The sequence below is a fragment of the Rhyacophila brunnea genome, unplaced genomic scaffold (genome assembly GCF_057557595.1).
Source record: "Rhyacophila brunnea isolate RB1 unplaced genomic scaffold, BYU_Rbru_1.0 scaffold_24, whole genome shotgun sequence".
NCBI lineage: Eukaryota > Metazoa > Arthropoda > Insecta > Trichoptera > Rhyacophilidae > Rhyacophila > Rhyacophila brunnea.
In genome coordinates, this window is record NW_028232904.1 from 211,348 (window position 1) to 333,350 (window position 122,003).

The following is a 122,003-nucleotide window of genomic DNA, read 5'->3' on the forward strand; positions in this document are numbered from 1 at the left end:
ATTTCTTTAACGGTATTACCTCACAGTGAAGCCTTGATGAAAAGACAGTACCTATATTAAATAATAAAATAAAATAAACACAATATTATGCAGTGCTAAGCAAAATTGATAAATAAAACGACAATTATAATAATACATTTATTTTCAATGACAACCTATTTTAGACAATACATTTTAATAATATAAAAATAAAATGCAGTTCATAAATACACATCGTATGGGTATTTTATAATCATACTTATGATATTTAAATAACATAATATACGTACATATTCATCTCAAAAAACCTCATAAAATGCTTAACAAAATAACATACGAAAACTACACAAAATATTTATTACTTTCCATAAAAATAAAGGAATAAATGGAGCAACCTAATAATACAATATTAGGTACCTTCCTAATAATACACTCGATATGAGTATTAATCGTCAAAACATAATAATAGATCATTAGTAAATATAATCAATAAAAATACTTACTACACTCAAGAGGTGTAAAATTGTCAATTCTGGGAACATAGCAACGTATTGGGAATTTAACGGAGGTTACTAATGAGATACCTATATCAATGATATCAATCTTGTGAAACAAATATTCGATATTATTCTTACATGATACTTTTTTTCCACTTTACTTCAAATACTTTAACTATTCATAATTTATTTGTTAATTTTTTATTATTATTTATTGTTATATTTTTTATTGTGATCATTGACTTAATAGGTAGGTGATAAAGTTTTTACCTACTTTATTGTATGAATTTGTTATATAAGTTAAAATTGACTGCATTCGTTGTCAGTGTGTGTTTACCATTGGTGAGTGCGCATAGTGCATGAAGATGCCGAAAGGTGAAATTAGGGTCGCAAAAACGACTCTCTTGATACGTATCCTCGATTTATGATATTAATATTATAAAGGGATAAAGCACAAAGATTAATCTTGAATAACAAATGAATCAAACAAAACTAAAGTTCAAATCTCAGAATTATCGACTTAAGTTTATTGCAGAATCAAAGAAATAATATTATCTGTCCTATGTAATATTACTAACAACAGAACCATACTATAGGAAAAAGCGTATGACACAAAATAATTTTAATAATAGAAAAATGGTAGGTACATAATAAAAGTTGAGATATAATATGCCTGCACATAGTGGAATGATGGAAGTTGTCTTATACATTTTTTTTACGAATAATGAATTGTGTTTTCAAAGCTGGTTTGGTTCTAAAAGAACATAATATAATAACTTAGATGCAATTTTAATGTATTTTTTAATTTAGTTGACGTAACAATCAAACTTTAATGTAAATGTAGATAAATGAAAATGCATGTATAGATTTAGACTACCTTCATTTTTACATTAACAATATTATTTAAAATAAATTAATTGGATAACAATAAATGGTTGTTTTACTTTGAAGCTAATTATTACAAATATACAATTTTAATACCACAAAGATATACTTAATAAGTAATCAAGTTATTACACAAATAAGGAAGTCAATTTTATTTATTAGCTATCTATGACATCATACCTATCCCTTTTAAATCAATACAGACTATAAATCGGTTTAACGAAGTACCACTGTAAATACAGAATTTGAAAAATATACCTAGCAATAACTAAAAATCTTGGAACGAGTAGCGTTTAAATCATAAATATATTAAATGTTTAAACACACGTCTTTCGCCCAGCAAGCGTAGTAGGATTTTTCAATACTATATTTTTGATTAAGTACTTCTTCTTGAATTATTTACTGAATTGGCCAAAATATTTAAAATTAAAAATATTGTAAAAAATATGCTTACATATATTTTCATTTGCTGCGTCCAACGCAACTGGTGCGTTACCCATCAGGTGGCCATTATATATAATTAGCATGTTATTAAAATGTGGTAATTAATTATTAATTAAAAGGTCCACAGCGAATGGGTTCTTAAAAAACAGTACAACTAAGAACTAAAATTTCATAATATAATCAATACCTATGTAATCTTATCATAATTTATATTAACATTTATAGCAACAATGCATAGGGACCTACTGAAAATACTTAAAAATGTGAAACTTTGGATTTTCATCGTTGCTCGTTTTAGATTAAATGTATAGCATTTAACATAATAATGTACAGTGATAATCATAACTATTTAATAAAGAATTTCAAAAGATATTATGGTACTTAGGTATTAAAGGATTAATCTCACATTTTATCAATATTAAGAAAAGTATGTCGAAAATAGTCAACATAATATATAATAATGTAGGTACAGAATACATGTAGGTACTGAATACGGTATAGTTTGTTAATTGTTATAGACTTATTTTATTTATTACGTAAACGCCTTGATTAATATAAATTGTACCTAATTATTAAAGATCGATTGACCAACACATTTCAAACAATAATATAATATATAATGTAATATGTAGGTACCTTTCAAGTAGTTTACCTACTTATATTGTTTGTAATTTCATAAACTTCAAAATACTTATTTACGGATGATGTACAAACAGTGGCGGCCGGTGATCATAAAATTAGGGAGTGCATGCAAAGACATGCATTTTCCTTTTTGTGGTATTGAAAAAAATCGGCAATAGCCTTCAGAGTGGAGGTAGGCTTATGCTTAAATATATAATACATCTTGGGGGGGGGGGGTTGAGAAACGAAACGACGATCACATTCACCGACAGCATTTATTTATTGTCAAAGTTATAAAGTCCAAGCTTCTGGATATGATAGGTATGATGCAAAAGACATACAAACTCTTTTCGATTTTTATTGTAATACATTTCATATGTGCCAACGTAGTTTCCACGTTTGACACTCCTAACTTCCATAAATTATAAATGATGCAAGTATTTTAGACAATATGTCATTGGTACAAAGCCGTAAACTCCTCATTTGTGTAGCTCCGATAGGTAGTACGCGGGTTATGGTTGGTTGAAGTTCACATAGTGACGCAATTCGGGCATATCTTATACTCCCCTTTCGGTTATTTGCATCCCACATTCTCCGCATATACCTACGCGCTGTATCATTTTGATAAATACTATGGATCGGTGATTTTTAAACGGGATATAGTTATTATCTGTTAAAAAATTGCTAATACTTTGTACACTTCAACTCCAGAATTGCACTCCAAATCGGACTGATTTGAAAGACGTATTCAAAATGAAAAATACTTCGGTAACACGAATACTGTATTTGATAGAATAATTTATATTTCTTTTCTTCAATAATTGACATTGGAAAATTGCTTTGTTCATCTTCTTAAAAAATATTTTATCCTCTTTTACGTTCAAAATAACGCTCATACTCCACATACACTATTGAAATACCTAATATTGTAGAAATTGTTACAATGTAACGCTTTTGTTAAATAACTACTTCTCTTAGAGTAGTATAAGTAGGTACGTAAAAAATTGTAGTATGTATATTATATTATGTAAAGGTTATTAATAGTTTATCAATTACTTACTTACAAGTTTACTTTGCTCTAGGCATAATAAAATTATTTAATTTTTAAAGGTAAAATAATTATAAAATTCGTATTTGTATGTTGAGATTGCTACACCTAACTTAATGAACACAATATCACTCTAATCGATATTTTGATCGATTCAATATTATATGGCAAACAACGTAGCATTTACCTCATACCGTACGAAATAATAATAAAATAATTTGAAATATTACGCGGGAATCTTGTACCGACTTCAAAAGCGTTTGTGAGTTGTTATTATTCGCGCCAGTCAAACACAGCATTGTCGTGAAATGTCGTCTGCGCTCGTAAGCTCAGATTGGGAGGCACAGTGTCCCAAGTGAGGTAAATATTGCACGTTCGGAAATAAAAAAAGATCACAACTGAGCCCACATTATCGGCAGCGTGAAAAAAAAATCATCGCCAGGCGGTTCGATTTCTCTCCTGCACAATTAATACTACGAAGGACGTACCTACGCATACATGCAGGCCGCCAGAAATTACGCGCATTTTATGCGTGCAGACGGGCGACAAATTAAAGATATTTTACAATAATTAATTCATACAATATGTAGGTATTTGAATACGTACTTATTATTACATAGTTACGTAATAATTTGGGAGATCAGTGCACCTTTGCTCCTATACAAGAGCCGTCCCTGTGTACAAATATAAAGTTTAATTATAATAACATGAAATCGAGAAAACGCCGAAAGATATTATTTTCACTAACCAATTCATTATTAATATATATATATATATATTTTAATATGGATAGGTAGGTATACACAATAAGTTACTTACTTAATTATGCACATATTCAAGTTCTGATGAGGAAAGAATTCTTCTCTTTTTATAAACAGCATAAAGCATAAGTAATAATTATTATCAATCGTAAGCGAAAAATGTATAAGGTACAACCACTAAGTAGATAGAAGCATATTAAAGTGTCGTGTCTACTTTTTCTACCAAGTCGTTATGTAGGTCTTTTCCTTTGCGCATTTAATTCAGCCGTGCGGCGTCCAATCTCCCGGCGGCCAGTTGGGCCGGTGTCCAATTGGGTCGGCGCCCGATTGTACCGGCGTCCGATCGTCCCGGAGGCCAATTGGGTCGGCGTCCGATTGTACCGGCGGCCAATAACCGGAGGCCAATCGCCGGAGGCCAGTTCGCGGTGCCAAATCGTCCCATTCCCAATAGGTGCTTACGTAATTTATCTATGTTATTATAACTACCTACTCTATTGTATGTAAATAAAAGTATTATGAAGTGTAGCTGCAAGCTAAAATGAGAATCATGGTCGGTAAGAATGGGGAGAGGGGGAAAACTAGTTTATATTATCTTATCCTTAGGCAAACCTATTCGGTACTTCCATAGCTCATATGAAATACGCAACGGATAATATACCTACTCATTCGCAATACAATAATTCATTGAGATCCAGTGTTTTATAAAAGTTTTGTTGAATTTTGGCCAACTTGGAGTCTATAATAGGTCTGTGAAGGGTGGCAATCATTAATCATTGAATATTTTGCGAATTTGCCGGTTTTTTTTCACCGCCTTCGTGCAATGCACATTTTGCACACTTGTATGAGGTGGGCCTGCCACTGAATATAGTAATTAGTGGGTGCGGCAGTCTAAAAAAATCAAGAATTTTTATAAGATTCTAAATCTTTGTAGAATAAAGTTGGCAGTGATTTATTCGAGTTGCCTGATGCGTTACGGTAGACTCATTTCCCATTTCATTCCCATTGACGGACTCATTTCCCATGACTAGTAAGTAGGTAGCTACCTATTATATTTACCATTTATTTTTGTCTCGTTGTTTACGAAATCCATACAATCTTTTATGACATCATTTCACTGTTCACGAAGTTCAATAAGTGTTTACAAGGAGATTAATCAATAGTATCAGTGATCTCTTATCAAAATGAGACACGCTTGTGAGATTGAGATGGAATGCCATAACCAAAGTTTGTGGAACAAGATTTCTAGATTTCTTATGACGAGTCCTTTTGGCGTCCTGCCGAGCCGATGTCTTCACATTAAATTTAGTATTTGAATGAAAGGATGGACCTTTTAAGTTGACAGGTTAATGGCATAACTCGAGACACGCATAACGAACTTGACAGCGTTTTATGAAAATTCTTTCTGCTACGGTGCGGATACTACATCACATTAGTTTTTATGACGAATTTTCGAAATTCTTGCAACCCCTTCGGACCGCACTTTTCCTGAGTGCTTTTATATTAAAGTAGAGGAAAAAGTTAAATAATATTATTTTATAAGTACTTATTTCATTTTATAGTGGTATTTTAAAAATGTAAATGCGTCAGGCACAGATTGACTGTTATCAACTTCGAGACACGAGGTAAAAAGATTAGTTAAGGGGTGACGTGCGCCGCGTAGGTCAAAATGGAGCTTTTATTCTATTTTCAAAGCATGATCCTGGACATTCCTTATACGTTGTAGATAATCTATATATATATAATTTCGAAACCGTATTATCCTATATATTTATTTTAAACATTTGATGACTGCATAAAGTATTTTTATTACATAAAATAGTATTCTTTTAAACCTCTCGCTCTAATGTTTTAGAATATAGTCATATTTCGGTACATCCATGTGCAGTGGTGTTAATATTTTTTACATTTATTAATTTTTAAACGCATTTATAAAATCATCAGTATACTTTATATCGACATTATTATAGTGAAATATTTACGATAAAAAATTATATTGATAATCTCTGTGATCCCAAATTTGACAAGAATTAAGCATTTTATTATTCAAAAAATCGGCAAGATTTACACATTTGAAGATAATTCTAAAGATAGTGATTATAAGCTATGTCTTTGACCATTCAAATGTTATAAACATTCTACGAATAATGTTTGCTTTATAATAATTATAGATCTGAGAATAAGGTAGTATTTTTTTGAAATAAGCCATTTCTATTGGCAAATTTACTAACGATAAATGAAGTAGGGAGTAAGACCATGTTAACGCGCGTGTTTGAACGTGTTCCTAACCGATTTTTTTTTAAACGGTTTTTCCATTTTGACCAACGCTGAGCATGTGGGCCATTAAGTACCTACCTAAATTCATTGTTTATGTTATGTTTAAGATTTTTTTATGAATATTCAATAAATATTCATAGAACCATCGACGTGCACACTATATTTTATGCAATACTTGTTCGTAGTTTCCGACAGGTGTGGATGCCCCATTGCAAAATTCCATAAATTCCCGAAACCGTAAATAGTTCACACTAAACTTTGTTAGTTCTACGTATTTGTTTTCATTGAAATATGGCTACAAGTTATAGATGGTGTTAGTTAGTTTTTAAAATCCAATTAAAACCTGCGATAACCAGACAAGTATAGGTTTTTGGTTTTTTTTACGAAAGAAACACCTTCTCCACTTTTAGGAAAGCCGCCATATTTTTATGTACTTGAGTGAGTATTTAAAAAAATAGTTGTGTAGCCTTAGATAATATTTTTGAAATTCTAGAAACAGTACCTACGCTAGAGAAGGAATTACCAAATCTTATCCCACAAAAAATATCAGACACCCTCGTGTCATTAAAAAACAACAAATTTTAAGGATAGTTTAGGAATACTTAGTGGCGTTAAGTAATAGTAAAAGTGTGATAAATATTCAAGTAACTTCAGGTGCCATATTCTATGAAACAAAAGGTTGTATTAACAGATTTTTGTTTTTACGAGAAGTGGGTGTTAGCCACTTGCTCAACTTTTTAGGTCCATACTCTGACTCTAAAAACACATTGTAAACATGTGATGTTTTTGCCAGACCCAGGATTCAAATCAGGGACATCATAAGCCGACGCGTTATCCGCTCGGTCATCGTGTCATATTGACGACATCAAAAACTTAAATTGCGTTTTCCCTAAAGTGTTCTTTTTGAATATCTATAATACGTAAAGTAGCTAAGCTCTCAGCTACTTAACTTTAATATTAATATCTAATTATATTTTAATAATGAGTGTCTTTATATATTGATGATCAATACCCCGTATCTGACCTATATGACGAAAATGACTTTTCGATGTAGTAAAAACAACAAAAATACTGCCCATCGACATGCGAAATTCCCATAGGTACCTACCTGTAGTTATTTTAGCAAAAATGATACAGACATTTTAGTAATTTCCCGTATCTGAAAATTGCAGGTATACCTCTAATAGCCCGTATCTTACCTCTAAGCTGTCAAGCGTATTGCATGATGTGTGTTGAGTTCAGCTTCAATATGTCACTTTAGAATTATTTAAAAGGTAAAACAGTAAGTAATACAACAAATTTGGATATGTATCTTTGTATCTATACTTTTATCACATTTTATTGGATATCATTATATTAGGCGATAATTATGTGCTTTGCTTTACGGCTTTTTACGTTACGGGTTATTGGCATGCTATGTAGTTACAACATGTGTGAACTAAGTCAGATACGGGATATTAAATATTTAGTTTTCTTAGCTTCCTGCATAATTTGTATAACGTCACTTACGGGAAATTAACATTAGGCCATCGATATATTTTTTAGAAAATAACTACGTATTATTTGGTTGTAACTATTATTGGCCTCAATCAGGTTCAATCTATATTTTATCCATCTCATCTATATCTTGTGCATATTCACATGGTATTTTCACGTGACTACTAAAGAACTCTAAAAGAATATGTTATCGAAGTTAATCAAATGAGAATGTTAAGTGGCGGTGGCAAACGGTTAAAATCGGCGCATAAAAAAAGCTCTTTTATGTGGGGTGGGCCCTTGAAAATTCTATGAAATAGTATTTAAAGAGCTTGTGGCGCACAGTGGGAACTTGTATGGGAGAGGGGCGGGGTGAGGTCAAAGGAAGCCGATATAACATTAAATTTTTAAAACAAACAAACTCAAATGAATTCACTTTTATCGCCTTTCGGTATCGCTCAGAACAGGGGTCCTCAACAGCGGGTAGCGTTCATACGTACAAAGTAGTTAATTCATCCTAACACGTTTCAGTCTCGGAGCACAAGCATTTTCTTGCAATGTCAGCCATTCAGTGTGTGAATCACTCTTGTGGCGTCATTGGAATGTAATATTTGCAACATTAATAAGAAATGAACCCGCCCCAAAAATTGAGTTAGCAAGGAGTACCTTTTTTCAAAAAGAGACGCCTCTTTAGAAGTTAAAACCTTATCTATTATACCTAACAGTGAGTATGGTTTGCTGTTACGTTCTCCCAACCGTTTTCAATGGCACATAGTTATAGACGCTAAATTAGGAGATTCCTCGGATAGGTCAGATTAGCTATATAAATGTATCCTTAAAATTCTTTGGACTGTCAGTTGACAAAATATGTTGAAGTCTTAGGTGAAGACACACGGCACTCCAATTAGCCGATAGCGAATAGACTGAGTAAAGATTGCCTTGGCTCTTGATGGTGGTTGACTTGCAATAGCGAATAGAAGATGATACGAGAAGAAGAAAATCATTATTAATTTTCAAACAAATATTTTCTTAGAACTGAACAACATGAAATAAAGCCTCAGTTATAAGCCAAGCAAAACTGTTTTCATTGAATCTAGGTACTAGTATTTCATACCATTACTGACATTAATTTTTGCATTGTATGTATTTATTAACAACATAGCTAACTTTGGTTTTCGCAAATAGGTGCACATTGCCATATTAGAATATTACTATTAAAAATGAATTATGCTATGCGCACATGAAAACTTATTATCGGTGCGACAGGTTGTACGTCAGGTGTTCATTGCACAAACTGTGGACACGAAGCTTTGTTGCGGGGGTCCTGCACGCGCGACCTTTGCAATCTGTCGCAATGACAAGTCGTTGTAATGTGTGGCGAGTCTTAATGCAAGACTATTACCCTTTAATTAATTATACTTAGATCATAGACACCAACAAGATTTTTACTTAACATGATTGGTACAATTTTGTTTTGAGTTGTGATTGTATTGTATTAAAAATTCTTGAGTCTATGGATGTATGGATGCGTAACTAAGTGCGTGAAGCGTACGAAACCGGCCAATACCACTTAAATTGTGTGGAAAAGGTAATACTTACATAATATTGTGTTTTCTTCAGTTTTAATACAATTAATCCTCAAAGAATTAACAATGTGTATATATAATACGGTTATACTATTTATTACCAATTAATGCAAACGTCGAACCTAATTAAAATAACAGTATTTATCAATCACTTCAAAGTTCACTCAAAAGTTTTAAATTATGGACTCCACTCATGCGAATAGTAAAATAATATAGTAGTTCGAATCCCATTTAGCCTAATTATATTTTAGTATTTTTTTTAAAACTGTATGTTTCTGAGGCATTAAAATTTTTAAATATGTATGTTGATTAATGATAATATACTTAGCATTGTTAAGCTTTGTGTATATTCAGTATTGAATAGAAGATAATAATGTAATTAAAAATAAATGGTTAATTCTTTCAGTTGCCATGTATATTTATTTATCAAAAATTACTAGTAAATAATATGAACAATATTATATATTTATATATAAGCATGGGGCCTATTAAAATGTATCAAGGTTACATTATGTTATTGTGATTTAAACATACCTGGCTCTCTGCAATGTTTGCAATGATGGAGTGGCCTGAGACGCTCACCTGAGTTTGACAGATACTCTTCTGCGATGAAGTGCGTCGTAAATTGAATGTAAAAAAGTGAGCGGTACAATACCGACCCCCCGTCGCTTCTGAGATGGCAGGTGGATTCAGGTCGCCACAGTTAACTAAAGTGATAATACGTCGGCAGGTCTACAAAGTGATACCTGAAAATATATTAAACCACAATTTCCAAGTAATTGTTACCTTAATATATAAGTAGGTACAAATTTTACCGGTTAGCAAATCCATTAATTTGATGATATGTACTTAATATAATAAGTTACACGTTCACATAATATGTTTTACTAAGGTTGTACAGATAGGCTACTCATCGAGCATTTAAATATAATACTCGTAATAACTCTAATCAGTAATCAGTCCGCTTAGTTTCTGTGTAAATTTGGCTTTGAATCAGCAGGTGGAATTCATAAATAAGTACGATTAGTAGAGATTAGTAGGCTAAGACCAAATCCATGTGCAATGCTGCATGCATTGACGTCGACACTCCTCTGCCGGTTTCCGGTTTGCCCGTCGATCTGGTGTCCAGGTTCAAATACTTGGGTGTCACGGTTGCCGACGATGGTGGTATTTCTAGTGAGCTTGGAATCCGCATGGGTATGGCGGAATCTGCATTCAGTCAACTTGGAGTCGCACTGAGGTCAAAGTTGTATTATGTGAGGACCAAATGCCGTTTGTTCAACGCGTGCGTGCTACCTGTGCTCCTGTATGGCTGTGAGACATGGCATCTTACTAAGCTTCATAGGTCTCCGTTTTTGAGCTTTGAGAATTGATGTCGCCGCCGAATCTTAGGGGTACATTGGAAAGACCGCATTACAAACACCCGAGTTCGTGAGCAGACACAACAGCCTTCGATGATTCACGTAATCACTAAGAGACGTTTTACATGGCTGGGACATGTGTTCCGGATGCCGCAATGCGACACTTTATACCCTTGTGGTACAGCCTCGAGGGTTCCGTCATCGTGGCGGGCCCTCCATCAGCCTACAGCGGTGTTACGAAAGCGATCTACGCGCTGCAGGTCTGGAATGGCGGGAGGCGCAAGAGTTGGTGATGGATCGAGGGAAGTGGCGTGAACTTGTGCTTGCCCTACGCCCCAGCGCTGGGTCGTGACAGGGTGAAAGAAAAAGTAAAGTAGATAATTTATAACATATTTTTCCCCGCACACATGATTATTATTCGAAGGACTCGTATTGTTACCCTTGTGCCCGTAGTCCGTATAATATACCTATAGCAAAGCGACCGCAATATTACATGCCCAACATTTAATACTTAGTCGATTTTTTAGTTTGCTGCATGTAAAATTCCACAATTAGTGTAATTTATTTAAATTACGTTACGCGGGCCGCAAGTTTGCGTTATCTAACTTGTGCAACGTGCTGGGTCGGAAGAAATCAAGAAGGCCCGTACAGTGGTGGTTTATTGCGCCCCTCTGCATGTCGCCGGCTGATCTGATTGATCGATCAACTTTTCCACTTTGGAATGCCGCCAAAGACTCTCGCCGCAACTTATCTCTGATGAACTATTATTGACAAAACTGTCGACAATAAATTTAATTTAAAATAGAGAGGTTGAAAAATTATAACATAGGGACCTTAGATTATAGAAAAATAAATAGACATTCAAGGAATAAGAAATTATAGCCCTTGGTTGTGGATTAGTTTTTTTTTTTTTAAATTGTCGTTTTGTATACAAGTTTTTCAACAAACTCTGACGTTTCGAAATATAGTGTGGTACTTACTTATGGTGATACGAATCCGATAAATAAGTGATAAATGATATTTAAAAACACCGCTATATTTTATACACCAGCAGCCGTAGCTGATTTATTCATACAACAGATAAGCTTGAATAAGAAATATTAAAATATGTGTATAATATCGTAAAATGAGCAATATTATTTTAAAACAGATGAAATCAAAAATCACAAATCTGGCAACATTTTTACCCACACTTGCAGAATTCTGGCGTGTACGCAACGAAATGTAAGCTAAGCAAGAAATGATTTCAGATTACAGAATAATATAGAATCATCACTGTTTATGAAGTACTTATAAGTGGAAAGTAATCCCATGTTCCTTTTTTTGGTTCCTAGACGTGTTTTGACATCGTTTTATAGAACAAGACGGCATATTTTCCGATTTTCGTGTAGATGTTGACGGCACAATGTCAGTTTATCGACTGACTGCCGTTTTCGTGGCGTGTTGCCTATGCACTTGCTAAAACATGACTCACTAAAATCGGCTATTGCGGAGGGCTTGATAGGGACTAAAATAACTATTTTTATATACCTAACACTTTTGATAGTGAGTTCATAATGTTTTTAGTGTGATTGAACAACACAAATATAGCCAACCGCCCCGCAGCACACTCGGTCTTAATCGAGCGTATCACGAGCCGTTACGTTTGTTTGTGAAGCATAAGAAGCATTTTTTTACCCCAGGGGATGTTTCAGGAGCAGATACCCAAGACTGAGGTCACCACGCAACTCAACGTGGTTTGATTGATTTTACAGAGAAGTTGTAATGAAATATTAAAACAGTGCCCACGGGAGAGAGGGCACGGTGACTATTAAAAAAAAACGATTATACTTAATAAATATTAAGTATACAAAAACAAAGTTAAAACAATACGGACATACAAATTACAAAGTGAAGAGATCTTATGTCCGCAATATGACGACATACTTTTTTTAAACGCAATGAAATTGGTCTCTGTTGTGACTAGGTCAGGCGGTAGATGGAGTTGGTTGGATCGACTTGAGCATCTCTTTCCTCTCGGAGCTCATTCTCGGATACTGATGTGGTTTGCATCCTGTAGTTCTTCGCCACGTAGACATGCTGGTCGGTTGAGAAGTCTGGTTACCTCCAATCGCCATCGCACATTTGGAAAAAACAAATATGTGTGCCTGCCCTTGGAGGATTCCTCACTTTCGCTGCTAGGTCTTCAACGCCGCATCCAGCGTCATTTGACGTGCTGTCCTCTTCCTTAAAGATTCTTTTCAGCATCAAGGTTTGGAGGCAGGGCAAGGTGAAAGTCACCAACAGCGGTCTTCTCGCCTTGAGGATGCACCTCTTACAGATGAACAGTTAAGTTTCCGATGTACCTAATAAATTAATTCCCGGAGTAGCAGCATTGAACGCATTATAATAATATAAAAAAGATTGAGGCCAACTACTATTTACATGCCGAGTTGGTTATTAACTTTATTGTACTGTTATTTGCATAGAAAGCTATTTGCAATTTAACGTGATTGTTCATGTAAATAATGACATTCATTCTATGATTCATAAAAACCTATTTTACAACGTTTTTATTAGGTCGTATTCTTATTTGTCCGGTGGTTGTTTATTCAGTACAAATCTTGCAATCGATTTTTAACCAACTTCCCGACTAGCCAGACATTTGAAACTTTTAGAATATATTAGAACACGATGCCGATGCATTTTTTAAAAATACTTTTAGCCATCTTTAAGTAGAATTGAATTCATTTTCAGTTAATTTTGTTTTGTATGAAAGTTATTTCGGAAGGAATCCGTAATCCAATCCACTATTATTGGTTGCTAGGGGTCTGGGGTCCTAGCAACTAAATTATTAATATATACTTGCGTTACTATAGAAATCAATAATGGAAGTCAAAATGACATTTCAGTATTATTTCTATCAAGTACAATTTTTTTGATCGTTTAAGCCGTATTTTAGGTCGTATTCTTATTTGTCTTGTGGTTGTTTATTCAGTACAAATCTTGCAACCGATTTAACTAACTTCCCGACTAGCTAGACATTTGATACTTTTAGAATATATCAGAACATGAGGTCAATGCATTTTTTAAATACTTTTAGCCATCTTTAAGTAGAATTGAATTCATTTTCAGTTCATTTTGTTTTGTATGAAAAGTTATTTCGACACCATTATTGGTTGCTAAGCGGATGCACCTAGCAACTAAATTATTAATATATACGTGCGTTACTATGGAAATCATTATGAATGTCAAAATGACATTTCAGTATTATTTCTATCAAGTACAATTTTTTTTGATCGTTTAAGCTAGTCAAGTCAAGTTTATATGATTCAACAGAAAATTTAAAAACATTATATATAAAAAGTTCTTTTTATCTTGTAATTATTTTATACTTAGAACACTGATACGGGGCGATAATATATCAGCAGGGTATTAGGTCAGTGATTTCCAACGTGGGGAAATTTGAATGTTTTGGGGGGCAAAAATGTCATCTTGAAAATCATTTGAAGACGAAGCATAGCACAAGGGTCGCACTAATTTTTTTCCAAGTTGTACATGTAACATTGTAACGTAATATACACATTTACTTACAAAAGTTAAATTAAAAATAGTATCGCCTATGTGCATTTTTTTATTTGAAGCAATTCATTTTTTTTCAGAATTAATTAGGTAACTATAAAATTTTGATAGGGGGGGAGGGGGCATGGAAATTTTTGAAGCGTTGAAGTGGGGCTTGGCAGAAATAAGGTTGGGAAACCTTATGTAACCTATTGGAAACCTAAATATATTACCTACCTAATGATGAGGTGATATAATCTGCGAAATCATTTGCAGCTAATTCAATAACTATTTGTCTTTATCAACAATTTAAGAAAATATTAAATTAATAATACGATAACATTATCCAGAGGTGGGATTAGTGAGAAGGACATGTTGCTCATAAGTCAGTTTGTCAAATCTAGTGGACATAATATGTGTCATACTGAAATTTTAGAACATTAGAAGATATTATATTTTTGATTGGAGTTTTTGACTATCTACCAGAAATTTAGTAGAGCTGTCACCATAAAGTGATTTTTTTAACTGTCAAAAATAAATATAATTCGTCTCTCGATCTTTAAAATGAATTGATTTATTTTTATTAACTGGTTTTAAGGTGTTTGGTAACACGAATTTCTTTTTAAATTTGAGACATCTAACGACGTTGTGATAAGACATACATTTGAATTAAATTAGCTTAAAAATAATTTTGCCAAAACATAACTAGATGTCGCTACAGAACAGTAAAACATTGAATGTAAATATTAAATTCATAATGTAAAAGTCAAAAAACCAATAAAAGCTTAATAATAATTAAGTATAAATAATTTGGAACACCTCGGAAATATATATATTAGAAAAATTCATTAATGTACATATGAAAAAATAAAAAAAACATAGTTTACCAGAATGTTGAATTGTGTAGGTAGTTAGGTGAAGTCTTTACTAAGCCTTTCTACCAGAGGCACCTAGCGGAGAAATATGAAGATTGCAATTTGAGACGTTTTTTTGATAATTTATACTTTCAACTGTATTAATTAATAAATATGTAGGTATCTGAAAACAATATTTTTTTTTATTTTAAGTCAAAGATAAACCTAAAATTTAAGAAAAATTTTATAAAATGTGAATTTTGTTTACGTCCTCATCTTATTAAAACATATATTTTATGGTTATATTTAATATTAAAATTTAGTTTATTAAGTTTTCTAAGCATCGTCTAAGAGATTTTTGACTAATTTACTTATAGTTTTAATATGTTTTATATTAATTTAAAAAACATCGATTTTTATTTAAATATAAATGTGTATAACTTGAAATTATTTTTATGTACTTATATCAAATCGAGCATCAATATTGTGACTATACTCAAATAAGATTTGATAATCGTAGGTTAATCTTCGACTTAGATTTAAAAAAAATCTTTTTAATGTTTTACCTACTTTACCTACATAACATTTATTAATTAATACAGTTTAAATTGTAAATTATCAAAAAAATGTCTCAATTTGCAAGCTTCATATTTCTCCGCTAGGTGCCTCTGGTAGAAAGGCTGAGTAAAGACATCACCTTAATAAACGCCTCCATACTATACATTGGTGGATGCCCGTAAAAAGATAGTTTCCGTGTCGAAGTTAAGTGGACAAAACAAGTCAAGATAATAAAATTTGAACTACTAAGTGTTATAATTATATTATTGTTTTATTTTAATTAGGTGACACAATGTCTCAATTAAGAATCAAAACTTCATGCTACCGAAGTATTGCAACACGATAACCTAACAATCTAATTCTGGTGTTAATTGTATACAAGCCCTCCGCATGAGCAGATTTTAGTGAGTAATGTTTTACCAAGTGCATAGCCAACACGCCAGTGTTGCCATAATATAATTTATAAAAACATCGCTTGTAAAATTATAACATTTTAATAAATATTCAATATCTGGCAACACTACGACACGCAACTGTCACACATATTTTCGAATAACCCAGGAAATGGTCGCGGAGAAAGCGTGAAGGGGGCGAAGCAAGTGCGTGAAAAAGTTCGTCATGTTTTGAAGGACAAACACATGCAATAGCTCTATCTATATTTTTCTATAATCTAAGATTGTATAATAAAATTACATTTATTAATGTTTGAAATAATTAATATTAGGTTGTATGGTGTTCAAAAGCAGCCCAATATCCACTGCCTTTTCACATACCTACGTAGATAGCTACCTTGTTTATTTTGATGGAAGAGAAACGAGAATAATATGAGTATGATTAGTGGAAATGGAAACCTCGGTTTATCCACTGCTAATACAGCATTCTCGCTAATAACTCAAACTAAAGTATGGATTGTGGCTCAACATTGAACCAATACGATACTCACCTCTAGATAAAATATCCGTTGCCGGGACTGAAGGAATGTTACATTCTCCGTATACATCTAATACCAGTGGCGTAAGTACCGATAAATATAAATAAAAACAATTTCAGAATGCTTAGTTAAATAATGTGTTTATTTATTCAATAAAAATGTCTCATGAATATAGTTTTAACTAATTTAATGATAGAATAATTACAAGATAAAAAGAAATTTTTATATAAGTAGGTACAACGTTTTTAAATTTTGTGTTGAATTATTATGCTCAATATGCTCAAACTTGTACTTGAAATGAAGTAAATAAAAAAACAAACAAACAATTAATATAGAATACTGAAATATCATTTTGATTTCCATAGTAACGCACGTATATATTAATAATTTAGTTGCTAGGACCACCACCTTAGCAACCAATAATAGTCTTTTACTTTTTACGGATTTTTCTGAAATAAATTACCATACAAAACAGATTTAACTCAAAATGAATTCAATTCTGCTTAAAGATGGCTAACATATAAAAAATAACTATTAAAAGAATGCATTGGCATCGTGTTCTGATATATTCTAAAAGTTTCAAATTTCTAGCTATTCGGGAAGTTAGTTAAAAATCGATTGCAAGATTTGTACTGGATAAACAACCACCCGACAAACAAGAATACGAGCTAAGAAAAACGTGGTAAAAATACAAAAGACAATGTATCAACGTGTAAAGAATATATTATTTTCAATATTTAAGTCTTTATCATAATAATATATGTAGTAAAGTTAGTTTGTCAAGTAAATGAAATGCGATTTAAATATTACTGGAATATTTGTGGACATTCAGGACGCAAGAAATTGCGTTTAACGTTACTAAAAACTGCACATTTCATATTTATATCTTATTAATCTGTTGTGTTCGGTACCTACCTATAGAAAGATTTTTGTCCGCTGGAGTTTTAAAAAAAACGATGTGGATTTATCACAAACTGAATGTATTTATATTTTATACATAATATATATAATATAATAAATATATTTTATATATAATAATAATATATATTTTTGTGATTTTACCGAGGCATTGACTGCGACTCGCTGTCATATCGCCTCTTCGAATGTAAATTATTACCCAAAGCATAACAACCGAACTAGTAATATTTAAAAGACCAAGGAGATCCAATTAAACCATGGTATAATTAATATAAAATTAAAATGATTAATAGTTTGAATTCATGGATTTATTTGGAAAATTAAAATTAGATTGTTATTCTATCAGGCCTCTACGTCGCTAAGCACGCCACTGCAGTGACATCGACCAGAAAAAGAAACGCTTGCCTTCACTTGAAATAAATTAGAAATCATAGTAGTTGTAATGACGCCTCTATTTTGGAACTCTCGGATAAGGCATGAAGCATGAGGCATGCGGCATGAAGCATGGGGCACGAGGCAAGTGGCAGACGCAGCATAAATATTTGATTGTGTTTTGAATTATTGAGCTCGCGCCAAAAGCCTTTTGCTCTCGGGTCCTCTCGGGGACTTTTAGGCTTATTAACCGCAGCTCTGTCAAAGGACTCCCGTTCCGAATCCTTACTACATCCACTACCACTACATCGACCTACACGCAATACTATGCCAAACTTCACTTCCAGATTACTAGCACTTCCCAATTAATTAACCAACGAAAGGATCACGCAGACTACATAGATATGCGATGCAACATTATCTAATCGACACATCATTCATAATATTCTGTCGTTTCAAGGTTTGTTTAGTTACAGCGTTACACAACTTTTTGTAAAATAAATCGATTCAATCAGTTTGCTTTGTAATCATATTGTTCTTTGTTTGGAGTAGGGGTTACAATTAGGGTTGCCAACTTCACATAATTCGGGGAACTTTTCCGAAATCACTGTCGGTGTTTAAAGCTTTTTTTTAACTCTTCCAGCCAATTTTTTTTCCGGAATATTTAAAGTATTGCGTCAAAAAAATATATGGAATATTTAAATTTAGTTTAGATTGACAGTCGAGAGTTTAAGGGTTTACGTTCATTTCCCGTTTCGTTTCCGGAAAATTATAGAATTTACCTTTATTGTTTTTTTTTTAAATCCGGGATATTGTGAATCCCCGGTAAGCTCCAACCGGGATCCTGGACTACGGCTTTAATTACGGGACGGTCCCGACCAAACCGGTGCAGTTGACAATCCTAGTTTCAATCCTGGACATTTTTTTAAATTTCGGAATTAACATTATTTTTAAACCCGGGATTGGACAATATTTTGTACGGACGAAGATATGTTTTCATACATGGTAACTTCAAAATATGTAACATTTATGACTTAGGTACTTATTTAAATAATATTAGACATTTTACAATTGATTTATATTATATCTATGTCGGTATGTACCTATATTTTTGTAGATCCCAAAACCCGAAATAATAGGTGATAAATTTTATGGATTTTGTATGGAAAATGTTTACATTAATATGTACAATTAATAGTAAAAACATATAGGTAGAATGGTGTCAAATTCTTCTAGCAGTATAGGGGACTCATTTAAGTATTGATATCGTTACTTCCAATTAATGACAGTAACACCGTTCCAAAGTGATTTCGTCGTAACCGTTATGCCTGGTCCACACCGGCAACAAGTCGCGCGACAACTCGTTAAATTTTACGATAATTATCATAATTGCTTAAGAAATTTTACGATAATTATCATGCTTATCGTAAAATTTAACGAGTTGTCGCGCGACTTGTTTTCGGTGTGGACCCGGCATAATGCGAGAAGAATCTGTCTTTCCTCTATCAGTTATTAAACAGAATTAAGAACCTACCTATCTGCTTCTTGTTGCGTCATCCCCCATATATACCTTGTTGCTTGGTACTTATTACCTATATACATATAATTCACCTAAATATGTTGTAATATTATAATATATCATAATATCATCGCCTTGTTTCTTATTTGATGTAACGGATTTTTTTTTTGAATTTTCAGCATTTATCTCTTTAAGTATTTTATAAATCGGCTTAAGTTTTCCATACCCGGAATTTTACTTTGCCATTTTGCCAAACTAAGTTAATCAAAAACTAATAAATTCACGTTAAAACTGGGGTGAGCATTTGTTGTCTTCTTCTTTCAAAATTTTGCACTGAGCTTCTGAAATTACCACCGTCAGCAGTCTCTGAATACTCCTGCACGCCAAGAGCTCCAACGCGTCAGCCCTAGGTTAAAGTGCGTTTCTGGAAAATTGTAGTTACGTATGCAGTTCAAAGTGTCACAGTTTATCATGACTTGTTGTATCGGAAACAGGTTTCCGTGTAGCATTACGATAAAAATATGACACGTTGTTCATGGAGCATTCCACCGCAAAGTAAGTTGTACGCACCTATGTGTTTTTTAAACCATGTCAGTTAATAGTAAGACCATATGGGCCTCCACAGCGTGGACGTTGTAGTCACATTTTTATGATTTTACGAGAACCACTTGCTCAACCTCACACACTAAAAATAACATGTACCCACGACATTACATGCTGACACTTACTTGACTAGCCTGGTCATTGTGGGCATTAAATATTTCAAACCAGACACCTAGATACCGTGGATATGTCCTGTGCATTACATTATATGTATAAAATAAAGTTATTGGAAGCAATGGCTACACGATTTTACTATTTTTTCAACTCTCATATAGGATATTATTAACTAAAATTTTGATATATAATTATCTACATTGTGTATTCGGTGATTACCTATATCTTTTTATGAATTTGATAATAATATTATTTGTAGTTATAATTGATTAACGAATTCAGATTGCTATGCTTATCTTCTTCTTGGTCGTGCACTCATGGCTGAGGATCGTGACCACATTTAAATTTCGCCATCCTTTGAGCGACCAAGACTTTCCATCCTTCTCGATCTTCCGCTTCTCTCAGGGCAGAATGGATGGTGCCCCCAGTCAGCTCTTTCACTTGGTCGCTCCATCGTGCAGACGCTCTTCCTCTGCTTCGCCTTCCCTGGAGGCTACCCAAAACTACCAGTCTCTCCAGGTTGTCCGGTCCGCGCCTGACAATATGTCCAAAAAACTGCAGAATTCTTCTCAGACATATCGTCGAGAGCCGTTCCTTTATCTCCAGTTTCTGGATGATTGACTGGTTCGTCCTGTGCTCCGTCCAAGAAATGCGAAGCATTCGGCGCCAACACAACATCTCAAAGGCATCAATTGCCTTCCGTTCTCTTGCCTTCAGGGTCCACGACTCGACTCCGTATAGAAATATCGAGAACACTAATGTTTGCACAAGCATCATTTTTGTGGCAATCGAAATTCCCCGATCCTTCCATGAAGTGGTAAGGCGTGTCATCGCATTTTTTGCAATCTGTGTGCGCCTTCTTATTTCCGCTTATTACTTATTTCCATTCTTCTTATTCTTATTTCCAATATTACTACTTACCGCCGACGCGAGGCGACTGTTTTTGTGTGCTCTCCTCTTATCCTTAAAATTGACTGAATTTAATTCATTTAAATTTAGAAATGTCGACTGTAAGCAAAGCAGTTCAGTGTAATGGTGAAGATCTGCAAGATGGCTGCACCAAATCGTGTGTTAGTGATTGTGGAATTATTGCTAAAAAAGTTGAAGAATTAGAAGAACGGTTGAATAAAACGTGTACCTGTCAGTTGGTGTGCCCCCCTCCGGCCCCGCGCGATGCACCGCCCGCCGCTTACCGAGCAATCCGAAATCCAACAAATCGGTAATTAGCGGTAAAACAGAAATCAACAACAACTGCGACTCTATCTAATACGATGACGTCCCGAATAACCAGGTCACACAAGGTTTTAGATAACATCAGTAAAAAGTCTACGACCGAGATCTCAAAAACGTGGGAAAGTACTTCAGATCCAGAGCGTGACGTCATAGACATTTCGGCTGTTGGACGATCTACTGAAGACGGAAAATGGTCTACAGTAGTGAAGAAGAAGCGACCAGCGGCTGTCCGTGGCATCTTAGGCGGAGGAGTGAAGGGGAGCGATGTAGTTAAAAACTACCACTTCTACCCCTTTCACCCAGAGACGTCTGCTGCGGATATGTCTGATTATTTAAAAATACTTGCAAATTGTAACGCCCAATTTACAATTGCAAAGCTAAAGTCAAAAGGGGACTATGCATCTTTTAAGATAGGGATCCCTGTTAAACTGAGTACGTTGATTCTAAAGCCTGATAATTGGCCACGTTACTCATTCATTAAAGAATGGGTGTTAAAAATTGAAACACCACGGCTGCCAACCAGCTGACTTAACAATGAAAATAATAATTGCCCAAGGCAATTATTGTTCTACTACCAAAATGTACGTGGCTTAAAGACAAAAGCTGTCGATTTTTTGAGAAATGTTTTGGCTGACGACTATGATGTCATAGGGTTAACTGAAACATGGCTCAATGACAGTGTTTTTAATCGCGAATATTTTGGAAGTGAGTACTTAGTCTTTAGGAGGGATCGAGATTCCGGCGCAGGCCACAGGCAGGGTGGAGGCTGTCTTTTGGGGGTTAGAAGCATGGAGGGGTTGAAGGCCTAACGTGTCCATGCTTTAGAGACTCCAAATGAGGACCTTTGGGTCAAACTAAACTGTGATGGAGTCACTATTTACGTTTGTGTTGTATATTTTCCTCCAGCCAGTGACGTGGAGGTGTATAAATGTTTTGTTGAGAATATGCTATCTAGTGTCAACTTGATTGACAGAAGTATTATTGTGATGGGAGACTTTAATCTAACTTCAGCGCGCAACGGTGAAAGGGTCAATAGTGACCTGGAATTTATGTGCGCTGTTTTTGGATTTTCTCAGTACAATAATATTTCTAACTCTAATAATGGGCTTCTGGATAGGGTATTCAGCAACATCAATTTGTCAGTTTCCCGATGCATGTCCCCTCTTGTACGGGAGGATGACTATCATCCTACTTTGGTTTTTTTGCTCAGGTTTTGGTCGATTCCCCCTCTACGAACTGAAATACCCTCACATGAAACCGATCGGTGCAGGAGATGGAAGTTTGAAGGTGGAAACTTCAAGTTGCTTTACTCATTAATGAGTGAAGTGGATTGGAGTGAGTTGCTCGGGATTTGTGATGTAAATGAGGCGGCACAATTCTTTTATAATACTGTATATAATGTGTTTATGTTTATGTTTTGTGTGATAATACTCTTACAAGACCCGAAAGATCTCCAAGGTAGAATGCAAGAACTCGCGGATGTCAGTCAAACGGTCGGTCTAAAGATAAATGTCTCAAAGACAAAAGTGATAAGGACCTGTTTTTCGGACCCAGCGATTATCTGTATTTCTGGCACCCAACTCGAGCAAGTCAGCAGCTAAATCTATCTCGGACAGCAGGTGTCCATAGACGGAAGCATGCACGATGAAATTGCTCGAAGAACAAAGCTGGGATGGAGTGCTTTCGGACGTCTGAATAGTATCTTCAAGAGTGACCTACCATTATGTCTTAAGCGTAGGGTGTTCAACCATTGTGTGCTACCCGTGCTCACGTATGGCTGCGAGACGTGGACCCTCAACACGAGAGATGTCCAAAGGCTAAGAGTCACACAGCGAGGCATGGAGAGGTGCATGTTGGGCATCACGCGAAAGGACCGTAAGAGAAACGAATGGGTTAGGAAGCAGACAAGAGTACGCGATGTAATAGACGTTGCCAAACAGCTGAAATGGAGATGGGCGGGGCACATTGCTCGCCGAAAAGATGGCCGCTGGACAAATGCCGTCATTCAATGGTACCCAAGGGGTACAAAACGGCCACAGGGTTGCCCTGGATTGACGAACTGGTAAAGTTCGGTGGAAATACGTGGCAGCAAACGACACAGGACCGAGAGAGTTGGAGAAAGCTTGGGGAGGCCTTCATCCAGCAGTGGATTGACCCCGGCTGATGATGATGATATAATGTGTTTGATGAATGTTTTTCAAGGAGGTCGCCATGTCGTGGTGGAAGGCGATACCCAAGGTGGTTTTCTCGAGAGATTATTGGGGACCGATTAAGAGGTGACCGGACATGGAGTGGCAGAAGCATTTGCTGGTCACTTCAGGTCTGTCTACGCAAGTAGTATTTATTATTTGGATGTTGCCTCCACGTCGAGAGAGCCATCATGCGGTGCCCAGTCCATTGATATTTTTCCAGTTGATGAGAGTGATGTGTTAAAATTTATTAAAAAACTAAAAAATACTCACTCTTTGGGACTGATAACGTCCCTACATTTTTTTTAAAGGGGTGTGTTGATTTGGTCAAAGGCCCACTTGCATATATATAATCTTATAATGGAGACAGGTATCTTTCCGGAAACGTGGAAGATGTCGAAGGTTATTCCAATCCATAAGAGTGGTACAGAGTCATCAGTAAAAAATTACAGGCCGGTAGCTGTTCTCTCTTCACCAGCAAAAGTTCTTGAGATGATCATGCACAACATGATTTCTCCAAAAATTGAGTCATTTAAATGAACAGCATGGTTTTAGAGCAGGCCGATCAACGGAAACTAACCTGATGGTATTAACCAATTATGTGTCATCGGCCCTGGATAGAGGCCACCAGATTGACTGTTCTTACAATGACTTCTCGAAAGCATTTGAAAAAGTCGATCATGATGTCCTGATGGAAAAACTTCAACTTATTGGATTGTCTGATCGATTTTTGAAGCTATTCAGGAGTTATTTTAGGAACCGTCAACAATACGTATCGTACGGCCTTTATCAGTCACAGACCTTTTACACATTTTCTGGTGTCCCTCAGGGCTCAAACTTAGGGCCGTTGCTGTTCACGATTTTTATAAATGACATAGCATTGGTAATAAAAAATGCTATGTTTTTGTTGTTCGCTGATGACTTGAAACTCTTTTTGGAAGTTGTCACCTTGGACGATTGTCGTCAGCTCCAACTTGATATAGATAATATATAAGATTGGGGCAGGCGTAACAAACTAGAATTCAATAGTGATAAATGCAATCTTTTGTCGTTTACCAGAGCCTCAAAAGTGTTGTTTTTCCAATACTCGATGCATGGCAGAGTTCTGTCACGAATATCATCTGTAAGGGATCTTGGCATTACGTTTGAGAGTAAACTGAAATTTATTAGCCATATAGTTACCATTTGTTGGGCTTCGTCATGCGTACTTCCCGGGTCTTTTCGGATGTTACGATATTAAAACTTTTATTTAATTCTTTAGTTCGAAGCATAATTGAGAGTGGGTCTATTGTTTGGGCACCGCATCAGTTGAAGTATGACCTTATGGTGGAGAGGGTTCAGAAGAAATTCTTGAGACTCCTTTATTTGAGATTGTACGGATACTATCCGTGGCTTTATCCAACTGACTTTCTCTTAGGCATGCTTACATACTGCAGTTTGCAATTTAGAAGAAATATTTATTTAACTACATATTTTTTTCGACTTATGCGAGGTATAAATGAGAACTCTGCCATTCTGGGCAGTGTTGACCTGTGTGTCCCTGATAACTATCTTAGAAATAGAGAAAATCGGTTGTTTATTCTCCCAAGGTGCAGAACCAACCTGCCACTGGTAATGCCAATTGGGAGGGCGATAACTATGTTCAATGAAATTGCTTCGGGTGTTGATATATTCTACCTACGTGAGGATGAGTATAGGTGGACGTTATTTTATAAATTTTTAAAATAGGGTCTGCTTAACTCATCCGGTGTATTTCCATGTACCTATATAATTAATATTTTTGTATGTACATATTTCTACTGTTTAATAACATACTATCTATCTCTTTTTTATGTCATGTTGTGAACGCCTTAAACTTATTATTTGTAATGTCCACAATATGTAAAAATAAATAAATTGAAATTGAAATTCGTATTATATGCTCTCCATATATGTTATATAACTGGGGAGATAAAACACATCCCTGACGAGCTCCCTTCTCGGTTCGAAAACTCTCAGAAAACGCACTATTTACTCGCACTTTTGTGTGGCTATTATTAGTTTTTGATGAGACAGGTAAGGTGTGATGGAACTCCCATTTCCAGAAGTACTTTCCACATACAGTTCCATCTTACGCAGTCGAATGCCTTCTGATAGTCAATAAAGCATAACATCATAGGGGTATTAAACTCTCTGCATTTTTAAATTAGTTGTCTGATGTTTAGAATTTGCTCTCGAGTTCCCTTGCCCATAACAAAACCAGCTTGTTCCTTGGGTATTTGTCGGTCGATGAAATGCTTCAGACGTCTGCTGATTATATGTAATAAGATCTTGCTTGCATGTGGAATAAGTGAGATTGTTCGATAGTTTTCACATTTACGTGAGGAACCTTTTTTGTGCAGGGGGATCAAAATTGACTCTGCCCAGTCCTTGGGCCATACACCACTTTTCCAGATCATGTTGCATAATTGATGTATGATTCTTTTTCCGTCATCATTGACCTTTTTTAAGGCTTCTGCAGATATGCCATCGCCTCCTGGTGGCTTGTGGGTTTTTAGTCTTTTTATCGCCTCTATCACTTCACTAAAAAGTAGGATACTTACGTCAACTACCTCATCATCCTCTTCTGTATCTCTGTATAGGGCTTCACAATATGTTTTCCACCTTGTCGTGATCCTATCCCACTCCATAAGTAGTGTGCCGTCCTCTTCCTCGGTGGCCCAGTTCATTTTCTTTCAATCTCCTGTGATTTCTTTCACTTTTTGGAAAAGATCGCGAGTTTCTACTCTGACAGCATGCTTATATTGCATCTTATATGAAGACTATTCCGGTCAGATGTACGGACTTGTCAGATGTCAAATTATCGCAACCGAGCTTATTATAAAATTATATTTTCATTTAGTAATATATATATATATAATATTATTTGGTACTGTTTGGTTATCAGGAATACAGCGGAAATCACATTTTTAAAATAACCGATAAACTGGATTATTTGTTAGGTTAACCTAACCCAGAGGTCGGCAAACTCTTGAACCAAAAGAGCGAAATATGAGTGGTACAACGGTTAAAAAAAATTTCGAGAGCCATTCGTATATTTTTATAAATATGATTTATTTAAATGAATTAATTACATTTTGTAATTGTTTATTTATTAAGTGAAGAAGATTTCCCGAATAAAACTAACGTAAATACTTAATATTATGTTTTTATTGTTGACATTATAAATATAATTTTTACAGAATATGAATTAGGTACATACAATTTTTACGCATTCCTTAAAACTAATCTGAACAATGACCTCCCTTGCATTTCTTTGGAGAGTGTGTATGTTTGGTGGTATGTAACTTGTAGTTTTTAATTTCAGGCGCGACTCCAAAAATTCTCATCGGTTATTTGGCTTCTCTCTGGCTCTCTCTTTATATTGTCCATGTTTGAAAATGATTGTTCTCATACATATTATTATGTAGACTCGAATATGAGTTCGGAAAGCTAGTCCATAATAATATGTATTAAAAATCGTGGTATCTACTTTATGTAGATCTTTTAGAGCGCCCCACTTGTGTTGTGAAATTAAATTGCATTTTTCTCTCTCCAAATCCTCAATTTTGGTGGCAAGACCTACAAATTTTGAGCTCCATAATTATTTGCTTGTTAAATCCACCAATAAAATTGAATTTCAAAAGTGCTCGTGTCAATATCAAATGGAGAAAAATTTGATTTGTCGACTTTTGCAATAGGCAGATTTAAACAACAACAATCATACCTTTTTGCATCAACCATCATGGAGAAAAACTTAGTGTAATAATGTCATTATATAATATAATAAGTGTACAAAGCAATGACAAAAAATGAACATTGTGAATTTTGCAAAAGTTTTTGTAAAAATTGGGAATTTGGCAAAGAGCCGCACGCCAGTATCCAAAGAGCCACATGCGGCTCGCGAGCCTCGGTTTGCCGACCCCTGACCTAACCTAACCCAAACTAACAAATAATCCAGTATATCGGGTATTTTAAAAATATGTTTTCCGCTGTATTCCTGATAACCGAACAGTGCCTATTATTTTCTTCCAAGTTAACTTTAACTTTAGTTGTGGTTGATGAATATTTAATATTATTATATAAAAGTATTTTATAAAAATAGTTGATTATTTATTAAGAAGATCCATTGAATGAAAAAACTAATCAGTAGACAATAAAACTAAACTGCCAGTAAGTAAATCCGCGCCCCTTGTCACTTCGAAATAATGTGAGGGTAGCAAAGCAACGTGGTCGGGCAGTCGCGCTCGTATCGTATTTCAGGCTAAAGTACCATCGCGGGACTCCTATCCGCAGCCGTCCTAACAATGATATACCATCGACGACCTCCCGCGGAATTTAAATTACTCATAATGTGGTGAATCTTTTGACAAAAGCTCTATCTTGTACGAGTACGTCACTTGCGCGACGTTTTTTTTTATTAAACTAAACTTCTATTGTAAGTCGTTGACACCGGTCATACAATTGCATACCAGTGGCGAAGACTCTATATTAGGCTATTATTTAAAACCTAAATTCAATTAACCTAAAGACATTAAAACAATTAAAGGTTAAACAATTAACAAAACCATCTGTATTTAAGTATTGCGTCTAGGTTTTACACAAACTGATATACTGTAGATATCTAAGTCTATCAAATCTTCTCATAAAGTATGCAAACAGAGGCTTGTTATAATCCAAAGTTTTTTAAAAAAACTTCTGAGAAAAAATATATATACCTATAACCAATAGAAAAAATCTTTTTGAAAAAAGTTAGACACCCCGCAGGAATCGAACCTGCATCTCTTGGATATCGCGCCATTGCACATAGACGACTATGCTAAAGGCGTCATACTTAATTGCGACAAGTTTTAGCTAATGGTTTTTAATACTCTTTGAAGCGCTTTCCAAATTGAGCTACTATTAGCGATCGGCTTTTCGTGTTTTAAATCAAAGTAGGTATTACTTCAATTATTAACCGACATCACGGATCACTCCAAGATTTTTTGTTGTAACTTACTTGAACTTGATAATAATTTTTAATTAACCATTTTTTTATTCAACGAATAATTCACAAGATTTAAGAATGTAACATTCTAATTATTGAACATTATTCTAATGATCTAATTATTCAAGATGGTGTTCAATAATGAGAATGTTACATTCTTAAATCTCGTGAAATTAGTTGAATATAAAAATAGTTAACCAAAGTTTTTTGTATGGAATTTGAATCGATTTGTCCTCGGGTTCTCAGAAATGTCTTATTCGTTATATGCTACCCATGCTTCCAACGACAGATCCTACATACCTTTGCGCATATTGAGTAATGGCTGTTATTGTACGCACAGTAATCCGAGTTCCCAACAGCCTACTGGATAAGAGGGCCGACTAAAAAAGCCGTAGATTTCATAATCCACGTTCGGTTTCAGATAGGGAAACACTTTTCTTGTAAAATATCATATGCATGTTGTTTTTTTGTAGTTAAATATATTATTTATCTTATGTTCAGTAAATTGTATTAAATTTAATACAGCTCGCGAAATCCCGGTTGATAATCACTGTCCAAAATTGTCATAAACTCGCTACCTTCTAACATCGTTATCTACGACTAAAAATCCATGCTGATATACTCATTTCATCAAAAATCACCTTATTTATAATTAATTAAGAATCCGATTGTAAAAATAAATAACCACAATCGTTTAACATATCCGTTTATCAATATTAAAAGAATTTCTAAAAGCTTCGGCGTTTATTTGGTGATAATTCATGATCATTTATAATAACTAAACACATTTTATAAAATAACTAGCTGACCCGGCAAACGTTGTTCTGCCATATAAATTATTTCTAGTGAATATTTTGGTTGTTAAATAAAAAATCACGAATGTATCGTAAGTGTGTGGGGATGGGATCTATGACAGAAAGAGGAATAGAGCGCTGTAGACGATGACCGCCGATAAAAACAAAAAAACATCAACCATTCATTTTCTCAATTCAAAATGAGTTTTGATGTTCATAATGAATGAATTACCTGTGACAGGATCTCTATTAATGTTTATGCAATATCCGTCTTGTCCCTTCCAGAAAATTAGCGGATATTGGAGAGCGTCGTATGAACGGTGTGTGTCAGCGATGAACTCCAGATTATTGTTTCTTCTTCGAATCACGATTTCTCGCGTTGATGTGCGGTCGCCAACCATGATTCCAGCAATGTCGTCAACAACAGGCACATTGAATCGACGCACGTGCTCTCCAGCTGGTGTTTTATCAGTATTGATGACAATAGCGTGATTGTCACTTTGCAATTCGTGCATGTGTGCTTTGAAGAATTTCAATAATTCATTGTGCTCATTCAACAGGGCGTCCACTTCGCCGACGATGCGCCTGGCATTAGGCGAATTGAGGCTATTGTAGCCGCAACGTGCATCCACATGATTGATGTCCTCACCGCCCATGAAGTAGATTTGTAAAAATGTATGTGGTTCGTTTGGCATTGGCAGCAATGAGCCTACTTTGTGGTATACTTGGCCTTTGATTTTGAACAAAGAATGGAATTGTTGACCATTTGCCGCAGTATTGTGAACTATTTCTGTTGCTCCGAACGAAGTCATTTGGAAGCATGAATTGAATGTGCGAATGGACTTCAGGAACAGGTTTGAATCTGGAACCATGCCGATGAGCAAGCCGTTCAATGGTTCTGGTGGTATCTCAATTAATTTATGGTAGTTGCACTTTTCCGAATGCGCAACACATCCCGGCTGACTCATGTTTGAATTTGAGCGCATGACAATGGGGACATTCTTTATCCATAGCACCAATCAGCACTTTCGGATGACCGGAATATTCAATATCTGGCTCGTACTCGAATGCGAGACGAAGGAACGAAGCGGATGTTAATGTTCGATGTACTTGTTGGCATTGTCGGTCATTTGCTCTGCGTATGTTAACTACGAACCGGCGCGCTTGGCTCCGTTCCAATTGTCGTTGTTGATTTCGTTCAGCTCGTGCCTCTTGTGATTAAGATGCACGCAATTGTGACATGCTTACACGCACATTTTTGTTATCTTGTTGGATTTGTTCGTCTGTTCTTTCTGCTCTACTATTTCGCATGTTTGTTGCTTTATTCGTTCGACGGCCCAAATGGCCCCCCTTGCGTCTTGCTGGCATTGTGACTTTGATACACGCATATAAAAATAGAAACTTAAATTAAAATAAATCGTACAAAATTTTGCACGCACTGCGTTGTGATATGCCGAATGATATGTCAAAATGACGCGACGCTTCTCTTGAATTCTTCTCGGACGTAGCGCCATCTGTCATTCAACAACATAAATAATTTAGTTCTGTTTGAAATACGAACGACGGTTAAATTTGTTCATACAAAAATAATAAAATCGCGATTAAAAAATGGGAGGGTGGGGGTAGGAGAATGAAAATTTGGGGTTATAAGTATTTTTTTATGCCAAATAATAAAAAAAATACAAAAAGAAAATTGTCAAAAAAATAAAAGAAAATTTTTCTGGATAGAGATACCCTAATCACCTAGCGGTATGAAATATACTTGTTGACCTATTCTCATACCTAAAAAATATACATAAAAAAAATCATAAAAATCGGTCGAGCCATTTCGGAGGAGTTCGACCACAAACATCGTGACACGAGATTTTTATATATATAGAGATTTGCGGTCGTTATTATAAATATACATTCCTTTAAAGAGTTACGGTTACTCTGAGTTAAAAATTTATTTATTTTATGACTTTATAAAGTTAGTTATAAGGCCATATTATAGAATGTGATGCCATAAAAGAAGGTTATGTTATAGATGTACTTAATAGTGTAGAAAATGATTACAACTGGAAATGAGGCTTTTAAGCATGTCAGTGAGTACTTGGAAAACGGTACGATTTATTTTCCATGAAATGATAAGTAGAGTTTTAGTACTTTCTTCCAAGATGAGCAAGAAGAGACAGCGTGGTCAGATAATGAGGGAAATAACGTGCAGATCTTTTTAATAAACGATGCTATTAACTCCCAGAAATAGCTTCGTACTCCAAATAATATAAAGTTCTTATATGAACATCCAAAGATTATTCTTCCTTTAGTCGTTTTCCGTCAGGTTTCTGGATGCTACATTATTCTCTAATACATTTTCAAATAGACTATCGTTTATTTTCTTAGCCTGCATATTCCTGAATAAAACAGATTTCAATTTTAATATTTTTTTAGTAAATTTGTGTAATGATTTTCTTTTACACATCAATGGTTTCTATTACTATCTAAAATAGTTCTCTACAATCGTCTCTTATATGTATAGACAGTGGATACATTAAAGAGTTTGAAAAGCATTTTCCATTCTGACCAGTCATCAGAGTTATGGTCTCCCAATCGCGCGTCCTTTAGAGTTTCTCGGCGTGATGCGCTTTGATGACGTAGTTCATTCATATTATATTTCCTGACCATCGGAGTCTTCGATTATTTATATATTTTACAATATCCAAATGTAACCGGCACACCAAAGGTATCTATTATCGCCTAACTAGGGTATATGTCAACTCCGTAACATTTTGTCGGTATTTCGAAGCATTTGTACGACCTTATTTTCAGCCCATGAGCTTAGAAAATAATTTATGCTGGTCATCGTTAGTCCTGTCGCACATACAAAATCGTCACGACCGCAATACGCCAAATTTATCGATGTAATTTTGTTGTCATTCATAAAATTTAATGTACATAGCGTGGGTGCCATAGTAAAAAAACACTTGCTTGTCGCATGTAACAAATTTCACTTGACATGGGTGGCAGGTAGAATAGCAAAATGTTACATCGGCGCATGTGCAGATGCTACTTTTTTATTCGTTTCAGTTAGTTGCGTGAGGCCACTGTCTTGGCATGGTCTCGCCTGTGCGCGTAGAGGAGAAGCGCAACATTGATGGAGGTTTTTATTTATGACCATATCCCAGTTGAGATGATTTTGTATGTGCGACCGGGCTTAGTCTTGTATATTTTAAAGATGTAAACGCAAGGTGAGCATTGTAAATTTAAAGTATTGGTGCCATAATGGTTTAGTTATATTATGTCATATTATACTGAAAGGTTATTAATATAAAGAATGATATAAGTAACTAAACACTATTTTATTAATTCTAAGGTTCACTATGAATAGGTCACGCAAATCACCACAATTCTCGGTCAAAGACGATACCTAATAATATGATATATAGATAGGTATATGAATACGATACCTAAATATATGCCACAGTGCTTACGTATTTTAATAAATTTTGTATTAGGTTAGGATGGATACACGGGATTGAAATAAATATTGAAAACAATAAGATATTATGGATGTTTACCAGCCAGCCGTATTGGAAATCGCGACTCACTGATCAGAAGCGCAATGCACTTACCACTGATTCATGGAATGTTTTATCATATAACATAGCCAATATTTACTATTTAAATAAAAATATTTCCAATGGAATGCATCTAGCTTTCGGTAACAATGATAGTTAAATGATGTTGTTTTCAGACCACGGTAAAACCAAATCAATAAAAAATATTTTAGTAAATAGACTGTAGACATTATAATCAATTTATATTTACTCCAACAATGACAGAATTTCATCTGAAAAAATTTAGTTTTATCTTCAATTTATTATTGGATAGGTACCTACATATTTTTTAACAGTCGGTAAAAGTTAGAGTACACCTGATTTCAAGTGCATGATATAAATTATGGAGTCAGCGTTAAGAGTAAGTAGCGAGGGTTGCAGGCAAGTGAAGTGGAGTATCAGTGAGTAGTTATTCGTTCTAGGATCGAGGACACACTCAAATGTTCGGTTCCACATCTCATTTCTTTGCGACCGAGCCAAATGACAGCGATTCTTTATGACCTTTCTTCTAGTCTATGTAGTCTATTAAACCAAAGTAAAGTTAAAAATACAAATTTAATTATTATGCTTATTGTATATGCCTAGTAAAAATTCTGAAAAAAATAATTTGAACTAACACAAATATGAGGATTTTTTTTCCAACACTTATAGAACTTTTTTGTAACAATCTCCCACAATACGCTAATTTTACACTAATTATGAATGATTTTTAATGACGATGTCATTCTGTTTCCTCAGCAAAGCAGTTTCACAGTGTTATTGTTTTTGGAACCCCTCTTGTGTATATCTGATAGGTACTAAGGTAATCAGATGTCATGATTTTTGACAGTGGTGGAATGAGTGATCACTTTATATTCACTCTAGGAGGTACGCAGAGAGGCTGAGTATGATCGAGTAGAGAGAGAGCTCGGGATTGAGAACCTGGAGGATGGAGGACGATATTCCAATCGTCATAGTTGTATATAGCTTTAATTTTGTATTTCTATGATGAATAATATCTGTTGGAGGAGGTTAACGATGAGTAATCTAAAAATAATGTATACACGTATGACACTAAATATATATTTTAATTTATAATGATTTCAAGTAAGTATAATATTATAATTTAATCGTTATTTGAAATAATTACAGCAAAGCTTCAAACAAAACGTTTTCAGTACACGAGTAGGATGTATCAATTGTTGTATACATAAAATTTTCATTTATAAATATACAGTTACGTTTTTCTGGTATATAACGAGTTTCTACCTTGACTAATCGCTTAGTACAAATTATATTATGATAATATCACTATGTTTGCTTCCAATTTAAAATCATGAGAAGGCTTGAATGATCACGAGATTTCATTGCAGTTAGATAGATGTCACTGCATATTTTAAATAAAAAAAATGATGAATATTAATAATTTAATATGTATGACTAATTAAATTTTAATCTTTACTAGTCAAGGTAAACGTAAAATTAAGAAAATGATTAGCTATTGAGTTTTTACCAAGGTATTTTTAAGGTCTTTAATATTCGCTTAGAAAAGAGTAGAAGATAGGCGGTATTTTGTGGACATTCTCGAGCATAAGCTCGGACTATAATGTGTAGGTACCAGTAGCGAAGAGTAGAGGTAGGCTGTTAAGATCCGAAATAAATAGTGCACATTAAATTTTATTAATCATACGTATTTGTTTTTGTTGAACTAAGACTACAATTTACAAATGGCGTTGGTTAATTTTTAGATAGTAATTAAGCCCTGCCTAAACCAAACCATAATAGTTTTGGTATATTTTGGGAGATACGATAAAATTGTGCATACTTTTTCATTCATACTTATTAGTTTTCGTTTTCATTAAGAATACGTCATATTACACATAAATTATTGGCACAAACCAAACTATGATAGATAAAAAATATTATTATATCTATAAAATATGCAAAGTTATGTATGATATAATTGCATAATTTTAGATATTTTATAGAGAGACGAGTATTTTTTTACTATTATCTAAGTATAAGTATGGCTTGGTTTTGCATGGTTTAATTGAATTTTAAAAACTAACCAACACCATCTGTAAAATGTAGTCTTATTTCAATGAAAACAAATACGTATGACTGATAAAGTTTGGTGTGCACTATTTATGTCGGATCTTAACAGCCTACCTTCACCCTTCGCCACTGGTAGGTACCTAGTACCTATGTTCGTTTTTCTGCTGCCAAACTTTGTCATATTTAAGTGAGATTTGGGATCATCCGACTATCCACTAAAATTAAATTTAATGCTTTACATGTTACGCGTATTATACGGAGTATTAAATAATTAACTCTCGAATGTAGGCAACGATTTTCTATCTATTTCGAGAAGAAATTAGCGGAGTACTTCCAAAAAGTTTCCTATGTAATCGCAGTATTCAAAACAGGCGGCATTAGATTAAACTGAAGTAAAACTCAAAGTGTTAGGGCATTAAAGATTTATGTAGTGGGTAGGTAGGAGGGTGATATTATGACTGTTGGTGGGGGTCGGGAGCATTTTCTAGAGCCGTGTTCACAGTTCACGCGCCACTGAATGTCCTATCCTCGCGAGACGTTTCAATTATTTATTACGCTTTGATAAAACGGAATGTTCTTTTCTATTATTTTCTCAAATAACTTTTAAAATTACTTATCGCACATTCAAAGGGTAAGAAATCTTATGGCACACAATGTTTGTAATATATATTATTATTACGTTACATCGCAGAACCAAACATGGAGCATATTTGGGCTCCTGAATAGTATCTTACAAAGTGATCTCTCTTTGTGTCTTAAGCGTAAAGTATTCAATCAATATGTGGTAGAGTATAGGTACCATTTATATCTTTGCACTTTTTTGCACTTTTACTACACTGATACGCCTCTTTGCCTGATTACCTCGCATAAAATTAAATCAAATGATATTCACTTATATTAATACACGTTGTCATAAATAGATAATATGTAAAAGAAATAAATTAGAATCTATTACATCATTATCATCCTAGAGCCGGAATGCAAAGTTATGAAGCGTATACTCTACCAGTGCTCAGGTATTCATGTGGAACATGACCCTTTAACGTAAGAGAGTTCTAAAAAATACGAGCAGCTCAACATGGCATTGGAAAAGGCATGTTGGGCATAACGCGGAAAGACCACACAATACCAATGGACAAGGAGGCAGAGAATAGTACGTCGCCAAGCAGATGAAATCGCAATGGGCTGGCATGTCGCTCGATGAGAGGATAACAAAGAGAATGCCTTAACCCCCGCTGCATAGACGAATTTATAAAGTTTATTTGTTGTACGTGGCAGCGAAGAACTAGATACCGAGAAGAGTGAAATCAGCTAAGGGAGGATTTGATCCAGCAGTGGACCAACCCAGACTGATGATGATGACAATGATTCTCCGCGTAATGTTTCCCAATAATTATCGCAACTATTTTAAATGCAGAGTGCTGGGTCCTGAGGGTCTTATATACATGAGCATCAGTGTCTATGATTGTATAATATAATTATTATACTAAGTAAAGGCTTCATAGAAGAAAAAAAATACTTTTAATGTTAAATATATGTAATTGAAATTATGTAAATATTGTAAATAATATTAATGACGAAATAAATATTAAACTTTATGCCATAGAATAATAATTATTAAACTGGATACAAAATAAACCATTTTATTATATTGAGAATGATCTAAGGAATGCAAATGGCAATCAAATGAATTTTATAGGAAATATAGTATTGCATAATATTTTAATAAACTGTTTGCAGATCCTTCATTGGAGTATCATCCTGGTGGTTTTGGGAGTGTGATGGAGTGGAAGCTGCATTTTTGTAAACTGGTCTCGTATTAACACATATGTTGATAGCCATACTCCACTCCTTATGAAATGCGCTCTTTACTGTTATCTGAAACACAGAATAGTATATGTTTCTGAGTTCCCTGAGCATAAAGTAATATATTAATATTAATACTTACTTACTTAGGGTATGAGCATACGATTAATATTGAATTAAAATTAATATTAATTTTTGAGAGAGTGTCTATTATTGCGAAGGATGAAACGAGGACAGCGGACGAGAAACGAGGCCGGAAAAGATTCTCTTTCTAATTTTTGTATCAATGTAATAAAGAGAATTGAATATTGAATGACGACAAATAAAAAAACAAGTTAGTTTAAATCTAGCAGTTACAGTTGGATAATCTAGGATAAGTGTATTAGATTCATAATCTTGACTCTACAGCTGAATGATACTCGTAATATGCTCGGAAGTTTATTATTTACGTTAGGTATATTTTTCATCTACGGGAAAACTATTTGTCAGAATAACCACCGCCTGGCGCTACAATTTTTTCAGAGCTTTTGCAAAGCGGACTCACAGGCTCTGGCAGAATAATTTTGATATCTGTTATGCCTGATGATGGTGGGGGGGTTAACCGGTAGACAGATGATTACCACTAAGGAATTTTTCTCAACTGGTACATTATCATAAAATTATATGACGTGTAAAAAAAATCACATCGACATTTTCGACGAGTTGCAGTCGTGACGAGTTTAGATGTGTGAATCGGATAACAAAAACAGAAGACAGATAACAATTCATGCATTTTATATGTACCTACCTCCTTATTATTTTATTTTCGATTTATTATTCACTTGACTACTGTATAGAGATGAACTAAATTTTAGGGAAAAATATTCATTGTTTAGTTTTATGTAGAATTCTCTTAATTTGGCTAACCATTTAATTTGGCCACAATAACTTAGTTATGATGTGTCCCAATTAAGCGAAATCGACTGTTTCAGTAAAATAAAAACGTTTCCTTAATAATTTGTTACAAAAGACTAAATTCCATTTTGACTGAAGATAATCGCGATGTGGGCTATATTAGAAACTGACGTTACCTCAATAACTTCCAAAAAGGTACCTAATGCGAATGCTGTATAACACTTCATGTAATATTTATATCGTCACCTCAATACTGCAACTAGATAACTCTGATTTGGTCATGGTTGGAAAAATGAAATTCTTTATTTGATTGACATAAAACCTAGGCCATAATTATTATTTAAGATACAAATGGAAAATTGTGCTTGTCTAATTGGGAACAATTAAATAATGTTCAATTGTATGAAAAAATATTGTAGATATAAGTATTATTTTATTTATTTAATGCGTTTATGGTTTTAAAGTTATCTAATATTTTCAAACACAAACTTAATACAGTTCCCATTAACTTCTGACTTACACAGTTTTATCATTTTGTAGAGAGGAAAATTTAGAAACATATTCAATAGGTATCTCAAAAACAGTGAAAATCGAGTTATCTAGTTGTAGTATTGAGGTGACGATATATTATATAAGTATAGAAATTGTAAGATTAGTTTGAAAAATAATTAAAATCATTAAATAATTGGTGTCATTGAAAATAGTTGATAATGTGATATTTGAGAAAATAACATTAGTAGACAGATAACTGTTCATCTCTACAGAGAATTGTGTACAAAATTCAAATGTTCAGATATTATTCTGATTCCATGTTTCAAATTAACTCATCTAAAGAGTTTACAAACTTTATCTTCCAATTCCACTATTCAACAGCCATCATAGAATAATGATAACATAGCTATTAGGAGGAGAAACACAGCCGAGAAAAACAGAAACGTTTATAAATAAATCATTCACGGTTAGAACTATCTTGTATCAGAGAAAACTTGATTAACCTTATAATACTTATTGTAGTAATACTGATAGCCTATCCACCAATACCTGGATAGAAGTGAGATTTTTAATTGATAGAATCTGCCTTCATATTTATATGTTTTTGTTAACTCTACTGCTTTTAAGTTATCGATAGCTGTTTTAAGTTATACACGTATCAACAGGGTAATCCAATTAGAATCAATGTTTAATATCTAAATGGTGAACGTCACTTGGTATGTTGTAAAATAGATTATTATAATATTATCGTTTGATAGAATTGATATATTTTATGTCATATATGCTATCAGGCATTTTATGACTTAAATTTATCATGAAGTAATTTATTTTTAAAAATATCTCATTATGTAGAACCAAAATTATCAAGCTGAAAATTGACAATATTTTAATAATCATTGCGATTTTTTAGATTTAATAAACGTGATGTATGTATAATGGGAAGTTATTTTATGGTATCTACAATTAAATACATATTATCGGACATACATAACTTGAAAAATTCTCAGATATACTCGTATACACACTAGAAAAAATCATATTTGAAAAAAATACAAAGCTCGACGGTATTTTTTCAAATATGTTTTTTTCTAGTGGGTATATCTGAGATATTTTCAAGTTATGTACTATGTTCAATGTATGGAATGTTACATTCTCAAAATCCTGTGAATTATTCGTTGAATATAAGAAATAGTTTGTTACATATTACTATTGGGTTTTTAGAAGAAAATATTAGATCAGATAAAGCTCCACACATAATTAAATTGAACATTCAAATTAAAAATTCAAATTCAAATTAAAAGTTATTGTTTGATGGAGTAACTAGATTGATCTATTAGGTATTTCCGACTAAATTCTTCAAGAAGTACTTCAATTCGTTGGTCATATTTTCTGCAGGAACGCCGATAGTTAATATTATATGGATATATCGTTTGTTATTGACGAAACTGGACACTTCTTGGACACAGAAGGGCCTCAACTTGCTGGAGTGACAAATTATTAAAGACTATCACGAGTTTACCCTTTCCAGTGACTCTCGAGGCGATCGAGCCGTTCCAATAATTACTTATTAGAGATAACAGACTTCGTCGATGAAGACAAATTGTCTGCTTACATTTTGTCTACGTGAGATGCATCTACATTTTTATGGCTGCATCATTGACTTATTGTTGTGCAAGTCGTCGATGGAACAGGTGGCTGCAGCAAGTGGAAATATTATCATATGTGTTCCACGGTTTCCTCAGCGCTACATTCATAGTCTATATTATCTAGTCATAAGATCATCGGAGTTTTCCTGTCCTCATTTTTCCATTTGCTCCGGTTACACTGGTCTGAATACGGGTTAGCGTTTCACAAATCTGAAACCTTTTCATCTGGCACCATCTGGAAGGCGGTGCGGTCTCAACTCTTGCTCCATTTCGATATTTCTTCCACCGCAGATGGAAGCAGGTAATTAGTTTGTTATAAAAAATAATTATATTTACAATGTACTTATAATATACAAAGATACGATTCTGAAATCTTGTTGTATGTTCAGTATTAATAAATAATATTAAAAAATAATAAGATAAAATAATATCCAGTAATCTAATATTCCTTTGAATCACTTGTTATAACAATTCGTCAAAATACCGTGTAGACAATACTACATTTATACATTTAAAGGCATTTAAGGAAATTATTTTTTATGACCAATTAAGTTTAATACACCCTTCCGAATACTCGCCCTTTGCGTAAAATACTCCAGCTGTGGTGGCATTGTCATCTAATTTAGTAAAGTAATGAAACGAAAAAACTGCCTAAACTGAGATAAATTTTAATGTAATGAATTTTTCAGTCATTTATTTCAATGGAGAGGCGGAAAAAAACTGAGTTGCATGTTTGTTAGGTCCTAATGCCGGCCATTGAGAATTATTTTCATTCTAAAGAGATTCCTGCGCTTTAAAAAGTGTCATCCCCTTATTTTAATGGCGGCAGCTGAAGAAAAATGTCGCAAAATATGAAGTGCGAAGTGAAAAGTTGGTCGTCTGACATTAGCCAGTTCATTAGTGGAACTTAAACGAAGCGCCGCAACGCTTGCGACGCCTTCAGACGTGACGCGTAAACGCCTTCGCTGTACGGCAACGTAACATCTCCATACTTAGAAGTTTATACTACGAGTATGATTACCCTGTTTTCTAAAATATCTTCACATAATATTACTAGATGGATTACTTGAGAGGCATTTTTATTTTGTTTGTTATAATTATATTAAAATTAGTATAGCACAAACACGAGAAGGAGACTATTATGTTTGAAAGCTTGTTGTAATACCATTATATTATAATGTGTATAAGTTATTAGCCAAATAACCGCATTTTTCAAATGACAGCAAACGCATTGAAAAATTACGTATTCGTATGAAAGTACATAGGATTGCAATAACGAATGAAAATACCAATACCGGTAGTACCGATTAAAAAAGAGCCTCGAAACAGTTGAAGTCACTAATAAAATTATTTCATTGTACAATAAAAGTTATTTTAATGCGATCAGTCAGTGCGTCGGGCCTCTACGTCACTAAACGCGATACTATTATGATTAAAGGATACAAAGTCTACACAATTACAGATCGCGCAAAAGTGACCGTCAACTACAGTCACTGCTGATTGATAGCTACACGCAGGTGGCCTGCATTTTCAATATGGTACGTCCGGACCCATGGTCGTCCGGAAGTCACACGCCACGAAACTCAGATTCCTCACAGTACCCTGCCTATTACCTTATTGCACCTCGTCGCTTGTCCGCGCAACTTTCCGCATGCATTCCCCATGTCAAGATAGTCTGTTAATATATTCTAGCCTATCTGTAGTTGTACACAATATGGTCTGGGGCTAAAACTACTAGTGGATAGTTGCACTCATAAGTCATAATCGCGTGCTCGTGGCCATATTGTTGTTCTGGCGTAGTGATGTCACAGTGAGTCTGTAAGTAGTTTTGGATGAGCTTGTAAATCTATCCGCGTATGAAACTGTCTGCATGGTCAATTATTAATTCCAGTACGATTTACAACATGTTCTGTTCTGCAACGTTTTTAGATCGCGCCTTGAAAAGTTGTACACATTTTTACGGTCATCACAATATAAAAAAAATGTTTTATTTTTATTTTTTGAATTAATTCATGATATACCTACGAATAAATCAGGTTAACTTATTACGTAATAATATTTTTTGCGATTCATTTAAAGTTTCACGATGAAAACGTATCAATTGATTCGTTTTAAGAGTTGGCAAGTTTTCAAAAGTGCATCGTGAAAAGCGAGAAACCCTGAGGGGCCGGGCGTCCAAATGCAATATTGAGTTCATTAGCGGAAGCGAAAAGATCGTCGGTGAAGGAAAACTTTACTTTACTTTGTACTTGGCGAATAAAAAATAGAATAATAAAAAACAACACTTTCCCAGAGGACAGCAGAGGAAGTTTATTTTCACGAATTTCTATAATTATTTAGGACCAGTAGAAAAATTGATGTTTACTTGTAACTACTGACTACTATTACTTAGACATTACCAATGATGTTGAATAAAACCTTTTTGTATATAGATGAAGTCTAAACGCAGGTATGGAGGTGGTTGCAAAAAAGGACCACTTGAAAACACAAAAATTAGGTACTTTCTATGTGAGACTATAAGAAGGTATATTTCATGGGTGTTGAGAAATATTGGATAAACTTAAACACGTGTTAAAGAATATGTTATTTTCAATTATTAATTCTAATTGATTTGAGTTTTGTACTATTCCATTTGAGAAAATCTTCAGGCACTATGCGTACTCACCAATGGCAAATACACGCTGAAAACGAAAAGAGTTAAGATACCGAAAGGCGAAACCCGAGACGCAAACATTGACTCAAACGAAATAGTACAAAACTCTAATCAATTAGGATTTTTATCACTTAATGAAACGCGCATTCATTGTTGATATTTGAGGAAATTTAGAAAATTCTACTTTAATAAGTTGTTTAAAAATCATTATAATGGAGTTCTACCATGCAAACGACAGATAAATTAATAATAATATTATATATAATAAACTGAACAAGTTTTGTAATTCTTACGTTGTATAATCTGATCGTCATTATTAAGACATGGTACACCAAATCTGTTCTAGGTCTGCATTCTATCTTATTAATAATTATGTTCTGCGAGGACCACTAATTTTCATACAAACTATGTGCTTGAATAATTTTGGATACAAAAGTGGCACACGTCAAATTGAAATGGCCTTCAGCGATTTTTATAAGAAAATAATAGAAGGCTCCAACCTAAAGAAGATTTACTATCTTTGACTATTATTAATATAATAATATAATACAAGATTTATCTTGTAAATGATATGTAATGTGGGCGCCATACTGATATTGCCATATACATATTATGACTAAAATATTTTATTTTGTATGACCAATAAAACCCAACATCCAACCATGCCCGGTCTTACTACTCGGAACTATCTACGCTTTGACAAATATTATTTTGTAAGTACATTGTTACTGTTACAAAACTAATAATGTTCTGGGACTGCTGTTTACTGTTGTAACTGCTATCTCTACTATAGTACTCGTAGTTCAATGCGTTTGATATGTTGTACGTACCTCGTCCCTTTTTGCAACATTCTTGACATGCAACAAAAATTCTAAAAATGCCACCAACACTGCTACTGCAACACCATACAGTAATACAACGAAGATACCGCCCATGTCTGACAAGTCGAGCTGGTTTGGGTACTCCGATCGAACTTTGACATCACCCTAAAAATGAATATAATAGTTAATTATGTATTGTTTTGTACGAGGGTTGTCCTAGAATTAAAAACCATTATTCATTTTTGACGACGCGGATATTATTTCTCAAAAGATAGCAGCAATGGCGTGGGGCGTAGACTTCCCTCTCCTGAACGAGTGGTGAGCCGGCACTGTAGCTGCTTCAGTATGACATTTGCAGAGCGAGTGTACATGGTGAGGAGGGGAGAGGAAGGAGGTCCTCACTTGGTGACGTTTTATTGAAGAAAATCGATGATAAGGTTCGTGAAAATCGCCGTCTGGCAGTGCATGGGCTCGAAATTTTGATCCCAGACGTCAGTAAGTCTACCATACAAACGATTTTGAGGGGAAAATTGAGGTATGCAAAGGTGTGCACTTAGGTTTTTTTGAACCTTTTGGACTCATTTAAATGTGATGTCCTCCGTCATCCTGCTCATAACTCCGACCTGGTGCAGAGTTATTTCCATCTTTTTCTTCACCTGAAATAACATTTGGCTGGAAAAAACTTCGAGACCGACGAGGACGTGGAGGAAGAGGTGAGAACATTTTTGGCGACGGCGGAGCCGGAGTTCTACGATAAGGGAATCAAGGACCTAGTATCACGTAACGGGGACTATGTCGAAAAATAGTGGGGATATGTACCTAAAATTTCGTATGATTTTTTTATAAAAAGAAAATTTTATATATTTTATAAAAAGGTCTTTAATTCTTGGACAACCCTCGTATCTAATATATTATTGTGTCAGAAGATTTGAGAATTTATGATTACAAATTAAAAAAACCAAGTGGGATTCAAATTCATGTATTTTTTTACCATGCTCATTTATTTATTATTGATTTTTAAGAAAATATGGAAGGGGCCACTGACTTCCACATTTACCTCGCACACTACTTATAGTGTCTCATCGCTTTAACTGGATCCGCACATTTACCCATACCCAGACACTACACATTTTTGAGTCCAGCTATAAACGCATGGCCTGCAGGTATAACCAAGGGTGCTGACCAACGAGTTATTGCAAAATGTCGCATCCAATGCGCGTTTTGTAATAGTCATAATAATTATTATCAAAAACCTTTAAGGTTTTTGTTATCCACGCTATTTTGTCTTTTCATTATGCCGCATCAAAATGGCCTTTGGAAAAACTTGATCAATTCATTTTGAAATGTTACTTTGGCGAGTTTTGAGAGAAAATAGACATAATTAGATATCGAATTGAATCACAAATCTAAGAAGATCTTAATCTCTAATATCATTTTGGAATATTTCTCAATAAATTACTATTAGTTATACTATTCTACCATAGAATTCTAATAAGTAAATTGTATCTTAATTAATAGAATATATAAGTAGAGGAAGTTTTTATATTAGTGTAATTAAAATGGCGTAATCTTACTAGACACATTCGGCCATCAATGTCACTCCACCATTTTCTTTTGATATATTCCAGTCTACCATTTTCTCTCATTTTCAAAATGGCTCCACTAAAGGCCGACCTGTACGGCGAATCTGAAAAAATAGGTTATATTATTATATACCATTTCCGGTAAATAGTTCGCCAAGGTAATTAGACGCTAACATTAAATTTGACCGCGTAAGAAAATATTAATTTTATTATTCAAGGAATTTTATTCACAAGATTGAGTTTGTAACATACCTAAATGGGTAATTTAAAAATACCTCAGATAGACTTACTAGAAACAATCTTTGAAAAAAATGACACGAACATGACATGAACTGACGTCTGCTAGGAATCAAAAGTAAGTTCCTATTATCCGTACATTGATTCAAACCACACAAGTCGATTGCCAAAACAATTCGATTTGTAAAGCATTTCGGATGTTTGTCGTAATTACGTAGGACGGTGGCTCAATGGACATTGTCGCGAATACGTGAGGATGTGTTTTCAAAATATGTTCATTTAAGAAAATATATATATTATTCAAATATATACGTAACCGAGAAACAATACTTAAAGGTGTCAGATCCAAAGTTAGTTACTACCAATCGTTTTTTTTAATATTTCGTCGAAGCAGTTTTACACTGATATAAGTGTGATTCTTAAGTTTTTAATTAATAAAATTCAACCATTGAATTAAATCATGCAGTGCGTTGTTATGAGTAATTCATGACAATAACATTTTGAGTAATAACTACACAGCCAATTTATTGTGAAAATGGCTATTGACGAAATACTACAACTACACATATTTATAATAACTGATAAAAATTGAAAAACTAATATTCCCCTTATATTAAATTAGAACCCGAATGACGATTTGTCAAAAAAAAATAGTATCCATTTTTTCACAATATTATGAGACAATTTGTTGGCTCAAATCCAGATCCTTCAATAGTAAAGTTTGACGAAAATATTAAGTTGTAAATAGTAAAATTGAAATTTGTTACAAAATTGGTAGCATCCATCATCCAACTTTGATGCATTATTTCAATCAATAGCGAAGAATTGTTTTTTTTTTATTAATTAAAATATATATGAGGCAAATTACTTTGAACTTTTGTATGTAACTGTATATATTGTAATATTATGTTGTACATATCAAATATTCTATATTTGAATACATTAAGTATGATTTTAAGTAGTAAATAATTTATATGTAGTACCCTCAATTAAACGGATAATTCTCATATTATAATACGTAGTTCGGTCTAATTTTGTGAATTCTATCGGTTTTATTTTATTTTTAAATAATATACTTACTTTTTCCAGTAAAATTGGAATTCCAAAATCGACATAATACTATTTTTTTATGAGAATTGGTCAACTGAAGTAAAATGAAGAATATATTCATTATAATATTAAATATATTATTATATACCTACTCTTGTTTTATTTGTAAACATAAAGGTACCAGTTTCATATGTCATTCAATATTTCTCACGAAAACAAAGAAACGAAGGAGAAAGAATACACAGGAAATGTTTTTGTAATAATTACTGTTGGGACCAATATCATATTATCTACCTTCCAAATCCCACCCCCATATACAATGATAATTCAATGCACACTTGGGTTATTATAATTAAGGGTAAAACGTAACGACAACGTCGTTTAAACCGACGATGTTAAAATGCAGTTCACATCGCTAATACTAGTGTTACATTATATATAAATAAAATTCAAGTCTATGTCCTGGGATCCTAATCGTCTACAATATTCAAAATACTTCAAGGTTAGTGACTCCGGTCCGTTAATCTACACTTACCCATTTCTTTTTTCATATTCGTGCAGTTTCTCCCCCCGCTAATACAGTCCACTCGCCCCTTTTAAAACATTTGCAAACAATTAAGTATTAAATATACATACTTTTTAAAAACGCTTTCTGAGAGAATATAACCAATAGAAAAAATCTTTTTTTTTGAAAAAAGTAAGCCACCCCGGCAGGGAATCGAACCCTGCATCTCCCGGGTTTACGCCCCATCTGTGCCAATACCTCTATGCTACGCAGTGATATACTAATTGCGACAAATTTTAACTATTGGCCACTTTTGATACACACTCATCAGCGCTTTTCCAAATCAAGCTACTTTGACTTTTTTCAAAAAAAGATTTTTTCTATTGGTTATAATAATATTCTCTCAGAAAATGTTTTTCAAAATTATGTATGTTCAATAATTATAATGGTACATTCTTAAATCTTGTGAATTATTCGTTGAATAAAAGAAATAGTTAATTATAAATTATTAGCAAGTTCAAGTAAGTTACATCATAAAAATATTGGAGAAATCCACGACGTCGGTTAGTAATTGAAGTAATAGGTATCTACTTTGATTTAATAAACAAAAATCGATTGCCAAAGTAGCTTGATTTGGAAGAGCACTGGTGAGTGGGTATTAAAAGTGGCCAATAGTTAAAATTTGTCGCAATTAGTATGTCATTGCGTAGCATACAGGTAATGCGCTGACGGGGCATAAACCCGGGAGATGCAGGGTTCGATTCCCTGCCGGGGTGGCCTAATTTTTTCTATTTCTTATAATATATTCTCTCAGAAAGTGTTTTTCAAAATTATGTATGTTCAATAATTGAAATGGTACATTCTTAAATCTTGTGAATTATTCGTTGAATAAAAGAAATAGTTAATTATAAATAAGGTATTAATAATTATTATGTATAGAGTTTACTAACTAAATGGCATTGCGATCCCAAAGGACCTGGGCGCAATCGCATTTCCAAGTTGTGTGAGACTGCAGTCTCGTGCTGCAAAATACTCCAGCGCGGTTGTCTCCATGAAGAAGGCGTATATTCCCTTCGACTTTTTCACCCGGTCCACTCCTTCATTGTAACTGGCGGGTGCATTCGACGGGTCAGCGTTCATGATCTCCCAAATGCGTCGGTACTGCGAAAATTCCGAATTCTGCGAAATAACAAGAAAACCTTGATATTTTATTTAATATATTATTTTCATAAAGACTACATACACATGAATCTACTGATATAAACTAAAATCAATTGAATATTAAAATTTATACTACTTATGATAATATTATTTCATGCTTAGTCTACCAGAAGAAACATTTAACTTGTACAGTTGCAAGTTGAAGAGATTACAATATTAATATACTTGGCTGACGAGATAATATGGAACCATGGAACCACAGATACACACCATCCGCTACAGGATCAATAACGTAGAAGTTTATTCCAAACATAAAGTCTGTCATCACTTTTGCCAGGAACATAAAAATCTCACATGAACTCACGCAGATACTAACAGGCCACGGAGCGGTGCGAGCCTATCTAAAAAGATTTAAATTGAGGGACGATGACTATTGTCCATGTGACGGCTACACATCATAAACTGTGTGACATGTCATCAACGAATGTCCTATACTAGAAAGGGAGCGATGGACTCTCAAGACTCTGTGTAGACAGCATAACCATGAAATTGACCTCCTAAAGCCTCACGAAGTACTAAGCAATAGAACAACACAAGAACACTAAACAAAATATTTAATTCTGGCCATAAGGAAAATTAAAGGTATAAATGAAGGAACATAATTACGTATGTTAAAGTACGAAAAAGCAAGGGCATGGTTTTTATATAAAAAAAAATCTGGAATGAAACAGTAAGGAACCTTTGTTGGTAAATGACTGGGTGAAAGCAGCGTAGGACCGAGTATCGGGGCGGTGGAGATGGAAGATTGAGGATTTTGGCCTTCGAAGAAGAACATAGTTTGACCTTTATTTAAAACTTTCTATCGCACTCTCTATTGTTGAAGAATGAATCTCTATGTAAAGGTTCGTCTTGTAATATCTTTTACTAATATTCTTGTTCTACTGCTAGATTGGGTGGCTGATAGTATTGAGATGGCTATAATCTATTTCACTTAGTTGAACCGTTAATTGGGTGACGGTCCTCTGTCGTGTCGATCTTCAATGTATTTTCTGGCAAACGCGCCTCTCAATATTGTTTTTATCTTTTATATGAATATATATATATCATATTATAATAATATGTCACCAAAGAATTCTCTAAAATAGATTTTCAGAGAGTCGTTCTCTCACTAATATTTCATCCAGAACTGAGATAGTCGTTTTCACCTTCCGCAGTATCCTCAACATCTACTTTCAATAACAAACTTATTTTGCTATAAAATCTAGTATTAATTTAATGTTGTCAACTGTCATTAAGTACCTTGAAGTATACTGATGTAGATCCACCCATAAGCACCCCGTACTTAATCATGTTCTGTTTGGGGAGGTCGTCAATTTGCATAGTAGCTTCAGATGTCTGTAGTCGCTCCTTTATACGAAAAGCGGCCAAGTTTGCTGTGTAAAAGGAAACCACGATAATAGTGAAGAACCACCAGACGCTTACAGCCATTCGTGAGGATATATTTCTGTAAACAGTTTAAAAATTAAAACAATTTAATAATCCTTCATCCATCATAGTAGTTCTTGTAAAGGTAACTTTATATTTCGGATCCTAAATGAAATATAATTCCTTATTTTAATGTTGGAAACTATTGACCCAAGTATTTTTCTTCCAGTTATTTTCTAAAACATAGCTCGAAGAAGAGACAATTGCTGAACAAATCTAGTCATCCAGTGGTACCCAGGAGGTACAAAACGTCCACAATGTAGACTTAGAGGCCGCTGGATCGATGGAATGATTAAGTACTGCGGAAGTACGTGGCAATGCAACGCACAGGACCGAGAGAAGTGGAATCAGTTTGAAGAGGCCTTCATCCGGCAGTGGATAGATTTAGGTTGACGATGATGATGCTAAAGAATAAATAACAATGTTTCAAATTCAATCAATATATGGCTAGTACCACCAGTGGGTCTATTCTATACTTATCTAACACTAAATTGATAAATAGTATCAAACTTAGGGTAGGTTTGTATCAAAATATTAGCACTTATTGTAACAATTACACGAAGCCGGTTTTTATTGTTGCAATAAGTACGATATTTTAACAGCTGCAAGATAGGTGCTGTTAAAATATAGCACTTATTGCAACAATAAAAACCGGCTTCGTGTAATTGTTACAATAAGTGCTAATATTTTGATACAAACCTACCCTAAGTGTGATAATATTTTTCACTTTATCACTTTAGCGGTCGATAAGCATAGAATAGACCCACAGATGAGGACAGTGTTTACCGCCACTGAATAATATCAGTTTAAATCGTTAAACAATGATATCATTATCATCAGTTTACATATTTTTTTCTACGAAGGGTGTCTACTTGACGAGAAGACCTCGTGTAGGTGCTCTCTTTATCATAATGACTCGTCCTTATTTCTCTAGAGACGCAATAAATATTTTGTGTGGAGCTTCTAAGTATTTCTCTTTCTGTCACCCCGATGTTCCTTTTACCGTGGTCAGAACCTATTCGCGGACATAATTTAATAATAATTTGTCCTAATGAATTGAGGTTTAAAATATTAGATTTGTTGCACAAGACGGTGATGATTCTGATGAATCTTTTGTCATATTCATTAGGAAACGAGAGCTACGATTTATTGAGGTATAATTAGTGGGTACTGAAATTTTGAAGGACGAAGATATTTTTTTTAAGATATTCAGGTCATGGATATAAGAGAGATTATAGATCCTAACAAAGGGTATATTTTTTGTTAACTCGACTTTATATGTTCATGCTTACCTAGACATGATGTATCCTCCACGATGCAACAAGTTTGCCATTGGCATCCAAATACAATTAAAAAATGACGGAGTTTCCTCAAATCCTTTATTTTCGAAATCAGAATTACGTTTGCACAGTTCCTTGGAAGATATCCTGTAAATAATTCAGGGACAGACTGTTAGCAAAGTGACAATTTGCTGTAAGTAAATGCTGAAAATTCAAATTTTTTTTTATGAATGCCTATAAACTATTTTTAATTAAAGATTGTCCATATGGCTCGAAATGAAATGAAAAATAATTGAGCATCAAATTTTATTTTGAAATAGCATATTCAATTAAAAACAAATAAATTCTTGAATATATGGCTTTAACTATTTTTGTACTTACAATAAATATAGTTACACATTTATAATTTTAACAATCTAATAATATATATTTTCCTCCTCGGATTTATATTTGAAGAATGATTTTTTAATGTTATTACATGAAAAAATTGTATACCTAGTATTTAGTCGAAATAATTTCGTTACAGGCCATTTATTATTATTAGTTATAGTGAAATTTAGATATTCATAAAATTTTTGGATTATATTGGATTTATATTGAATAAATATACGGCATGTTTAACTAGAGAGTTATTGCTTTTAAGATGTTTCATCCTAAGAAAATCATAGATGCCCCCCCCCCCACAGGTGGAGATTGTAATAACTGATTTTTGTTCTTACGAGAAATTGATGTTAACCACACATATTGAAAAATACGCTAGCTATGGCTGAGTGATAACGTGTCGGCATATAATGTCGTAGGTCCCGGGTTCGAATCCCGGGTCTGATAAAACAAAACAAGACGTTAGTATGAACAATAATTATAGATAAATTGGGTAAGTAATATTATAAATTATTTCGATATTCCAGTTCGTAAACCCCTAATTATCGAATAACATTACGAAACTTAATAGCCATTAAATTAATATCGTCAACTCAATACTACAACTAGATAACTTAATTTCCTCTGTTTTTAAGACGGTTATTGAATATGATTCTGCATTCCCTTCCCTACAAAATGATAAAACTAGGGATTTAAGGAGTTAATGGTAAACTGTAGATATTAATTTTGTGTTTGAAAATTTTTGATAACTTTAAAACTATGAATGCATGAAGAGCATACTTTAGGGAAACGGCAAATAGTTTTCAGCAATAGGTGGGAAGTAATTATTTTGCATGCGTTGCTAGTCGGAGAGCGATAGTCGACCTGTGAGCATGTCAATTTGTTTTGTGATGGCGTCGGAGGAATTAATTCTTAAATCTTGTAAAGATGACTAAAAATGAAAAACAAAACATGTCAATGAATATATTATTATTATTACTTAAATAACAATAAATATAACATTAAATGAACGCATAATGAATTATTATGACAAATTATGTTTTGTCACGCGTTGTTTGCACAATCTGCGCGTCGCGTAGTCACGATCGTTTTAGACCGTGCCCCAGCTGAAGTATAGCCAATATAAGATCTACAACATTTTTTCATACAAATGAACATTATTTAATTGTACCCAGTCAGACAAGCACAATTTTCCATTTTTATTTTAAATAATAATTATAGCCTAAATTTATATTAATCAAGTATGTACAGTTTAAATTTTATTTTACTAACAATGACCAAATCAGAGTTATCTAGTTGTATTGTAGTATTGAGGTGACGATATTATATTGGTCGTGTATAATAATTAAGAAAGCTATTATTGAAAGTCGTTTGCATTAAAAGGAAATTGATAACTTAATGTAAGACAATATCGGTCATTGAAGAAATTCAATTATGAAGTTTACGGAGGAATAAATTAAAATTAGTTTTATTCGTTTTTTTCTACCAAATAACTATTGATAGATTACTGAATCTTTTTCCCATAGATTTCTCGGCTAATCTAAAAAAATGGTGATATTAATACATACCTGGTTAAAATGTAGAGAATGAGTGAGACAGCAATATATGCGGCGAATATGTAAGTCCACAGATTCGACGAAAATGGTTGAAGAAATGAGAAAGTATTTTCTGAGTTTACGTTGAACCTGTTGTATAGTAGACCGATTCCGGCATCCATGAATGGAATAGTGAAGTCGACCGATTTTAGTCGCTCGGGGTTTATCGTTATGTCGGCTACGCCTGCTTGGGCCCTCTGATCGTAGGCAAAGAAAATTAAATTATTACGGATCGAAACTGACAATCAAAATAGAATAAAGTTCGCAATATGTCTTTTTCTATGTATGCTATTATTTCAATCTCTGCCTAATCGAAGAGTGATTTCTTTCTACCATTAAACACTCTTTAAGATCAATTAATATTATCATCAATGTAACTCGTAATACTTCAACCGTCTTGAAGATAGTTCATAGTAGTATATATGCCGTATTGAATGATGCTGATCATCGTGCGGTTGACACATTTAATAGTACCATTATGGTTAATGTATTTTACATAATTTACTTATTTAATTTTTGATGTATTATAAGTGTCTCGTCTCTTAAATTACGGTTAATTAACGCTTTCGCTGCTGAATAGATAATGAGATTTTAATTGCCCCCTTTAAAATGCACGTTAATTACATCGATCGGCCGCCTGGTCATGACGCGCCGTGTGCGTCTTCCGCGTCCAAAGTATTAAGCAATTAATTAGTATAGGATTAAAACAGAAATGACAATGGACCAGTTTCCAATTATTTCACAACGATAAATTAAAATACGATTGTATCACACTTTTCATTATACTGCCAAAGATATGGCCAAATAAAATTTTGTGGAAAGTGAGGTAGTTTGGCATATCAATAATATTGTATACTAGGTACGAGGGTGGGTCAATAATTCCTTAGAAAAAAGCATTAAAACAGTTTTTATTTTTGTATTTTTTTTTTATTTCTCAACATAATCTCCTTGGAGCTCAATACACTTGGTTAGACGTTTCTCAATTTTTTTTAAACCGTCAGAAAAATAAGTTTTCGGAAGGTCCTCAAAATAAGCATTTGTCCGATCGATGACTTCTTCATTTGAAAAAAAACGTTGTCCACTTAGCCATTTTTTTAAGTTTGAGAAAAGGAAAAAGTCACTGGGGGCTAAATCTGGCGAATACGGTGGGTGGTCGACCAATTCGAACTTCAATTCTTCAATTTTAGCCATTGATCGTAAACATGTGTGAACACGGGCATTGTCCTGATGAAAGAAGATTTTTTTCCTGTTTAAATGAGGCCGTTTTTCTTCAATTTTGTTTTTTAGCTGGTCCAATAAAGATGCATAATAATCCCCTGTTATTGTTTTTCCTTTTTCCAAATAGTCAACGAAAATAATTTCACGTGCATCCCAAAATACAGTAGCCATAACCTTACCAGCTGATTTTACGGTTTTCGCCTTCTTTGGACATGGTTTGCCTTCGCAATCCACTGCTTTGACTGTTCTTTCGTCTCGGGAGTATAGTGGTGTATCCATGTTTCATCTACAGTCACAAAGCGACGAAAAAATTCATCCGGATTGCGTTGCATGAGCGACAACAGGGCTTTAGAGGCCACCACCCTATTGCGTTTATTTTCGACTGTGAGCAAACGCGGCACCCATCTTGCAGAAATATTTTTCATGCCCAATTTGTCATGTAAAATAGAAATGACGCTACCTTTTGAGATCCCTGTAACCTCAATTATCTCACTCAACTTTAATCTTCGGTCACTTAACACCATATCGTGGATTTTATTGATCATTTCTGGTGTAGTCACCTCTACAGGACGTCCTGAGCGTGGTTCATCCTTTGTTGATGTACGACCACGTTTAAATTCATTTAACCAGTTATAAATAGTTGCACGTGAAGGAGCAGATATGCCGTGAACTAAATCCAACTCATTTTTTATTTCCTTTGCTGTTAACCTTTTATATTAAAATGTTTAATAACAGCTCTAAACTCAATTTCCCATTTTTCCATTTTCCACAAGCAAATTTTTTTTTAAATGTACGAGAAACACACAACAACCCGACCAATCTGATTGAAACTTCGCAGCATACTGAATCGGTAGTGCCGCTGCATGAAAACAAACCGCTTACAGTACTAGTCGCGCCACCTGTCGGCTTTTCTAAGGACTTATTGACCCACCCTCGTATTATGTACCCCACAGATCGATCGCGGTTGTAATTTTACAATATCGCATTATTGTATGTTCTGTGCCTTAGAGCGTTTTGAATGAAAACTCTATCGAAAAAAATAGAGAAAAAGTACATTATATGGTCATAAAAATCAATATTATTTTTAATGTTATCAAGGATCTCCAACAAAAAACCCTAAATCATTATCGAGATAAATATGGATCACCATTTATAAAAACATTCCAATTGTGATATTTACTCTGAGAGATACGTTTTTCAAATTCAAAATAATATTATGAACAGTTTATTATTGCGATGTTTGCTCATTTAAATGCTTACCATACCGGTCATTTAAAAATACATAAAATAAAAATATCTATTGCTGAAACATATCAATGTGATAAATAATGTACTTATTTCAATTCTAACAGCTGGTTAATCTCAAAACATATTAAATTACCCAGATCTACTGTTGAAAATCCATATTTCTTTTTATTTGCTCATTTAAATAATATATGAATATAATTAAACTCAAAATACATAAAATGACATAAGTATAATGGCGAAGACAACCACGCGATACGTTTTGTTTATTTAAACGTTTTGCAGCTTAGTGATATCAATACTCGAAAAATTATCTACCTACCTACCTGTTATACTAAAATTATATCAATATGATATTATTTGTTCATTTAAATATTGGTATTTAAAAAGACGCATTGATCCTCAAGTAATTTATTATGCAAATTTGGTAAGTAGTTCGCGACTATATTATTATTATAAACGTCAATCACAACAACAAACATGTTGGCCATATCTGAATGTATACAAAACATAAATAATTACGAATTGTGAAATTTAAATGAAACAATTGAAAAAAAAAATCCAAAATAATGTAGATATGTATGTAGTAAATAAAAATGCTTGTTAAATAATGCAATTATTATAAATTAAGAGTAATTATTAATGAACATACATAATTTTGAAAACACTTCTATTAAAATAATATAATATCTATTATATAGCCAATAGAAAAAATCTTTTTCAAGAAAGTAAGACACCCCACCCCGCAGGAATCGAACCTGCATTTACTTACTTACTTATGAATTATTTGCAATTAAATATTATAAATATTTAGCATGTGTTACCTTCCCTATCAATTCTCCCATAATGCCGGTCCACGTCCTAGTTTTCTTATTGAATGCTCCGTATTGGTTATCGGGCGCCAGTTGAAATACGAAAGAAATGTTTAAAATGTCAGATATGCCATTCATGAGGTCCATCGAGTAACCTTCATACCTGTCGTTCCCTTCTAAGACCTCACCATTTTGAGGTATTTTCAATTGCAAATAAGGTTCTCCAATTCTTGACGAAATTACGAATACCTTCGAATTGGTCATAAGCATATCGTCCAGTTGGGTTATATGAGAAATGCCGTCATTTACATTCCAGTCTCCTATTTTAATCACGCCGCTGTTCAGTTCCACAATTTCTAGATTCACAGACTCGCGTTGGGAGTTTTTGAATCGGATGTCACCGGTCATACCTTTTGTCGTTGCCTGTAATAATAAATAAAAATAATATATAGGTAGTCAATAAACAGTAAAGATACTTAATGGAGAGCGATTTAAAATTAATAATAACTAATAACATTAAGCTGCTAAAAAGAAATCATTTAGAATGATGGTAATAAAATCATATCGATATATGTTTTAATGATAATATTATATTAAATATTTTTACAGTAATTAATTAATATGACACTGCAAGAACATCAGCTTTATTCAAAGAGCTTATGAAACAGGTCCTCATGATTATTAAATTATGTGGAATACGTACATTATACGGTGTTTTATTGTATTCAATAAATTATCTTTCCACCAAGAGTTGACAATTAATACAATTAATGTAAATTTAATGATCTGTTATGTATATTTCATCTGAAACGTGTTTAGTTACCTGGGTTTTGCTTTTTGGTATATTTAGGCACTATGTACATACGTATATGCTCATATCCAGTTAAAAACGATTCAAAGAGAATGAATACTTAGATCTCAAAATAGGTTAAATAAAAAGAGTTTTTAAAATTTTTGTGTTATGTATTTAAAAAAAATATTCAAACCTTGAATTAACAAGTTGCAATGTCAATGATATAAAAAAATGAATATAATATTTAAATGTACGCATTGCATGACATGCCCTATGCCATATTTGATGAACTAAAATCATACATTATTATGCTGCGATGAAAATGATCTACTTTTACCAGCTTAATGATGAATAATCATTAAATTTATATTTCAAATGTTTACAAACTAAATAAATATACATATAATGATTTAAATAAAGAGAATATATTTGTGGTAACTATGCATTTAAATTAAAATTTCACTTTTACTGAGTTTGACAAAATATACAGACCCGTATAATGTACGCACGTAAAAAAATCATGCTATTTAAAAACAATTCGGGTTTCACTTAAACGGACACAAATTAAATTTCATTGCAAAGGCTTATATCAAAATGAACACGAATAATAAATTAGTTTGCTATTTCAACAGTGATATTGTTATTCTCGAAATAAAAGTGATATGGTTTTAAAATATATACAAATAATATTATATAATGTGATATATGTAGCTAACTATATTATTTCTTGTAAACTTTCTGCAAAAAATATGTGAGTCAATTCAATTTATTGATAATTTCTTAAATTGTAATTTTGCTTTATATCCGATATAAAGACGTATAATTGATTGAGATGATAATTAATATATTCTTGAAGTCTAAAAATTACGAGTAGCGTAACATGGCATGTTGTGCATGACGCGGAAAGACAACGAAAGAGATCGATGAATAAAGATGCATACAGAAAGACGTGATGTGATAGAGGTCGCTAAGCAAATTAAATGGCAATGGACTGGCATATCACTCGGTGAGTGGATCAATGGTATATAAATGTCGTCATACAGTGGTGCTCAAGGGGCAATAAACAACCAGAGGGATGCCCTAAAATTAGCTGGATCGGCGAACTCATAATGTTCGGTGGATGTAAGTGAACAGTGGAAGGAGCTAGTGTAAGCCTTCATCTAGTAGTGGATCGACCTCGGCTGATAATGATGACTATATAATATTCATTAATCTTATAAGTCACTTGCTAAATGTGGTGTTTTGTATAGAATGAATATTATGAAGAAAATATCTAAAGGACAGTCCTTGTAAAAAATTATTAAAATAGCCGATATTGTATAACTTCATAGTATTATGCCCTTTTTAACAATCAACATGTCAGCTAAAATAAAAAATATAGAATTTCAATATTCCACGGTTTGAAAAGTCCAGGGCTGCATCGAGGAAGTGTGGGCGATGCGATGCGATCATCAGTCGTGGAGTACGTGGCTGGTATTGTTTTGGAACAGCGCACGCGTCGATGCCTGACAATAAATATGTCGCCACTACTGATATCCCAGCGGACCCAGCGGACCGTGCCTACCCTGGCCCGCCTACCCGCACACCTCGCGGCCTGACTGTTCGTTATTCCATCAGATTAACGACGGGCTTAATGCAGTTTGCACCGTGCGATGAAATTTTCGCGCCATATCAAAATATCAACCCATCCACTTTCCTATACATACACATTCTAGTGATAAATAAACATATTGAAATTGTCTGTTTTCATGTAATGTTAGCTGAAAAACATTAATAAATGAATTACCTGGAAACGAAAAATAAAAACATGAATCTTGATTCTCATGAACATTCTGAGAGATTAAAAGATTCTGCTGTCCCATGAAATACATATATAATAATTATGTTGGGTGCAACGTTGCAAAATTAAAGCATTTTTCTTGGCAGATCTAGCATTTTTGCAAGCTTGCAAAATAGGCATATTATGGCGTATGGCGTTAAAACTAGCATTTTTGATACCATAACAGCTTAAAATTTCTCACAAAAAAGCTAGAAAATGCTTGAAAATCAGCATGTTGGCTTCTTGTACTTTATAATATTATACCAATAATCAAATACACGTACTTAACATATTATTATGATTTTTTTTAAGTGACGACCAAATTTCGTACCTGATCAGTTTTTTTGTAGGACTTAGGTATTACTTAGTAGCAAAGCAATTAACTATCCTTCAAATATTTTGTTGTCGCAAAACAACTAGACATATTTTTAATCATAGGAAAATCTAGTATTTTTTTCTGCCAGATAGCTTATTTTATTATCCTATCTGGCATATTTTTGTCAATGGCAGTTGGAAACAATGCCGGGGTGCTTACTTGCCTACTTGATCTAAATTCAATTAGTTAAAAAAAATGAATTTATTCAGACTCCACTGCAAACGCTTGATATAAAATTTAATGTCACTAAATATTAGATATAACATTTAGTATCTAAGAAAGGAGATATTAAATGACCCCCTAATTAAGAGAATCATAACAAACATTTAGGCCACTACAGAGGAAGTTGTATTACCAGATTTTTGTTTTTACGAGAAATTGATGTTAGCCACTTGCTTAACTTATTAGGTCAAAACACATATGAACGTGTGAATTTGCCAGACACAGGATTCGAACCCGGGACCCACGTTACCGGTCGCTTATCGTGGGCGTCAATTATTGCATGGTTTACGGCGTTTACGCAATAAGCCACAGCTAAAAATAATACCATTCATTCTAAGTAGTAAAAATGCAAGCGTTTGATATCTAGCCTTTCTTGAAGGCAGTAGAATTTTGACTCTTTTGAGAGATAAGCTGATCATTGATGCAATTTGAAAAAGTCGCCTGACATCATGGCACGGTGAGTGTTATGACGTTATAATAAAATCCAGGAGACACTTTTATGGTTCAGCGATCACTAAAATGACGAGACAAATTTCCCACGAGAACCGATTTTAAATTGGCGACAAAATTTTCAATATTTATGCATTTCTTCTGAAATTTTTCGAAGTTATTATAACACTATAGCAATATTTTTTATGGCGAAGGATGTCGAGGGAGGCGAAAAATGCGTAAGCGAAAATAATAGTGCGCACTTGGACAGTTATACTTATACATTTACGGGACTAATAGTATTTTATTGAGCATATTGGTATACATGGACGTCAAAAATGTACGAAATCGATGATATTTCAAGAGCTTACTTATATTAAAATAATGGATAATTAATGTAACATAACATGTCTTTCTGGTGATACAATTATATGTGGATATATCCCTCTTCTCCATACGTGTCTATCCAAAGCCTTTACCTGACGTATAGCATCTTCAAATCAACTATATACTATCCTTCCATCTTGTGTGCGATCGACAAGTCTTCGTTTGCCTTCCGGCTTTCCGAATGTCAGTTTGTTTATCATGAATTATTTGTACATCCTGTATATATAAGCCAGCCATATAAAGTGGGTCAATTAGTATTTTTATAGTGCTTACGTAATTATTTAATAATTTAACTAATTAAAAAAAATAATCCTACCTATTATTTATGGACCATTTATGTCATATCATATTAACTCTACCCACAAGAAGCTGTCAAATGATCGCTTAAAATGTGATAATATGTAATAGTGAACTGACTTTATATCAAACTGTCCGTCAGATGGAATCGTCAAATGTCTCAGATTTTGTTGTTTATTATTCTTCGATAATGAAATTCCGTACATTCCTCAGAAAAAAATGTTCAATTATTGACCTCTATTGTTGGTTTAGATGCGTATTTTGTATGCCATTATATTCGCGAAAGGGGTTTGTGTCGGTTGTCAAAGGTTACTGCGGTTATATGTAGTTACAAACGTGGTTATTAATTTTCCAATTTGTGTGGCAAAGTTATTCCAAAGTAATTATCACCCTTTCGCGCGCGAATGGACAAATGTGCACTGAGCATCGAGTAAATACGACGGCATCAACAATATCCGCTTTGATAAATTAATGAAATTCACCTTCGAATTTTTGCTCATAATAAATGGTAACATTTATTATTATTACGGTTTAGGATTTTCCCCCACAGTAATGACAATACTGACTGTATATTTTACTTGATATGTAGCGACATCCCGTTTCCGCCTTCGTACAGTGGTAAGATAGTAGTTTAGTTTAAGTGCCTTCAAGAAAATAAATCTTTCAAAGAAAGTTGTAGGTAACAGTTATAAGGTTCTAAAAGTTGTACATGTTATCTTTAAGCACCATCAGAACTATTACATCTAGTCTTTTTGTTATTTTTTTGATCCATAATAACTCTCAGATCAATTCCGTATATTATTATCTACCTACATGACGATTACCTAAATTGAAAGTTAACACTAATAGTTAACACCTGCGCATCTATTCTATACACAGGGCCGGCGCGTCCTTATAGGCGCACTAGGCAAACGCCTAGGGCACAAAACATAAGGGGGCACACAAATGGAGAACTAAAATAATTAATTTACATATTTTAATAATTTTAAATACTTAATACGTTTTATTTATTTTGATGTTTTTAACTGTTTGTTGTAATTATGTATCATAAGTAATGATCGAATGCGGAATCTGGCGGCGTTCCATGGCCAGCATCAGGTATACAAACGATACAGCCAGATACAAACGGTACAAACGATACAAATCCCGGGGTTTTGTCACAAAGCTGTGTATTGCTTAGTCTTATTACTTAAAAGCGTTTACAAGACGGTTCTGGACCAACTCAGCCTCTCGCTACATGATTCGGAAAACATTCCGATCGCTAATCAAAATTTTTATTTTCTATCGACCGTTTTTGTTAAAACTGCGACATTTCCAGGTACGTGGTCTAAGCTAATCCAAGATAAAAAGAGAGAAGAGATAAGATGAGACCGAGATAAGACCGTATACGTTTTTATCTCAGCAATTTATATGAATATAGAGTTCAATAAATATATAATTATTTTTCTGGGTCGACACATCGTTGTAAAGTTTTATCTAACCGTATCCCAATGTTTACTCTCAAACTATTGAGCGAAACAAGATGGGAGAGCCGAATTGAAGCTTTGAAGCCTTTAAGATATAATCTTGGTGATATATATTATCATGCATTAATGGAGATATATTTTGATGACACAATTTTGAATAATTAATCTGGAAATTCTTCCAGAATTGAAGCAAATGCCCTTCTTTGCTGATGTAATTTGCATTATTAAATTTATGGTGTCAATTGTCGCATGGTACAATATTCTTTTAGAAGTAAATATTGCAAGTAAAATATTACAAGGAAAGGATATTGATATAACATATTCTGCTTCAAATTAGGTAGTTAGAGCTAACTAAAAAATATTTACTAAGATGCAGGAGTGATGAAAGTTATGAACAAGTTTCAATTGATGCTGCTGAGATGGCAAAGATGTTAGAAACAGAACTAAAATTTGACACAAAACATATTCGAAGGAAAAAACAGAAACGGCACTTTCAATATTAAGCTGAAGACCAGGCACCCAATAACCTAAACAGCAATACAAAATAGGTTTCTACTCTCCAGTTTTAGACATGGATATACAATCTATCGAATAGAGGTTCAAACAATTATTGGAGCGACATAATATTTTATTTGCCTTCAAACAAAAAGCCACCTTCAGATATACTTGTCGACTGCAAAATTTTAGAAAATGCTTTGAGTCATAATGCTAACAAAGATATTGATGCTAACGATCTATGCAGTGAGCTTCAAGCAGTAGCTCGAAGACTTTCAAAGTCTATGCCACGACCAGAAGTACTGCTCTTTATAGTGGAACAAAACATTGAAAATTGTGTACCAAATGTTTTTGTAGCTCTAAGGATATTAATAACACTTCAATAAAATTGATGCTTATTAAAACGTAGGTACTTGCGGTCAACGATGTCACAAAACAGACTAGTTGATTTATCAACAATTTCAATTGAGTATGACCAAACTACGACATTAGATTTGAAGAAGTTGATTAATTTTTTTGCAAAAAAGAAGGCTAAAAATTTAATTTTAATTCTGTAATCATGTCTATTTTTTTTTGTTAAATGTGCATTTTTGTTTATTGTTTGGTTAGAAATTCTTTTTTTTTGTTGTATTGTATATTTGAAACTGAAAAATAAATAGTTTACATATAATTTTCTCATGATTTTTCTCTTATGTGTGTGCGTGCATGTTTTATAATAATTTATTAAATTAAAATTTTTGGAAGATACTGAAATTATTTTATTAATAAGTGTCTATTATAATATGTCTAATGATCCCTAAATGTTTTTTTTATTATTTCGAAAAAAATGAGACAATTTGTTTCTTATCATTTCCTTATCCATTGGTTTGTTTATTGGTCTTTTTAATCAGCATTGTTCCCATTTCCATGAATGTTGAGCCATTCTTGGATTTTACAGATATCGAGGTTTTCTATTTCACATGCATACATTATCTTAATTATCGAGGAGGGTGTATCATACAGTTATGCGTATATCAGTTTGTTGCATTTACAAGATTACCCCAGTCTTGTTTTTTTTTTTTTTTTTTACTAGAGTGTGTTAAAATTAAGCAAATCTAATGATAAAAATGACTTACATCAGCAATATATTGATAGACCGATTTTCCTAGAGCCCACTCTGTTGGGGTTTGGCAAGAAATAGAGTTGATATCCGGAAGTCGCCTTGTACTCATCAACAATGTATTGAGTGATTCCGTTAAGTGATTTACTGCATCTATCATCAGTGCAGAATTAAACTGAAATAGTCATATATAAATTATAAGTGAGTATTGGGGTCTAAAAAGTTGAAAAATCAATCTTCTCATTTACAAAACAGTAATAAGACAAGCAGATAATTTTTGTATTTCCGTCTTTATGAATTTTTGTTGGTTATGTTATATTATAATGAATTTATTGACATTAAAAACATTATATCGATACCTATATGATAATACAATAAGTCTATTAAAAATTTAAGAAATTCTAAATGTACAGAAGATGATGTGTGTAAAATGTATTATACTCAGAATAAGGAAAAAATGCGAACACATTTTAATACTACCAAGTTAAAAACTAGGGCTTCGAACCGTAAGTTTTTTCGTGTCGGTTTTCTTTCCGGTTCAAGTAAAAAAATATATGTCTGTTCGATTCCGGTTTTCGCTTCGAAAAAAATAACGGTTTTTACAGTTTTCGGTGCATCTCCGAGTGAATAATCTTTAAATGTTTTCATTTGTATTAAAAAAATATTTTCTACCATAACTTAGCATATGTTATGGTACTTATATAACACGGCGATACGCTCCAAACTCAATTGTTATGCTGAATCGCACGGTCGTAGCCGTAATTTTTTTAAAATTACACATAAAATTTTTATTACACATAGAAATTATGCGAATAATGTCGAAATACGTCACGACAACTGACGTGGGGAGTAAGATCATGTTAATACGCGTGTTTGAACATGTGCCGAACCGAAAAAACAGATATTAAAAAAATAAAAAAATAATGGTTTTTCTGGTTGTCGGTTCAGTTTCAGTCCGAAGCCCTGCTAAATGAACTTGATGTATTACGAGATGAAGTATCGTTGGTAAGTTTTGCTCGTATGTGGTTTATGGTATTTAATATTTTGACAAGAACGCGCTTTTGTTATTTATTTATTTTTATTATTGTTGTTTCTTTTGAGATATGATGAATCGAGAGTTTATTTTGAGATATCAAATAATGAAATTTATATGTTAATTATCTCCAAAAGTAAATCTACGAGGCCCATATTGTTTTGCATTTATATCAGGAATTTATGGAGGTTTACCATGTAGTATAGAAGAAGAATAAAGATTCGGAAACAAGAGACAGGTTATTATCTCTCAGTCGCATAATTTATGCTCTTGGTATCAATTCTAGATTACCTACTAATTTAAACAGATAAATTAAACATCTTACAGTAACGGTATCTGGACTGGGGTCATAAACAGCTTGCTCTTCATTATAATGCAGCTCCCGGAAGACATGGTTTCCACCACCATAGACAACTCGAAACGCAGTGATGTTGGCAGAAGCATTTTGGAATTCGCCGTAGTCCACGGTATGAGCGTCTAATGATGTCAAGATATATGTCTGGAAAATAAACCAAGAAAAACATGTTAATACAAATATGGTTTTCTGAAAAGTTTTCGAATAGACAAAGAAATACAAGCTAGTTCAAGGCGGTAGATCCAAACAAAGTGATACTGTGAAGGTTGAAACATAGATCTAATCATCAAATATGTTACGGAGAGGTATTTACAACGTGAAAAATTATTCTATTTTATGATCGTAAATATTGGAGAGTTAAAATCAAGCGACCCGGGCTAAGTCGGACTGGCGATAGTTTTCTGAAATAGATAGGGCCCGTGTTATGCCCGATAGCGGGTGTGGTTTGGTGGCGTCATTAACTTCAATGACGATAGTTTGCCATTCCCGGCGGATTGTATGAAGGTTAAGATTTGTAACTGACACCTGTTTTCTCATAATTTAACGAGTTTGGTCTATCTAGGCAGGTAGTGAGCTACAAATATAGAATTCTTAAAGCTAATCATGACATAATACCTACATACAATAAAACTTAATATCGTTATTAATAATAAATTGAGGATAACTCCTGGTTATATGACAGCCAGACGTCGGTTTCGGCTTACTCCCCGAAGTGAGGTCAATTTCGTAAACGACAATATTTAAATTAATGGCAAGATTGCCAACAGTGAAATAACCATATAAAAGGCAATCGAAAAATACCGGATTATTAAATTTGTATTATAATTTATTATATTATGAATTATAAAATTTCCAAAACCACTAATATAGTAGGTATCCAACTTTTTGTGGTAAAAGAAACGTTCAAGAAAGTTTATAAAAATTAGTACCTACACCATGAAGCCTGATTGTAAAACTTTTATTTTTAAATTGAGTAAAAGCTACTCACTCGTATTCCATTTGAGATGAGTTGAACTAATATTCTTCATTTATTGATTTATTACATTGGCCAGCGGATGTTCGTAAAAATAAATAATATACGAGTACCTCTATATTATGAGAGTGTACTCTATGGTCCATCATCATGACTGTTACTATTTAACGATCTCACCTGATGAGGTTCCAGCATACCAGCGTCTCTGGCTTGCCGCAGATACTCGAGAATCGTTTCCTTGGAGCAGTCCATAATGATATGCGTCTCTTCAGTGTTTGCGAGGTCTTCGAATATTGGAGAATTAGATTCGCCTGGTGTAAGTTGATGAAGTGTCATTTGACCCATAGATAAGTTTTCAAGAACTTTTTGAATACGGCGAAGACCTACAAATTATTCGATTATGTACTGTGTTCAATTGCTTATACATAGGTTTATTATATAAAACAACTAGCTGACCCAGCAAACGTTGTTCTGCCATATAAATTATTTCTAGTGAATATTTTGGTTGTTAAATAAAAAATAACAAATGTATCGTAAGTGTGTGGGGATGGGATCTATGACAGAAAGAGGAATAGAGCGCTGTAGACGATGACCGCCGATAAAAACAAAAAAAACATCAACCATTCATTTTCTCAATTCAAAATGAGTAATGATGTTCATAATGAATGAATTACCTGTGACAGGATCTCGTTGTTTAATGTTTATGCAATATCCGTCTTGTCCCTTCCATAAAATTAGCGGATATTGGAGAGCGTCGTATGAACGGTGTGTGTCAGCGATGAACTCCAGATTATTGTTTCTTCTTCGAACCACGATTTCTCGCGTCGATGTGCGGTCGCCAACCATGATTCCAGCAATGTCGTCTACAACAGGGACATGGAATCGACGCACGTGCTCTCCAGCTGGTGTTTTATCAGTATTGATGACAATAGCGTGATTGTCACTTTGCAATTCGTGCATGTGTGCTTTGAAGAATTTCAATAATTCATTGTGCTCATTCAACAGGGCGTCCAGTTCGCCGACGATGCGCCTGGCATTAGGCGAATTGAGGCTATTGTAGCCACAACGTGCATCCACATGATTGATGTCCTCACCGCCCATGAAGTAGATTTGTAAAAATTTATGTGGTTCGTTTGGCATTGGCAGCAATGAGCCTACTTTGTGGTATACTTGGCCTTTGATTTTGAACGTAGAATGGAATTGTTGACCATTTGCCGCAGTATTGTGAACTATTTCTGTTGCTCCAAACGAAGTCATTTGGAAGCATGAATTGAATGTGCGAATGGACTTCAGGAACAGGTTTGAATCTGGAACCGTGCCGATGAGCAAGCCGTTCAATGGTTCTGGTGGTATCTCAATTTCTGGTAGTTGCACTTTTCCTAATGCGCAACACATCCCGGCTGACTCATGTTTGAATTTGAGCGCATGACAATGGGGACATTCTTTGTCCATAGCACCAATCAGCACTTTCGGATTCAATATCTGGCTCGTACTCGAATGCGAGACGAAGGAACGAAGCGGATGTTAATGTTTGATGTACTTGTTGGCGTTGTCAGTCATTTGCTCTGCGTATGTTAACTACGAACCGGTGCGCTTGGCTCCGTTCCAATTGTTGTTATTGATTTCGTTCAGCTCGTGCCTCTTGTGATTAAGATACACGCGATTGTGACATGCTTACACGCACATTTTTGTTATCTTATTGGATTTGTTCGTCTGTTTTTTCTGCTCTACTATTTTGCATGTTTGTTGTTTTATTCGTTCGACGGCCCAAATGGCCCCCCTTGCGTCTTGCTGGCATTGTGACTTTGATACACACACATAAAAATAGATAAATTAAAATAAATCGTACAAAATTTTGCACGCACTGCGTTGTAATATGCCGAATGAAATGTCAAAATGACGCGACGCTTCTCTTGAATTCTTCTCGGACGTAGCGCTATCTGTCATTCAACAACATAAATAATTTCGTTCTGTTTGAAATACGAACGATGGTTAAATTTGTTCATACAAAAATAATAAAATCGCGATTAAAAAATGGGAGGGTAGGGGTAGGAGAATGAAAATTTGGGGTTATAGGTATTTTTTTATGTCAAATAATAAAAAAAATACAAAAAAAATTGTCAAAAAAATAAAAGAAAATTTTTCTGGATAGAGACACCCTAATCACCTAGCCGTATAAAATATACTTGTTGACCTATTCTCATATCTAACAAATATACATAAAAAAATTCATAAAAATCGGTCGAGCCATTTCGGAGGAGTTCGACCACAAACATCGTGACACGAGATTTTTATATATATAGAGATTTACATATTTAACTAATAAACCATTTCTTTTATTTAACGAATAGGGCACTTAAGATACCTTGATTTAAAACACAACGCCCGAAAGCCAACATTAACCCACTTTGATGTAAGAACTACTAGTAAAATTTGTCGTAATCAAATAGGATGCCGGTAGCTTGATTTGTTAAAGCACATCCAAGGCACAAATCCAGTGGCCACTGTCAAGTTCAAGTTCTGTCGGGCGTCATATTTTTTTCAAAAATGATCTATAACTAACAATTATTGACATTTCGTCCGTTTAGGTTTAGAAAAACATTGTGAACTTGACAAAGTTCTTCGAAGCAGACGAAATTGGTCTTGATATTTATTAAATTATATGGATTGATTAGATACCTACTAACTGTGTATATTTTAAGTAATATAATGACTTTTCTCTAAGAATAAATAGTTAACAACAATAAAATGGTAAAACAATTTACACAGTGCATATCATATAATTAACATCGAATTTGATCGATTAAATTACGCTAGAATCGCATCAATCGATTCAATCGTATCTTCCTACAAGTTATTACCATCTCAAACTGGTCTCTTGGGCCTTGGTCTTAGGGATGGCGACGTGCTAGTGGGTTGGGTCATTTTGTGGAGTTAATCAGGTTACCGAGGCGTTATGAGCACCGCCCTGGTACCGGATTTTAGAATAATGGTGCCTAGTTACTATTTTTACATAGCCTTTTTTTGGTTAAAAGTATATTATATACTATTTATTAAATACCTAACATGAAGTTCGATTGGATAAAACTATATTTTTTATAATTGTTTAGTACTTTGTCATGATGATAAATTTATTTGGAAGAATATGTAAAAGATATTTAAAACTAAAAATTGAATATTAAATAGGCTTTATAAATAGTATTACAAAAAACCCATACCTCAAAGGGAAACTAGTTAAAAGTTTGCGATTCAATAAGACAACTTCCAGACGAGGCGAAGTCTTCAAGCTTTTATTTTATTATTTTTTTTTGAAAATATTGCCGGAGCTCACGATTAAAATTTTCTTCGAAAACTTAACCAAATTACTATTATAGGTAAATACAAACTAGTTTGCAAAATCCCACGTTTTATAAAATAGAAAAATGATATTCATAATCAATTGATTTAAGTTTTGTATTTTTTCAATTGCGACTCCGTACAAAAGAAAATTACTGCAAATTCATTTAATTTTATTGATGAATATATTATATATAAATGTATCTATTCTATACAAATTATAGAATAGGGTAAGAGCTACTATTATGGGCCATCTTCAATTATTGGCCACTTGCTTCAATTATCTAATCCAACCGGATTCCGGCGTCCTGGTAGGCCACTAAATACTATCTATATAGTGTATACGGCGGAGCTACGGGATGCTGGTTTAACCTGAAACGCAAGCAAGAAGACTGGCGAGGGATTTATAGTCTAATAATTATGGTAAGCCTACCTATAAGCTTATTTTAGAACGCGTCCAGAAGATATTTCTTCGATGTCTTTATTTTAAGACATAATTTATAACTATTTTCCTTTTGATAATACGTCAAATGATTATTTTCCAACTGCCTTGCTGGCATGCTTACTTTTCACTCTCTTGGATCTTGTAGGTCTCTTCTGCTTTTGAAACATTTTTGCCTATTATCGCGAGGAATGGTTTCAAATCCTGGTGTCCTAATGAATTTGAATTTACATGCGTCTGTAAATGACCTACGTGGTCGCAGCCATGATTATTCTGGATAGGAACAGTTTCCTCATGTCAAGCCTATCAAGTACCATTAGCGAGGGGTGCAAGACTAGTCAATGCACTCCCCACGTAGACATTTTCGGAGACGTGCTATGTATTTTGTATTCGAAATTTTATTTTTCTGTATAAAATTGTATATTTTTTGTTTTCAAAAATTGTATTATGTTGTATAAAATTGTACTTTTATTTATTATTATTATTTTATATATTCTCTTCTTCTCTTTTGTGAGGGTAATATTTGTTATAATGTAAATCTCATGTTATGCACATCTTGAATTTAGATTTGTTATGTCCACAATGTTTTGTTTTCTTAAATAAATAAATAAATATTAGTTACCTGAGACAGTTTATATTCATAAAGATATAATTTGAACCCACCATCGTTATCTTCATAAAGGATAGAGAAAGATTCCCAGTCGGAGTCCACGACAAGATCAGCAAGCGACTTCTCGAAAGTTTGGTGATCGGGATAAAAGTTGAGTGCCATCGGGGCGTCGGCGAATTCCTGGGGAGGATCGAGGGATGAAAACGTCTGGAAGTTTGGAATCTTGAGAGTCTTGCAGATTGATTCGACGATGCCACGCGTCTCTCGGGATTCGGGACCAAAGATGGCCATGACACCTTCGCTTGTCAGGTTGCAAGCTTAAAAATAATAACGAAAATATACATAAATGTTTATCAGCGTTAGAAAAATATTTTTATGATACACGAGAAAAAAGGAGCTTTCAAAAAAAGCTTTAATATAATAAAATATATTTTTCATGTATTGAAGCAAAACATTCAAAAAAGTATTATGCTAGTAATAAAAATGAATAATCACATTAAATAAATTTCACCATTATAGTTAAAATAAACAGGACATTTCCACCGGGACAGATGCTATGTAAATTATTTCACATGGAAATGAAATGAAATGCAGTGAGTCAACATTTTTTTAATAACACAACGAATACTGTTTTTGAAATACGATAGTCTGTTGAAACTGTGTGGCGATGATAGCAAAAAATTAATTCAACGTTGCTCTTTCCTATAAAAATGGTAGCAGTAGTTTATTTTATCTATCATCGGGATGACAAGTAGAATAGTAATTATTTAAATTGCTTGTTTATGTGCTAAATAAACATATATATTTTTAAAACGAAATCTACGATTACCTATTTAGATGTATCTTTATGATGATATATTGGTAAATAATTAATGTGTGTTAATTAGAGTGTTTTTATATGTGGAGTTTTCTATATGTACTTAATACAATTTCACGAAAAAATTCTCATAAGTTTTAATTAATACATAATTATTAGGTATATTATATTATTATATTCATATATTTATATTCTTTTTAATGCAACAATAGGCCACGAGGCCCAACAAAGTTAGAAGTTTAACAGTACTGTAGTAATATACGATCACAAACACCCAGGCATTATTGTGACCTCTCCAAGTCGAACTCAGCGCCAATGGATGAAAAACCAGCGCCTTACGCACTGGACCCCGAGGGCCGCCTTTTGAAGCGTTTCTTCAAATCACTACTATGGGTTCAACCCGAAATGATTTTTTTGTCATACTGTCGAAAAGATCGAGATGCCATTGCAATAGACAATTTTGTATTTGGTGATTTGGCAATACACAATTAATGGTCCATAAATAAAAAAGAACAATGATTACCTACTCATGACGTCTTTTTTGGTTACTTACTTAGGTACTGTACGATTTTACGAGATTGTTAATCTCAATAATGATGGTTCATTATCAGTAGCATGCGGTTTGCAGATACAGGGCATCCCCAGAATTATTCGTAAAATATGTATCTATAGTCTAAGGTAAAATATAATATAGCATCCAGGCTCAAGAGTCAAGACAGTCCATGCTACTGCAGTGTTGCCATGTCTACTGAAATTTCAGTAGATCTACTGATATTTTTTGCCAATATCCTACTGAATTTTTGATTTTTTTCGAAATTCAAGAAATCTACTGATATTTGTGTTTCTCCATAATTGTAAGTTTACTGATGATTATTTTAATAATAAACTTGAAATGATTTACGCACGATCCTTTTTAATGTGTTACACTTATAAATTGACGAAGAAAGCATTGTAACTCTACCCAAGAGCGCTATTTTACCCATTAATATCATCATTGTTTACAATAAATTAATATTATTAATTATTTTTATCCTTATTAGTCTTAAATTATATCTAATATACTACATTTTCCAAAATCTACTGATATTTTATGAAATCTACTGAATTTTTTGTCAAAATCTACTGAAATTTTAAATTTTGACTTGGCAACACTGCATGATAGGTCCCTGGATGGAGCACACGCACATTTTACTCGCCATACATAATAATTATCCAGCGTTGCAACATATTTATATATCCATTTATTTGAGTTGAATATTAAAGATTATGAACGTTTGCGACGTAACGCGGTACATCTTATGACTGTGTTGTTGACAAGGTCTGCCATGCATTGACTTGTACCGGGACGCTATTGTTGTTATTAGTATGTTGATATTTATTGCGCAATTCCAGAATACATTTTATTTAAAAAATATAATTGTTTTCATGACTCTATATTACACATTGATTGAGACTGTCACACCAGCTTTTTCACATTGAATATTGGATATAAATATTATATTTTTTAGAATAATATAATATCAAAGCTACCATTCTGCACTAAACAAAATTATTAGCTGCTCGGCATGATTCAATTAACTACAAACTCTAAGCAAATAGTAAACATTTTCCGACGCCATCCCTACTCGAAAAAATTACCGCACACCACTGTTCATTATACTTATTTTAAAAATATAATATTAATGTTATACCAAGTTTTTCTGCTTTGTAGCTGTCGATGGAAGAAACAGTGCGGATTAGTGGTACAAACTCTATCCCGCTGCGAAGGTTGTTCCTCTTTACGGCGTACCGGAATGCCATCTGGGACGCAGGGTCATTGTCGTGGAATATGCCACCTGAAAGCATCAAATACACAATCACTCACCTTTAAATTTAATCTGATGGCAGGGAAATCGAGTATTCCTATTGTCTTTAGATTCGTTTCTGTTATGGGAGGCACATGGTCTGCGCGCATTTTGTAGAATAATTATTGTTGCGTTTCTATTATTTCCCGATGCACGTGCAAGTCGATAATAAGATTTTGGTGTGAATGATAATACTACTCACTAGATATAAACATCGCAATGTTTCGAGACACTTGTTTTCATAATAGAAATCGAATGAATACAATATGATTAATTTAAAGTATAGATATTATACCTATTTACCGAATATTAGGTAGGTATTTAGTAAATTTAAAATATTTGTTTGTTTATCCAATATTTATAAGTTATTTTAGAGCCCCGCAACAACTAACAAAATGTTTACATCGAAATATCAAATATATAAAAGCAGTAATCGTCTGGTTTTTATTCTTTATTTATTACTTATCTTAAATTATCTGTCACGCACGAGAAAAAAAAATATGAACAATGTATACAAAAATATGTGTAAGAAAGAGTGAAAGACAGCATATTATTAAAAAAAATGGAGGAATCGTTTATTTTAATCGGGTTGTGAAAGAAAAGTAATGATACTCTCATAATATTTGAAACCATATTGCGTCATCCGGATAAAAATGTTGTTTGCTCATGGTCCGGTAATGATCTCCATTGGACGTAATGCGAACTCCGACCTCATTTTTGAAGAAATAAGATCTGATGATGCCACCAGCGTATAAACCGCACCAAACAGTGCATTTTTGTGGATGTAATTGAATCTGTAATGTCTTTTCTGGATTGGTTTCACTCGTGCTGAAATTTTGCCAAAAATGAGCCTCATTACTGAACGCAATTTTGTGAATAACTTCTATAAGTTGCGTGAATCGACGACTGATTTTCAAAGTAAACTTGGATAATTTCATTGAGCGCAGTATCACAGCTCAGGTTGTCAGTTAACCCTTTTCTTAGTTCTATCCAAGCAAAACAAATACTTGTTACAACCTCCAATTTGTGGAGGCCCATATGATCTTCTAAGGATCGGACATGATATAAAAATAGATTGATGTTAAGTATTTCCATTGTTTCCATTATTTGCACTAACTGACAAGTACTACTCAAATACACTGTTACTGCAACCTTTAATGCAGACCATTTCTAGAAATCATAAAAATAAATCTACGTTTAATGTGTACATACAAAGATTTTCTTACAGCAAGAGTATTTGAACAATGCATTTGAGAAAGAAAAGGGTAGATAGTTGAACGAAGAGCGAGCGACGCAGGCGAGATTTTCTTTGTAAGTTTTCAGCGCGCTATCTGGTGCTGGTGGGCGAAGGCTCGAGAAAAATCTGCCCCCTGGGAAATGATCGGAGGAAAAGTGCATGCGATATTTTACAATGTAGCTGCCTGTTGAAGCCGCAACTCGCTAGACCTCGATATTATGAAATGCTTTTCAACACAAATGCTCCCGCAAAAACAATTTTATGAGAGGAGTTTTATTAAACCTTACGTAGAGTAAATTTAAAATGACACATAAGCTTTCGAGATATACCAGATTTTCGTTTAGACAAGACTATTATTTTAGTAATATCTGATTCAACTGTAGTTGGCGTGGAAACTTTAATGGTGTAAAATAACGGGTTTTTAGCATTGCAGTTTCAGTATATAAGGAAACAATAATTGTCATCAGGTGGAGGGTTTTTAAGAATATTAATTATTTTACCCTACTACGTTTTCCGTAAGAGGACAGATGCAGAGATGTAACTGTTAATTATTATTAACCCAACTAACATAGAGGTTGCGCTGTCACCAAATCATGACAGATATGAGAAATGTATGTGACATCTACCAAAATAGGCAAGCGTATCACATTGTATTTCATTTATTTTATTTTTATTTTATTTTATTATTACACGCAAGATAAACAAACCTGAATTTAGACTGACATCTAAATCGAATATGATACTAATAAATAGTTCAAGAAATGAAAATATAATTATTATTAAATTCTACAGGTTTTTAAAAAGTATGTCGATAGCTATTTCGGTTGTAACACCATTATCAAGACTATTCAGATAGGCCGTTTGCCTTTGCTTAAATACTATACGTGTATAGATAGAGACAGAATACATTTTCTTATTCGTTCCAGCAATATTATGAATTTGTACACTTATAATTAGGTATTACTGTCTATGCTACATTGGTCAATCTGGCAGGCCAATAAAAACTCGTTTGGAGGAGAAGATATAATGCTGAGCTCTACGGGCTGTACGAAGATTGCAGCGCAGTTCACTGCGATGGCTAGGTCATGTGCACCGTATGAATGATAATGAACCGGCAAAGAGAGTGATGTCCAGCAATCCAATAAAACGTAGAAGAAGAGGGAGGCCAAAGATTCGTTGGTTGGATGGAGCTGCCAGTGACTGCCGTATTCTGGGGGTACCAAATTGGAAAGCGGTCACACTGGATAGGGACAGGTGGAGGGAGCTGTTGGAGGAGGCCAGGACCCACACGGGGTTGTTGCGCCCCTGATGATGATGACGATGAATGAATATGACAAATAACAAATTCAAAACGTTCACAACATGACATAAAGATAAGTGTTTACAATATAAAAAAAAACATGGAAACACATGAGTGAACTAGATCCTATCTTCTATCTAGATCCTATCTTCAAAACCTATAAAATAACGTCCACCCGAACATTCTCACGTAAGCAGAATATGTTTATATTCGAAGTCATTTTTAATTGATAGTTATTGCGATCCCAATTGGCATTACTCTTGTTAGGTTAGTTCTACTTAACGGGTAGCCGGCTTTAAATAAGACGCTGTGATACTAAGGTCATAAATTATTATTTCAAATCAATCACTGAACACTGAAAATGAAGAAAACAAAACATAATAATTTAATGGAGTACAAATTAATGGATTAAGTTACACTGCTGACAATTGATACAATTTCGGCTCTATTTTTGTCAGCAGCATTTTTAAATCACTGCGATTAGTTATTTTTAGCCGACTTTTTTAGCAAATGATTTGAACCATGCTTGCTTGTAAAATATACTACACAACACCTGAAAAATATACGAGTTTTTAAACTTGTTTTTGTGCTTTCTTTTTGCTTTCACCTCCCTCTTATTTATATTCAACACAGCCTTATTGGTTCCGAGACAACTGCCGCCCCCTTGGATCGCCCCAGTGACCCCTAGATGGCAGTATTATTAACGCGATACTTTGGGAAGCACTGGTCTAGTCCAATGTTGAGGTTTAATAGCTAAACAATTTTTTTCCCACGAATCAGTTCTTACAGCTTTAAAAACTACATACCTACATGCAATATTATCTCAATAACACGAAACGGAACGCAATTTTCAAAGAAGCCAAGAGCCGGAACGGTATCTTTTAGAATTTCACGAACAGGAACGGCGCTCCGGTGCGTTCCGGTCTATTTCGAGCCCTGATTATAACGTAATAAATCATAAATAATGCTATTATATTTGAACCCAAGTCAATCGCAATCCAGGTGACCAGATTTGGTTAAATACTATCTAAGCTGAAATTTAATAAACAGTATGCATCCGAGATGTTTCATATCATTTCTAATTCCGTTAATAATAAGTAATTCTGATTAACATAACTAACTAAAATCCTTTGTCAGGTTCTCTTTTTGAATTACTTACCTAATTTAATATTCATTTAATTCTCAATTATTATTATGCATTAAATTTAACAATATATTAACATTCTTCATTGAATATACATAAATTGAAACTACTTCAGAAACATAATATTAATTAAATGTCTTAGACCCACTCCATTACAATCCGGGCGACTGGGTCAAATATTGTAAATGTAACTAAAACATATAAATATATCTTTTAGAAAATAGTCCTATTCATTTATTATACATTAATCTTGTACGATGTCATATTTTTTCCTAGATTTTTTCTAATATGTATGTTTTTGAAATGTTTCCAAATTATGTTTGTTCAATAGATAATGATATATTCTTAAATCTTTTGAATTATCCATTGGATAATAAAATATTAAATCATTTGTGCAAATACAATAACACAAAAATTTGAAGAGATCTCTTACACTGACTAATAATCAAGGGTAAGTACCTTGATTCAAACCATAAAAGTTAGTCGCTAATATTTGCAATATTTTTTAAGTGAATCAAGTTCATGACCAATAATTATTAATTTCGTTATAATTAGGTAGGACGCAGGTGACTTAATTGGCTAAAGTACATTGGCCGGAATTTGATGTTTATTTCCTGTCTGGCGTTTTTCATTTTTTTTTCTAATAGAGTTTAGAGGTGTTTCCAAATTATGTATGTACGTATGTATATATTATATGTCTAAGGATTTTCAAAATAATATAATATTATGTCCATAGTGAATCTAAATACAATGTTTTACAACAGGTTTTCCTCGTAGTCTTGTTAGTACACAAACAGCGTAAAGCAAAGCCAATCGAGGTGGGAGTGTGCATATAGATGTAGGGTTATTGGTTTGAAATTTGAACAGAGGCGCATTGAGACAGCACGCTGGGCGATAAACGGAGCCTTATTCACTACATTTCCAAGAAAATACATAAACCGTAATGATATCGTAAACTGGCGGATAAGAAAAGTACTATACAGGATGGCGAAAGTACTCTCTTTTCAGATGTGTTAAATTGAATGATACAAAAAAGGATAGCAAAAAGACCATTGTATTTTTTTAGCAGAAAGACAAGTGCTTTTGAAGATGTTGTTATAACACTTAAAAAATATGTTTTCTTATAATAATCCATAGCCTTGGTAATGACTGCTTGTTTCAGAGTGTGTTCAGAAAAAAATTCTTCGACACCTTTATTTTAATGTATATAATTATTTTCCCTTTGACAGAGTATTTTCCGACTAATTTTCTTCGAGATACGCTCGTCTTTCATTCTCTTGAAGCTCGTAGGTTACTTTTGCTCTTAAAGGATTTTCCCCTGCTCTCACGTGGTATAGTTTACAATCCTGATATTCTGGAAAATTTGAATTTTTATGCACCCGTCAATTACATGCGTGGTCGCAGTCATGACCTATTTTTGGTGTAAGCTGTTTCCTCATGTCAAGCTCATCAGGCACCAATAGCGAGGGCTGTGCGGCTGGTCAATGCACTCCCTGGATATGTAGACATTTTTAGCGATGCATTATGTATTTAGTTTTTAAAATTCTATTTTATTATTTAATTTGTATTTTTCTTGAATTATTGTTGTTTTTTTAATTTTATTTCTGTTCTATAAAATTATTTTATGCTTTGTTTTTTTATTTACTAAGTTGATTTACCTGTACTTTTTCTTCTAAAACGTCTTGAATTAATAATATGTTATGTGTTCAATGTGTCTTTTTTTAATAAATAAATAATAAATAAAATAAAATAGAATTAAAAAAAAACACATATTGCATCGCTAAAAATGTCTACATATCTAGGGAGTGCATTGACCAGCCGCACAGCCCTCGCTATCGGTGCCTAGTGAGCCTGACATTAGGAAACAGCTTTCACCCAAAATAAGTCATGGCTGCGATCACACGTCATGTAATTGACGGGTGCATACAAATTCTTAAAGTCCTAAAATTCTAAATGTTATACTACCTACACAATACATACTTATAATACTAACATTTTTTTACGAAATAACTTTAAAAAAGATTATTTCACTTATATGAAATGTGGGTATTTGTATCCACAGCCGTTTAGTACTAGAAAATATAAATAAATGATAACTATAATAATATAGGTGTACCATGCAGGAGTCGTACGTTTTTTTGCACTTCCACTAAAGCATTATAATAGGAATAATATATTATGTTTTCTCACTCAAACTAGGTCGCCGATTTTGGCATCGTAAAATACACAGATTATAATTTAATATCAACAATAACAATAATGATTATTATTTTCATAGTCTAAAATAATTATTAATACCAAATACCCAATTTACAACCGCTAAAAGAGATTATAATCTTTGTTTTATAAAGAAAATCAAATTTATTTTAGTTATGTTGCATCAACGATATTTTTCGTAACTTATGTTATTTGAACATATTATCTAAATAATTTTGAAAACACTCATAAGAAAATATAGTGAATAGAAAAAAATAAGTTCTGTGTTGGCAAAATTATGTATGTTCAATAATTAGAATGGTACATTCTAAAATCTTATGAATTATTTGTTGAATACAAGAAATAGTTAATTATATTAATTGATTGCGTCATATCTTCTAAGTCCGTTACTAGGTGTCTCTGATTATACATTGTATATAATTAAGATGTTAAAATCAATTTGAATACAACAAAAACCAATTATATAATATATAATGTGATATATAGTGAGAATTGATTTTCCCTGAAGTAGGCTGTCATAATATGGGGAAGCCAAACATCGTGAGAAGATTTGAAAGGCATAAAATTTTCTGGCATTGGATGTTCATATCTATTTCTACACCCAACTACAGACATTGTGATAAAATATACTACTTTAAGAGTCTATAGCCAATAAATATTTATATTGCTATAAGTATTGTGTAGGTGTAGCCTAATATTCTAATACCTTGTAGGTCTTCACTTGAATAATATTTCTGCCACCCAAACAAATTAAAAACAATGGTTTCAGAGGCACAGTCAAGTAAATTGGTATTAAAATCTCTATACACTTTTACAAAAGCTTTGCTTTTGTTTATAATAAATAAAAATAAAAAAGCCTTTTTATTTCTTACAAACACAAAAAAAGTAAATGACAGTGGATTGACTATATCTAATGTACGTATAACCTATATTTATATCTATTATGATTTTGTGCTTATTGCTTTTGTTTATAATACAATTTAAATCTTGACAATTGACCATGCAATAGTTGCATCCATTACATATTGTTTCCGAGTTGTTTTCTTGAATATTCAATACTGAGAATATACACAATACAGAGGTGTGGAGATGTGGAGAGGTGTGGAGAGAGTGTGGAGAGAGAGGCTGTTAAAATTCGACATAACTAATGCACACAGCACTTTGTCAAGTTATTTTGATTTCATTTAACTAGGAATAGGTATACTTTGCAGATGGTGCTGGTTAGTTTTTCAATTAAAACCTGCCCAAACCTAACCATAATAGTTAAGGCAGCGATTTCCAAACTGGGAGGCGCGGAGTGTTGCAAAGGGAGCCGCGAAAAGTTTAACACAATTAAGGTAGCCACAGGTTTGCAGTTTGCAAATGCATAATTTATAAAACGGCTGCTAGTTATAAACTACACAAAAAACAGTCATATAAAAGGTTTTTTGCAAACCTGTCTGAAAATATGGAGACTAATTTTATAATACCTCACTTCTATACTATTGTGAAGCGCGCTGGCTATCTCGCGAAAAAATGAGATAAAAAGGTCAAATCATAATGTTGAAATTTGAGGCAAATTTGTTTAGGAACGATAATTTCGTTGTTAAACTTGTCTATTTTGTTGAAATTTAAAAAAAAGCTGACTGAATAAATTAATGCAAGGACCACTAGTCCATTCACTGATTTTAAAAGACAAAGGGAAGACATTCATAAAAAATTGGAGCTTTGGAAATCAAAATTACAAAAAAAATAAGTTTGCCATGTCTCCACTTTTAAATGATTTCTACGCCAGATATAAAAATCTATTTCCTAAGTTCTTGGTTAGTTTGCTAATGCATTTTTCACATTATTTTATTAATAGTAAAAAAGTCACCTGCGGCGCTGCTTGGTTTTAGAGCTGTTAAATATGTGGTTGAAAGGTCTTGATCTGGGGGCCCGCTTCAAGATGTGGGGCCCATAATAGAATCTATTTGGCAATGAACGATGATGAATTTGGATTGAATACTGTTGAAACGGATTGTGCTAATAAACAAGCACATTCGTCACATGAAATATATTTTTTAAAAAAAGTAGCAAAACCTTGTTTATTTTGTTACAACGTTTTTATTAGGTCGTATTCTTATTTGTTCGGTGATTGTTTATCCAGTACAAATCTTGAAATCGATTTTTAACTAACTTTCCGACTAGCTAAACATTTGAAACTTTTAGAATATATCAGAACACGATGCCAATGCATTTTTTTAATACTTTCAGCTATCTTTAAGTAGAATTGATTGTTAATTCTGTTTTGTATGAAAAGTTATTTTGGAAGAAATCCGTAATCCAATCCACTATTATTGGTTGCTAGGGGTCTGGGGTCCTAGCAACTAAATTATTAATATATACGTGCGTTACTATGGAAATCAATATGAATGACGTTGGCGGCTCTCGTGGTGCAGTGCGTAAGGCGCTTGCCTTCCACCCGAGAGTTCTTGGGCTCGATTCCCGATCAGGACACACAATATTCATGTGTTTGTCTCAAAGCCTGGGTGTTTGTGATTGTTCAAAATTACTAACAAACCACCTTGTACGAAAAAGCAAGGACATGGTTATTAATAATTCTAAAAAAAAAAAAAAATATGAATGACGTCAAAATAACATCTCAGTATTATTTCTATCAAGTACAATTTTTTTGATCGTTTAAGCTAGTCAAGTCAAGTTTATATGAGTCAACAGAAAATTTAAAAACGTTGTATATACTTACAAAGTTCTTTTTATCTTGTAATTATTTATATTTTTTTTTTCATTTTTGTATGTATACATTGTTGACTATTTAAGAAGGTGTCAGTATTATTTAATGAAATAAAGGGAGGGGGGAGGGGGGGGGGGAGGCGCCAAGATTAGATTTTTTAAAAATGGAGGCATAGTAACATAAAGTTTGGAAACCACTGAGTTAAGGTATGCTATGGGCAATCTGACAAAAATAGTGCACACATTTTCAGTCATACTTATTTGTTTGAATTTTCGTTGAATTAAGAATATAATATATTATAGATAGACGGTGTTGGGTATTGGCTAGTTTTTTTAAATTAATTAGCTCAGTCTAACTCTAAACCAAACCATAAACGATAAAAACTATTATTCACTATATAAATATATATTTAATGGCATAATTTTAAATATCTTAAAGATAAACAAATATTTTTTAACTATTAATTATCTACTATGACTTAGATTAGGCATAGTTTAATTAAATTTTAAAAACTATCAAACACTATCTATAGTTCAACGAAAACAAATATGTGTGACAGGCATAGTTTAGTGTGCACTTTAGGTCGGATCTAAATAGACTATCTCCACCCTTCGCCACTGCATTACAGAGACTATAAGAATGTAAAATTCTTATAATTAAATATACATAATTTTGTTGTTATATTCTTTAACTATAATTTTATTAGTTTTAGAAGCTAAAAGCTTTTTTGCAATATAACAAATCAAGCAAATTTTCATCACTTGTTTTTCTACTTGATCTTCTACATAATATTTTATAATTGTAATATTTCAGGGAATTGTATTGTTTTAATTTACCATATAAATAAGAAATTGCTGTATCCTGTGTCAGTATGTATTTGCCTCTGGTCAGTGCGTATAATAGTGCTGGAAGTTAATCGATTAGAATTTAAATTCAAAACCCATCAAAGTATCCTATACTTATACCTAAAAATATGATAATGGATAAAACTTCTTTTGGTTTTTAATTAATTGCCAGTTATAACTTAGTTTAATCTTATATGCGTATTAATTTAATATAATATTCAATATACTTACCAATTTTAACTTGTTTCTTAGAATCTGCGTGCACTACAAAATAAACCATAAACAAAATCAATACTACTAGCATCATTGGCAAGTCTTTGAAAACACTTAACTTCATTATAGAAGTGATAAATATTCGGATGACATAAAAGTATTAATTTACACAAATTGTTACACAGCACGAGCACCGATTACAATTTTTGGCAAAATATAACACTGTGATTTTTAAACTATTGGCATAAAATAATACTCAAGCTATAACGTTGGCAATTATCACATAACTGGTAGCCACGACTAATTATTACATGTGGTGTAAAAATGCCAAAACGAGAATAACAAACACCATACAGTTTACTAATGACCATATTATGCGTTGTTTAATGAATGTTTTAATTTAGCTCTTAAATAATTTGACCTCTTTTATCGGATGTTATGTCATCATGTGAGATATACAATATGTATACTTCTGTTTAAATTTACGTAGAATTTGTTATTTGAATAATATTATCATTATTTTAAAAGTATGATAATAAATGTATTATTACGAATTTACCATATTATCTCAAGATTATCAAGTCAAAATGGTTTAAGACAATTAATTTAAACATTCATGAGTCAACTCTATACTAATAATAACATTTAAGTGTCTATCTCTCGATCCGTTTATTCGGTTATAACTTATAAACTTACTTACTTCACCATTACACACACCAGTGTAAGCGTGTAAGACAAGCACAAGGTCGCACCACTTCCCTCAGTCTATCTCCAAGTCATGCGCTTCCCGGTATGTGAGACCTGCAGCGCGTAGATTGGTTTTGTAGCAACGCTACATAGTAAGGGAGGATCGGCCATATCGGTGAACCTGCGACACACATGTCAGCCAGCGCTCAAAATGGACAGAGGCGCACCGGAACGCAGCACCGGTTCATGAAATCGCCAAAAGTATCGCTCCGTCTCTTGGAAAATTTAATAACCACTTTCCCTATAATTACGTATTTAAATTTAATATGAAACTTGTCGGACTCGTGGTAAAAAATAAATAAATTATGAAGTGTCGTAAACACCGTTTTTCGCCTACTGCGCTGACATCTTTTGCATGCCACAAGTTTAAATACTGTTGTTCCATAATAATATTATTATGATCGTCTGAGCGAGGTATGTATATAACAAAAACAGCTTAACCACATATTTGTACATAATATACATAAAATCAAGTAAATCAATTATTATTTTAATGTTTTTATTTTATTATTAAATTATAAGATGTTCACATGACATTTAAAAACAAAGAAATAGTATTAAAACAGTGTAAAGAAGAAATAAATATAATATGCAGTATCACAAAAAACGGTATGAAAAGTAAATTAAAAGGTACAAAAATTATAAATTATAAAGCATGGAAGCACACTGAATAAGCTAAGTGGACCCTATTTAAAGAATTCATAAAACAAAGCCCACCTATAAATACTCATCCTCACGCAGATGGAATATAATATTAACATCCGAAGCGATTTGGTTAAACAGAGTTATTGCCCTCCCAATTGGCATCACAAATGGCAGGTTAGTTATGTACCTTAGGAAAACAAACAACTGCAGTCAATAACACCAAGAATGGCAGAGTTATTTACACTACGTACAAGTCGAAAAAATACGAGGCCAAATACTGATATCTTCTAGCATTTAAACTACAGTTTGTAAGAGAAAGCTAGTTGGATAAAGCCACAGATACTATCCATATAACCTCAAATAAAGGAGTCTCAAAAATTTCTTTAGAACTCGCTACACCATACGGTCGTATTTCAACTGATACGGGGCCCAAACAATCGACCCTCTCTCAAGCCGGCTTCTAAGGAATTGTAATGGATTGTTAATACAGTAACATCCGAAAAGACCCGGAGAGTACGTAATACGAAGAAGATAAGATGAAGGTTTTAGAAAATTACCCTTCCCAAATCGCCTATTTCTTTTTTAGTTTCTCTTAACATAATGTTAATAAATGGTTTTATATAAAACCTGATAGTTTTTGGGTGATTTAAGAAGTTTAGAACCAGTCACAAGATACAATAAATTATTGGTTGGAGACATGATAATATTCGTTTCTTTCCTTTCTTTCGACCATGTCCGATCCTAATAGGATCATATTATGGGCCTCCACAGAGTAGAGGTTTGTATTAACAGATTTTGTTTTTTACGAGAAATGGAGGTCAGCCACTTGCTCAACCTATTAGGCCATTAGATATTATTATGATGTGATTACTTGTACTCACTAGATCTTCAGCCCTCTTTTATCAATAATTGAGCTAATTGGGCTAACAAGACCACAGACGCTTTGTTTAATATTTTTTCTGAGACGGGCGAGTCTAGCTGAATTTCTGTATTTATGATGTTGTTAACTTGTGTGTGTACCTACAGTACTTTTAATGAACTTATTATAAAAGCATCACTTTCATATACTGAAAGGTTTCATATCTGCTCTCGGTTGTACTCGCATGAACCAGACATGAACACGTCAAAGAACAAGAACAAGAACAACAACAACCATGTGTTTTGTTTACTCACATTAGTTTATTGTCGGAACCTTCGTTGATCATAGCAAAGCGATGTAGTTTGATCACGTTCCCATTGTTTGTCCCTCGCATACTATAACACTCTGACGAGAGGTTTTCTCATCCGTAAGAGCAGTGATTTCCAACCTTTTTTATTAAGCGAAACTTTTTATAGAAACTCAAAGAACCCCAACCTGGCCGATAAATATTAAGGTCAAGACAAGAAAATTATGAACTATACATGTAAAGCAGTAGAGAGTGATATACCGATGCAAAGTGCCGTTTAGTAGCCATTTATTTAGTCAAAAATACCATTTCCTATTAACTATTTTTATAAGATAATAATAATAATAATGAAGTTTTAAAGGAAATGTTGTATTAGGGCCGCAGGTATTTTAATGAACACTCACTAAACAAATAGTAATACATCATTTTTGTATTGTAACTGTAATGTTCTGCAGATTTTAAACAATTTGACAGAAATAAAATTAACAGTGCGTAGTAGGAGCGTGGCTTAAGCGCCGGTCTATAGTGTCGAGGGTCCCAGGTTCGAATCCTGTGTCTGGCAAGTACACATATTGTTTTTCAATTTGTGTATGAGTCAGAGTATTGACCTAATGGGTTGAGCAAGTGGCTGACATCCATTTCTCGTAATTAATAAAATATGTTAACACAAACCTCCACTCTGTGGGGGACCATATGATCCTATTAGGATCAGACATGGTCGAAAGGAAAAAAAAGTAGGAGAGAACCTTCGTTACTGACAATTAGTATTCTCGATTTTACTTTAAACCCAAAAATACCTTATTGTTTAAAAATAGGTCAGGTTAAACCTGTTTTACTATTAAGTTATAGCTATGTTTCCTGTAAGTGTGTGCAGAGCCCTAGCGTTTCGAAGAATCTCGATTGAAAGTCACTGCATTAGAGCCACCACACATCGTCTGATGGCTTCATACATAATCACGACCGTCGGCCTTATAATTTGTACTGTGTAATATCCACTTTATTGGAATTTATGTTTTTAAATGTGAATAAATCGAGTCAATCACATGGGTTAAACCGGTGTATTTTTTTCCTGAATATCTTCTCTATTCTTATCTATTCCTGAATAAGGCAGAAATAACGTTTACAAATAAATTTAAAAAAAAATGCATGAATTAAAATTGTTTTTAGTCTTTTGTCAATTTTCCGTGAGCCCTTAATATTATGGCGTAGGGTTGGAAGCTTTCTAGCGTAAATACATTGGTTGTGACTGGCGTGTGCCGTCTACTACAAATACGTAAGATTCATGTAATGATTTTTATTTTACTTCTCCGTGTTAAGACCTAATTACACCAACGAGCTTGTAGATGAATGAGTGAGCAATTGCCACTATTGAATAGCAGTTTCACGGAATGATTCAGCTACCAATACGTTCGTGTTGACGTTTGATTTGATTGGTTCATAATATACGTTCCGTTTCTAGTCTCAAATTCTCTCTCTCAATTGGTCAGAACGGTGGCAAAACAAAACATTGCTCCTTCCTTACTTTAAATGGATAAATGGATAAAGTCAGGAAACCTTCATTATGTAAATGTCAAAGCGACGTTATATCAATATCAATGTCACAACATGCCGCGTGCACTTCTACATGAAATCTTATGCTTGGTTAGAATATTTTCGTACATTATCGGTAATCTGCTCCCCCAACTATAAATAATAGAAACAACTATTTTGACCACAAGTCGAGGGAACGATCCAAAAATATATTTTAAAATTGGGTCCGTTCGGGTCTGACGATTGTATGAGTCGTTGGATTTGATTAGATCTGCAAGTTTGCCAGTGTAATTTAGGCTTTAGAGGAGAAGAAAATCAGGTTTTCATGTATGATGCCAACATATTTATTAAAAGCTTAATAATTTGCTTTTGTATAAATCAGATAGAAATAGTTGGCGAGTCGATAATTGTCGGGAAAACACCATTATTTGATGGTATCTACTTAAGAGACGATAAAGAACCACAATACAGATTTGGCAGATGTACTATAGATGGTAAAATTAGCAACTTCAGCCAAAACTACCAAGCATGTTGTTTTGCAACTAAACTATTTTCGTCCAAATTATTACTGTTGTGTCAACAATGTGGATATCAATGGATTAAGTAAGATGTGTTTTGAAAATGTCAACTAAATTACTTAAATAATGTTGCGGTTTGCATCGAGTTTGTATGTGCGAGACTCTAAGGGTTAAAATCCGAGAAATACGAGTAGGCATTGTGTTCGACGAAGCCTAGAAAATCGTCTCAACTTTTGCGTTGCCGTAGCGTTATGAGGAACGGAAGGATACGTTTAAGGGTTGAAACCCTCCTTCAAACTTTATTTATATTCGCAAACTTTTCTTTTTTTCTAATACTTCAACGCCAGTTCTTTTGCCAGCCTCTGAGTTAGGATTCAATATTGTATTTATATCATAGCAGTTTGTAGCTTAATAAGGGTTTTCCTTTGCCCCAACATAATAATATGTAAAAAAAACTCTTCTATTACTAATGCAAGGACTACAGCATTTAAAATGGTTCTACGTTCGCTATTCAATATATTCTGAATGATAAAAGTAAATATTTATAATATAATGAATTTATTATACTATTATACGAGGAGGCAGCAAGCAGAAATGACACCTGGAAACTCTTCCGAATCACTTGTGAAATCTGCGACAGGCAACCACCGACTCGCGGAGACATTCGCAGCCCAAGTGGAGCGGTAAAGTTAAGAAGGTTTTGAAATACCATTCCTGTGGAGTGCTAAACCGGCTACCCTCTTTAAATCTCTTTGACAGCCTTACTTTTAAATATCCACTGTGAAATGACTCAAGATCGGAAAAGTACTAGAGGAAAACGGCATACATCCTGAATTCCTCAAATACAGCTAGAACGTAATCCTGCACCATTTGTTTAATCTGATATGGGACAAACGTGTGGGAAGAAGAGCGCTGTCTGATGGACTGGGTGAATGGTGAAATTATCATACAAAAATGTGACCCTCTTAGCTGCGACAATTACCGAGGATTATAGGTAAGAGTGTATATAGCGAAGCTACGGAATGCTGGTATGACCTGGAATGATGCAAGATAATTTGGCTAGTGGTTAGTGTTAAAGATTAGATTGAATGAAAATAATAATAAATGTGTTGTGATTGATGGTAGAATAATATTTAAAAATCTACAAAAAACCATTCATTTATTTTCAAAAAATAAATCAATACAATTATTACACTGGTTCAATAGGTAATTAAAATCAAATAAATTATACCAGAACAACTAAAATACATAATATTTTTAATAATATACAATATCGCTTTTAAATATTATTGTAAAGCTTCATCTGAATTCTAAAGTTTACCATCTCGTATCTAACTTCGATAGAATATTCAGCACAGAAAAAATAACGGTTCCTTATAGATTTGATTAATGCCGTGCTCGAAATGGTAAATTTTACATACCGGATGCTTTATTATTTCCAAGAAATTTAAAAAAAAGTATTCAATTTTTTCTTTATTCGTGTTTGTTATACCATTCGTTTCGAATTCAATTTTCGGAAAGAATATGTAAAGTAAAATAATATAATTATCACGAACCAGAACGCAAGATTTCACGAACAGGTGTTGCGTTTCGGTTTGATCTGGTTCATTTAGACCCCTGTAATGATGTGTTTTACTCACAATATAATATGAAATAAAATTAAGCATTGTATTATAATATATAATAGTATGTAATACGTATACATTTAGAAGAGTTAAACTATTTTTTTAAGAACGACATTACATTTCAAAATACGACATATTGTATCTGCAACAAAGTCTAAAATGTTAATCGAATCTTTATGAACGTTCCATGAGATTTCACGTGCAATAAAAATAAATGAATACTGTACAGCTACTGTAAGTTCGCTTGAGTTTTATAGATATTTACAATCACACCATTTTCTGTATTTTTGATCCCCTCCCACCCTCCATTTTCACACTTCGTCACATAATTTTCTATTCCTCTGTCTAAATTACGTCTCATTTTTGAACTCCCCCACCATTTAAAAAAAACAAAGATTTCAATATATTATTTAATTAATGTTTTCATGAAATAATTTGTTCGATAAAAAAAATGTTTATTGATTTTGTGACGTCACATTTTTTTAACCTCTCTTACTACTTCATCAAATCATCACATTATATAACCCCTCCCCCTTTGGCATGGCGTCATAATATGGATGGCCTATTTGACGAACTAGAAGACAATTATTAATAGTCATTCGGTTATTATGCATAGGTACAAAATAAGTACTATAGGTACATCGAAAGCTTTAATCGCAATGTTAGACACAAAAAAGTATGGCTATGTCTCATATGTCTCATTTTATGTCATTAATCTCTTAGCGCACTAACAACCTTATTTATTACATAAATTATTTGCGATCATGCATCTATTACATATACATATTTTTCCATAATTTGACATATTATTATAATCTACATCCTTAAAGATAGATTCCGAAATGAAACCAGTATATTGAAATCACAATAATCTTTTTCATAACATGATGGAAATCACATAGATTGCAAATGTTTTTATTTTGTATTATATTAAAATATTTTATCGAGTCTCATAAAGGAGGAGGCTGCCTGCAGGACGTTGGATGGAGTGTGTCTCTCGCCAGATTTGGACTTGGAGTGCGATGAGTGGGAAGAAGAAGATTCCGAGAGCTTATTGTGGACTGGTTTTGTGGTCAGCTTGAAGTTGAAGACGAACTTTAGCTCCGCCCAGAAGGCGTCATTCACTGTGATCTAGGAAACAGGAAGAAAAGCATTTTAAGGTTTTACAGGTCACTCCCAATGGAGTTCGATTCCAAACATGTCAAAAATCATAACACGATTCCGCATTCAGTTCCGATTCTCATTATCAAATCAACAATAATGTACATAGGTACCTAATTTTACCTACTAGTAATAGGTATTATATGTATACTTTAGTTTATTAAAATTTCAAAACTCATATCCTCACCAGGTGGAGCATATGGACACCACAGTTTGTGGTTATTACATTAATAACAATTTTAGTAAAAAATCTTTTGTAAACCATTATCTTCATAGGAATGCAAAATATATAAATTGACTTGCTCTGTGAATAATAAAATAAAAATGTTATAAATTCAACAACAATGGACCTAGGAACCTTTTAACATTTTTTAGTCGTTTCTATTCATAAAAAAAGTAATTGACAACATTTTTATTATCCTTAACTATTCATATTAAAACATCCAAATTAATTCTTTTATCCAAGTCATTAACTCAGATTTAATAAATTAATACAATCGACCGAGGATACTTGATTGAATTTGAATTTGAATTCTAATTGATTTAAGTTTTGTACTCTTCCATTTGAGTCGTTTTTGCGAATTTTTGGAATACATAGTAAAAAACTTAAATCAATTAGAATTCAGATTTTTAGTTTGTTTAATTTCTGCAGTTTATATTATTAGGAATATTGATGTGTGAAGCTATTGTTGCAATATTTGATTTTAATAAATTATGTTAAACTATAATACCTGTTCTTCGATAGCGACTTGCCGCACATTCCACACAAACTCCATAATGGCGATGAAAAAGGCTATAGTAACGCCACTGCCCAATACCACGAAAACACCACCGACGTTTTCTATTCCCAACTCTTTGGCATCATCAGACGCTCCTCCTCCATCATCCTAGAATTAAGAAAAAATCATGACGTAATTCGTATAATTTGGCCGAGGTCATTCTTGTTCGCGGATCGGTACTATCTCTCAGATTCATCCTTCTCTATAATACAGGGCAACATGAAATATCTGTGACGGTAGAAGCCCATGGAAAAATTATTTGTACATCTAGATTGTAACATTTTTACGTCTTTTCTGGTCTTCGACTTGTTAATACCACGAGTTTCTTCAGATTAATTTCATCCTTCTTGTGGGTTATGTGTCCAAATATCTGGAGAGTGTAAGTACAGGCGAATCGATCTGAGGCAAATTCCTAAGTTGCTGATGATTTACTCGTTTGTCTTTGTGGTTGTCAATAATTAATTATACTCTTAACATCCTTCTATTGTACTACAAATCCGTAGTCTGTGTCTTCCTCCCTACTAGGGTGTCTGGAGGTGGAGGTTGGCGGCCACCGTGATCCGGGTTCGAATCTCGGTATGGTGACAATATATTTATGTAGTTTTTTTTTTTAAAGCTTGTGTGATTGTATCGCTTATACTACTGCCATTTACAAAATATTAGGTAATACGTGTATTATAGCTACCATCACTTGATCCTGCTGCTTGAAAGAAGGTAGGTATAGCTTAATTATTCAAGAAAGCTATACTATCTAAGTAACTATGTTAAAATTATTTTAATATACAAGTTACATAGATTTGTGTTAATTATTATACAGATTAAATGAATTTGTATCACATTTATGTTGAGATCATCATCATCATCAGCCTGAATCTATCCACTGTTAGATGAAGGCCTTTCCAAGCTGATTCCACTTCTCTCGGTCATGTGCGTTGCGTTGTCACATACTTCCGCATAACTTTATCATGTCATCGATCCGGCGGCCTCTAGGTCTACCTTGCGGACGTTTTGTACCTTTTAGATACTACTGGATGACCACTGATGTTGAGATACTTTGACTAAATTAACAGAAGTATATATTTCTAATCACAAACGGTCGTGTAAATTCCCTATTAACAAAGGTGTCCGGCAAGGTGATACCATTTCACCTAAACTATTCACCGCTACTCTTGAGGAAATATTTAGGAAACTTGATTGGGAGGAAAAAGGTGTTCCAATTAATGGGGAGCACTTCAGTCACCTGCGCTTTGCAGATGATATAGTTATACTTTCACAAGACCCGAAAGACCTCCAAGGTAGAATGTAAGAACTCGCGGATGTCAGTCAAACGGTCGGCCTAAAGATAAACGTCTCAAAGACAAAAGTGATGAAGAACTGTTTTTCGGACCCTGCGATTATCTGTATTAATGGCACCCAACTCGAGCAAGTCAGCAGATACGTCTATCTCGGACAGCAGGTGTCCATAGACGGAAGCATGCACGATGAAATTTCTCGAAGACAAAGCTGGGATGGAGTACTTTCGGACGTCTGAATAGTATCTTCAAAAGTGACCTACCATTGTGTCTTAAGCGTAGGGTGTTGGACCAATGTGTGCTACCCGTGCTCACGTATGGCTGCGAGACGTGGAGCCTCAACACGAGAGATGTCCAAAGGCTAAGAGTCGCACAGCGAGGCATGGAGAGGTGTATGTTGGGCATCACGCGAAAAGACCGTAAGAGAAACGAATGGGTTAGGAAGCAGACAGAAGTACGCGATGTAATAGACGTTGCCAAACAGCTGAGATGGAGATGGGCAGGGCACATTGCTCGCCGAAAGGACGGCCGCTGGACAAATGCCGTCATCCAGTGGTACCCAAGGGGCACAAAACGGCCACAGGGTCGCCCTAAAAGCCGCTGGATTGACGAACTGGTAAAGTTCGGCGGAAATACGTGGCAGCGAATGACACAGGATCGAGAGAGTTGGAAGAAGCTTGGGGAGGCCTTCATCCAGAAGTGGATTGATCCCGGCTGATGATGATGATATATTTCTAAATTGTCGTTAAAATTTACCAATAAATATGTACATGTTCGATGTATAATTTCACCCAATAATTTCTTTATTAATGCAATGATCTATAAGCTTTCAAAACCAGTTAAAAAGCATACGAAAAAAAGATTAAAAATTTATTGATTTACACTTTATTAAAATGATACAAAAACACCGATATCATCAATTTTATTCTTCCTACATGTATTGCTGTATATTTGTAAATTATCACCTAAAAACAATATACTTACTTACATATTATAAAAGAAACTATTTTTTTTATTCAACGAATATTATTAAATTATTAGCAAGTGCTAGTACGTTATAACTAAACATTTGGAGAGATCCGGATGTAGGTTAGTAATTAAGGCATTTAATTGATACATATCTTGATTTAACACCCAAAAACCGATTGATGACATTATTAAGGCAATTTGATAAGCATGTCATAAAAACTACTACTTAAATTATATAATTAGACGTTATTAAATAGGATACCCGTAGTTTAATTGGAAAAGCAAAATGGCGCGAATCCAGTAGTTTCAAGTTGAAGTCCCGTCGGGTGACTATTCTTTTTTCAAAAAAGATTTTTTTCTGGTGGGTATTATTTACATTATTTAGATGTTTTAAAATTATGTAGGTTCAATAAATATATAGTTTTAATTTAAGAACACAATACGATGAAATACACTAAAACATATCGTTTACTAGAAATTAATATTGAATTTTGGACTTATCGGTTTTATAAACCGACTCAAATTAATATGGCTCTGATTTATTTTGTTTTTTAATACTTTCGAAATAAAAAATATATTTACTTATTTTAAGTGCATGAATGTAAATACCTTACGTATTAATAATATTATTAACAATGCACATTGTATGATTATAATTTAACAGGGTAATTAACATTTTTTTTTTAAACTTTATGTTATTTCTTTACCTTACAAGTTCCTCCACCGTGCATTTCTTCCCACCACTTTGTTTTTAGCAATTGCAGTTTACCCTCCTCTTGCATTTTTAAAACCGCTCCACTGATTGCTGTTCGATATGGTGAATCTGAAAACACACCGAGAGGAAATCATGTTTGTTTAATCAAAATAATAATATTCTCCAGATTCAGGTTACTAAATCTATTATCCGGTGCCATTCCCTTCTTTTTTCTGTTATATACTAACTAACTGTTGAGTAATTAGTCAACAATAATATACAGTTATAGGACAGTAGTTAAAAAGCCTATATATCAATTATTGGTTAATTTTTTTGTCCCGAGTTAGAATCCTTCCATAACAAAACACGTTGTTTTTGTGTATGAGACATAAAGTATGGACCTCTTAAAACCTCTACTCAATGGACATGGTTAATTTGTCTTTTATTGAATATAATATTATTATAATATCAAGGAAACTTTACAGTGGAGCAATTTAGAATAATAATTTCATTACAAGCCTTGTAGTCCAGTGCGTAAGGTGCGTGCATCCAGGGGCTCCAGGTTCGATACCCGATGAGGTCACAATATAATATCTACCTGGGTGTTTAATTGTTTCACGTATACTACTTACATAGCTATGACTCTACACTACTGTCATTGAGCCCCATGGGTTATATACGTTTTATACGTATATTTTAGTATTCCACCAAGAAATATAATTATATAATAATATAATATAATTTCGTCATGAAGGATTCTGTTGCTGACGCATTAAAGGATGCTGAACACATTTTAACCGATGTCGACCCCATAATTAAATATTTTCACATATGAGTCGCTTAGAATCATAACTCACATATTGCAATTTTGTCGTTTTTTAGTTAAATATGCCAAGTGATTCTAAATGAATTAATCTATATACCGAAAAATAGTTGAGTATTAGAAGTCAATTTAAACCATGTGAAAATCGTTGACAAAGTTCATTGTTGGTGTAATATGTCGTATATTTCAAAGAATAGAGTTTTGTCACCAACGCCTTCCTAACCAATCGGGGAGCTCTATTTCTCATAATATGCTATATGTCTGCAACGTTAGGAGTATTAGGTATATATATTTAAAAAAAAAGAAGTTATTCGACTCTCTCACTCATTAATATTCTAGGGAGTTCAATACTGTTCTTCTAATTACAAAAAATAGTGCTCTGTTGGTTTTTAGCGATTATCTCAAAACTTGATTTTTGGAATATGTGAGTTATGATTCTAAGCGACTCATACATGTTATTTAATTAATTTTGCTCTAGCAAACTCGATGTCGTGATAAATAGGTACTGGTAATAAAAGCGTATATATCGAGTGCTGTTATGGTTTCAAATACCTACAAGTAGAAGCGGAATAATCGTATAAACTCTCCGGGTGAGAACCTAATATCTTACGCACGAAAGACAGTCCATATTACTTAGAAAAACACGCTATATTTTTAATATTGACAATGAATATTATAAGGATACTTACTGACTGGCATAGCTATCCCATATCCCTTGGTGTCCAACTGACCTCCCACCTGCATCAGGTCACAGTTCCTCTCCACCATGTACTGGATGGAGGTGGACTCCATCAAGAAAGCATACAACCTCTTTCCCTTGAGTACTCTGTCCATTCCTTCTTCATTGTCTTTGACGAATACAGAGGGACGACTCGATTCCATTGCTGTCCACATGCGCTGGTACGTGGAGAAGTTCGAATCCTAGACAACACACAAATAGAGCACGATTGATATTTTTGATCTTTTCAAAACATCCTGATGACCTCCAGACAAGAATGGAAGAATTTTCGGAACTGGAGCCTTAGAGTAAGTTTATTGATAAATGCTGAAAAAATAAACAAAGGTTATGATGAACTACTTTGTGAACCCACAAGCAATTCATTTGAATGGAACACAGTTAAAATAAGTATAGAGTTACATAATATATTTATAGACTGAAAATGATTATAAATTATTTAAAATATTAATCAATAAAGCGATTTTTAGTACCCATATACTATTTTTAGTTGGAAATTTAAAAAAAAGGGTTACCTTGAAGAAGTTACCAGTGGAGCCACCCAGCACGGCACCATATTTAATCTTGGACTGCTTGGAGAGATCTTCCGCACTGGAGACGGAGTCGTCCTTCCTGTCGTTGGTGAGGAAGGCAGCCAAGTTGGCAGTGTATGAGGATATCATGATGAGGGTGAAAAACCACCACATTCCGGCCACCATCCGCGTCGACACGGCCCTAATCAGTCAGCAGTCGTTAGCGGTCGGGCCCATAATTAATTTATTCCTTCACTAAATGATATCAGACCATCTTTACCCTTTATGAACGGGGTAAATTAAATTTCGAGCCACTCAGAATTAATAACTTTTCCGAGATATTGCTATTTTTAGCTTTAGGTTCATACTAATGATTTGATATTATGATATACCTATATATATAAATATTATACAATTGAATATAATAAATTGTATATGTACTTCAAAAAGTTATGCTTAGGTAATGCTGTGATACGCATTGCAAAAATAAAAAAATAATGTGAAACATATTTTGTTGTTTTTAAAAATCATCAATTATTCTAATGCATTGCACAATATTAAATATATTTAACTGCACACAACTTAATGATGGTCGGAACCATTTTCGTTCATTTAGGAGAGCAGTGCAATTCCTTAGACACGCGAAAGATTTGTAAAAATTTTAAAGGCATCAATGATTAGTGGTTTGAAAATGAGATTCTTGAATTTTGAGTTTAGTGTATCACCAATTGTTAAATTTTTTACAGTTCTCTTACACGTATAAAAGTTATGCAACTTCTTATTTAATAAATTGACAGTTATATTCACCTATCTATTACAATTTTATTATAATATTTATGTTGAATAGTAGATTAATTTTTGATAATTCTTCTTTAAAAATCTCATTATCTATTCAGCAGCGAATGCGTTAACGCATTGGCTGCTGAATAGATAATGAGATTTTAATTGCCCCCTTTAAAATGCATGTTAATTACATCGATCGGCCGCCTGGTCATTACGCGCCGTGTGCGTCTTCCACGTCCAAAGTATTAATTGAGTCATTTATGTTGATAGCTGTTTCAGGCAATAAACCACCTTCGAAACGGTCGTCTGAAGTTAAAGATTCGGATAACCTGTCGCCACTTATGGCCTGTTGTGATAGAGTGAGAGAGTATAATATGTCAATATCTCAACATCTATTTTGTTTGTGACAAATGAATTATGATATTTGTTGATAACTGTCTTCTAACTGAACAAAATCGGTCACTACAGTTTAAAATTATGTGCATTAAGTTCTATAATGATGTCGAATAATTAATATCATCGCCCGGTTAACTCTAAGGCTGCGCGCACACGGCAAAGCGAAGTTTCGGATTCATCCGCCAAACGTCGTTTTCGGGTCGAATGCGTTTTGTTTGCGTTTCGTTTGCGTTTCGTTTACGGCGATATATCGACGATGCTGTCCAAACATCTGGACAGAGAAAACACAGTTTTCAAGGAGATTCATAAACGCCTTTTTTTGAAACTGCACCCTGCTGCGAGAGTATTTATCTCTCATTACAGTGGTGTACAAGGGTAAATAAATCAATATAAAATCAGTACATAATATTGCATTATACCTACATTTATTTTCCCACTATTGCTTCTTTTGGAGCTGGACTGTTTTATATCGATAGCGTTTTGAAAATTACCTATTATTGTGCCTATTATGTATCATCATAAACTTTGTCTGATCAATACTATCGACCGAGGGTACTTGATGGAGTTTGAATTTAAATTCTAATTGATTTAAGTTTTGTACTATTATTATTTATTAATACAATAAAAAAAAAGATTATAAGTTAATACACGAAGAAAGGGTAAAAACCTTATTACCTAGATACCCACTAAGTAAAGGATGAAGTATAAAAACATAATATTGTGAATAATAAATATTGTTGTTGTTTTGTTTTGTCATGTTCTGTTTTGTCATGTCCTGTTTTGTCCGGTTACCATCTAAGTCATACCACGTGTCTGGGCAGTGTAAAAATAAAACCCAATCATGATGAATTGTTTGCAACCAGAAAGATTCACTTGAATGCTTAATGCTTATTTGGACTATGTCTGCATTTGCATATAGCTAACAAAAATCCGCATGAAAGTCATTTGAAATAATTTCTACACTATGAAAATATCTAGGTAAAACGGTAAAAAAGAAATACTTAATAATATGTAGGTAATGTTTACATCTTAGTTCGCCACTGGCCTCTGAGACAAAAAAGGTTTTTTTTTAATTCTTCGGATAGTGCAATAAATAAATTCTTCCATAATAACACTAGGGGTGAAAACAAAGACTACTACTATCAGTTTGCAGAACACAATAAGGCACATATTGTATCTCATTGTGTTCTGCAAACTGATAGTAGTAGTCTTTGTTTTCACCCCTAGTGTTATTATGGAAGAATTTATTTATTGCACTATCCGAAGAATTAAAAAAAAACCTTTTTTTGTCTCAGAGGCCAGTGGCGAACTAAGATGTAAACATTACCTACATATTATTAAGTATTTCTTTTTTACCGTTTTACCTAGATATTTTCATAGTGTAGAAATTATTTCAAATGACTTTCATGCGGATTTTTGTTAGCTATATGCAAATGCAGACATAGTCCAAATAAGCATTAAGCATTCAAGTGAATCTTTCTGGTTGCAAACAATTCATCATGATTGGGTTTTATTTTTACACTGCCCAGACACGTGGTATGACTTAGATGGTAACCGGACAAAACAGGAAATGACAAAACAGAACAGCCAGGTTTTTTCCGGGTGTTCTGTTTTGTCACATATTATAAATAAACATTTGAAATATCTCCCTTAAAATCTGTTCATCTAGATGATCTATATATATATACACTAAAATGTAAACGGGTACCAATAATAATATATTGTAGTGAGAATAATGAATACCTACCTACTACTATTGATAGGTATGTGCCTATGTACTTGTATATGTTTTTTAGTTTAGTTTAGTTTACCTTCTAGTTATGGCGAGCCTTTCTTCTGATGAAATACTTCATCCTTTACTTAGTGGGTATCTAGGTAATAAGGTTTTTACCCTTTCTTCGTGTATTAACTTATAATCTTTTTTTTATTGTATTAATAAATAATAATAGTACAAAACTTAAATCAATTAGAATTTAAATTCAAACTCCATCAAGTACCCTCGGTCGATAGTATTGATCAGACAAAGTTTATGATGATACATAATAGGCACAATAATAGGTAATTTTCAAAATGCTATCGATATAAAACAGTCCAGCTCCAAAAGAAGCAATAGTGGGAAAATAAATGTAGGTATAATTCAATATTATGTACTGATTTTATATTGATTTATTTACCCTTGTACACCACTGTAATGAGAGATAAATACTCTCGCAGCAGGGTGCAGTTTCAAAAAAAGGCGTTTATGAATCTCCTTGAAAACTGTGTTTTCTCTGTCCAGATGTTTGGACAGCATCGTCGATATATCGCCGTAAACGAAACGCAAACGAAACGCAAACAAAACGCATTCGACCCGCAAACGACGTTTGGCGGATGAATCCGAAACTTCGCTTTGCCGTGTGCGCGCAGCCTAACATGTATCTTTACAGAAAATCAATGTTTTCAAAACATATTGACGATAGCATAAGTGTACATTCACATTTTATATTCATTTTTACTGTTAAAATTATTTAATTTAATCTGTCACATAATAACACACAACAGTATAATAATTTTATTCAATGAATGTTTATTTTGCAAAAATAATAAAAAAATTACAAGATAAAAAGAACTTTTTATATACAACGTTTTTAAATTTTCTATTTAATTATTATGCTCAATATGCTCAAACCTGTACTTGATATGAAGTAAATAAAAAAACAAACAAACAAACAAATAATATAGAATACTTAAATGTCATTTTGAGAATTCATTTTGATTTCCATAGTAACGCACGTATATATTAATACTTTGGACGCTGAAGACGCACCTGGCGCGTAATGACTAAGCGGCCGATCGATGTAATTAACGTGCATTTTAAAGGTGGTAATTAAAAAATCATTATCTAGTCAGCAGCAAATGAGTTAATAATTTAGTTGCTATGACCACCCCTTAGCAACCAATATTAATATTTTACTTTTTAGGGATTTTTCTGAAATAACTTTCCATACAAAACAGAATTAACTGAAAATAAATTCAATTCTGCTTAAAAATAGCTAAAAGTATTAAAATAATGCATTGGCACCGTGTTCTGATATATTCCAAAAGTTTCAAATGTCTCTAGTCGGGAAGTTAGTTAAAAATCGACTGCAAGATTTGTACTGGATAAAAAACAACCATCGGACAAACAAGAATACGAGCTAATAAAAACGTTGTAATAAAATGGAATCACTTACATAGATTATTTTCTAGATATTTATTATAAATTATTATCAAACAAGATGACACAAAGCTAAAAAGAAAGCAAGGATAATTCATTATTACGCATTTTAAAAATCAGTCCACTGCCATTGGTGAATTTGAAGAAAAAATAAAAAAAATGCCTTGAATTTTCATAAGATAAGTATGTGGCTTATAGATTTAAAATATTATTATGCATATTAAAATATGTAGGCATAATTAAATAGTCATTAATTAATTACTAATTAATTTATTTATTTATTAATTATTAATTCATTAATTTATTTATTAATTAATTCTAAATGGAATTCTATTTTAACGCATTTGTATAGGTTACGCCAATTTTTGGACGGTTTTACTTTAATCGTGGTGGAATTTTTTGATTTTTAAAACGCTTTTTATACATGCATCCATATTATTTTAGTACGTGCTTCCAAATAATAAGCAAAACAAGACAAATAATGCAATATGTACAGTTGTTAGAAAAATATTTTTTTTTTACCGTGAAAACTAATTTTTAATTTGCATTGTAATCGTTCAAAACCTACACTATAAGCTCACTAATCATGTCATCTAAAATGCCATATAAACCCATTCACAAATAAAAATAAGTGCATCTATCGAAAATATTGCAAAGTTTAAAAGATAAGCAACCAAAATACTATAGATAGCTGGTATCTATAAACATAAAAAAGAATATGTACGTGTGATATTTGATTTTTTGAGCAGGAATATGTAGGATTAAATTTATGTAATGACAGTAATTTAAAATTACTTTGGAGTTCATTGGAAATAATTAAGATTTCGATATTTTAATATTGCCGTGTAACCTATTTATATATTATGAATTAATATAAAATATAATATCCAATATTTTTATATGAAAAAGTATACTTGTTATATGTTTTATTTAAACTTCTATGACAATTATTGATCCACATAACGTTCTGTTCAAGTCCGATAATCAAATACTCCCGCCAACAAATTCTTTTTATGCAATTTAGAAAAGAATATAATCCGAAATGGGTTGCAAAAGTATATGCCTTACTTAGGCATGATATCTGATCCTTGCTGAAGTAAACTTCCCATCACAATCCACATACAGTTGATGAGAGTGAGGGAATTTTCCAGTTCTATGCAGTCCTGGTCGCAAGGGTGCGGTTTGCACCACTCCTTGGGAGACAGTCTGAGAAAACGGATATTTTTAATTACAATATGATGCGTTGTAGTTTAAATGCACGATTAATATCATCTTGAATTCTTGGAGCTGCTATAATATGATGTACCTATTAGGAGATCGTCAACGCGTGGATATTAAATAATAATACAATCGCCGTAGACAACTGATTGTATTCTATATTTATATTTTGAGTACTCTTTTACTCCATAAAATTCAAAGCCTGAAATAGAAATGAAAATTAGATTTGATTGTGAATATTAAAATATGTACAATAATATTAGAAGTGTAATCACTGTTAATTAAATTTCAGTATGTAAGTATGCAACATAGGTAAGAATTCATATTATTTTAGATGTAAAGTTTTTTTTTGTTTCTTACGATAGCGTATTATTACGAAACATCTAAAGCTTTGTCAGCAGTTCACATCGAGTTACTAGAAATTAAATCCCGTTCACATAAACGAATGGAAAGTTTATTCCAGGATTGAGCTATAAAAAAGCATTAAACATAAATATTTATTACAGGTAACAGCACTGACATCACATTTTCTATTTTACATATTAAATGATTAATACAATGAGTCAGTCAACACAATGAAGCGAATAGAAAATATTTATTATTGTAGGTATGACTGTAAAACAAAAAAATACATTAATTAATTATTTATGAAAATGTTTTCTTATACCGAGAAATCTTACAAGATATCTTGGAATTGTTTATCTATTAATATGTTAAATATCACTTTGACATGAATTGTTATAAACGCTTCAGAAATGGACCATTTTTTTGAAAACATTGAGTTATGATTTGAAGATATGATGATGAGGTCATTCTTCGCAGCAGCCTTACTTTGGCAGCAAGTCGCAACCCTGTGCCATCAAAGACCCAAGCACCAGCCAAATGCAGTTGAGAAAATTCCATGTGTTCTCCAGTTCGTCTGGATCCTTGTTGCATGGATGAGGATTCAACCATTCCTGAGTGGCCATTCTTGCTCACGATAAAACAAAGTATGCAATTGAATACACCATAATAATATAGTAGTATTAATTAAAAAAAAAACGTAGTCACCAAGTTTCTGTCATAAACATAAATATGTTTGTAGGTAATAATAATAACATTTGATGGTAATACAAAAATATGTTTATAAACGTTTTACCAAATTGTTACAATTAATATTATATTCCATTCATGACCCCCACATCCTGAAGCGACCTTCCTACCTATCGCTAAAGTTAAGGGCAGTGTGACGCTCTATAGCAGTATTTAACTAAAATTTAATTTTTATTCAAAATTAACGGTATTCTGTATATTATATTTAAATAAATCCACGTGTATTATTGAGTTGTCGAGTATCAAGATAATAATCAAAAACTGCATTGCACAGCCACATATTTAAAATCTTAATATTCTTGAAGCAAAATAGCACCGCATGGATGTATCTATAAATAGTCTAAGACCGCATGTGTTTTTTTATCATTATGATAGCAAATTTACTTAGTTGATTGACCCGCCAAGCCATGCCCTCCCTAAGCCCGGTTTCTGTTAGCCAACCCCTTGTGGGGGTCATGAATCTAGTCGTATTATGGTTTCACCTAAAAATAATTCCACTAAAGAAGAAACTTTACATGATAAGCATAGTGCTAATGTCCTGTAAGAATTTACCCAAAAGCAATACTCGTACATTCTGTGGTACGTGCGCCATTTTGGAAAATGGCGAACAACTTTTAGTCTTTCAATTAGATATACCTCATTGACGGCTGAAAATTTGGACATTATTTTGAAATGAATGGCATCAATTACTGTTGTGAAATAGATCACAGAAATACACAGGTTTGAGGAAATCACATACCCATTATATGTGTTGTGATAATAAAAACTGCACTTATTATTAATAATTATCAATCCATGGGGACGAATATAACGACACAAGAAACATTGGCAGAGAGCCCACAGGAAGCGGCGGGGTGTAGAATTTTCTTGACTCTGGCGGATGCTTATGTGGAAAGGTCAAAGTATACAGGATGAGATTGCCGAACGCACTTTGCATTTTACTCGCAAAATCGTCATAAGAGTAGTTATTTCTCAAATTTATTTATCTCGGAAAGTAGATTGATGGTATATATTTTTACAATTCTCTTAAAAAACCGTCTACCAAGTGGGTTCTGGACTATTAGTTTACATTATATTCTGTATAACCTCCATTTCACATGCAGCAATTACTTTTATGCGATATAAATTCGCGTGGCCATTTCCATGTACTCGTCAGTGAACAATGGTCCCGCGATAACTTTCGTTGTATGTGGATCAAGGATAAGTGATAACGTTTGTCAAACTTGCCCATACCATTGCCTCGCCGCGCTCTGTGGGCTTTGCGCCGACCTTCATACATAAATTTGCATGCCGAAAGAAATAACATCTTACCTGGCAAGAACAAAAAGCAAAATGGATACACCAAGATAAGCAGTGCCCATGTAAATCCATACATCCAAGGATAGAGGTTTCAGGAAAGAAAAGAGATCCGCTGATTCTTTCTTAGGTTTGCTGTACAAGATGCTGATACCCAAATTCATAAAAGGCATCGTAAAGTCAACTGCAGTCCTGCGCTCGTAAGTGATCGTCAGGTCACAAATAGCAAGGTCGGCTTTCTGTTTAAAGTAAAACATTATTATGGCGTTACTGAGATAAAATAGTTCACTGACATATTTTTTCAATCATTTTCTATGGTATGCAGGTATGGAAGATAACTCAAGAGACGTCACAGAGAGTTGAGGCTTTCGAGACGTATCCTGAAAATTTCTTGGACTGATCGGGGGACAAAGTAAAGTTTGATGTTCTCAATCGAATGGGAGAGGCCTTTGTTGTATCATACCTATGGCACCATGTTCTGATGGTTGCCGATCTCCGTTAGAAGATGGCATGATAAGAATGATGAGATGATGTGAGAAACAAATAGATTAAATTAAATAATTGATGAAAACAATATATTTAGAAAAAAATATGGGCGGCCTTCACGCGCTGCGAAGTAAACTAATTAATGGTTATTAAAATGCAATTTGTCAATTTGGAATGTTTTAGAAAATACAAGTTAGAAATATATATGCCTTCCCTGAGAGACCCTATGGTATTCACCAAAACGTTAAAATCACGTTGCCATGGATGTAGGGTTTAGCGATGCCGATAAAGTGTGCTTGTCTTGACAATGTTATATTGTATCATGGCGACTGTGATTTTGATACAATATGTCTACACTGCCGCCTAAACCCTGCCGCCTTACGAGTGAATGAATGATTAGAAAAAATCTTTTGTGACTTTCCAGGACTAAGCAATGCTATTATTTTCAAACCGAGAAAAGATTCACATACTAAATATAAGCAGTTATGTTTAGTATTGTTATAGTTATGTATTTGTTTTTTATTTTTGTTATGTTATATGTCAACATCAAATCTAACACATCTGGCGATACTTGGAAATATTTTGTGACGCATTTTAGTCTCATTCATATATATTTCATAAAATGTCGTAAATAGCCAAAGCCTGACGATGATGAATAAGTCAGTTTTGAGTTGAATCGATTGGTAGACTAAAATATTAAAAATAACTGAACGAAAAAAATACTGGATTAAAAATATATTAAAATATTAACTTCTCACCAAATCAAGAAGCTGTTTTACTAATCCATCCCATTTCTTCGTGACTTTATTGTAGGCACCATACTTTTTATCAGGAACAAGCTCAAATCTGTATGATATGTTTAAAATTTTTGCTATTCCATCAATCAAATCCATTGAATATCCTTCATATCTATCGTTTCCGACCAGCACTTGTCCAGGTTCTGGCGTCCTATCCATAAGAAATGGCTTTCCTAATCTTGATGATACAATGAAAGTCTTATTTTGCCACTTCTCTGTCAGTATTTTGTCCACGTCTCCTTGAGTTCTAGTGGAATTGATTCCATGGACCATGTCCCAGAATGCAATTTTTTTGAAACCTGATTTGGATAGTTCTAGGATATCTAAATAAAATTGAGTGCGTCTACCATTGCTATCAAAAATTATCTCTCCAGTCAGACCTTTTGATGTTTTCTGGAAGAAAAAAAACACATAAGTACTACATCGTCAGGACAGAGGGTATAAATTTTGTATGACAAGACAAATTATGTAATTAAATAATTCACTGCGGTGATTATATGGCTTATAAATAAATTGCTAAACAATCCGATGTACATCTAAGTCGTCTCAATAAGAGATTTTTTTCGAGTAGATTTTAGCAATTTGCTCAACTTTTTAAGTCATGCTCTGAGTAAAAACACACATTGAAAAATAATTACCCGATCCAAGATTCAAACCCGAGACTCACAAATTCATAAGCGGATATGTTACTACTCATCTGTACTATAACAGTAGCATAGAAAATAACAAATTATGAAAAAAACTAACCATTCATTTTAAAGAATGAACAAATGAAAAAGTTGAAAATGTTAGTCTTGGATAGGTTACTATGCATTTTTATACGTAGGAAAGTAAAATAATTATTCCCATATAGTCCCAGAGTGACTGAGAGATAACAATAAATTTTCGTCGCAATCTATGATCTTTATACTCAGCGTAGACAAGTCCTTTGTTTTTGTAGCCTTGATAATGGTGTTATAATCGAAACAGATATAGACTAAAAATATTCTGTAGAATTTAATATAATTTATTTTATAATTTTGCTAAGAGAAATTTTTACTCATTTAGTCTATGGACGCGATAATGTAGTTATAATATTATTTTAATTGAAGAAGACTAATAACATTTTAAATACAAAGTAATATAAAACCTAGAGAAACATATATTTATTTTATTAGAAACATTTTTTTTAATTTTTTTATTTGGACTTGACGAAAAATAGTTTATTTAAACAGTATTTGTTATTAAGTACGTTAAATCTAAGATTTGTAAAAATCCTTACGCCATTTGGGAATCAAAGTGCCTACATAGTTAATAGGTACCTACATTGATTCGAAAATCACAAAAAATATTCGCCAATATGGAATTTAAAATAATACCTTGGATGCATCATACATTTTGGCGTGATTAGTTTTGTATTGATTGCTAAATTGATAAAGCACATCGCCCGAAATCGGATGGATGCGGACCCAAAACTTCCGCTCTGTATACTTATTATGTATATTTTCATATTAGATGCATTTCTGAGGCTTCAAATTCATAATGAATACTAAATTCTTAAATTGAATTTAAATTAAAATATATAATATTATAATGTTGTGACCGCATTGAGTACGGAACATATATGAAAAAGCCATTGATAGTTGAAAGACAATTATATACACACATAATATTATAATGTCGCAAGTTTACATCTAAAAATAAGAAAAAGTAAATTAGTTAATTGTTGGTTGATTGTTAATATTAAACGTAGTACTAACAATTTTCATTTGCTGAATTAGTCTTAGACCATGTTCCCACATCACCACTCCGTCTTCTTGGTCACAAGAAAGTGATCTGGTCTGCAAACCCTCTTCAGAGTTGATAAGGTCTTCAAGTGCTATTCCAAAATGATGAACGGCATCTTGAGTCAATGCAGTCGATAACTAAAAACGACAAAATGCATTTATTATAATATATTATAATATTTTATTATCAGATACAAATCATAATATTTTTGTTATTGATAATGGTTTGGCTGCTATACAATACGTAGATACGTTATTTTAGAATATATTGTATAAAAACAAAATCAGTGTAAAACTATGATAATTATTATCAATTGATATTACCTCTTATATTGAGTAGAAATGAAATAATATGTAAATGTTACAATATTATATAAATCAGTGTTACCAAAACTTTTTTATTCGTTGCATGTTATTCAGATATACATACCTATATATATTTTCAGTACATCAAAGAATACTTGTCACTTTTCCAACACTCTTATTTTAACATATTTCATATTATGGATAAAACTAACAAGATGCAATTAATTATAATTATTTTTGTTTTGTCTTGTCTAGTCATTTTTAAAGACAAGCTAGTACCGCTTTATTTTGAACCATACGCAGTTTTTTTCTTCTTTCATTTTGTTAACTTTCAATTCATGGTGGAACTGCATTGTATTGTTGTTAAATTTAATAAAACGCAATTTTTTTGTAGTAAATATTCCACTCTTAATCAATAAATTAGGAGCGGTTTCGTCCGCCTTAGTGGAAAATTTTAAACTGAAAGTTAAACTTCAGTTGAAAATGTCCCTCTGAGGCGGACGAAACCGGTCCTAATTTGTTGATTAAAAGTGGAATAAGTACTACAAAAAAATGCGTTTTATTAAATTTAACAACAATACGCAGTTTTAGCTACGTCTTCATATTAAGCCAAGAATACCGCGACATATTTGTAGAAATTTGAGTTTTACTATGGGCAACATTAACTTCCGAATCTCTCTCGGCACACAAGTCGGGAAGTTCTGATGTTTGATATCTGTGTTATGAATGTAATGCTAATCTTACTAAAACGGATTCTGGACTAATGTCAGCCGCCCGATGGTTTCTCATTTCGCCTTGCTGCCAGTCGTTGACAGCACTCCGAAGCTCATAGCTGGTAGGATCCACCATTCTAAGCGATGTCACATTTGCTAAACCATGCTTTAACTCCATGTAGTCAATGGTATGATGGTCTAACCCAGTTAGAATATAGACCTGTAAACCAAAAAAATGAAGTAATGACTCTTTAAATGAAATAATCTGAACATATTTTTAAAATAACGATTGTGGTACCTTTTTGAAAACGTTAAAAACATCAGTTGGTATCATAGCACAAATCCATCCATGATCAAGTCTATATACGAGTAGTTATCTTAATCGGCATATTACCGTGTACTTTAAAATATTATATTATACCATTTTTTGTTATTTAACATTGACTTGCCAGATAGTAGATAGATATATAATAGGTTTAGCAAGTGGCAAGAGAGAAGTAAATCTGTTAATACAAACCTCTACTCTGTGGAGGCCCATATGATCCTATTAGGATCGGACACAGTCGAAAAAAAAGATTGACTAAATTTATAATATGATATAATATAATATCTTGATATAAACGCCTGCGATGGCCAAGCGGTAAAGTGTCGGATTATAGTATTGTGCGTTCAAATCCCGAGTCTAGAAAATTCATAAGTTGTTTTTCAATGTGTGTTTGGGTCTAGAGAAAGGACCTTGTAGGTTGAGCATTGGCTAACATTCATTTCTCTTTAAAAAAAACAAAAATCTGTTAATATAACCTCCACTCCGTGTTGGCTATTCTGTCATCTGATATTTTGTTTGTTAACATAATGTTATTGTAAGATTGCAGAAGCTGATATACACTGTATATTCTTGTTTTTTATGTTTTATAATCCAATTACCTTATATATTGTCACATTATTCAATATAAACAGGGCAGATATGATGTAAGTATTAAAAGATGTGGAAAACCGGAGAGATTCAAACAATATCTAATTAAAACAGCTCTCTTGCTATTATTATTATCTTTTTTCAATACTCTTTTCTTCTCTCTTGTGAGGGTAATATTTGTTATAATGTAAATATCATGTTGTGTACGTCTTGAATTCAGATTTGTTATGTCCACAAAATTACGTTTTCTTAAATAAATAAATAATTAACAAAAGTACACATTACAGGTTTGCTATCTGACCACTAAACTAATAATTATTCATGATCATACCTGATAGTCCTCCATGAGTTTAATATCATTGGCCTGTCGCAAGTATTGCAAGACTCTTTCCTTTGCGCAGTCAAGGATGATATGTATCTCACCAGCTTGCTTCAACTCCTTGAAGAGTGGTCTATTATCATCGTCAGGCTTCAACTGTCTGACGGTGATTGGGTCACTGTGGCTTGGACGCTTCAGAACGTTTTGAAGACGGGCTAGTCCTAAACATAGAATTATATTTAATTTGAGTTACGAATATAATAATACATCAATTTAATCTTCTCGTATATTGGCGGAGTGCAGATTTTGACACAAAAACATGAACAGAAATGAACCCTAAAACAGTGACGTTCAATGGGAATAGGCGGGTCATACGTTGCATAGGGGCGGCACATTATAAACAACGGCGAATGAAGGAACATAATTATTATTGTATTTGTAATACACATATTTATGACGGTTTGTCGCTCAAACAAAAAAGCGCTGAGCTTATCCATTAAGTAGTGTACTTTGAAGTAACATTGGAAGTATAAATTGTGGAGGCACTTTTAAATACATATTTAGAGAATACAGGAGAAAGATCTTACCATCATAATCTTCGTAAAGCACTGAGAATCCCTTCCAGTTATAATCCTCAACCAAGTCAGCCAGGGATTGGGCAATGGCGACCTGGTCGGGGTAGAAGTTCAGTGTCATCCTCGGCGTCATGAAATCAGTTGGAGGAGGGTCTGGCGACCAATATGTCTGAATATTGGGTATCTCCAAGGCTTGGCAGGTGGATTCGACAACTCCTCGAGTGTCCATTGACCCTGGACCGAATATCGCAGCAACTCCTTCAGAAGCTAGAGCGCAAGCTGAAAAGATAACATTTTTTGTTCAATTAAATGGTTGTTTTAATTCTTGCCACTTTTTAAACTACACAATCTTATTTTAATTATTGGAACATTGTTTGGTCCACGAGCTTTAGCTGGAATTTTAGTGAATAGCGGACGCCGAAAAATACTAAAAATCATGTGTTAATGTGTTAAATAATGATTATTTCGATTAATCATTTCTGTTTGCATATTTACAATAAAGTAGCTATTCTGTAATACAATGTTATCCAAGAGGTACAGAGTAATCATTAAGCCGCACGAAATTCAGTTGTATCATGTCGGAAATGGCTGGCTGCGAATTTCCAAGTACCGAGAAGAAACTTTCATTTAGCGGTGAATCGACTCAAACTGATGATGGAGACAACCTATAGACTCTCCTCAGTTTTGTGCGTTATGTTTCTATTTTGAAATTTTCTGTGCTGTTGATCGTGGTCTACATATTGGACGTCTTGTACCTCTTGGGTATCACTGGATTTTTAGATTTATTCAGCGATTGTTTTTTCTACAAGTAACGAATCCTGGTAATTTCAAATAAAATTATACGTATAACCCTGACGTTAGAATTATCGGTAATTAATACTAAAGTGTGTTTTCTCACCTATTTTTCCGGCCTTAAAACTGTCCTTGCTGGAAACTGTGTGAATTCTGGGTTCAAGTTGAATTTTCTGTGCGCTGTACATGTTGAACCTTTGGATGGCATACGTGAACGCTACTTCTGATGGATAATCATCTTCGTGGAAAATTGCTCCTGGAAAATAAAAAAATAAATTATATGTAGTCAAGATTATTCGTACCATTATTAAGAATAGTCAATACACGAATTGCAAGCGATGGTATTGAAAATCTCTGAAAAAAAAAACCAGAACACAGAAAACCATTTAATTACAAACGTTTTGAATTAAGCAATACTACTTTTTTTTATTTTATGTTTTTTTTTTTTAAATAAATTCTATGTATTTTTTTTACGACCATGCCTGATCCTAATAAGATCATATGGGTCTCCACAGAATGGAGGTTTGTATTAACAGATTTTGTTTTCATGAGAAATGGATGTCAACCACTTGCTCAACCTAGGTTCATACTCTACACACAAATTGAAAAACAATATGCTATATAATACTCGTAATATACTTAGCATAATAATATGATCGTGTATACAGAGTACATATCATACTATCTTCATTCGTCTCATAGCTTATAACTGAATCCTATGTTAAAAGAAATGAGTATGGGATATCTCTTGTAAATGAGATGATAGTAACCGCGTGATAATTGTTACAGAATATGGTGAATAAATTATTCAAAAGTTAATCACTAGGTACTATTTATTTACAATTTCAATTAAAACACGATTGATACATTTTAATATTAATACTATCGACCGAAGGTACTTGATGGAATTTGAATTTGATTTAAGTTTTGTACTATTCAATTTAAAACTTAAATCCATTAGAATTTTGATACGTTTTAAATAAAAATCAATACAAAAAGATAGCTACTCAATTATTCAATTCCCTTTCTTCTTCTTTTTTATTGTAAATATTTACATTTACGTCACTATATTTGATCATAAGATGATCATATAGGTCTCCACAGAGTAGAGGTTTTATTAACAAATTTTAGTTTTTGCAGGAAAAGGCTGTTAGCCACTCGCCCAACCTATTAAGATCCACGCTTTGACAGTGCATATTGCCTGACTATGCCGAAAAGCGAAAACGAAAAATGTCTATATTCTGAGCTAAAATTCACATTAAAAAACAACATATAAATTTTCCAGACTCGGGATATTTATAAGCCGATACGTTACAGCGCACATTCACAAAATAAATTTTGATTATAAAACAGAATAAGTAGATACTTAACCAAAGAATATAAACATACAATATGTAGTTAAAATACAGTGGTCACTGCGAACACTATTGACAGTAGTTGTTTTAAGCATTTCAATTTTGTAGTAATCGAAATGTTGTAGTCGGTACTCTGTACAAATATTTTTTTTCTGATGGGTTTATTCTTGAGGTGACCCATATTATGTTTGTTCAATAATACATACTATAATTTTAAATCTTTATTTTTATTTATTGAATACAAAATAGTTTCATTAAAATTTATATAACTAATGCAACTTCGCAAACATTCACAAATATTTTCGGCTAAAAATTCATTTACGGATAATTTTAGAAATCAGTCAATATCGTAATTTATATTTTGTATTCCTATACTTACATTATTTTTTGGATCAATATTTTCAACAAAAGTGTATTAAAATGATAAAAATGACAGTTTCGAATACCTCTCCTTTGAAATATTAAAATATTGCATTATGATAGTTCTGCATTCAAGCGACGACTTAAATTCGATAACTGGTATTTTTTGTCAGTTATATTATAAAAATAGAATGAATGTTGAATATGAAAGGAAAAAGTTATTATAAATTGAAATTTAGTCGAATATTGTTATGGTAATCATTTTGTGAGTTTTTTGAAACCTAAGTAAATTTAATTGATTTATTTGTAATGCAATAACGGAGAATTTTATTAGATTATTGTTCTAAATCTTCAATAATTCCCATTGAAGCGAATGAAACCGGTTCTAATTATTATAAAACTTACTGGAAGAAGGACTACATAATATTATGTTTTATTTTAATTATGTAATACAATACAATTCTGCCAAGTATTGATAGTCGATATGATAAAACAGATTAAAAAGTAGGATTCTTACCAATTTTGATGTGGTGCACACCGTCGGCATGCCATATCATGAAGAAGAGGCTGAAGATGACCAGACTCCTCACTTGTGTCGAGAATAAAATTCGTAACCACTTCATTTTATGTTATTTTAGATTATTTTAATTCATTTACTTATCATGATTTATTTATTCATAAATAATTATAACACTATAAACTAACGTTTGAAACAATATTATATTTAAACACAAGCAAAATTGTGAAACAGGAATAAATCATAATTTCACTAATATATTAAATTATGATAACCAAAAAAAGTCTTTGTGTTTTTACTTATATCAATTTTAATTGATAACAGTATGATTTTGATGTATGTGGAGTATTATCTTACTAATTGACTGTTAATTAAACGATTACTGTGAAGCGCATCGCATGCATTCAACTATAATTCGCTAAGTAAAATTGATAATTCTCATGAAAATTATGGACTGATGAGTCTATCGATTTGCCAATATAATAAATACATAATTTGTGTTAAATCCTATATACCTCCAAACCATGAAAATTTATATATCGCGTCAGTGGAAATAAATTGTAATTGACCATTATGGAAAATCTTGGTAATTTTTGCCAGAAATTTTTAATTTGAAACTTATTTCAAGTTTACTGAAGAAATAATATAGAATGGCGTATTCTTGACACGTCCTTAAGTTTATTCAACATTCTTCCACACTCGAGATCGGTTGCCGGTTACTCCACGCCAATTATAAATTAATGAAAATAGATAATTTTGAAAACACTTCTGAGTATAATAAAATTACGACACCCAGCTGGAATCTCTAGGGTTTCGCGCCCACGCACATTACCACAATGCTAGAGGTAAACTATCTAATAAATTATTGAACGAAAACAGTTTTTAAGGATTTATTTATATGTTTTAAATTAAAACCTAAATTACAACACGGAGGTAGGTACCTAGTATTTGATTAACTATTATTTAATTTAAAACAAAATCGCATAATATGTTCACTACGATCATAACTAGTGCTGGTCAACACAATATAATTACCTATGTATATAATTCACGTTGGTGTGAAAACTTACATTTTCTTTTCTTCTCGGAAAACTTCAATATAAATTAAAGATTGGCATACTTTTCGAGTGAAAAATAATTCTCCGAAAAAATATTTTATCCATTGGCAACCGTCTAGTCTGAGAAATATTATGAATGAATCCGAATGCAATGCGAACTTTATAGTAGCTTGTTTACATTCATGACTCCTGTATTCTGGGAATACCTATACGTGTATTCAATTTTCTTTCGATAAGCGAAATTTTTCAGCTCAGCAAAAAATTGAAACTTTGTTATTCTTAGAATGCACCCAACGTTAATTGACGATACATATTGGTACGTACTAACTTAATTTGTAACGATATAATAATATACATTTAAAATAAGAAACCAAATATTAGTAATTCATGTATCTATAATATGCCTCAGATATAATTTTAAATTAAACTAAACATAACACATTTTTAATAAAGATCACGAACGGTTTCATAAGTAGAATATTACTAAATTATACTTATTACTATTATTTCTACTAATAATTTGTTGATTTTCATTCATTATATAGTAATATAAAAAAAATAAAACAAATTTTATGTAGGTATTGTCGATACGTACTTTATCCTCATTTCGATTAGAATAATGGTCGGATTTTTTACCCTATAAAAACATCAAGAATCAGAATATATAATGTGTGTGTAAATTAAATTAACCGGTTCTTATTATGAATAATTATGTAAAGATTTATTTGGTTACGTACGTACGTACAAATAATATTAATCACTTAAATTAATTACATTCATGAACATTAACAATTTCATTTACCAATTAATTGATGATTTCTTAGGTGTAGAAAAATGATCCTGATTGAATTAGGTATCTACCTACATGTTTTGTTTTATTTAATTTAAAAAGATGAATATTTAACAATAATTGTTTACTATCAACTAACTCAACTACAGTGACTATAACTTTATTAAATAAATATATAATTGTAAAGCTACCAATCGTGTTACGAGATAATCTATGTATTAATCTATCAACAAGGACAATTTTTAAATTATGGGTGTAATACACATTGGATGAGGCACAATACGTGTATATCACTAATTATATTTTGAATCAAGGCAAATACGTCTAATTTTTTAGAATTCATAAAATATATGGTTGCTTAGTTTAAACAGTTTTGAATAAAGTTGATATAAATTTAATACGAATATAATCAAAGTTTGCTTTACTGTAACTTGGCACTTGCTATTTATTACTTAGCGAAAACTTAAGGGATGTCTTGACGATTTAAGAGGATAGTTAATACTGAAGCAGATTTGAAGTGTTTCATATATATATTTATATATTTGAGGCATGCAGTACTCACGTCTACAAATTGATTTTAAGCTAAGGTACAGTCAGATTGAAATATTGTTGATCGTAATTATTAGTACTTGCCCTAAGGTTATTAACTATAGTTTTACCTACTGGTGACATGGTTTCTAAATTATATTTATGATAATTTCATTCATATAATGAGTTCAATAATACTTGTGAAGAGCGCATATGTATAGTACCTATACTAGTATTATAATAACCATAATATCACACTGAATTTACGTTACTATTACAGAGTATTAGAAGTTTTAAGCGGTTTTAAAAAACATATTTTATGATACTCCTTTATATAAAAAACGTTAAGTACATAATAATTACACACTGATCAACAGTAAGCTTGTATTCAAGTCCGACTAAATAAACTGTACACCCACGATTGCCGCGTGGATTAAGCGCCGGTCTATAGTGTCGAGGGTCCCAGGTTCGAATCTTGGGTCTAGCAAGTACACATATTGTTTTTCAATTTGTGTATGAGTCAGAGTATGGACCTAATAGGTTGAGCAAGTGGCTGATATCCATTTCTTGTAAAAATAAATTCTGTTAATACAAACCTGCACTCCGTGGAGGCCCATATGATCCTATTAGGATCGAACATGGTCAAAAAAAAGAAATAAACTGTTACTAGCATAATAAGTTTCGGTCTTCTCTAATTAATTTACGTCAAAGCATGAGGTTCTATAACAACGTATTTATATTAATAATGTAGTTTTAAAGAAGATAATATTAGTAAAAAGAAATGATTTTTGAAAAGTTAAACTAAGGTCCTTACTAAGAATGTGTAAACTACAGAATTTAATAAAAAAAAAAATAGCACCAATATATGGTTTTTTTGATAATTTCCAAATAAGACCACCTGTAAAGCGGAATAAAATCTGAAATATTATTATTGTTTGCGGGTTAGTAGGGATGGTGTAACTGGAAAAGTTTCAGGCTTAGTTACGAGTTTAACTTTTGCGGTTCCAAAACGTCAAACCACGGTAAACATTAGAACGACCCCAACGGTGTGTGAGAGAGAATGCAGTAAACTTTCATTTTTTGTTGTTTGTTCAGAAATCGTTTGATGAAAATAGAAGACGGAAACAGAAGTCGTGAAACGCTGATCCCACAGTTATATCACAGTTCACAATGGAAATAAACAATCTTGATGTACCTAATATTGATTCAGGTAACTATTAACACATTATTTACTGGATATGACTGATATCAATGAGGCATTTTACACCTAATCTTGTGTCAATACTGACAATTATTATTGACCACGTTATGCCTTTTCTACTTGATTCATATATAAAAATCACAGAATCCACGCAAATTCAATGTCAACTAAATTATATTGACAAATTAATTAAAATAATACACAATATGTGGAACTAACTCCATTTTATGTAATTTAATTAGCACAAATTATTGTTAACTACAAATTGACAGATAAAGTATAAATAATTGTGGTTGGTTGAATTAGTCTATACAGGGGCGCTTCATTACCATCACTCTTCTAAGTCCCTAGTTCTTCACTACCATGTACATTCACCAAACTTTGAGCTAATTTATCCAGTGAGTTTTTTGCATCCCCGTGGGCGTTTAACGCCTTTTGGGTACAACTTGGTTGTCCATTCGTCGAGAGTCATGTCCAGCCGATTGCCATATTTTATTCTACTCAGCGACTTCTATCACATTGCGTACCCTTGTATTTATTTTGTGATCTTTGTTAGATTAATTCTTAGATTAAAGACCATGTTTCACAGAATACATGAGCGTTTGTAGCCCACGTTGGTTGAACACTTTACGCTTAAGATACAGTGAGAGACCACCTTTGAAGGTACTATTCAGGCACCAAAATTAATGCTTTCCATGCCAGTTTGGTTTTGCAAGCAATCTCGTGACATATAACACCGTCATACATAACATACAGACATTTTCTGTCCGAGATAGAGATATATGTAGTTATTGACCCACTCGATTTAAGAGCGGTTGATTCAGGATTGACAATTGATTGAGTATGGATTTTGCAGAACTCAAAGCAGTCTATCATTATTTTGTCTTCGAGATATTTATCTTTAAGTCTGCTTTGTGGCTTTTATTTGGAATCTCCTGCGCCCTGTTCGATAATATTATGTATATTTATACAAGGAGTAGCACAACGTGGTATGGAGAGGTGCATGCTGGGCATAACGCGAAAGGACAAAAAGAGGAATGAGTGGATAAGGAGACAGACAAGGTTTTGCGATATGATAGATTTCGCTAAAAACCTCAAATGGAAATGGGCTGGACACATAGCTCGAAGAAGGGACAATCGTTGGACAAATTTAGTCATCCAGTGGTACCCAAGCGGTACACAACGTCCGCAAGGTAGACCTGGAGGCCGCTGAATCGATGAAATGATAAAGTTATGCAGAAGTACGTGGCAACGCAACGCATATGACCGAGAGAAGTGGAATCAGCTTAGAGAGGTCTTAATCCAGCAGTGTATAGATTCAGGCTGATGATGATAATGGTACAAGCAATAGTTTAGTAATGCAACTGTAAATACATATCTTGAATTATTGACATCGTATTGGTGATAATTATGCTCGAAGTGAAGTAACTGATCTAAAATCGGTGACACAGGTCAAGTCAAATAATTGATGCACTATCTACCGAATTACAATAAAATGTTTTGATGCACTTATTTACAACCATGTAACTTGAAATACTCCCAGATGTTAACCATAATTTGCGTTGTATTAATATTAAAATCAACATATTTTTGTAAGTACACACTTAATACATTTAAATTTAAACTTCTGAATTAAATGTGGCTTATTAAAACTGAAAAAAATAGTTTTCTTTGCATTACATTAATTATTTCAATTCTCGATATTATTTGTAACAGTATCACAACAATATTGTTACTTATTTGTACATTTCCGTTTCATGAATTCTTATTTTAAAATTAGCCTGCAGTCGACTCAGCTGTTGCTTGTTTCGAAAATTCCAGATTGTCTACGCCATTTTGACGCCGATTTTTATTTTTAGAACCATGCGATGTGATAATAAATTTAAACAAATTAATTATTCTATTAATTTGTCTACAGATATTTTAATAATTTATAATTTATCCGTCTGTTAACAAAATTTGTTTAAAAATATTATTATTTTAATCAAACAAAAAACAACAGAAATTATTTATGTGTGCTTGTATGCATATCATTCCCTTCCAAAGTATCATTGATTATATAGTTATATTTAACGTCTAATACTTATTATCGATTATATTTTTAACTATCAGAAAGTAATCACATTTACTATCTATGCCATTAATATTACAACAATATTGTTTATTCATTTATAACTAAAAAACCGCTCGACCAACAACATTATTGTACAGTAAGTTGTAATTAAACTTAATTTTAATATCACATAAGGTTCCGTTGTTATAATATAACTTCTCGCAAATAACGCGCTTGCAACAATTCATCACGTGTTTGTATAATGGTCAGATACCATTGGTAGAATTGTGAGGTGAGGTTTAAAGGGGCGCAAATTTACATTAATTGCACGTGCTTTCCGGAGAAAGTAGTAATGTATAGCAGTATTGGAGTGGTGAGGTGGGGTCTGGGTAGAGGGACAAGCGCTTACGGCTAGTCAAAATTGGATCGGCCTATTTCTCTATTGTGTATTTCACGTAGACGAAGCCATGGACAATCGCTGAAATTAGATATAATGTGTAGAAGATGCGTCATCTACAGCATTTTAATTTTCTTCAATAGCTTTACGCCTATTATCTACATAATATGTTCAACATCTGTGTAGGATATGATTAACTGAAATGGCTGGAGCTTATTTTTTTCTCAGAGTATTTATTATACAAGAAAATATGTAGTAATTAATTAATAAAAAATATCTTATGAATATTTTTTTACTTATATTATTGTATACTTATACCTATTGATACTTCTACTTATATAAAAAGTATGAGTTTTATTTACCCTAATATGTATAATATACATATTATAATCCATATTCATTTTACTTGTGTTTGGTATTTTAATGAACGCACTTTTTGTTTTATCACGAATTAGTATAGATAGTATTATGACTTATTAATGTACCTATATGTTTTCATCGTCGACGCATTTCAAATGTTTTGTTCTTAAAATAGGTACATTTTGTGTTAAATAACAATCAGTTTTATATGTGACTAACTTGTGAAACTTTTACCTTAAAGATTATAACAGTATAATAATATGTTATATTGGCATCTTAACTCAATAATAACACAAAACATATGTAATGTATTACATTATAAAGCGGCCATGGTCAGAGCTGTCACTCTCAGGTATGCACGGATATTTTTAAAACTTTCATATATATATTATAAGTATAATAATATGTTATAATATTTTACAGCTCTGAATGTTTATAAATATAAGACATTATTCATAATATAATTATTTGTAAGCTTTCCCTTATCAGAATAGGTAATATATTTGTTATTTTTATGCTATAGCTATATCAGTATCAACCGTAAAAATTCAAAGATACTTTTGTTGTCATTATTATAAAAAATGGTTTACTTGAAACACGTGTGAAACATAATGACTTAAGAAATAAAGATTGTTTTGTTTACAAATATTTAAATCACTAGTTAAATTACACACACTTCACAATCTTTTAAATTGTTTTAATTTATTATAAATAAATACTTTTGCGATATATTCAATTCAAACTCGATAATATATCTTAAACGCGATGCGTTTTCATTGTGAAAAATGCAAAACTAAAATTTTTCACCGACGAATATTTAGTTTGAAGACTATGCAAGAAATTTTCTATAAATACTTTTGCTTGGACTTGATTTAGTTTCGGAAATTGCCGTCCGATCGCCGCCGGACGCGTTCATTAGTGGAATGAGACGCCAGCGGGAAATTTCAATTTGAAAATTGAATTTAGAATTCTCAACTGATAATCTGCATCTTGATAAGGACCTGAATATTGCGAAGTCTCCAATAATAAACGATTGCAAATTAATCACAATTCATATTAAGGTTATCGCTTATAGGGTTGTATTATTATCAATTAGTTTGATATGGGTTTCGAGACGCGTTGGCCAACTTTTTACGATTTCAAATTCTATCGGGATTAGAAATATATTTTTATATTATATAGGTATTTACAGAAGATTTGTTCAACGGCTCTGTTGAAAAGCTCTCTATTTAAAGTGAATTAACATGGAAATCTGGTAAATTAAATGATAGCTGAAATTCGAGTGACAAGAGATAAGAAGCGCATAAGAGGTTGTGACGTGAAATATTTGTGCGGAACGTGGAACTTTTATATTCCTAATGAAATAGATACGTGTGAAAGGAAAGCTATAATCATTTTGATGTTAACCGATTTTTACTACCTGTCAAATAGTACCATAAAATGACAAAATCGCATCTCGCTTACTCTTAAAGAATGAGATTGGAGAGATAGTCAGCACGTTTACGTGTAATACGCACTATTGCTGCCAGTAAATCCATGCACGTGTACAGACGCTATAAAGTTTTAAAACTTGATTGTGTCTCATGCAACTAATTATCATTAATAAGCAATCATAAAACATCGCAAATACAGTATGTGATACGCACACTATTGTGTAATAATTATTCAATGCACTATTGTATAGCACATACCCCATTAAATAATATTAAAAACGTCATTGAATTGACATTAAGTGTTGTAAAACACAAAGTTCCAATGAATCCCTCTGGTTATACTCAGAGTACTTTGTTTGTAAGAATTTATGTGCCTATATTAGATAATTATATGGATTATTTATTATTACATAATTTATAAAAAAGATTAACTTTTTTTAAATGAAGTCAGGCCTTAAGTGTTAACTACTCTATGTTAGAATTCCATTCTTATATTACGAAGATAACTGGAAAAGTTTGATCAAGAAAATTAACTTGTACGTGTATGTTGAATGTAGACGATGATGCCAAACAAGGGTGCTTACTGCTTACATCGAATCTTGTTAAATCTATGGAATAATTATTGAGTACAACTTTGAAGGTGATATACATATATTATAATATGTACTACATTATTGATCGTATATAACAGTGCTCCGCAACCGGTGTGCCGTGAGACAATTCTAAGTGTGCCGCAGTACATCGCTCCCAAAAAAAACACAAATATTTTGTATATTATTCAATACTTACTTAATAGCCAAATTTGCGTACATGGTTGGTAATATATTTGAGCACCTGCATGAACTTAATAAAACAATGCAAGGTCAGAATGAAAATATATTGACGTGCTCTGATAAATTAGAATGAGTTAAGACAAGTATCTCTACAAATGAACCAAAGGACCTACCAGAGCACCATTAAAAACACACAATTAATTTTGGATCCGTCTCAAAAACATTTAGCTTTGCTTTGCTGAAAAAGAAATTTCATCATTACTTTCATACAATCAATATGACTGGATTCGAAGCCCCTCTTGCAACCAATGCCGAAAATTCTATAGAAGCGCTTTCCCTATAAATTTTAAAGTATAATACCTGCGACAAATATAATTATAATACTTAAACTGTAAAAAACTGATGTGTCAACCCTAGGCAAATTGTGGTGAAAAGTTTGGTGGCGACTGTTTAAATTATGATTTCGAGCTTAGATTGTACGGATTTAATAATCAATATAATAATGTATTGTGATTATTCGTAGAAATAATAAAAAATCTAAAAATACATCATTTATTTAAAAAAAAAATACACTATTAAAATTATTACACTGATTAAACAGTCAATTAAAATCAAATAACTCAAATGAAAATAACTAATATAGTACATCATATTTACATATATTATATATATTACAGTATAGCGTCCTCCTATAAGTATGTGATAACTGATAGTAAACCGTCAGATTAAGTTTACACCGAATCTTACTTCGATTGACTTCAGGATTGAATTCAGCCAAGAGATAAAAAAATCCAGTGATTAATTTTATTAATAAT

General features: G+C 33.1%; 2 protein-coding genes across 4 annotated transcripts; both read right to left on the reverse strand.

The window, feature by feature from the left end:
* Positions 1-36,711: 36,711 nt before the first annotated feature.
* LOC147068853 (glutamate receptor ionotropic, kainate 1-like) lies at positions 36,712-82,899 on the reverse strand. The gene is made up of 14 exons (XM_085951386.1): positions 82,537-82,899; positions 72,697-72,840; positions 70,242-70,505; positions 65,978-66,183; positions 64,798-64,971; positions 63,456-63,614; positions 56,069-56,479; positions 52,755-52,978; positions 50,818-50,952; positions 49,340-49,544; positions 47,830-48,058; positions 45,079-45,191; positions 43,514-43,669; positions 36,712-37,070 (listed from the first exon to the last, which is right to left on the reverse strand). Exons 1-14 carry the CDS (start codon positions 82,640-82,642, stop codon positions 36,915-36,917), a joined length of 2,682 nt encoding a protein of 893 aa, XP_085807512.1. The 5' UTR covers positions 82,643-82,899; the 3' UTR covers positions 36,712-36,914.
* A 5,370-nt stretch (positions 82,900-88,269) lies between these two features.
* LOC147068854 (glutamate receptor ionotropic, kainate 2-like) lies at positions 88,270-112,836 on the reverse strand. Of its 3 annotated transcripts, none has more exons than XM_085951384.1 (14): positions 112,596-112,836; positions 110,470-110,619; positions 109,584-109,850; positions 109,009-109,217; positions 107,796-107,984; positions 106,719-106,883; positions 104,941-105,372; positions 103,712-103,935; positions 101,159-101,296; positions 95,719-95,917; positions 95,157-95,388; positions 93,658-93,773; positions 90,642-90,797; positions 88,270-89,880 (listed from the first exon to the last, which is right to left on the reverse strand). In XM_085951384.1, exons 1-14 carry the CDS (start codon positions 112,699-112,701, stop codon positions 89,680-89,682), a joined length of 2,784 nt encoding a protein of 927 aa, XP_085807510.1. In that variant the 5' UTR covers positions 112,702-112,836; the 3' UTR covers positions 88,270-89,679. The 3 variants fall into 3 exon arrangements, with proteins under 3 accessions (XP_085807510.1, XP_085807509.1, XP_085807511.1); XM_085951383.1 differs by lacking the exon at positions 101,159-101,296 and adding an exon at positions 102,140-102,277; XM_085951385.1 differs by lacking the exons at positions 101,159-101,296; positions 112,596-112,836 and adding an exon at positions 102,140-102,277 and having other exon boundaries at positions 110,470-110,798.
* Between the last annotated feature and the right edge of the window lie 9,167 nt (positions 112,837-122,003).

What these genes read in the sequence shown, in the direction of transcription:
- LOC147068853 (XM_085951386.1), bottom strand. Translation starts at nt 82,642, where the DNA reads ATGAAGTTAAGTGTTTTCAAAGACTTGCCAATGATGCTAGTAGTATTG. An exon ending in GTATGCTGGAACCTCATCAG is followed by an intron (nt 64,972 to 65,977) that starts GTGAGATCGTTA and finishes TTTATTTTCCAG; the next exon opens with ACATATATCTTGACATCATT. An exon ending in ATGTTGCAAAAAGGGACGAG is followed by an intron (nt 37,071 to 43,513) that starts GTACGTACAACA and finishes TCTGTGTTTCAG; the next exon opens with ATAACAGTAAAGAGCGCATT.
- LOC147068854 (XM_085951384.1), bottom strand. Translation starts at nt 112,701, where the DNA reads ATGAAGTGGTTACGAATTTTATTCTCGACACAAGTGAGGAGTCTGGTC. An exon ending in TTTTAAGGCCGGAAAAATAG is followed by an intron (nt 109,851 to 110,469) that starts GTGAGAAAACAC and finishes TTATCTTTTCAG; the next exon opens with CTTGCGCTCTAGCTTCTGAA. An exon ending in TGGGATAGCTATGCCAGTCA is followed by an intron (nt 93,774 to 95,156) that starts GTAAGTATCCTT and finishes GTGTGTTTTCAG; the next exon opens with ATTCACCATATCGAACAGCA.